This window comes from Phascolarctos cinereus, unplaced genomic scaffold (genome assembly GCF_003287225.1).
Source record: "Phascolarctos cinereus isolate Bilbo 61053 unplaced genomic scaffold, phaCin_HiC Scaffold_4;HRSCAF=312, whole genome shotgun sequence".
In the NCBI taxonomy this organism is placed as follows: Eukaryota; Metazoa; Chordata; class Mammalia; order Diprotodontia; family Phascolarctidae; genus Phascolarctos; species Phascolarctos cinereus.
The window spans coordinates 687,367,967-687,512,145 of record NW_027555847.1 but is presented as its reverse complement, the minus strand read 5'-3'; the positions used below and the strand labels follow the sequence as shown (position 1 = coordinate 687,512,145).

At 39.1% G+C, this 144,179-nt stretch overlaps 1 pseudogene; it reads left to right on the top strand.

The window, feature by feature from the left end:
- Window positions 1-75,669: 75,669 nt before the first annotated feature.
- On the top strand, window positions 75,670-76,070 carry LOC110220366 (large ribosomal subunit protein eL27 pseudogene; annotated as a pseudogene).
- The last annotated feature ends 68,109 nt before the right edge of the window (window positions 76,071-144,179 follow it).

Here is a 144,179-nt window from a genome sequence, read left to right as displayed (position 1 = left end):
CCAGCAGGAAAGTGAAAGTAAAAGTACTAAAAATCTGTTGTAGAAAGTAGCCTGGACTCACAGCCAGGAGAGTCTGACATCGTAAACCATGTGGTTATAAGCGGATATGTGATGTGAATATCAAAGGTCATAGGGATAGGAATTGGTCATTAGAAAAACAGGTGACTTGCCCTGGATCACATAGCCAATTTGTGTCAAAGGAGAAACTTGAGCTCCAGTCACCAAGTTGCACCAAGGCAAACTATCTATGATACCACATTGTTTCTCCATCAAAGATGATACTATTTTTTGGTAGAAAAGTATCAGATCATGTACCTATTTGGGGGGTAAACTTTTGATCAAAAGACAGAGTGACTCACAAAAAAATAGTTTTATCACATCAAAATGAAGAGCTTTTACACAAAGCTAATCAAGAGAAGAAGGCAAGCAATCAAATAGGAAAAATAATTTTTGGTGTCAAATATCTCTAATAAATCTCTGATACTAAAGCCATATAAGGAAATAACAGAGCTAGATAAGGCCAAAACACATTCCCCAGTAGATTAATGGTCAATGTACCTTTGGCATTTGAACAATGTGGCCAGCCCATTGGAGTTGTGCTTTCTGCAGTAGAGTTTGAATGCTTGGTAGTTTAGTTTGAGAAAGGACCTCAGTGTCTGGTACCTTATTTTGCCAGGTGATCTTCAGAATCTTCCCAACACAATGCATATGGAAATGATTCAATTTGCTAGCATGGCACTGGTAGACTGTTCAGGTTTCAATGATGTAAGCACAATGGCTCTGTAAGACCTTCAGTTTGGTAGGTAGTCTAATACCTTTTTTCTCCCACACTTTCCTTTGGAGACTCCAAAACCCTGAGCTAGCTCTGGCAATGCCTATGTCAACCTCATTATCAATGTGTACATCTCTGGAAAGTATACTGCCAAGGTAAGTGAACTTATCCACAGCATTCAATATTTATCTATTTGTTGTAACCAATGGTTCCATGAATAGGTGATGTGGTTCTCTCTAATGCTATTTTATGGAGAACATGCACAAAGCAAGTGCTCACATGGAGGTCAGAAGAAACAGTATAAGGGCACTCTCAGGGTTTCTCTGAAAACTTTAGTATCAATTGTGAGACATGAGAGCTGCTTACACAGGAGCACCCAGCATGGTATGCCTGCATAAAAGAAGGCACTATGAAGATGGTGGAGTAAAAAGGTAGTCCCTCTCACCCTCACCTATCAACCTCTGAAAATCCAGAAAATATCACCCCAGAAAAAAAAAAAAACCTGGAACAGCTGAACTAGAAGAAAGATGGGGGACAGCAGTGCAGTAGCCCAGCAAACGGTCTCCCAGTGCCTCAGGAAAAATAAGGGAAGCAGAACTACCAAGGGCCCCAGGAAGATAAGCACCCTGCAGCATTCATCTGAAAGGAGTTGAAGAAAGCAACCTAAAGTCTTCCTGAAGTCCCAGCCTTGCTTCCAACCCAACACCACATAAGCTGTCAGAATGCTAGAGCCTCCAACTGTCAACCAGGAGGAGATACTGAAGCCCAGGTGGTAGAGCAGGCAAACACCAACACCTGGACCTCTGAGTGCCTCAGTGAGGGCAGGGGAACTGGTGGAAACCAGCTCAGAAAACTACCAGGTTCCTCAGCACTCTACCTCAAAGGGGCCCCAAGCAGATAAATACCCTGCAGCACCCATCTAAAAGGAGCTGAAGAAAGCCAAGGGAAAGGAAAAGCAAGCAACCTAGAATTGCCTGAAAGTTCCAGCCTTGCTGATTCCAGCCCAACACCAGGTAAGCTGACAAAACCCTACAGCCTCCAATTGCCAACATAAGAGGCCCTAGCACACAAAGTCAGTGAGCAAGACCTAGGCTCCCAAAACAAGAAGCTTGGGTCAGCACCCTCTGTTCCCCAGCAGGAGAGCTCAATCTCTTTAAAGGCCAGGGAATAAAGAAACCATGAGTAAAAAGAAATGTGCCATAGATTCATATTATGAGAAGAGTGAAGATCAAGACAGAAATTCTGAAGAGGATAACATTGTCAACAAACTCACATCTGCAACATGAAAAGGCAACATCAACTGTTCTGAAGCCCAGAAAGCCTTCTTAGAAGAGCTCAAGAAAGATTTTAAAATTCTAATGAGAGAGGTAGAAGATTTCTTTAAAAATACAATTGGCTAATTGGAAAAAAAAGTACACTGAAGAAAACAAGTCCCTAAAAAACACAATTGGCAAACTGGAAAAAAAAGTACACTGAAGAAAACAAATCTCTTAAAAATACAATTGGCCAATTGGAGAAGGAAGCACAAAAAGTAACAGAAGAAAACAATCTGTTAAGAACTAGAATTGGACAAATGGAAACAAATGACTCTATGAGAGAGCAAGAATCAGTCAAACAGAAACAAAAAAATGAAAAAATAAATGAAAACGTAAAATACCTCATTGGTAAAATAACTGACCTGGAAAATCAATCCAGGAGAGACAATTTAAAAATCATTGGACTACCTGAAAATCATGATGAAGAAAAGAGCCTGGACAGTATCTTTCAGGAAATCATAAAGGAAAACTGCCCTAAATTCCTAGAAACAGAAGGCAAAATAACCATAGAAAGAATACCAGAAAAATAAAATTAAAAAACAGAACAAAAGGGAAAAACCCACAAAAAAAGTAAAAGTAGTATGCTTTGATCTGCATTCAGACTCAAAAGTTCTTTCTCTGGATGTGGATAGCATTTTTGATCATGATTCTTGTGGAGCTGGCTTGGATCATTGTATTGCTGAGAAGAGCAAACTCAGTCATAACTGGTCATCTCACAATGTTGCTCTTGCTATGTACAATGTTCTTCTGGCTCTGTTCACTTCACTCAGCATCAGTTCATATAAGTCTTTCCAGGTTCTTCTAAAATCTGCCTGCTCATCATTTCTTATGGAACAATAGTATTCCGTTACATTCATATACCACAACTTGTTCAGCCATTCTCCAATTAATAGGCATTCCCTCAATTTCCGGTTCTTTGCCACCACAAAAAAATTGCTATAAATATTTTTGCATATGTGGGTCCTTTTCCCTTTTTATGATTGTTTTGGGATACAGACCTAGAAGTGGTATTGCTGGAATGAATTCTTTTAAAGGCAAAGAGTGGTATGGTGGAAAGAACTTTGCTCTTAGAACTAGTACATGAGTGTAAGTCCTGGTTCTGATTCTTTCTAGCTGTGTGACTGCAGATAAAGCAACCTCCACCTCAGTCTTGGTTTCTTCAGCTGCAAAATGCAGACAATAAGACTTGCATTCATTTTGAGGAAAGAACCTTGTAAATTTTAAAGCACTATAGAAATGGGCACTATTGTTATTCATAATCCTCTGCAGTCTAATAAAATGGAATTCTAATAAAGCTGCCGAGTCCTTGCCGATTAGATTTGATAGGGCAGCAGTCTGGAAAGAGGTCTGGACTCACAATAAGGCAACCAGGATCCTAGCTACAGCTTTGCCACTGATTGATTCACTTTATGACTTAAGAACTGTCACTTCTATTTCAAGAGGTTTCCCCCTTGCTCTAAAATCAGAGAGCTGAATGAAATGAGCTGTAAGGTGCAAATTCTGACATTCTATGTTGTAAAGTGACTTCATACTCTAACATTCATACTCTATGTTCTAAGGTGCCTAGGACCTTGCAGAGTCTGGCACACAGCAGCTGCTTAATACATGCTTGTTGATTAATCCTGGGATTCAGCTGCTTCTAATGTTCTGTGTTTCTTGTTTTAAGGCCCTCCCCAGATCTGTTATTCTATGTTTCCATGTCTCTTATATTCTAAATCTTTACCCAGCTCTGACATTCTATGCTCATATTCTCCCAGCTCATATTCTATCCTCTGAGGTCCCTCCTAAATCTGATATTTCTTGTTCTAAAGGCCCTCCCAGCTCTGACAGTCTGTGTTCTAAGGCAATTAACTGGTATGATAGATAGAGTACTGATCTTGGAAAAAAGAAGACTCTTTCCTCATTTGCTAGCTGTGTGATAGTGGGTGAGTCACTTACATTTTCTCTGTCTCAGTTTCCTCATCTGTAAAATAGCACTTACCTTCAAATCTGGCCTCATACACTTGACACTTACTACCTGTGTGACCCTGGGCAAGTCACTTAACTCCGACTGCCTCACCAAAAAAAAAAGCAAAAAAATAAAATAAAATAACACTTACCTCCCAAGATTGTTCGAAGAATCAAATCAGATAATAAATGTAAACTGCTTTGCAAATTCTAAATGCCATCTAGATGTCACTGATGTTGATGTCCTCTCCCAGAACCAACTTTATATGTTCTATGGCCCCTCCCAACTCTGACATTCTAAGAGTAGTTTTGGCTGTTATTTTGTTTTATTAATGCAAACAGAGCAAGATAATTACAAACAGGTTCTGCTTTAAACATGTGTCTGAGCCCTAACTTCCAAACCTCTAACATTTCAGCTTTTGAGAGATACCATATATTGTTACCCATGTTTTATGTATTTGCATAATGCAATTTATGGGACACATAAAAGCTGTATTTGAAAAATAGATGATTTTCACCATGAGGCAACTTGTCAGAGGGAGAAAGGAGAAGCAACTGCTCTTTCCAAAATCAGCACCATTCTTTGCCCTTCCCAGAGAAAAGTCAGCCTGTAAGTAGTGTGGTAGTTTGATAGTTTCTGGCCTTCTGCACTGGCACTAACTGGTCATCTTCACTGCTAAAGTCATCTTCTCTTCTGCCAGCCAATAATAACTCACATTTCTTTGTCTTTTAAGGTTTAGAGGAGTTGGACAAACATGCTTTTTTGGAGTGGGGGTGGGGATAAGGTTTGGGGGAAGGTGGTCTCTATTTCTGATTTCATTTGTGTAAGAAACTCTTGGTATGGAAAAATCCCTCCAACAATGTAGATCTTGTCTGAGACCAGGGACTGTTTCATTTTTTTATTTTTGTGTTTCCAGGGCCAATAGAGTGTCTGACATGGAGTCAATGCTAAGAAATGGTTATTGACTTACTAATTCATTAGAGAATTGTCTATGGACAGTGGCTTTAAGCAAATTGCCCAGGTACACAGCTAGTATATGTTATAGGAAAGACTCAAACTTCAGTCATACTGATTACAAGGTCAGTTTCTATTCCACTATGGCATGCTGCCTCTCTGGAATGTTATCTCCCCGTTTTACTGATGAGGAATCGGAGGCCCAGGGATAACTTAGTTATTGAACTGAGAGAGTTAGAAGCAGAATTCAAACCCACACCTTCATTCTCCAAATCCAGCACCACCTTCATCAGAACACATTACCTCTCTATAAGAATTTCCTGAACACCCCTCTGATCAAATCCAATCCAATCCAATCCTATGCAGTCCAGTCCAGTCCAATCTAATCCAATTCAGTCCATTTCAATTTATTCTAGTACAACCTACTTCTGTCCAGTCCAATTCAATTCAATCCCCTCTAGTCTAGTCTAATTTAGACCAATTGAATATAGCCCAATCCAATCTATTTGATTCCAATCTAATGTAGGTCAGTACAGTCCATTCTATTCCAGTCTAATCCATTTTGACCTAAGTGTATGTGTATACACATGGACACACCCACATATATATCTTCTAGATATAATGTATATATGCATATACATATACATGTGCATATCATACATACACATACGCAAATGTGCGTACTACATATTGAACAAATAGTGTGCATGTGCATGTACGTATACAAGCAAGGTGCAATACGTGTACATGCACAACATATGCATATAATACACATACACATATGTGTGTACATACATATGCACATACATATTTAGTTCTTAATATGTGCCAGGTGGCCACTTTAATGCTGGCTCTCTTTTGGTCCTTTGCTGGTACTATTAGTGACTCTGTCCCTGAAATAACCGCACTGAGTGCCAGCTGTTTCGTATCTTGTAGTACAATAGGATTCATGTTATGTCTGACAATATGGGCTTGATTCCTTCCTAGGCCACTGTGCATCCTTGAACAAATCATTTTTGTCTTTCCAACACTCGATTTCCTCATCGGTACAATGGCAACAATAACATTCTGGGAACCTGCCTCACAAAGCTATTGTGATAGACATGACTTGTCAGGTGCCTCAGAAGTGAGTGTTGATAACTTCCTATGTTCTGGAATCTCAGTGAAGTGATGATTTCTACCATTGGTGCTACAGAAATGTGGGCAACTATGAGAGGGCTAGAGCTGCAAGGGTCCTTAGCTGCTGTCCAATCCAACATCAAATGGTATAGATGAGGAAACTGAGACCTACTGAGGTTAAGCAACTAATTAGATCAGCTAGGGAAAGCTAGGTGGCTCAGTGAATAGAGTGACAGACCCAAAGTCAGGAAGACTTGAGTTCAAATATGGCTTCAGAAACTTATTAGCTGTGTGACCCTGGGCAAGTCATTTAACCCTGTTTGCCTTAGTTTCCTCATCTATAAAATGAGCTGGAGAAGGAAATCGCAAACCACTCCAGTATCTTTGACAAGAAAACCCCAAATGTGGTCATGAAGAGTCAAACACGACTAAAATGACTGAGCTAAAACAACTTAGATCATAGGACCATACATAGAATTAGACCAACCATTCGTTCTATAGATCAGAAGACTGAGGCAGATTATACAGCCAGTAAGTGTTTGAGGTTGGATTTGAAATCAGGTCTTCCTGACTCTAGGCCTGGTGCTCTGTCCACTGTGCCATTTAGCTGCCCTGGAAGAGAATGAGTAGGGAAATGTTGGATGGATGGATGAATGGATAGATGGATGGATGGGTGGAAGGACAGATGGATGGATGGATACATAGATAGATAGATAGATAGATAGATAGATAGATAGATAGATGATTTATTAATTACTTATTATATGGTAGTACATGCAGGGTATAGAGTGGCCAGAGCAAATTCCAAGGTTCCATGATTAAGACAATGGGACACAAAACTTTTATCCTAATTTTCTATCTCTAGGTCTCATACTCTTTCTATTTCCTTGCACTTCTAGACAGATGAGGTGAGTTTTGGGTTTAAGGGGGGAAAGGGAAAAGCCAAGATTCACAGCAGACATCAAAGGGATTGGTCAACCAGAAAATATGGGCAGCCATCTTAGGATAAGGAGTCAAACACCAAGATATGGATCTGGATTAGAGGTTCCCAAACTTATTTGGCCTACCATCCCCTTTAAAAAAAATAAATTACTCAACATCCTCTTTGGAAATCTACTTTCTTTAACCCTAAAATGCTTTTATAAAAATTTGTGTGATTTCAAAAAATTATATATATATATATATATATATTTTAAAAAATGATGCATCTTAATTTTTTTTGTTTTCTAATTTTTAATTTAATTTTATTTTTATGAGGTGTTACTGTATTTTAATCTCAGTTACATTTTTCATATTCATTCATACATATTCTAATCCATCATTACATGTTAATGTTGGTGCAGATCCACTGAATTACAGAATCAGTATTTCTTTTGTTTTTTTTATTTTTTAAATTAATTTATTTATTTTTAGTTTTCAACATTCACTTCCACAAGATTTTGAGTTCCAAATTTTCTCCCCATCTCATTCCTCCCCTAACCCCAAGACAGTGCACATTCTGAATACCCATTCTAGCAATCTGCTTCCTTTTCTATCTCCCCCTCCCTTCTCTTATCCCCTTCCCCTTCAATTTTGCTGTAGGGCAGGATAGATTTCTATACTCCACTGCTTGTATATCTTATTTCCCAGTTGCATGTGAAAACAACTTTTTAACATGTGTTTTTAAAACTTTGGGTTCCAAATTTTCTCCCTTCCTCCTTCTCCACCCACCTTCATTGAGAAGGCAAGCAATTCGATACAGCTTATTTTTGTGTAGTCATGCAAAACACTTCCATGGTAGTCATGTTGTGAAAAACTGAGTATATTTCCTTTCATCCTATCATGCCCCCCGTTTATTCTATTCTCTCTTTTGACCCTGTCCCTCCTTAGAAGTGTTTGCTGCTGATTACCCCTCCCCAATCTGCCCTTCCCTCTATCATCCCCCTGCTCTCTTGTCCCATTCCCCCACTCCATTTTCCTGTAGGGTAAGATAGATTTCCATACCCAATTGTGTGCCAAATCTGATGAGAATAAAATTCACTCATTCCCTCTCACCTTCCCCCATTTCCCCTCCACTGTAAAAGCCTTTTCTGAACTATTTTATGTGAGATAATTTACTACATTCTACTTCTCCCTTTCTCCTTCTCCAGTACAATCCTCTCTAACACCTTAATTTTATTCTCCAGATATCATCCATTCATCTTCAACTCAACCTGTGCCTTGTACTTATCAATCTATCTGTACATATAATTTTTCCCCGCCAACTACCCTAATACTGACAAAGGTCTCATGAGCTGCAAATATCATCTTTCCATGTAGGAATGTAAATAGTTCAACATTAATAAGCCCCTTATGATTCCTCTTTCCTGTTTACCTCTTCATGCTTCTCTTGAGCCCTGTATTGAAAGTCAAATTTTCTATTCAGCTCTGGTCTCTTCATCAAGAATACTTGAAAGTCCTCTATTTCACTGAATTTCCATTTTTTCCCCTGAATGATTTTACTCAGCTTTGCTGGATAGGGGATTCTTGGCTGTAATCCTATCTCCTTTGCCCTCTGGAATATTTTCCAAGCCTTCCTGTCCATTAATGTAGGAGCTGCTAAATCCTGTGTTATCTTGATTGTGTTTCCACAATACTTGAATTGTTTTTTTTCTGGCTGCTTGCAATATTTTCTTCTTGACCTGGGAACTCTCAAGTTTGGTTACAATATTCCTAGGAGTTTTCCTTTGGGGATTTCTTTCAAGAGGTGATCAGTGAATGCTTTCCATTTCTATTTAACCCTCTGGTTCAAGAATATCTGGGCAGTTTTCCTTGATAACTTCTTGAAAGATGATGTCTGGGCTCTTTTTTTCATCATAGTTTTCAGAGAGTCCAATAGTTTTTAAATTCTCTCTCCTGGATCTGTTTTCCAGGTCAGTTGTTTTCCCAATGAGATATTTCACATTACTTTCTATTTTTTCATTCTTTTGGTTTTGTTTTACAGTGTCTTGATTTCTCATAAAGTCACTAGCTTCCAATTGCTCCATTCTAATTTTTAAGGAAGTATTTTCTTCAGTAAGCTTTTGGACTTCCTTTTCCATTTTTCCAATTCTGATTTTGAGGGCATTCTTCTACTCATTGGCTTTTTTGGACTTCTTTTGTTATTCGAGTTAGGCTATTTTTTAAGGTGTTATTTTCTTCAGTATTTTTTGGGGTCTCTTTTAGCAAGCTGTTGACTTGTTTTTCATGATTTTCTTGCATCACTCTCATTTCTCTTCCCAGTTTTTCCTCTACTTCTCTTACTTGCTTTTCAAAATTCTTTTTGTGCTCTTCCATGGTCTGGGACCAATTTATATTTTTCTTGGAGGCTTTGAATGTAGGAGCGTTGACTTTGTTGTCTTCTTCTGGTTGTACGTTTTGATCTTCTTTGTCACCAAAGAAAGTTTCTGTGGTCTGATTTTTTTTGTGCAGTTTGCTCATGATCCCAGCCAATTACTTGAATTATAAACTCTTTGTTAAAGTAGGGGTCTGTTTCCAGCGTGGAGAATGTACTGTCCCAAGCTTCAGGGTTTTGTGCGGCTGTTTTCAGAGATACTTCTAGGGACTCGTAAATTTTCAGTTCTTCCAAGGTGGTGTGATCAGGGGTGAGGCTTTTACTCCTTTCCTGGCCTGTGCTGTGGTCTATAAGTGATCACAAGCACTCTTTCCTGCCTTGGAACTGTAAGGAGGATTCTCTCTCCACCACCACTACAAGTTCCACTATGCCAATGCTCCTCCTCTCCCCAGGACCACCACACAGAACTGTGACCCAGATCCAAGCACAGGCAAAGAAAAAGAATCCTGCCTCAGCACCATCAAAGTGATCCCTACAATCCCCCTCTGATCAGCCACTCTATTCCCCCTCAGTCTCTGTGCCAGAAGCTCAGGAAGCAGCTGCCACCTTCGGCCATGAAGGGACTGGGGCTGGGACCAAGCATCTCACTCACCAAGGTCACAGACTTTTTCTACTGACCTTCTAAGTTGTCTTTGGCTTTGTGGGTTGAGAAGTCTGGAAACTGTCACAGCTGCCCATGATTCAGTCCTCTGAGGTCTGCTCCAGGTTAGCTGAGGCCTGTTTTGCCTACGCACCCACACCAAACTGCGTTCCTCTCCCTGCTGGGCATAATATACCTTTCCAATCAACCATCCAGGTTGTCTTGGGCTGGAAATTTGTTTCACTTTTTGTGGGTTCCACTGCTTTAGAATTTGTTTAGAGCCATTTTTTTTAAAGGTATTTGGAGGGTTTGGGGAAGACCTCAAGCAAGTCACTGCTTTTACTCTGCCATCTTGGCTCTGCCCCAATGCATCTTAAATTAAATAATTTATTGTAAATTTGTGGGTTTTTTTCCTGCCTTGAAATTTTGATGATGCAATATTGTGTCATGTAACCACACAGTATGATATTGTAAACAAATACTTTCATGCACATATCCCTGCTGATACTTGCTGAACTTCCCACAATGATTACATGCTTACCTGCCAACAGTTCCTTGTTAATACCTGTCAGCAGACTTGATCACTGATTGGCTATAACTTGCATTTTGTGTGTTTGTTTGGAAAGTCACGTAATCACTACGACTTAAACTCTTTTGTACAATAGATGAAGCATGTATGAATGGTTTTTCAAAATTTTCTTCTCTTCTCTTCTTTCTTTATCCTTCTACTGCTCTCCTACTTTTATTCAATGCCCCCCAATTGGACCCAAGCTTACTACTACCCCATTGAATTGTTCCGGTACCCCCTGGGTATCACCCACTTTGGGAATCTATGAATTCTGGGTAGAACAAAAATTGAACTAGAGCCAGTCTTAGTCCATCCTCATTCTTCAAAAGCCATCAACGTTGGGTGTTGAACCAAAGGGGAGAAACAAGATGGTGCAACAGAAGAAGCTCAGAGTTTGGAGTCAGAGGATTTGGGTTTGAATCATGGCTCTGCCATTTAGTACCTGTGTGACTGTGGATGTCACTAAACCTTCACCAGACATAGTTTCCTCATCTGTAAAAAGGAGGCATTGGACACAGGCTATCTGAAGTCTCTTTCAGTTCTAAATCTCTATTTCTGTGATCCTCCCTTGCATGATCATGGGCCAGTTACTTCAGTCTCTGGACTTTAGTCTCCTCATTTATAGGATGGTAGAATTAGGTCAGCTCTGAAGCTGTTAACCTTCATTGTTGCATGGAACTGAATTATGTCATTCGTCTTTGAATTATGTCAGTCATCTATGACATCATTATGTCATAGTTAACTGTTTCTAAGATTAGTTTAGTTGGGTTTGCTGCAGTTCATTAGTGTTCTACAAATTCTCATTGAGGTCTCCTCATTTTTCTGAGCTTTCTCTCCCCTTGTGAGAGTGCAGGGTTCCAAAGCCTCTGGTCTTAGAGGGAGAAATAGCTAAGAAATCAGCTCCAGTTACTAACTGGTTCTCATTCCTGAGGTCACAGAGCTGAGTCTTGACATACTCAGGTCATGGAAGCCTCTGCCTACTCTCCTCAGGGGTGGATTTTGGGGGTTTGATCCCCCCCACTAAGCATTCAACTTGTTAAATAGAGAGGAATGGCCTAGAATGTAAATACCACTGTTGGATAAGTATTGATCCTGCCATCATGGCTAATGAGAGGTCTTTCTAAGTGAATTAGATAAATGTTCCCATGTGGCTATCAATTTAATTTCCCAGGCTAAATAAGCTTCCCTACTAGAGTCAGTTTAAAGAAGATAAATGGGTGGGTGATACTGGTGTCCATTTCAATTACTACTCTATTTCCCTTAGGTTTGTCTGGGTCCCTTGGGGGCTCCAAGAACATGAAGGATTAGCACATCTTGCTTTGTGCTAGAACAGGACATAGCACTTTCTGGATGACTGGGTTTAGAGAAGGCAGTATGATATTCTGCCATACAGCATGGTTCTGGAGAAAGAGGACCTGAGTTCAAATCCCATCTCTACTGACAATTGCCTACATGACTTTGTTCACCCTAGGCTTCAGTTTCCTCATCTGTAAAATGGGTAAGTTGGGCTTCTGATATCCCTTTCAGATCTAAATCTATGATTCTATTGATCTGAGAGGAATTTGAGTGATTATAGTTCAATTCACTCATTATTAAGAGGAAGAAACTGAGGCAAACTGAGGAAAGTGACTTGCCCATGGTCATACTCCCAATTCTAAACTTATATCCAATGGCTCTTGATTATTTTCTCAAAGGAAATAAAAGGAAGGGTAAGGGAAGGGGAAAAAATATCTCATTGTTCCTTTTTTTGGTTAAGATTTGGTGTATGGAACTCCTAACACGGAAAACTCCCTTCACTAATGCAGATCAGCAACTTATCTGACATTTATGTTAAATGGTTGCCCTGGGGAACTGAGAGGTGAAATGTCTTCAAGGAAAGACTGATGGACCATTCATCATTGTTGGACATGACTGAAATGACTGGACAACAATTTGAAGGGCTGTCATATGAGAAGAAATTAGATTCATTCTGTTTGGCCCCAGAGAGAAGAGCAAGGAGTGATGGTTTGGAGCTGCAAAGAATCTCAGATTTAGCCTCTGTATCCCCAGATTTCTTGCCACTCTCCTCAGCTGAATGTGCCTTTAAAATCTTATTTAATTAAAAATATAACAACTACTAAAAATTGTCTTTACACATAATTGGGGGAAAATAAAATATTATTTTTAGAAAAAAGCTTATTTAATATTGTTTGCTTCTCTGTCATTATAGTTTCCATCTCAAGATCCCACCCTGCAGAATCTATACCAGGAGAATGAAGAAAAGTTACTAGATTTGGAGTCAAAGAAAATTGCTCCTAGCCTCCAGTTAGGAAAATTCATATAATTTATTCAGAGGTTGTACTCTTCACCTAGTTTTACATTTATATACACATTTCTAGTTAACTCTCACCCTCTTTGTGGTTGAAGCAAAATTCATTTTACTGGAAACATTTGGGTAATGAAATAATAGAATCTATTACATATGGTGTCTGTAGATAAATAGGCATCAGAGGGGTGGGTTGAATAAAGTTATCCTCACTGAGGACATCTCTTAGCCCAGGATTTCTGCCCTGAGATTCACATAGAGCCAATTACCCTCCTCAATATTTCCCTCCTCTGCCAGAGCTCAGTCTTCCTCTTGTTCCTCAGAGGTGCTGTGGAATGCTTGTTCCAACCTATCAAATGGGTCTAGTTTTCTAGCTTGATAACCTTTAGAAGACCCATGCGGCATGACCAAGTTTCCTTGACCCATGCAAAGATGAATTTTATGTAACATCACACTTATTTCTTAGGTATTTTAACTATTTCTTATTAAGTTTCTATACTTATTCTAAAGCCCATGAGATTGATTTATTGAAAAGCATAACTTACTTTAAGTGGGGCATGGTTGAATAAATTAATCACTCCACTTCTACAGTAATATAACTCTATTCATACTAGTTCTGTTAAAAAAAAAAAACCTTCATATTCCTTATTCTAGCATTTGGGACCCTCCAAGGTTTCACTTCTACCTGACTATCCCCATCTTGCACAATTCCAAGAGAAATAACATGATGCAGAGAAAGAATGCTGATTCTAGAGGCGGAGGTCCTCTGTTAAGTCCCATTTGTCACAATTCTTGGTGACTTTCAATATGTCATTGAACATTTCTGAATGTTTTCTCATCCTTAAAATGAGAATGCTTCTTACAGCTCTAGATTCATGATGATGAGAAAGATGGTGTGCTACTTTGGTGCTGTTCTCATGACACCCCATAGATATATTTGCTTTACTCCTGTCAAACCCCATGCTTAATAAATGTTTATTGACTGGCTGACTAATTGACCCCATGAGTGAGACGGCCTCTCATCCACCCAGCAATTTCTATCTTTGAAAGTTATTCCAATCAATGCTTACTATGTTCTAGGCACTGTGCTTTGGGGATACAAAGAGAAGTCAAAACTATCCTTGTCCCCAAGGAGTTCACATTCTAATGGGAGTGGGAGAGACAATATGCATACAACTGTGTGCATACAAGATATATACAGGATAAATTAGAGATTTTTTTTTTTGGTTTCTAATAATATTTATTAGAAGGAAGCATTACGAGGGGACTAGGAATAGCCTCCCATCTAAGATGGCATCTGAGCTGTCTTCAAGGAAGCCAAGGAACCAGGAGCAGAAAATGATGGGTGAAAATATTCTAAGGTTGGGGGATAGCCAGTGAAAATGCATGGAAACAGGAGATAGCGTGTCTTGTAGGAAGAATGGCAAAAATGCTATTCATTGTTGCTCAGTGGCTTTCAATTGTCTGACTCTTCATGTCCCCATTTGGGAGTTTCTTGGCAAAGATACTAGAGTGGTTTGCCATTTCCTTCTCCAGCTTATTTTACAGATGAGGAAACTGAGGCAAACAGGGTTAAGTGGCTTGCCCAGGGTTACATAGCTAGAAGGTGTCTGAAAACGGATTTGAACTCCTGTCCTCCTACCTCTAAACCCGGCACTCTATGCACTGTGCCACCTAGCTGCCAAATAAGAGGCCAGTGGCAGGTGCCGTCTCTTCTGTGAAGCCTTCCAAGATGCTCCTCCCCCAACACACACAGACACAGACATACCTCGTCCATAGTCCCATTTGAAAATGATTAAGATAAGCAGACAGTATGGATGGTGGAAAAAACATTATATTTGGAGTCCAAGGACCTGTATTCAAATTATGCTTAAGTTACTTCCAATGTACATGACCTTGGACCAATCATCTAATTTCTATGGGCCTCAGTTTCCTCATCTGTAAAGGAAGTGGAGTTGGATGACGTGATACCTAAAGCCTCTTCTAACTCCAGATCCATGATACTAAAAGGTCTCTATGTTTGTTGAATTGAGTGAGATCCTCCTGAAGCCTTCCCTGAATCAAATTCAAGCACCCACCTTCCAGCCCAGTTAGCTCCTTTTTTCATTTTCCTTCTGAACTAAGGCATGGACACTGAACACATTCAGGGAACAGGAAAAACCACCTGTTTGGAAAGAAATGACAATCTGAACGGGACCTAATAGTGAGTGTCTAGTATGGCCAGTTAGGAATCTTAAGAGGTTCTACAGCCTTAGTCAGGGGGTGTGAATGTTGGAGAAGTAATCAACATTCCCTTGTCACACCCCCTAATCATTAGCCAGCCAATAAGTATTTATTAAACACCTACTATGTGCCAGGAACTGTGCTAAGTACTAAGGATTCAAAGAAAGGAGAAACACAGTCTCTATTCTCAGGGAAATAACAGTCTGAGCAAAAGTAATAAAAGGAGAGTAATTAGCCTGCTGTGTTTTCGGCATGAATGACCTTTTCTTCCTCCTGAAAACTTACTTTCTTCCCCAAGGAAGCTTTGTAATAAAGCATAGAAAAGGAGAAATTCAACTGACTGGTTTTTAGAATTCTTACTTTCCCAGAGCTCAGCTATATTAAGCCTTTCCTGATGCCTCTCAGCAGCTAGTGCCTCCCCCAAACTATCTTGTATTAATTTTGTCTATATTATCTATATTCTTACGTATGGATATGCTCTCTCCCCCTCCCCCCCAATAGAATATAAACTCTTTGAGGGCAAGAACTATCTTACTTTTTGTCTTTGTAGTCAATGTGCCTAGCAGAGTGCCCAGCACACAGTAGACATTTAATAAATGCTTGTGGATAGATTAATTGGGGCCATTATCCATGGAGTCCTTGAAGAAATTCTTATACCACCACCCTGTTCACACTTTGCCTCTCTTCCTAGAGCTGCAAAGCTCTCGAGTCCAAAGGGATCTCAGCAGCTCAGATGGTGGAGAATCCTTCACTTTATGTTTGACTTCCTCAAGCTACCTCTTCCACATTCTTATTATTATAATTTTTAACAAGTAGCTTCTTTCCACATTCCATCCATTGGTTTTAGCGCTGCTTATCCTCTGGGGCCAAACAGAACAAGCCTAATACTTCTTTCATGTGGCCATCCTTGAAACATTTGAAGAAAGCTACCATATTTCCTTAGTCTTTTCTAGGCTAAACAACCCCCTCTCCTTCAAGAGATCCTCATATGGCATGGATTCAAGGCCCCCTTACTTGTCCTCATTTGGAAAAGTTACAGCTTATCAATGTCCTTGCAAAATACAACCCTCAGATCTGAACGCAATTTCCAGGTATAATCTGACCAGGGCAGAGTACAGCCTAATTGTCACTTCCTTGCTGATAGCTAACATTATATACTGGTTACTATATAATAATGCTATTATATAACATTGTTGTGTAGTGCTTACTATATAATTGTTATTATAAAACATTGTTATGTAGTGCTTATTATATAATACTATTACAAAACATGCTTACTATATAATACTATCATTATATTACATTGTTACAAAGTGCTTGCTGTATAACACTGCTATTACATTGTCATATAACATTGTTATATTGTGCTTACTACATGCCAGGCACTGTGCTAAATAAACACTTTACAGTTATTGTCTCCTTTGATCCATGGGAGGTATATGTTGTTATTTCCATTTTATAGTCAAAGAAACTGAGGCAGATAGAGGTTAAGTTACTTGCCTAGGGTCACAGAGTTAAGAAATGTCTGAGGCTACATTTGAACTCAGATCTTTCCAACTTCGTGAAAGTTTGCATTTATGGGCAGCTAGGTGGTGCAGTGGATAGAGTGCAGGGCCTGGAGTCAGGAAGACTCATCTTCCTGATTTCAAATCTAGCCTCAGACATTCACTAGCTGTGTGACTCTGGGCAAGTCATTTCACCCTCTTTGCCTCAGTTTCCTCATCTGTAAAATGAGATGAAGGAAATGGCAAGAGATTCCAGTGTCTTTGCCAAGAAAATCCCCAATGGGGTCACAAAGAGTCAGACATGACTGAACAACAACAAAGAGCTTAAAGGTCTCTGAAGTGCTTTATAAATATCATCTTATTTGATTCTCACCACAATCCTTGAGGTAGGTGATGTTATTATTCCCACTTTACAGATGAGGAAACAGAGGTTGAGAGACTGGCCTAAGGTCTCACAGGCAGTAAGCATCTGTGTGGGGGGGTTTAAATTCACATCTTCCCAACTTCATGTCCAATACTATTACCCACTGTACCATAAAATGTTCCCTCATCCTGGAGACTTTCTCTCCCAATCTAGCCTTAGTTTTCACTCTCTTTCTTGGCTACCTCATCACCCTCTTGACACCTATTGAGCTTGAAGTCCACTAAACACCCCAGCTCTTTTCGAAGGAGCTGTCCAGCCTGCCTCGCCCACCATCTTTAGTCCCCTAATATTTAGATTGCACATGAAAGCTGCTCTAACCTCCATTGTCCTCTCTCCGCAGTCTATAGGTTCCAGTTAATATTAGTTCTCAGTTACTAAACATTTGTCTTTTCTCTCCTTTTCATAAGATCTTTCTCTTTTTTTTCTTTTGTTTTTTTCCTCTGGCAGGTCAAGTGCTGGTTGCCAGTCATCCTTAATGAGCCTTTCTCTGGACCAGCAGCATACCCATGTTCTGTGGCAGCCAGAAATTAATTTCTCTATGGTGACTCAGATCTTTTTATTTGCTATTCCTCACTATTAGGAGGCATGTTGATATTTCAGTGCTGCCTTTGTGATTAGGGAGAGAGGACCCATGCTTGGCTGCTTTTCAGATAGCATCCAAGCTCCCCACTGTGTGGTCAGTGGTCTGTCAGTTTCCATTTGTTCCAACACATAACAGAAACTGAGTGGCCCCTTTCAAGGTGATTCTGAATGGTTCTTCTACCCATCTGTAATGTCATCCATACCAATAGACACACATCTGGACTACTGCCATAGCCTTCTGGTGGGTCTCTTTTCCTTAAGTCTCTCCCCACTTCAGTCCATCCTCCACTCTGCTATCAAACCAATCTTACTAAATCACAGGTCTGACTGCATCTCCCTTCCTTCTTCACCCTTCACTTTCCCTTACAAACTCAATAAACTGCAGTGGCTCCCTGTTACCTCCAGTATTAAATATAAAAATCTTTGCTTCTTTTAAAATCCTCCATAAACTAGCCACTTCCCACTTTTCCAATCTCCTTTATCTTATCCTTCCACACACTCAATGATCAACTGACTGACCTTGCCATTCCTCAAATAAGATCTTCCAGACCTTGACTATGCCTTTTCATTGGCTGTCTCCCATGCGTGGAATGTTATTCCTCTTCATATCTACCTCCTGAGGCTTTCTTCAAGATTCAGCTCATATCTCATTTTCATAGGAGAACTTTTCACTGGTCTCTTTCTTTTGAGATTATCTCCCATTGGTTAAATGCAATCCCCGTAAAAGTCAAGATATCGCCCCATGATGTCATTGATCCTCTTGGAAAACAAAGGACAGACAACAACAACCTCCCATTGACTTTGTTTAGATCTTGTATGATGTACATAACTACTTGAATTTTGCTCCTACCTCTTTTAGAATATAAGCCCCTTGAGGCCAAGAACTTCAATTTTGCCTTTCTTCACACCCCCATTTCTTAATACATTGCTTGATATTTATTAAGTGTTTAATAAATGCTTGCTGTCTGACTCTAGGAATAAGAAACTCCCTATTGCCTCTAAGGTAAAATATACATCCCACTGTTTGACATTTAAAGGTTCTCAATTTGTCTTCAGCTTCTCTTTCTAGGCTGATCACATATCATTCCCATTCATGTACTCTGAGTTCTAGCCAAATTGGGCAGGGTATGTGACATTCCATCTTTTCTCTTTTTGCCTTTGCACCCAAAGATGATCTGGCATTCTTGGAATAAATCCTCGGCTCCCTTCAATGTCAAGCTCAACCTCTACTAGACAAAACATACCTAGTCAGATCACCAAAAGTCTCATGATGGAAAATGCTATGCACATCCAGAGAAAGAACTATGGAGTTTGAATGCAGATTGAAGCATACTGTTTGCTATTTTTTTCCTGTTATGTTTTGTTTCCTCTTCCTTGTGGTTCCTCCTATTGGTTCTAATTCTTCCTTATAACATCACTAATGTGAAAATATGTTTAATAGGAATGTATATGTAGAGCCTATATCAGATTTTGCTCTGTCTTGGAGAGGAGTGGGGGAGAAAAATTTAAAACTCAAAAGCTTATGGAAGTGATTGTTGAAAACTAAAAATAAATTAATAAAAAATTTAAAAAAAACATGCCTAGTAAGCTAGGTGGTAGAGTGGGAAGAAGGTTGGTCTAGAGTCAAGAAGACCTGAGTTCAGACACTTAATAGCTGTGTGATCCTGGGCAAGTCACTTCCCCTCTGTTTGCCATAGTTTTCTCATCTATAAAATAACAATAATAATAATAATGGCACCTTCCTCCCAGAGTTGTTATAAGGATCAAATGAGATATTTGTAGGACGCTTGGCAAAGTGCCTGGCAGTGTTAATAAATGCTTGTTTTTTTCCCTGATTCCCTTACATTTTAGTTTTCTACTCCCCAATAATAATTTGTTTATAATTTACATTTATTTTTTCTATGTATGTGTTAGCCCCCTCCTCCCCAAACTCTCATATAAACTCCCTAATTTTTGAAATTTTTTGAATTTTCAAGATCTGATACAGTGCTTGGAACACAGTAAGTACTTAATTAATGCTGTTGAACTGAATTTCCTCAGAATGGGCATTCTTCCTGGAGAAAACTGTATAGCCACTACGAAGAATAGGGCCTGGTGTGTGGCTAGAAAGTATCATAATGTTTACAGGCTGAAAGGACCTTCCAGGGGCCAAAGTCCAACCCCATCCCATCCGTCAATGGGGAAACCGAGGCCCAGGGAGGTTAAGGTACTTGCTCAAGGTCATGCAGTGGATAGATGATAGACTGAGGACTAGAGCTCAGGTCTTCTGACTTCTGATGCAGTGTTCTTTCCTCTATACCATTCTATCTCAATGGAGTTCAGGAGTATTAGGTTCAACCCCCTCTCCCCCCTTATAGTTCTTTGGCCTGGCTCCTACCAAACCTTGGGACACACACAAAGAGCTGTTATTCATGGCCCTATGAGCTCCCAGACTCTGACGTGAGTGGTGGAAAACATTAAGGGCTCAATGGAGCGAACATAGGCAATTAAGATAATAATTGGAGAAAGAAATCACACAGCATCCCCACATTTATTAGTGCAGCAGGGAGCTCTGGGCTATGTGTTACTTATCTCATTCCTCCTGTTCTATCTTGCCCAGTGATTCCAGAGAAGTCTCCTTTTACATATTGCTTTCATCTTGTTACTCTCCTACTCAATGATTATCATTTGCTCCCTTCATCCTATCAAAAATCTAAACTCCTCTCCCCGGCTTCCAAGTCCCTGTATAATCATCACTCCATCTCTCCAAGTGTATTTTCCACACTGACAGGATTATCCTTATAATTTTAAGTCATATATATATATATATATATATATATACATACACACACACACATATATATATACACACACACACACACACATTATATATATAAATATATATAAAATACCTTCTGGATTAAGAATATGGTGTAATGACATGCTGATCTTTGAGTTTGGGGAGAACCAGAGAGTTGGAAGCTAGATAGTGCAGTGGTTAAAGTGCCAGGCCTGAAGTTAGGAAGACTCATCTTTGTGAGTTCAACTCTGGCCTCAGACACTAGTTGTATGACCCTGGGCAAGTCATTTAACCTGTTTGCCTGTGTTTCCCCATTTTTCAAATGATTTGGAGAAGGAAATGGCAAACCACTCCAGTATATTTGTCAAGAAAACCCCTAATGAGGTCATGAAGTATCAGACATGACCAAAAGGACTGAACAACAACAGAAGGTTGGCATAATATTGGATAAAAGCAAATGTCAACATCATTCCTTCCCCCACGCCTTTTTAAAAAGGATGACAATGAGAGCTAAAGACTATAAGCCAGTTTGACTTTGATTCCTGGGAAAATTCTAGAAAGTATTGTCACAAAGACAGCTAGTGAACATCGAGAAATGGAAGTGGCAATTACAAAGAGCCAATATGACTTAATCAAGAGCATTTAGGCCAGACTAACCTTATTTATTAAGTAGGATTTCTACACTGTAGATGAGAGGAATGCTTGTGGATTTGGCTTGCCTAGATTTTAACAAAGACTTTCATAAAGTATCTCATGTTATTATTATGTAATAGACTGAGAGATTTAGGCCAGATTACAGTGGCAGAGGGATCTAGAACTAGTTGTGTGGCTGAACTCAAAGAATAGTCCTCAATGGTTCAAAGTGAACTTGGAAGATGATCTCTAGTGGAGTACCCCAGGGATATATACTGGGGCCCAGTTCTGTGGAACATTTTTTTCCCAATGGTTTCAATGTGATGCTTAACAAACTTCCAGCTGACACGAAGCTGGGAGAGTTAGATGACACACTGGACTATATAATCATAATCCAAAGAAAGACATTGACAAGCTAGGACATTGGGACAAAAGCTGAGATTTCATTGGTATAAAAGCAAAGTTACACACCTTACATTAAAAAAAAAATCAACTCACAAGTACAAGATGGCAGAGCCATGGTTAGATAGCAGTTTGTCTGAAAATGATCTGTTGATCATGGTATTTTCAAGTTCAGTAGGACTCAACAGTGTGACATAGCAGCCAAACAAACAGAGAAACAAAACTAAGACAAAGCTGGTCTCTGTTAAAGGAAGCATGGTTTTCCAATTTGGGCAAGTGATAGTACCACTGTCCTTTGCCCATTCAGACCATATCTGATTTTGGTGCTCAGTTCAGGGAACCGCAGAGCAGGGAAGGTATTGATAAGCTAGACAGCATACATAGTGGGGCAACCAGGATGGTGAAGAACCTCTAGTTAATGCTAAATGAGTATTGATTAAGGAAAATGACTCTCCTACCGGAGAAGAATCAGAGGGAATAGTGAGAGTTGTAAGTATTTCAAAAATTGCCATCTGGAAGATAAATTAGGCTTCTTTTCTTTGGCCCCAGAGGACAAAATTGGTAGCAGAGAGATAAATTTAGGCTTGATGATAGGAAAAAAATTAACTATGAAAGCTATTAGAAATGGAATGGGTCATTCTCTTTAGGTGGGGGAATTTGCTTCATTAGATACATTCAAGCAAAGTCTGGCTGACTTGTTGAGTACATTTTTTGATAAAATTCTCTTCAGCATGGATTACACAAAATAGTCCTTGGAGGCTCTTCTAATTCTAAAAGTCCACGATTTTACGAGTCAGAAGAGTTCTGGAATTAAATCCTGCCTCTGACACTTTGTAGCTGTGTGACTGCAGTCAAGTTGCTCAATTACTCTGTGCTTCAATTTTATCATTTGTAAAACAAGCAAAAGAATATATGTCATCTTTATAATTCCATGGAATTGGAAAGAACTTTGAAAAACATCTAATGCAACTCTTATAGAAAACATACATTCTCTCTGTAGCATCCTGTCTGGAAATACTTCCTTGTCCCATTCATGCTGGTGGACTGTGTCTCCAGAGGGTGGCTAACTTTTAGTACTCAAGATTTTATCAAATAATCTAGATGGGCTGGGTGTTTAGCATTGTCACTCATGAGCCCCCACTGGCATGCTTTCCATGAACAATCAGTTATCCAGACTTAATTAGCCTTAAAGAAAGATTTTTTATTAAGATATAAGTAAAAATAGCTATTACAAACATTCCCATACAAAAGCCTGGTGGCACACTCTCCCTAAATACCATTAGGTCCATAGGAAGTGTGGTCTTATACTTGGAGAACAGTAATATTGAGGCTGATAATGGTATGTCAAAAGTAAGGTATAGTGGAAATGTCACAACCTCCATTCCAGATATTATATTTTCATTAACATTACCTTAGAAAACATTAGCTTTCCTGACTACCACACTGATCTGTCATGGAGGAAACATGGTTCAGTAGATAGAGTTGGGTTTATAGTTAGGAAAGTATGGATTTGACTCACCTCAGAGACTTACTAATTGTGTGTCCTTGAACAAGTGACTTAATCTCTCTCCCTTATTTCTTACATGGGAAGATTATGCCACAGAGAGACTTGTCCAAGGCCACAAAGCTAAGAAATGTCAAAACCAGGAATAGAGCCCAGGTCTTTTAATGCCAACCCCATAGTAAGTATCCAACTGATGTTGGATTGTAACATCTATTTAACGACCACTCTGAAGCTTTGAAGCTGTGGAGGAAAGGTGTGTATATGTGCACAGGGTTAATGGTGAGTGACAGGAGAAGGGAAGAGGAGATGATGGGAATAGAAATCTTCATGAAGCCAAAACATGAGGACTTCCTGGCCAATACAACCCACATCTGGGACATTGGGAACCAGAGGCCTCACACCTCCAAGTATGTCCTCTTACAGGGTGGTTTTTCAAATAACCTCAGTATTTAGTGTCCCCATTCCTCACAGAATTAAGTATATCTTCTGTTGTCTCAGCTTCCCTGCCCCCCTACAGTAGAATATAAGCTTCTTGAGAAACTGTTTTATTCTCTCCTTTGCCTCTCTAGCACCTAGCTCAGCACCTGACACATTTGTTGTTCTTTAGTCATTTCAGTGGCCCTATTTGGGGTTTTCTTGGCAAAGATACTGGAAGGATTTGCCATGGCCTACTACATAAGAGACCCTTAAATATATATTGAATTGCTGAACTGAACTGCCAATCAAGGGAGAAAGCTTGATAAACCATAAAGCTTTCTATAAATGTCAGCTCTTATGCGTTAAAGAATTCATTTCTTGTGTTTCCTTTGTGAGCTCAATTATTTATTCAAACATACAGAACAGTGTGAATTAATTTGGGATAAGTAAAAAAAAAAAAGAAAGGAAGTCAGTTTGAATCCTCTAAGGCCATTGAGTGGGAACTGAAGAGCCAGATTTGTTCATGCACCTCTGTTCTCCAAAGCATTTGCTTCCACTGACCCTCAGCACCGGACCTGGAGCTCCCACCTGCCTTTCTGCAAAATCACAGGAAATTGGACTCCTCCCTCAGGCACCAAGGCACCAGGCAATGGGCTAGTTCCATCCTGTAATTAATTCGTGTTGAGCGTGTCAAGTGTATCACAACATATGTCTAAGATCCATAAGGGGAGTTGATAAAAATCAAAACAATTTTAGTTACAATTCCCCTGTTGTAGGGAGTCTTCTGCTGAGAGGCTCATTTCAGCTTTTGCTTTATATATTAGCCACAGAAATATGGCATTGGAATGGAAGTGACATAATTTCTTACATTTCTGAACAGGACTAGACATCCTTTCACCATAGATCCCAAACATATCCCCATCACATCACTTTCACGAAAGGACATTTTTGGGGGAATGTCAAAATATATCCCACCTTCAATTTATCTTCTTTATTATTCTTCGTATACCTTTGAAAAAATTATTACAGATTTCAAGTTTCAATGGAATTCAATACTAATAATTTTTCCACATTTTTAAATAGCAGAAGGCTCACTCCTATCATAATTAAAGACTTTAATCTCCCATTGTCAAAACCAGAGAGTATTTTTAGCTTCCAACCCTAATTCTCTCCTCCTGGAGTTCTTTGTGTTCTTGTAATAGGCTCTGGAAATCTCAGTCCTACTATGGGTCTCTTGGCACAGCCTAATTCTGCCTTTCAGGAGAAAGTCACAGAATCACAAAATCATAGAATCTGAAATTGGAAGGGACTGCAGTGGCCATCTATTCCAACCCATAGACAAAGGTAATCTTTTTTTTTATATATAACACTTCCAAAGAATGGACTTTAAGACTGTACTTGAAAACCTCCAAGAAGGCAGTACACTCTTTTTAAAAACATGTTATTTTGTCTTTTTAAAATACCTTTTATTAATATTTTTTGTTTTTATGCCACTTACATTTCTTCCTGTAAAACCAGCCATTTTAAACAAAACTTCTTCACTTTGTCCATTTTATTTTTCTCCCAAGCTAAGGATAATTGCAGCTGGGTTACAAACTCGGACTGAAAAATATGAGCTCTGAAAATCACAGACATAAAGAATCACAGGATTTGGGAGTTCGGGGGACCTCAGCAGCCACATAGTCTAACTTGTATATTAGTAAAAATCCCCTTTCTGTGACACCAGCAAATGTTAATCCCCCCTCTGCTTCGGGCCCCCCAAAGAGTGGGAAAATATTATCTTTCATGGAAGCTCATTACACTTTTGGATATTTCTCAGTGTTAAAAAGTTGTTTTCTTTTTTTTTTCTCTTAACATTAAGAAGATTGATATAAAGGTGTAAATAGTCCTAGGTTTATTCAGAGGAAGCTAACGAAGCTGATCATGTATAAGAAAGGGAGAGGATTATGTAAGATATTGTTTCTGATTGTTTCCCCTGCACCACACCTACCTCATTTCCTTTCTTCTGAAAAACGTGTTTCACGATTGAGACATGAGAGAGGCCAATGCCTTTTATATTACATAGGAGCTTCATGACTAATTACCTGAATACTTCCTTTGAGAATTAAGAGTTGTGGGAAATGATGATATAAATATTGTTACGAAAATGAAATTCACATGTCGTAACTGGCAAGGAACAGTTCATTAATGATATGATACTATCACAACACTGGTGCCATGGGAAAATGAGGGGACTAACACCTTAAGTCTAGTATAAGGACTGTATTAAGAATTTGGAACAGAACTCACAGATTATTATTGAATGAATGAACGAAAAAGATTTATATACTAATAAGAGCTAGAATTTATATAGCACCTGCCATATGCCAGGCACTGTAAGTGTTTTACAAGTGTTATCTCATTTGATGCTCACAACAACTCTAGGAAGGAGATACTATTATTAGCCTCATTTTGCAGATGAGGAAACTGAGGCAGAAAGTAAGTGACTTGCCCAAGATCACACAGGTAGTGTTTGAGGCCAAAATTTGAACTCAGTTCTTCTGGAGTCCAGGTGGGAAGGTAAAGAATAGGTTGGGGAAGGGAGGAAACATGCACATGATGGCATGACATGGGGATGGTTGGGAAATAGTATTGCTTGCCCCAGCCAGGCCAAGATAGAACGAACACTCACCAATTAGAGTCCCTAGATGGAAATTAGAGAGGTTGGTCTGAGTAGAGGTGGTGCCTGTAGCACAGATGGAACGGCATGGAGATGGTTAGGCCTCCTGTTAAGTCTCCTCTAAGCTAAATAGTTCCCTTCCCTCAAATTTGCCAAAACACAATGGATTCTTTTATATCCTTCAATCCAGTCCCATTTTGTGTCTCTTATTACTTTCTCCTTTCTCCCCCTGCCTTCAAGTTCCCCATTAAACCTTTTAGATTTCAATGATATCACAGATTTAGTGCTAGAAGGAACCTTGGAGACTATTGAACAAACTCCCTCATTTTATAGATAAGGTAACTGAGACACAGAAAACTTAAGTGACTAGTCCATGACCACACAGCTAGTAAGCGATTGAAATAAAATTTGAATCTAGGTCTTCTGGACTCCAAGAATACTGCTATCTTCATTGCACGAGAGTTGATAGTTGCCTTTCACCTCATTTTCATTTCCAGTACTAAAGAGTCTGGCTTAAATATAAGCTGTGAATTAGAATGCTACTGTGAAGAAGATAATGCTAAAATAGTAAGGGTCTTCATAGTTATGATCTAGTAAATATGTAATCTCTATAGAGAAACAGAAGCACATAGAAATTGTGACATCTTGTTTCCTCTATAACTACCCTATATTTGTTTTTTTTTACTTGTTCTGCATATAGAGAGCAGGATTTTTTTTATTGTACCCTGAGAATCTAGCAGAATATTTGACCTGTAGTACTTGCTTAATAAATGTTTGTTGATTAATTGATTGATAAGAGATTTCCAGATCTTTCTCTCTCTCTCTCTCTCTCTCCCTCTCTCTGTCTCTCTCTCTCTCTTCATCTCTTTGCATAATCATTCCATTGGTTGTTGTCCATTGTGCTCAAAGAAGACCAAAAGCATCACTATATTGGGGTCAATGTACAGTGTGTCTGACTGTGGCTGATCAGACCAATGCAAGCTTGGAAGCCTCTACTACAGGTTGGGCACAAATAGTCTGTATGAAATAATCACTCCAACCAATTTGTTAAAGCAAGATAACAATGAATACAAAACCAAAGAAAAGAATATTTAAAAAGAAAACAGTTATGGCATGTAATTAAAACAATTCTAACCTGACCTGTTTCAATGAGTTGTTGATGTCAAAAAAAGGGAAATGGATAGAATAGTACACCAACACAGAATAACACCATTTTAAAAAGGAGGGTTGGGCATCATCTGGAGATCTTCTTTAGAAAAAAATGGATTCCTTTTGTTCTGCATGTTACCAAGATCAGAGGTAAATATCAGTGTCAAGGTGGACGGAGACAACCATAGGCAATAAGAACAAAGCCACAGTCAATCAGATAAGCTGTTTGAGTTCTCTAGTAAGAAAGGAGAAACTCTAGAGATGGGCTGGGAATTCAGCAAAGATTGGGTAAGAATATAGCTGGTGATGGCAATGGGGAGAGAAAGAGGAGGCATAGGGAAGGTGTTATTGAGGGAAATAAAAACACCCTGTGTGGGGAAAAGCAGTCCCACATTCAAAGTTCTGTCAGTGGAATTTAAGGAGAGGAAACTTCTGGATCATCAAAAAAGGAAATTAGAGCAGGTCATGAATAGAAGTATGATTATATTATATTTTGCTTTGTTTGAGCCCAGTTTCTTTCTTTAAAATAAATGTGAACTCAATAAATGAGAAATAAGACAACCATTTTCACATACAAAAGAGAACATGAGTAGTTTCCATCCATTATCTTCTGACAACTCCCAAGAAGCGACATATATATGGAAAGAATGATGGTCATTGACGTTTATTCTTCTGACATTTATTAACTACATGACCATGAGGCAGACACCAGTTCTATGACCTCTCTGAGCCTAAGCTTCCTCATCTGTAAAATGGGGGTAATAACATCTATTTCACAGAGTTGTGTGAGATTCAAATTCAGTAATGTACATGAAATGCTTGGCAAATGTTGAAGTGCTATATAAATGTGTGCTACTGTCATCTTATTCCTCACTGTCCTGAGACAAGTCTTTACCCAGCTATTTTTGTTCTTTCCTATACATTAGTAAGTAATGGGAGTAAAATGCTATTTTTTAAATAATTGAATAAAAGTGTAAGGATGTGAGCTCATCTTTTGTAGGGTCCCTGAAAGCATTCTCAGCAAAACTCTAGTAATAGACAAGTCATGAGGGGTGATATTTGCTTCACTCTATTTCTTCAGGCTTTTACAAATTTTTCCTTAGTCAGTGCTCTATATTTTACAAGCCTTTCATTATATATAGCTTGGAGATCATGAATATTTGGGAAGGTGATATCTATTCAAAATTTTGGTCTTAGGTCATCATGGATCAGTGTACTTGCTGGTGGCAATTACTAGGTCCTGAATTGTCATCACAAACCTTTCTGTTTCCACAAATGAATCTTCATGATGTCTTCATCATCATCATCATCATCATTTCTCCTTCTAAAATATGTATTTTATTCATTTCATTAAATGTTTCCCAATTACATGTAAAAATTTAACATTCATTTTTTTTAAATTTTGAGTTCTAAATTCTCTTCTTGTTGATATCAATTATACATGTGAAGTCGTGCAAAACATATTTCCATATTAGCTAAAGAAAACACAGACAAAAAAAACCCAAGAGAAATAAAGAAATTTTTAAAAATATGCTTTGATCTGCACTCTCAACCCACCAGTTCTCTCTCTGGAGGCAGATAGCATTTTTCATCAGGGGTCTTTTGGAATTGTCTTGAATCATTGTCTTGAGCATTCTTATAATATTGCTGTTCATATTGTTTTCCTGATTCTTCCCATTCCATTGTACATGAGTTCATACAAATCTTCCCAGGTTTTTCTGAAACCATACTGCTCACCATTTCTTATAGTGCAATAATATTCTACCACAATCATATACTACAACCTGTTCAGCCATTCTCCAGTTAATGGCCTCCCATTGATTTCCTATTCTTTGCTACCACAAAAAAGAGCTGATATAAATATTTCTGTACAAATAGGTTTTTTCCCCTTTGCTTGAATAACTTTGGAATACGTAACTCCTAGTGATATTTCTGGGTCAAAGGGTATATGCAATTTTATAGCCCTTTTATAACCCCTTGGGCTATACATATAGTACATATAGTTCCAAATTGCTCTTTATAATTGTTGGGATAGTTCACAACTCCACCAACAGTGTTTTGACATTCCTGCTAGCATTTGTCATTTTCCTTTTCTATTATGTTAGCCAATCTCATAGACATGAGATGGCACCTCAGAGTTGCTTTAATTTTTGTTTCTCTAATCAGTAGTGATTTACAGCATTTTTATGTGACTAGTAGATGCCTTTAATTTCTTCTTCTGAACATTGTTCAGAATGATCGCTCGTATCCTTTGATCACTTATCAACTTGAAAATAGCATTTTTTAAAAATAATTTCAGCTCACTTCCCAATATATTTGAGAAATGAGGCTTTTATCAGAAAAAATTGCTGTAAAATTTGTTTCCAGTTTCCTGTTTTCCTTCTAATTTTGGCTGCATTAGTTTTATTTGTGCAAAATATTTGTAATTTCACATGATCAAAATTATCCACTTTATTTCCCATGATCCTCTCTATCTCTTGTTACATCATAAACTCTTCCTTTTTCCATGCTCCCCTAATTTACTTGTGATATCACCCTTTATATCTAAATAGTTTATCCATTTTGACCTCATCTTGGCATACTTTTCTAAAATTCTACTCATCTTCTTGACTTTTTTTTTAAATGTTCTTTTCAGATTTATCCAGCTCATAGAGGAGAAACTTGGGATCTCCCACTAATGTAGTGTATGTAGTCTGTTTCCTTCTGTAATTCATTTAACTTTTCATTTAAGAATTGTGATGCTATGCCATTCGATGCATATATGTTTAGTATTGATATTACTTCATTGTCTGCAGTGCCTTTTAGCAAAATGTAGTTTCCCTGCTTATCCCTTTTAATTAGATCTATTTTTTTTTTACTTTTGCTTTGTTGGAGATCATGATTGCTACCCCTCCTTTTTTTTTTTTAAACATCAACTGAAGCTTAATAGATTCTGTTCCAGCCGCTTAATTTTAACTCCGTATTTGTCTCTCTGTTTCAAGGGTGTTTCTTGTAAACAACCTATTGTTAGATTTTGGTTTCTAATCTATTTTCTATCCACTTCTGCTCCTTCTTCTGTAAAAAACGAACCGTAGTACCAACAGTATTGATTTTTGCGCAGCTGAAAAGGCATCAAAATATATACAATATTTACAATCCTTAAAGTAACTTAAAAATCAATCTCACAATTAACAAACTTTTATTAAGCACTTACTTGGTTCTATCTATTGCTGGAGAAAACATGCACATATGTAAATATATACAAAACAGGTACAAACTAAGCCCTAAGCAATTATATCTGCTATTACTGTTATCTGGAGGAGGGGGCAAAGGTGATAGGTACCCAGCAGATCTTAATGGAATCCAGACTTCCTTGAAGCAACTGACTGGCACATTGGACAGAGTGTTAAGGCTGGAATCAAGAAGACCTGCTTTAAATTCTAGCCTCTGATACTTACTAGCTGTGTGATCCTGGGTAATTCATTTAATATCAGTTTCTTCAGCTGACAATGGAGATAACAGTAGCACTTACCTCCCTAAGTTTTTGTGAAGATCAAATGAAATATTTTTAAAGCACTTAGCCCAGATACCTCCCACCTACATAGCAGGCGGTTAATGAATATTTATTCCCTTCCCTCCCACTGTTTCTTTCTCTCTTTCTACCATTCCTGACCTCATCCCCAAACTTAAATGGGACAGGAAGCATAAGAAGATACTACGAGGTTTAGAAAATAGACCAGGGTTAAGGAGAGATATCTAGCTTTCTGCCACACTATTTGTTCAAGCAACTGGTTTGGGGGTGGAGCCAAGATAGCAGAGTAAAAGCAGTGACTTGCTTGAGCTCTTCCCCAAATCCCTCCAAATACCTGTAAAAAATGGATCTAAAAAAATTCTAGTGCTGCAGAACCCACAAAAAGACAGGGTGAAACAAATTTCCAGCCCAAGACAACCTGGATGGTTGATGGGAAAGCTCTTTTGCACCAGGCTGGGAGAGGAGTACAGGTCAGTGTGGGCCACTGAGGCAAAGACCAGACCTCAGCAAACCTGGAGCAGGCCTCAGTGGACAGAAACACTAACAGCTGTAGTGGTTTCCAGACTTCTCAACCCACAAATGCCAAAAACAGCTTAGAAGGTCAGTAGGAAAAGTCTGTTGGACCTGGGTGAGAGAGGAGCAAGCTCCAGCCCTAGCCCTAATGCAGCCCCAGGGAAGTGGCCACAGAGTCAGCTGCTGCTTCCAGAGCTCTCAGCCCACAGATGGTGGAGCAATCAAGCCACTGATCAGAGTGGGATTGCAGGGATCTCTTTGCTGGTGCTGAGGCAGGATTCTCTTGCTTTGCCCATGCTTGGATTTGGGTTGCAGTCCTAGGTGGTGGTCCTGAGGCAAGAAGGAGTGTTGGCATGGTGGAGCTTGTAGTGGTGGTGGAGAGTGAATCCTCCTCGCAGTCCCAAGGCAGAAAAGAGTGCTTTTGGTCTACTTATAGACAAGAGCACAGGCCAGGAAAGGAGTAAATACCTCGCCTTTCATCATATCACCTTGGAAGAACTGAAAATTTACATATCCCTAGAAGTATCTCTGAAAACAGTTGCACAAAACCCCTGAAGCTTGGACAGTACATTCACCACAATGGAAGCAGACCCCTATCTTAACAAAGAGTTTAAAATTCAAGTAATTGACTATGATCATGAGCAAACAGCAACATAACCTCAGACCATAGAATCTTACTTTGGTGACAAAGAAGATCAACACATACAACCAGAAGAAGACAACAAAGTAAAGCAACTGGTTCAATATTATAATCTCTGCTCTATCCTCCAAGGGTTTCTTCCTTCTTGTCTTTGCTGCTTTTGGTCCCTCAGCTAAGGCTCTAGTCACAAAATGGTGACTAATGATATAGCCCTCTCCTTTTAACTAGGTAAACCCTTCCAGATTTTTTCTGTACTAAACTGAGAAAGAAAGTATTATTATTATTAATAATATTAAAGGCATAAAATCAGACCCTTAAGGCTGGAAGCAACCTCAGAGAGCATCTAGTCCAACCTGTATCTAAATAGAAATCTTCTCTCTATATAGCATTCCAACAATGAGATCATCCAGCCTCCAGTTGAAGGATTTCCCACAGATTTGGAGACCATTGCCCCTTCAAGTAGGGCATTGTACTTTGGGCCAGTTCTAATTGTTAGCAAAACTGTCCTTACATTAAGCCAAAATATATCTTATAACTTTTACCTGGTGTTCCTAATTCTGCCCTCTGGGGCTAATTTTGATTTCACTTCAAAACCCTGCAAATACTTTGACAGGTATTATATACTCTATAAGTCTTCCCCCAGCTAAACAACCCCATTTCCTTCAACTGATTCTTAAATGCCATGTTCTCTAGGCCCTGCTGACTAATCCTGGTCATTTCTAGTAAAATATGGTATCCAGAAGAGAACACAATGATCTAAATGGAATCTGAAAGTGTAACTATCATTTCCCCCCTTGTTATAGACAATATGCTTCATTTTTTCAGATCTTATTTTTTTTACTGGCATCTTCTTTTCAATCATCATCATTTCCCAAAACACTCCAGTCCCTTCTCTTCTCAGTGAACCACCCTTTGTTGTAAAGGTTTTCTTTTTTTTTTAAAAGAAAAAAACTAATTCAGGAAAACTAACCTACTTAACAGCCATGTCTGTGTATTGAATATTCCACTCCCACAGTATCCCACATCTGCAAAGAAGGGTAAGTGAATATAATTCCATTAATGGAAATCTAATTTGTCTAGTGGTGTTATTTATTTTTTTTCTAAAATACCTTCCTAGCTGTCAGCCCATTTTGTCCCAAAACAACCCAATAAGCATCTATCCTCTCCAATGACTTTCCCAAGTTAACACAGTAAGCTCTGAGGAGAGAACCTAGGTCTCTGAGCTCCTAGGTCAGGACTGAGTATTCCACAGTCTTATCTAGATGTATCTGGAAGCATCATGAACATCCCTTTTAAAGCTGATCACCTTTGCTTTGGTCACCTGACCACAGACATTAAAGCATCCACAATCACAATCCAAGATGACGTCCATTCTATCTTAGGTTTCTCTGGAATATAAGAAACAACCCTAGACTTTTCATCTGAAGACCTGAATTCACATCTGAGGATTACACTTCCTAGCTGGGTAGGTTTGAAAATATCATCTCACTGTTCTAAAATCTCATCTGCTAAACAAGGAAAATAACTTTACTGTCACCTTATTCAAAGAATACAGCACCTAACAAATTAGTGTGAGGAAAGTACATTGCAAATCCTTCCAGAATTGTGAGTCACATAATGATTTTCTTCCCTATCCAAAGATATTTTATAGGCTAATGTTCCAACGCCATACAAGGCCAGACTCTGCACCCCTGAAATCTCTGGAACAATGACAAGCTCATTATCCCCTGAGACAGCTTTAATTGGTGGTATTATCTCCATGAACCCAAGATAGTAGTCAAATGATGATGGTTCACTTTTATTCTAGACTTTAAATGCATCAATGGGTTGGCTTATTTCTCTGGGGGAAACAATGATGTGTGGTGTGGTCACAGCATCAATAACAACAAAGACACAAATGAGACAGATGAAGTGTGTTGCAACCAAAGCTAAGAATGGCTATTGGAAGAGAACACTCTGGAGAAGGAAATGATCCTAGAGTGGGGTTCAGATGATCTGGGTTCAAATTGCATACTACTTGTATGACATTGGGAAAATAATTTTGCTTCTCTGGGCCTCCACCCCTCTTCTGAAAAATAAGATTGTTGGACTAGATAATTATTATACATCTTTGTGATATAGGGAAAAATAATGGATGGTTTAACAGTCTTATAGATGATATAATAATTAAATGTGGCATCATGGAAAGAGGTCTGCTGGCTTTGGAGTCAGATAACCAGGGTTTGGACTCCACACTAACTTGCTCCCTGAGTGGCCTTAAACAAGTCATCTAAACTTCCTGGTCCTCAGTTTCCTCACCTGTAAAAGGAGAGGGTTAGAAGTATCTCTGACAAAGGCCTTATTCTCAAACATACAGGGAACTGAGTCAACTTTATAAAAATACAAGGCGTTTCCCAATTGATAAATGGTCAAAGGATATGAACAGGCAGTTTTCAGACAAAGAAATCAAAAGCTATCTATAGTCATATAAAAATGCTCAAAATGACTGTTGATTAGAGAAATGCAAATTGAAACAACCCTGAGGTACCACCTCATACCTATCAGATTGGCTAATATGATAAAAAAAAAAAAGGAAAATGATAAATATCGGAAAAAATATGGGAAAACTGGCACACTAATGCACTGTTGGTAGAGTTGTGAACTGATCCAACCATTCTGGAAAGCAATTTGGGGCTATGCCCAAAGGGCTATAAAACTGTACATACCCTTTGATCTAGCAATACCACTGCTAAGTCTATATCCCAAAGACATTAAGAAAAGGGAAAGTGACCTATTTGTACAAAAATATTTACAGTAACTCTTTTTAAGAATTGGAAATTTAGAGAATGCCCATTAGTTGGGGAATAGCTAAACAAGCTGTGGTATATGATTGTGTTAGAATATTATTGTGTTATAAGAAATGACAAGCAGGATGGTTTCAGAAAAACCTGGAGAGACTTACATGAGCTGATGCAAAGTGAGGTGAGCAGAACCAGGAGAACAGTGTACACAGTAACAGCAACATTGTAAGATGAAGAACTATGAGTGACTTGGCTATTCTCAGCAATGCAATGATCCATGACAATCCCAAAGAACACATGATGAAGCATACTCCTTGTCCTCAGAGAAAGAATTGATATTGTCTGAATACAGACTGAAGCATACTATTTTTCACTTTCTTTTTCTTCAAGTCTTCTCGTACACAATGACTGATATGGAAATGTTTTACATAATTGCACATTTATAAACTACATTGGATTGCTTACTATCTTAGGGAGGGGAAAGGGGAGGGAAGGATCGAATTTGGAACTCAAAACATTAAAAATATTTTCAAATGTTTTAACATATAATTGGGGAACTCCTGAACCTCTAAACCACATAATTTTGGGGAAACTGCCTAACCCTAAGTTCCTCTCCAGCCAAGACTGGAAGGTATGTAAGCCTCCCCCCACCCCTTCTTGCTCTGCAGTTGGGGTTGCTCTCCAAGCACCAAGGCTTGGAAGTCCTTTTCGGGAAGACAGTTATGAGGCTGTCTCTCACTCAGCCTGACACTCTCAGGCTCTCGGTCCACTGGGTCAGTTAAAGGTCATGGACCTGGGCACAACTTCCACAACATAGAGAACAGGACAAACGCCCTACCTGGAAGTGTATGCTCAATTCTGTAAATTCCCTCAGCACTAGGGAATTAGGGAAAACTGCAGTTGCTTTTGGTTCACTGAGGCTTACTTACTCCCTTCCCTCTGCACCTCTGAACCCTCCTTCATGGAGGTTACAGGGAAAGTTAGAAAAGCTAAAAATATCTTGGCATATTCTGGAGGTTTTGTGATGTTCATTAAGGAGTTTTGAAACACCTGTACAACCTGGTCACTCCCTTCCCTTGAGTCAAGAGGGTATCTGTTAACCCCTGTCATAGGAGAAGAGAGTTTCACTCTTTACCCCTCACCTTTGATGTTGATTAAAGTAAGGAGGTGGGAGGAGTGAGACCCCTGGCAATGGCCTTGGGCTCTATGGCAACCTTTGCCTGGAAGCATAACCCGGTTCAGCATATCCTGCTCAAGATAAAGAAGCTGGCCTCTGAACTTGGGTAAGCATGCTCTTCTTAAAGTTTTAGTTTTAACTGTTAATGATGAGGTGTTGATTGTCTGTGTAAAGGTAACTTGGAAATTCATTTAACAAAACTGAAGTCACCTGATTAGTAATGGGTTTGTTTCAAATTGGTGAACTTTTTGTATCAGTTATGTCAAACAACTTTTTATAATTTGGTTACCATGAAAATAGTTTGTTTTGTTGGTTATTGTTTTAATGTGTAAACTAGCTGAAAAGCTTGTTTGGGTTAGAATTTGCAAGTGTATAGAAATCTCTAATGATAGGCTTTTTACACCAGGACAAATTTAAGTTTGAGATGTAAATCCTGGAAAAGATTTTCCTAAACTGTGCTTAGTGAAACTTGCTGTTTGAGGTAAAAGATCATAGGATTTTATTTTGAGTTGTCTGATGGGTCATAATCCATCAATAATCAATAATCCACCTGAGAGAAATGCCACAAGCTACTCAGAGAATGTGATACTGGTGGGAAGTCAGCATTGGGAAAAGCTGAGAAGACAATTTTAGCCTCAGCCTAAGATGGGATCTTCCTGACTCAGTTTCTCCATTATGTTCCTTTGAAAGGGAATGTTACCCACCTGGCTATTACTGAGTCTGGCTATGAGCTGGATTTGATACTGCATAGTTGGAAAACTGAATTATCTGAATGAAAACAGAGCTAAGGATTGTTTATCCTCTCAAAGTTGGGCCTGGAATCTAGGCCCTTCTTTATATCTGGGCCCTGCAGTTTTTTTCTGTCAGATTTATGTCTTCCACACTATGGGCCATTCACCTACAGTTGGTAGCAAACGGCAAGTACCAGCCAATGTTCCCACATTGTTCCCTGGATGCAGCCTGTGCTTGGTTCCAGTCAACCTCCTCTTTGGGACCCCTTCGAGGCAGGGACAGCTCTATGCCCCTTGCCAGCAGGAAGCAGTTTCAGAAACCTTCACACCTTACACCAAAAGAATTTGGGTCCCATTTGTTGGAGGCAGAATGATGAGGATGGGATCTAAACCCCAAAAAGGAAAAACCCTGGACTTTCCCACATGGCCAAATCTCTGGCATTCTCCTGAGGCCATAATTTCATACCTCCCTATGGCCCCAGGCCACTTCCCACCCTTAATCCTAGTTCTATTACTTCATAAACTACTTGCCACTCCTAGATCCCTCCCCTAGTCTTTCTGTATGTAAGATCAATCTTGTCTCCATTAAGATGCTTAGATTCTTATAATCTAGCCACTGCTCACTCATGTTCAGACTCCTTAAGAGTCTCCCCAATATGATGGATGGTCTAATAAACCTTGTCTTTGGCTGAAAAAAACCCCATATAATTGGGGAAAAATAGAATATTATATAAAAATTTTTCAAAAATCAAAGGGTTGGACCAGATGACCACAGAGAGGTCCTCTGACTCAAAATTTATCATCTTATATAGGGTTTAAATGTTTGTCTTCGCCTACATTGTCTCATATCATCATTTCAAGAACCCCATTAGAAAGGTACTATTATTTCCCCTAATTTTGTTGTTCAGTCATTTCAGTCATATCTGCCTCTTCATTTCCATTCACCTCATCCACATATCTAATCGGGAGCCAAATTTTGTCAATTTTTACTCTACAACATCTCTGACATGATATCACACTCCCCAGCTGGATAAGTTTGAGAATGTTATTTCACTGTTCTAAAATCTTGTCTCCCTCATCTGCTAAATGAGAATGACAACTTCACTATTACCTTATTCATCCATTCCCTTCTCTCTACTCGTAAGACCTCCAACCTGGTGCAATCCCTCATCATCTCTCCCCTGGGCTATTGTAATAGCCACTTAATTAATCTGCCCATCTCAAGTCTCTCCCTTCTATCCTCCACAGTTACCAAAGTGATTGTCCTACAACATAGGCCCGATAATCTCACTTCTCTGCTCAAGAGGCTGCAGTGATTCATTATTACATCTATGGTCAAATACAAACTCTTATGTTTGGCATTTAATACTCTTCACAAAGTGGCTCCAACTTAACTGTCTAGTCTCTCTCTCTCTCTCTCTCTCTCTTTCTCTCTTTATATATATATATATATACATATATATACATATATATACATATATATATATACATATATATGTGTGTGTGTGTGTGTGTGTGTGTGCGTGTGTGTGTTTATGTATGCATACACACATATGTATATATGCATGCATGTATCTATGTGTATGTCTTCTTCACACATTTTATGCTTCAGCCCCTCTGGTCTTCTCAATATTCCTTATATAAAATGCTTCATCTCCCATCCCTATCCCTTTGCACAAGCTTTCTCCAATGCTTAGACTGCCCTTCCACTCCAACACAGCTTTGATAAGGCCTAGCTTCCTTCGAAATTTGGTTTAAGCACTACCTTCTATGTGAAACCTACTAAGAAACACATGAAAACTTTACAAGCATAATTATAGGGTTTTATTTGAAGTAATAGAGGACACTTGAAACATATTCCATGTTACTAGTTAGAAAAAGTTAACATTTGAATAATTCCAAAGTTAACATTGAAGTCAATAGGAGATAAGACAAGATAAGAGAATAGGTGGAAAAGTACAGCCAAGTTCTTCCCAGCAACTCCTCCACAAAGATCTGGAAAATGTACCATATTTAGTCCTGACTGAGAAATTTTTAAAAAATCACAGCAACAAATTTTTCTAGCACAGATCTGATTTTGTTTTGGTTTTTAGTTAGTTAGTTTGTTTGTTTGTTTGTTTTTATCTAGGCAATGAGATTAAGTGACTGGCCCAGAGTCACACAGCTGGTAAGTGTTATGTGTCTGAGGCCAGATTTGAACTCAGGTCCTCCTGAACCCAGGGCCAGTACCCTATCCACGGTGCCACCTACTCGATCTTCAGATCTGCATAGAGAAACAGACAGAGTGGTCTACAGACACTAGAGATGGTGTATAGCCAGAAACAGTGACTTAGCATCTTCCTAGGTAGGGGCTGATCAAGGACTAAGGACATCAGGGCAAGAAAAGGTCTTGGACCAACAAAGAAAGGTAATTGTGCAAGGAGCAGGAACAAAAGTCAATTGACAACTCTATCACTCACTATTTGGTTCTTGGTAACAGATCCAGGAGGGACTGCTGAGGGAGCCTGCATCTAGGAGTGGTGGTTTAGGGAAAGGAACAGTCAATTTACTCTAGGTTGTATAATGAGTGAAGAAGTACTGAAGCAAGAAGGAACCGGGTGTGTCTCAGAACACAGGAGCTGAGCAAGGTCTCAGTCCCAAGTTCTAGCCCAGTTGGAAGTCTGTGGTGGAATAACCAGAGCAGGAATCTCAGACCAAAGGGAAGACTGAAGTTCTGTCACATAGAATCAGAAGAGCTTTCCAGATGGCTAATAGTGACTGAGTCCAGCAGTTGTCTACTCCAACTTCATCTAGGGCAAGCCAGGTGTATTGCTTAGACACAAATACATGTCAGGAACATCTAGTGCTCAGACCAAGAATCAGAGCAAACTTCATCCTTCATCAGAATGTTCTGGGAGCACTGAAGCCTTACAGTTTGAGCTGTGCCTGAGATCCTGGAATACTATAATACTTAATACCCCCAAGAAATCAGCAATGGGACTTAAGAGGATACAAGCAAAACTTGGATACTGTCTGTAGAACTAGGCAGAACTCAATTTTGACGTGAATTCAGAACTCAGGGAATAGGCTGGAAAAATGAGCAAATAGACAAATGAATAAAAGAATCTAACCATAAAGAACTATTATGGTGACAGGGAACTCAACACACTGACCCAGAGTTCAAAACATCTAGAAGCAAAGCCTCAAATAAAAATACATACTGAGCACAAGATCAATAGATTTCCTGGAAGAGATGAAGCAAGAAGCTTTTTTCTTTGAAAATTATTTTCTAACTGAAATCAGAGTGTTAGAGGAAAAATTGGAAAAGACGTGAGAGCTCTGATGAAATAATTAGAAAGAGAATTAACATCTTTTATCACAAAGAATAGACCTTGCCCAAACAACAGACTTCTCAAAAATTAGAATAGACCAAACAAAAGTTAATAACTTTTCCATAAGAAAATAAGAAATATTAAAAGAAAATCAAAGGACTGAAAAAATAGAAGGAAATGTAAGTTATCTCATGGCAAAAGCAACTGACCTGGAAAATAGATTTTTAAAAAAGCCAGAAAGCTATGAATGAAAAAGAAAAGTTAGAGATACTAGATATAGTTCAAGAAATCATAAAAGAAAACTGCTTAGATATCTTCAAACCAGAGGTCAAAGCATAAATAGAAATAATCTACCAATCACCTTCTAAAACAAATTTCTCAAATTAAAAAAGAAATCTCAAGAATATTATAGCCCAAACCCAGAACTTCCAGTTCAAAGAAAATATATTGCAAGCAGTCAGAAAGAGAGAGTTGAATTACTGAGGAGCCAGTTAGTATTACACAAGATTTAGCACTCATCTAGTTCTGAGAGAGGTAAATTCTATAGTTGGAAAAATGTATCCTTAATGAAATAGAGGACTTCTAAGCATTCCTAATGTTAAGACCAAAAGAATATAGAAACTTTGAAATACAAATATAAGAATCAAAAGATATAAAAAAGTATATTAAAAAATAGCTTTCTTTGTTTCAACTCTCCCTAGCTTAGGTTTCAAAGACATTTAGATCATACAAGGAATTTGTTTGGTTACCTTCTTAGACATTAAATAAATGAGGATAAACTATTTACATTCTAATGATAAAATATAATATATATGTCCCGTTGGAATCCTTGTATCCTCAGGTGGTAATAGAGGGAATCTAATAAGACACAGGGCTTGGGACTGGTTTTATATTCTGATTATCTTAAAAGAAGTATAGAAAGGAATAAACAAAAGTTTAAAAAGAAAGAATGGACAAGAACCTGTGACTGAGCTCTGAGTAAGGGAAAGAGAAGAAGGGAAAGGGAGTAGAAACATATTGCATCATACCTAGAGTACTGGTGCTGAGCTCATTTTGTCCCTTACCATGTTCTTATTCTTAATAAGGAGGGAGTAGGAAACAAAGAGAAGGAAATGTATAAGTAAATAGAATGGATGAAAATACAGTTAAAGATTCTAACTCTAACTGTGAATGAAATGAACTTACCCAAAAATGGAGAAGAGCAGAATGAATTGGAAAACAGAATCCAATAATATGTAGTTTATAAGAAGTATGCTTGAAAGATAAAGATTCACACAAAGTTAAAATTAGAATTTGGAGCAAAATGTATTATACTTTAGCTGAAGTTTTAAAACATCACAGAAAGCAATAATGATCTCAGACAAGACAACAGGAAAAATGAAACAAAAATGAAAAGAAGATTTAATTAAAAGCTATAAACAGGGAAACTACATATTGCTGAAAAGTTACCAAAGACAATGGAATAACATCAGTACTAAACAGAAATATACCAAATGTCAAAACTTCTAAATGCTTAAAAAGAGTTAAATAAATAATAGGGAGAATTATACAGAAAAAAACTATAATAGTGAGGGATCTCAATTTACCTCTCTCAGAACTAGATGACTCTAATAAGAAAAAATAAGAAAGAAGTTAAGGACCCAAAGACAACTGCAAAAAAAAAGTTAGATAAGTAGAAAAAGTATAAATATAGCTTAACTGTGCATAGTATCTTTATAAAACTTGATCACACATTGCACATTAAAAAAAAAACCTCACAAAATTTCAGAAAAGCAGAAATAATAAATGTATCTTTTACATACTATAATGCAATGAGAAATGTTCTCTAAAGGGTCGTTGAAGAAATGATTATAAATTAACTAGAGATTAAACAAAAAATGGGTGGATCAATGAAAAAATAACAGACTCATTTAATTATTTCATTAAAGATAATAACAATAATTAGACAATATACCAAAATTTTGGGGATGCAGCCAAAGCAGTTCTCAGCAGAAAATATATGCCTTTAATGCTATCATCAATAAAAGGGAGAAAAATCAATGAATTTGGAATGCAACTGGAAAATCTAGTTTTAAATCCACAATTAAAGAACAAAATAGATATGCTCAAAATTAAAGAGATTAACAAAATTAAAAGCAAGAACAAAACAAAGCAAAACTCAAATCCACACACTGAATTAATAAATGCAACTGGGAGGTTTTTTTTTAATGGAATAAATAAAACATTAGCTAATTTGAATTTTAAAAAGAAAGAAGAAAACCAAATTTTGAGCATCAAAAATTAAAAAAAAAATGAATTCCCAACCAATTAAGAAAGTCAATTAAAACATATTTTGCCCAAAAATATACAAATAAAATTGAAAATCTAAATTAAGAGGATGTTTTGTTGTTGTTCAATTGTTTTAGCTGTGGGGCAGGTAGGTGGCACAGTGGATAGAGCACTGGCCCTGGAGTCAGGAGTACCTGAGTTCAAATCTGGCCTCAGACCAAACACTTGACACTTACTAGCTGTGTGACCCTGGGCAAGTCACTTAACCCCAATTGCCAAAAACAAAAACAAAAAAACCCAAAACAATTGTTTTAGTTGTGTCCAACTTTTCATGACCCTTTAAGGGTTTTCTCAGCAGAGATACTAGAATAGTTTGTCATTTCCTTCTCTAGCTGATTTCATAGATGAGAAAACTGAGGCAAACACGGTTAAGTGACTTGTCCAGGGTCACACAGCTAGTGTGTATCTGAGGCCAGATTTGAACTCACAAAGATGATTCTTCCTGACTCCAGATCTGGCACTCTAACCACTGTGCCACCTAGCTGCCCTAAGAGGATGAATATTTAAAAAAAAATATAAAATGTTCAGTCAAGTTTAACAGAAAATGAAACAGAGAACTTAACTCAATTTCACAGAAAGAAATTGAATACATCAAAAATTAACACCCAAAGGGGAGGAAAAACAACAACAATAAAACCCTGGTACCAGATAGATTTAGAAATAGATTCTATTAAACTTTTAAAGAGCAATTGATTCTAGTACTACAAAAGTTATTTGAAAACACAAGAAAAGAAAGTAACAAATTCTTTGTATGATCCAAATGGCCTTGCAACCTAATCTAGGGAGAGTTGAAACAAAGAAAGAAAACTATAGACTAATATCTCTAATGAATATTGATGCAAACTTTTTAGTTTTTCACTTTTAATTTTTGTTGTATTTTTCTTAATTTCATGTAAACAAAATTTTTAACAGTTTTTTTTTAAATTTTGAGTACCAAATTCTCTCCCTCCATTCTTCCCCTTCCCTCCAAATAATCTGATACAGATTATATATGTGCAAATATGTAAAACATTTCCATAATACCCATTTTACAAAAAAGAAAGATATCCCCCAAGAATACTAAAGTTTAAAAGAGGTATTTTTCAGTCTGTATTTAGATGCCATCAGTTCTTTCACTGGAGGAGGATAGCATTTTTCATCATAAGGCTTTCAGAGCTGTTTTGGATTTTTGTATTGTTGAGAATAGCAAAGTCATTCACAGTTGATTATTGTACAATATGATACAAAACTTTAAAAAGAAAATATTAGTGACAATAGCAATATATCATGAATATTATATTATGGTCTACAATGAATTTAAAATTGTATCAGGAATGCAGAGTTTAATCGACATTTGGAAAACCATAAGCATAATTAGTCATATTAAAAACAAGAACAAAAATCATACAGTTATAGCAAGAGATGCAAAAAAGTTTTTGACAAAATACAAATCACAATTCTGTTTTTGAAAAATACTAGATATCACAGGAATAACTGAAATAGTTGGTAAGCATTTTAAAACCAAAAGTCAGTGTTATTTACAATGGAGATATAAACTAGAGGCCTTTCCAATAAAATCAGAGATAAAGCAAGGTTGTCCATTATCACTGTTACTCTTCAATACAGTAATAGGAATGCCAGCTGTAGTGATAAGACGAGAAATAGAGTTTGAGAGAATAAGCAGATGCAAAAAGGAAACAAAATGATCACTTTTTTTTTCAGCCAAAGACAAGGTTTATTAGAACATCCGTCATATTGGGCAGATTCTTAAGGAGTCTGAACATTAGTAAGCTGTTGGATAGATTCTAAGAATCTGACCAGTGACTAGATTCTAAGAATCTGAGCAGTGGCTAGATTTTAAGAATCTAAGCATCTTAGTGGAGACAAGATGGAGTTTATATACAGAAAGACTGTGGGAGGGATCTAGGAGTGGCCAAGTAGTTTGGGGTGACTGGAGGAAGGGTCTAAGGAGATCTGGATGGAAGTGTCCAGCAAGCTGGGGTGAACAGAACTCCTGGGACCTGGACCACGTGGCCAAGGGAGAATGGAGCCTAGCTAGGATTAAGGGTGGGAAATGGCCAGGGGCCATAGGGAGGGCTAGGCTAGGTTAAGGGTAACAGAATTGGGATATTGGGCATAGCCACAATGAAAGGCTGGTTGATGGGATTATAGCCTCCTGCGAATGCCAGAGATTTGGCCATGTGGGAAAGTCCAGAGTTTTTCCTTCCTTGGGTCCAGATCCCATCCTCATCATTTCCCCTTCAAACAAATGGGACCAAAATTCTTTTGGGGTAAGGGTCAAAGGTCTTGGCTTCTGAAACTGCTTCCTACTGGCAACGGGTGTAGAGCTGTCCCTGCCTTGAGGGGGTCACAAAGAAGAGGTTGACTAGAACTGACCACAGGCTTCATCCAGGGAATAATGAGGGGGATATTTGGCTGGTACTCGCTGTTTGCTACCAACTGTACGTGAATGGCCTATAGTCTAGAAGACACAAATCTGACAGAAAAGACTGCAGGGTCCAGATATAAAGCAGGGCTTAGATTTAGGGCCCAAATATGAGAGGATAAAACATCTTTAGCTCTGTTTGGATTCAGATAATTCAGTTTTCCAACCATGTATCAAATCCACTTCATAGCCAGACTCAGTAATAGCCAGGTGGGTAACATTCCCTTTCAAAGGAACATAATGGAGAAACTGAGTCAGGAAGATCCCATCTTAGGCTGAGGCTAAAATTGTCTTCTCAGCTTTTCCCAATGCTGACTTCCCACCAGTATCACATTCCCTGAGTAGCTTGTGGCATTTCTCTCAGATGGTGGATTATTGATTATTGATGGATTATGATCCATCAGACAGCTCAAAATAAAATCCTGTGAGCTTTTACCTCAAACAGCAAGTTTCACTAATCACAGTTTAGGAAAATCTTTTCCAGGATTTACATCTCAAACTTAAATTTGTTCTGATGTAAAAAGCCAATCATTAGAGATTTCTATACACTTGCAAATTCTCAGCAAGCCCTACATAACCCAAGCAAGTTTACACATTAAAACAGTAACCACCAATAGCCAAATTATTTTAGCGGTAACCGGTCACCAAATTGTGAAAAGTTGCTTGACATAACTGATACAAAAAGTTCACCAATTAGAAACAAACCCATTACTAATCAGGTGGCTTCAGTTTTGTTAAATGCATTTCCAAGTTACTTTACACAAAGAATCAATATCTCATCATTAACAGTTAAAACTACAACTTTAAAAGAGCATGCTTACCCAAGTTCAGAGGCTAGCTTCTTTACCTTGAGCAGGATGTGCTGAACCTGGGTGATGCCTCCAGGCAAAGGTTGCCCTAAGGCCCAAAGCCATTGCCAGGGGGACCCATGCTGTAGCTGCTGCCCCTTCCCCCTCCTTCCTTTCCCAGATGGGGGAGGGGGAAATCAAAGGTGAGGGGTAAAGGGTGAAACTATCTCCTCCTATGAGAGGGCTTAACAGATACTCTCTTATTCTCATTTCAGAAATATTACTCTTTAGAATGTATCAGTGGTATTCCTCAGTAACTGCATTTGTTATTCCAATGGACAAAATGATAATGAACTTACTTTGTTATTTCCTCCCCCCTCCAAGGGGAAAAACTAGCTTGCACAAATACCAAAAAATATATTGAAAGGGAAAAATGAGAAAGGCTTCTGCTATTTCTTGCATATGTCCTTCATACCCAGAATGTTTTCCTTCCTCACTTCTACCTCTCAATATGAGTGAGGATTCAATCAAATCAATCAATCTATCCCACATTACTTATATCAACTACCTTAGAACCAGGTGAGAATCACTCTATTTGAATCAATCAACCTGAGGTATAAAATCAGGTGTGAAATGTCTTTAATCAGGTGGAAGTAATAAAGCCACTGGATGAAGTTAAGTGATGCTTCCCAGGAAGGGTATTGGGATTGGCTGAAGAAATTCAGCTATAACCTATGAATTATACATAAAATAGCAAGCAAGTTCAAACCATGGGCATCAGGTGTCTGGCCAGCTCAGTAGTATAATTGATTCCCTGATTGGGAGAAGCAAAAGATCACCCTGTGTATTTTCAAGGGTCAGAGGATTTGGACTTCTCATCAGTTTCCTATCAGTGTCCCTAGGACATCTTAAGGCAGTGTCTGCATTGGAAGCTGAAGGACAAACTAGATGTCCTCAGGAAAGACAGCTTTAGGACTCTACCAGCAGCCCAGCAGAAAGCAGCTTCCTACCTAAGGGGAAATTGTGAAAACTCTACAAAGGGGTAAAAAAAGGATTCCTAGCAACCAGGAACTTTTCCACAAGAGCTCTTTGAGCTACAGTTGTTTCTCCCCTGGATTATGTATGTACTTGAGGATGAATGTCTCAGACTTTGGAGGAATATTTTTCATACCAACTATAGAAATGACCTGTTCTTAAAAGCTAATTAAATCTGTTTACTAAGAGATATCAACTCATAGTAAAGTAAAATGGTAGAGGTTCATGAGCTTGGTATTAGAGAAACAACCTTTCAAGCTGTCAGTGTCACTCCTAAAATCTTGAGGCGAGAAGTAGTAGTCACCTGCTAGGGAGCCAGTGTGAGTGAGAGCTGGAAAATAACTGCAGAGCCTGTATTCCATGAATCCTTGGCTTCCTTGAGAAACTCAGCTTAAATGTCAGCTTCTGCTAGAGACTTTCCTGATCCCTCCAGCTGTTAAATGCTTTTCCCTCCACAGTTAGATTCCATCTACTCTATACATATCTCATATGTGACTAATTCTGCACTTGTTGTCTCCCCTATTAAAATGTGCACTCACTGAAGGTAGAAACTCTCTCTATATATATGTACTATTCATATATGTGTGTGTGTGTGTGTGTGTGTGTGTGTGTATACAAACACATATGTATCCCTTATACAGTCACTGGCACATAGTAGGAACTTTATAAATACTTGCTGATTGATTGATTAGTTCTCAAACTGTAGGGATAACCCATAGCAAATGTAAAAGGTGCATGAATCCTGAAACCCACCAAGCATGACATTTTATTTTATTTTTGTCAGATAAAACAGGGAATTTTTATGTCACTGGTTATATTTTGCTGATGTATCACTGCAACACAGCTAGATAGTGTAGTGGATAGAGTGCTGAGGCTGAAATTAGAAATGTCTGAATTCAAATTGATCCTCAGACACTTGCTAACTGTGTGACCCTGGGTAAGTCATTTCACCTCTGTCTGCCTCAGTTTCCTCATCTGTAAAATAAGAATAATAATAGCACCAATGGTTGTTGTGAGGATCAGATATGATAATAATTGTAAAGAGCTTAGAACAGAACCTGGCACATGTTTGTTCATGTTACTTATTCATTCTGTCATGTCCATCTCTTTGTGACTCTATGGATCACAGTACGCCAGGTCCTTCTATCCTCCACTATCTCCCAAAGTCTGTTAGAGCTAATGTTTGTTGCTTTCATGACACTATCCATTTCATGCTCTGTCACCCCCTTCTCCTTTTGCCTTCAATCTTTCCCAACATTAAGGTCTTTTCCAAAGAGTCCCATCTTCTCATTTTGTGGCCTAGATGTTTAAGCTTCATCTTCAGTATTTGACCTTCCAATGAATAGCCTGAACTAATTTCTTTAAGTAATGAGTGATTTGATCTCCTTGCTGTCCAAGGGACTCTCAAAAGTCTTCTCTAGCACCACAATTTGAAAGTGTCCATTCTGCAGTGCTCAGCTTTCCTTATAGTCCAACTGTCACAGCCGTATATTACTAATGGAAAAAACATAGTGTTGATTATATGGACCTTTGTCAGCAAGGTGATGTCTCTGCTTTTTAGTATGCTTTTCATATTTGCCATAGCTTTCCTTCCAAGGAGCAGACATCTTTTAATTTCATGGCTGCAGTCGCATCTGCAGTGATCTTTTGAGTCTGAGAATATAAAATCTGACACTGCTTCCATTTCTTCTCCCTCTGTTTTCCAGGAAGTGAGGAGACCGGTTGCCTTAATCTTTCTTTCTTTCTTTCTTTCTTTCTTTTTTTTAAGCTGGCACATCATAAGCACTATATAAATGTTAGCTATTATCACTGGGATTAAAAAGGAAAAAAAACATATAGAAACACACATACATTGTCTATCTATCTATGTATCTATCTATGTATCTATCTATCTTAGATATAGATATGTACAGAGATAGATGTTAGAATAGATAACCACTAAAATCTATTCTGCTTCTAAATTTATGCTGTATCATGAGGAAAGGTACTTTCTGGGCATTCCAAAAGAAACACATCACTAGAAGTCAAGCAAATGCTTTTGTACAAAGATATATATATTTATATATATATATACTCATTTATATACGAAAATAATCTTCACATGAAATAATCTTCCTGATTTCTGGTGATGTTTCTTTCAGAGCACTTGGGATTGTCTGATAAAGTTTTGAATACTTTCCTCCTTCACAATATCATAGATTTAGAGGCATAAGGGATTTTAGAGGTCATCTATTCCAAACCATTCAACTTTTTAGAGGAGGAAATTGAGGTCCATTGAGGATAAATAATTCATCCAAATTTGCCCAGCTACTGAGCGGGTTAACCAGGAAATCTGAGCCACCTTCTCTGATTCCAAATCCAACCCTTTTTCCAGTGCACCTTGTCTTTTGAGAAAGTGGGGCTTTTTTTGCATTTATTGCATTGAAAACTTACTATTGAAATAACCTTGACATGGAATCTGATCTAAGATTAAAATTTGCATTGCTTAACCAGCTGTCTGATCTCTGAAGCCTGAGAAATGGCACCAATCACCTCATTCCATCACTGTTTCATAAATGAGTTCCAAATCCATCTAGCTGCATTATCATGTTGTCTACATCTTTCCATCTTGTCCACAAGGACTGAATGAGAGACTTTGCCTAATGTAATATACTAAACTTCAGGTATTTTATGTCTATAGAATACTTTAATATATCAGTCCAGTCAACCTGTCAAAAAAGGAAATGAGCTTAGACCTACCTGGCATGTATTGATAATCTCATGCTGGTTCTTTGTGATGACTACTTCCCTTTCTAAATGCTCAAAAATAATTCTTTTAATAATGCAATCTAGAGTTTTCCTGGGGGGAAAAGTCAAATTCATTAGACTATCATTTGCATATTGCAATTTCTTCCATTTAAAAATAACATTTTGGGTATTGAATTTTATCAAATGATTCTTTTCTGTATTTATTGCTATGAGCATAACAGGAGAGCCCTGAGTTCCAATCCCACCTCCAATAAGCTGTATGACAATAGAGAGGATTCACTTAACTCCTCTGACCCTCAGTTTACTCTTCTGTAAAATCAAGATGATTAGTAGAAGCTACTGATCACAAGATTGTGAGGCTTAAGGGAGATAATGCATGTTAAGTGCTTTGGAAACCTTTGGAGTTGAATAGACAAACCTTTGATTTCATCTGAAAAGTAAAATGCCAATGTAGACACTCTTGCCAATGCAAATCAGCCACTTGTCTTAATCTCATCATCTTAGAGGGACTTTGGGAGGGGGCATTGAGGTTAAATGACTTACGAGAGACAAGACTTAACCCTATACCTTTCTGATGTCAATACCAGTTGTCAGTTCACTGTTCAATGCTTCTCATTTAAATAATAGAATTCTATGTGATAATTAAGTATTATTATTTTTTGTAATCACTCTTCTTGTGGCTATTGGTAAATTATACTGGTTTCTTTATATTTAACAGTGCCTGCATTCCTGGGATAAATCCTACTTAGTAACAGTAGATAATCCCTTTGATTTATTGCTATTACAAATCCATGTTATCCAATTTCAACCAGTCCCTCACTATAACAAGGCAATCCTTTCATTCTTCCCTAAGTGATTCCCTAGCTCACTCCCCACAATAGTTTTTCTAACCTTTTCTCTCTTTAAGCTTCTAATATCTTCCCCTACTTCCTCTCTCTCAGCTGAGGACCTCACCTGTTACCTTACTGGGGAAATTGAGATCCTTCCACACAAGCTCTGTCTTCTCCCCTTTCCTTCATTTCAAAACCTCTTGACATCATTCCCTACTGTTTTCTTCCTTTTCCTCCAGTCTTTGACAATAAGGTGGCTTTTTTCCTTGTCAAGGCCAACCCTTCTACCAGTATCCTGTATCATATTCTCTCCTGTCTTCTGCACTAGATTCAAACTTCAACCATCCTCCATTCTAATCTTGAACTTCCTCCTATCTGCTCATTTCTTCCCTGCAGCTTTCAAACATGCCAAGTATCCTCCATCCTTAAAAATGAAAAACTCTCCAGTAGACTCTATCCTTCTCGCAAACTACCATCCTATATCTCTTTTCTTTTTCTTAGTCAAACTCAGCCCTGTACACTCACTGGCTCCACAGCCTCTCTTCTGACACAGTGCTCAAGCAACTAATATTTTCTTCATTGATAAATCCGATGGTTATTTCATAATACTCATCCTTCTTGACATATCTGCTGCATTTGACACTGTTGATTACCTTCTCTTCTTGGAAACTCCTCTCTGGGTTTTCTTGCAGCTACTCTCTCCTATTTTACCTTCTACCTGTCCAAACTCTCCTCAGTTTTCTTTGCTGTTTCATTACAGCTCAGACTTCAAAAGTGTTAGTGTTACCTAGAACTTATTTCTAAGCCCTGTAGTCTTTCCCCTCTAAATTATCTCTCAATGACCTCATCTGTTCCTATGAGTTTAACTATCATCTTCTCATAGACGATTCACAGATCTATATATCTGGTCCCACTCCCTCCCCTGAGCTTAAATTCCACATCACCAATTTGTGATGTGTACAACATCGAATATTTCAAGTTGAATGTTATGAGACATCTCCAACTTAAGATGTCCAAAATACAACTGGTTAACTTTACCCCCCCAGACTCACTCCTTTACTATACTTCCAGTTTCTATAGTTCTACTAGTTCTGCTCACTTCACCCCTGATTAGGTCATATCAGTCTTCCCAGGTTTATCAGTCTCTTTGATTATTTCTTACAATACAATAGCATTTCATTACCTGTATATACCATATATTCTTCAGTCATTCCCTAATCAATGGATACTCCCTTAGTTTCCAGTTCTTTTCCTTTTTTAGTCATCACTGCCAGTCTGATACGTGTGAGGTAGAAACTCAGAGTTGCTTTAATTTACATTTCTTTAATTAGTGATTTGGACTATTTTTTATACAGTTGTTAATGGCTTAGTTTCCTTTCTTAGGAAACTACCCTTTCATATCTTTTGACCATTTATCAATTGCAGAATAACTCTTATTCCCATAAATTTGAATCAGTTCCTTATCGATCTTGAAAATTAGACTTTTCTCTGAGAAATTTGCAGTCAAGATTCCCCTGCCCCAGTTACATGCTTCTCTTATAATTTTAGCTTCATTGTTTTTGTTCTAAATCTAATTTCTATCAAAGTGCTTTCCAGCTTTCCCAAAAGTTTCTGTCAAATACTGAGTGTGTTGCATACCTGTTCCACTGATCTCTTTTTTAACCAGTATGATTAATGATTACTGCTTTGTAGTATAGTATGAATCAGGACCTGCTAGGCCCTCTTCCTTCCCACTTGTTTTCATTCTTTCCTTTGAGATTCTTGACCTTTTGTTCTTCCAGATGAATTTTGTGATTTTTCTGCCTCTATAAAATAATCTTTTGATAGTTTCATAGGTATAGCATTGAATAAGTACACTGATAAGTGCAGCTACCACTTGAGTTCAGGCAGTCATCACACCTCACCTACATTGTTGCAACAGCCTTCTAATTGAGCTCCCCTCCTCAACTCTCTCACCACTCTTGTCCAACCTACACACTGTTTTCCAGGTGATTTTCCTTAAACACATACATGACCATGCCACTCCCTCCAGTACATTCTTCTTTCTGCTAAGGTAAAATATAAACTCCTTTGTTGCTTTTAAAGCCTTTCACAAACTGGCCTCAACATATCTCCCTAGATTCACTGGGAAGATTCACACATGCACACACACAGACACACACACACACACAGACACACACACACACACACATCCTTTTTTTTCACATTGCTATCCCACTAAACTAGCCATCTTCTCACTCATGACATTCTCACCTCATTGCACTGGAACCATCTCTCTCTCATACCTGCAATGCTCTCCCTCCCTGCTGCTGCCTAATAAAAGCCCTTTCTTCAAGACACAGCTCAAGCACTTCCTTCTGTACATAGACTTTTCTTGATCTCTACCCCCAAATGCTAGTACCTTCCTACTTGAACTATGTTGGAGAGTATATAACTGCTTTATATTTATTCTCCCCTGTTGCCTTGGTTGTAGGAAGTGTTTTATTTGCTGTCTTTCTATCCCCTTCACTTAGTACAGTAGCTAGCTCATGGATACTTAATAAATATTTATTGATTATTGATTGATTCTTTTGGCAAAAATATGATTTAAGATATTCATATTCATTTTTGAAAGTAGAGTGTGGAAGAAAGAGCCCTGGTGCTAGAATTAGAAAAGCGGCATGTAAGCCTCATCTCTGCACTACACCAAATATATGGTTTTAGATCATAGATCTAAAGAAGGAAAAAATCATAAGATCATAGTTGCAGCTGGAAGGGCCCTCAGAAGTCAACCTCTTCAGTTTTATAGATTAGGAAACAAAGACCAAGGTAAATTAAATGATTTGCTCAAAATTACAAAGTGGTGAGTATCACAGATAGGATTTGAACTCAGGTCTCTGACCTCAGAGTCAATGTTCTTTCATCCTACAAATGAGAATCTTGATGCTCTGGAAAGTAGTAAAAGATCCTGTGACCCTAGAGACATTTAACTCTTATACCATTGAACCCCACTGCCTGACATTTAATTGTTTGAGTTTCATTTTCCTCATCTTTTAAAATGTGAAGGAAAAATACATTACCTACCTTACAGGATTGGTGTAAAGATCAAATGACATAATGTGTTTATAAGTACTTCATAAATCATAACAGTATTTGTAATCATTATAATTAATTATTTCAGTGAGATTAACCTATAATTAATTTTCTTTTTCATTGTTGTCTTTGTTAGGTTTAGCAGTTAGGGTCATATTTGCCTCAAAATAAATTGGGAAGCATGTCATTTTTCTGTGTTTAGAAATTTTTGAATTGGTATTGTTTGTTATGTGAAGGTTTAAAAAAATTCCCTTGAACATATCCAGTTCAGGTGTTTTTTCAGGGGAGAGATCCATAAAAGTCATTCCTCATTTGTTCCAGAGAAATTGATTTATTCTAATTGTCTTTTTCCTATTCCACCAGTTTTGGTGTCATATTTTAATATTATGAATAGGTATCTATTTCAATTGGTTTCTTCAGTTTATTAGTACACAGTTGTATAAAATATTATAGGTAATTGTTTTCTTAATCTTAGCTGTCAAAGATCCTTTCTCACTTTCATGTAGATAATGTGTATTTTTTCTCGATTTTTCTCCCCTATCTGTTTCCCATCTACCATTCTAGCCATGATTGTGTCTCCCTCTTGGAAGAAACAGGTTCAGTCACTCCTTGGTGGGTTTAGGGTTTAGCCCAAGCATGTAGCCACAACTCACTGCTCCCTTAGAAACATCCATGCAGAGTTCTGTCCTTCTTTCAAAAATAAAACTTAAGCTGAAGGGAGCAAAGTGACATTTATTTAATTACAATTCTTGCAAGAAGCAGGTGTGTGATACCCGCCTCCCCCCCAAAAAAGGGACACACACACCAACAGATGCCAGAGCAAGCCTTTTATGAAGTTAGTTTCTTCTTCTCCCTCCCTTCAGAGCCAGGATTGGTCCCTCCTCTTCTGGATTATGATCTTCCTGATACTACCACTTCATAACATGTCCCTCCTCTAGTTAACATATGAAATGTGCCTAGTTCTGTGCTACTGCTCCCCTCTGGGTGGAGAAGTTAGCATTAATGAGCCCATTATGCATGCATACTCTAAGTAAAGCTTAACTTTTGTCCTACTTCCAGCCTCTTTAACCAAACAACCAATGTCATCCCCTTTTAGCTGGTTCTAGAATCTTTGACCTAGAGCTACTGTTTCTCTCAATTTCATTTTATGGAAGTATGATCATTTCTTACCTCTCACACTCCCAACACACAGTCCCTCCACTTCTATTTGAAGTCAGAGGACCTAGGTTCAAAACCAGCCTCTGATGTTTACCACCTATGTGAACCTGGACAAATTATTTTACCTCCCTTGGCTAATGCTTCCTCATCTGTAAAATGAGGAGGTCTAGATCCCCTCCAAGGTCTAAGAAACTGAAGACCAGAGAAATAAAGCAATTTGTCCCAAGAAATGGAGTCAGGATTTGAACCCGGGTCCTCTGACTCAAAAATCCAGTACTCCTCTCCTTGTGTTATCCTCTATGGCTATGTAGAACACACAGTTGCTAAATGCTTTTGTTGTTCTTCCTAGCATAGTAGAAAGTGAACTTATCTTGGATCAGATGACCAGGATTGTGGTCTTGGCTCTGCCATTCACTAGGGCACGAGTTTGGGCAAGTCAACTTGCCCTCTCTGGCTTCATTTTCCTATTACTGGCACTACCTACTCCATTGAGCTGTTGTGAAAAGAACATTTTGTAAACCTTAAATTGCTATGCAAATGTAGTATTATCATGTTAAATACTCAGTTGTGCTTTTTGTGGTACATTTCTTCCTTGACCCATCTGTTTAGAGATTGCTTTTTTCTGTTCACATTTTTCATTTTCTTTCAAAATATTTTTTTATTTCTGATTTTATTAAATTGTAGTGATAAAATGGGAAATAAAAACATCCATCTTCTTGAATTTATTGAGGTGTCTTGGCTTTCTGGCTAAGCATATGATTAGTTTGTGTGTGTGTGTGTGTGTGTGTGTGTGTGTGTGTGTATGACAGATTTTTTTAAAAATATGCACAGGATCATGGGATCATAGATTCTGAGCTAGAAGGGACTGTAGGGGTTCTCTAGACATGGAACTAGAGCTTGGAATAACCATCAAGTTCCACCCTGTCATTTTAAGTATGAAGCAACTGAGGCCAGAAAGGGGAAATGACTTATACCAGGTGACAAAACCTGTGAGTAACAGAGCTCCAATTTGAACTGAGGTCCTCTCATTCCAGATCTATTTCCCTGCTTTTAATTAAATTAATTCTATTTTCCCCAGTCAGTTCCCTTATCATAAAGCCCACCACAATTTGGATCCTGTCTACTTTTCTAGGTTCATTACACTTGACTCCCTTCCAGCCAAGCTGTCTTACTTCTTGTTGTTCACTTGCAATACTCAGTCCCTCATCTCCATGACTTTGCTTGGGCACCTACAGGGTCATTGTGATGATCAAGTGAGTTAACTTATGTGAAGCACTTTGCTAATCTTAAAGCCTATATAAATTCTAAAAATCACCACCAGCGTCATCATCATCATCATCATCATCATCATCATCATCATCATCATCATCATCGTGCCTAGAATGCTCTCCCTCCTAATGTCAACCTCTTAAAATCTTTAGCTTCTTTCAAAGCTCAGTTCAGATGTAACTCCTACACAAGGCCTTTCCTCATCCTTCCAGGTACTAGTGCCTCTGCTCCCCTCACCCCAATACTTTGTATTTTCTTATATATGGACATATTTCCCCAGATACAATGTAATGTTTTTTTTATTTATGCCTTAGTATTCACAGGATTCAGCACAATACCTAGTATCATAGTAGGTGTTTACTGAATGCCTGTTGACTGGTTGCTAGATGGCTATGACTCTTCCTTCTTATTAATTAAATTGTTTCTGGGATTTGATTTGTTTTGTTTTGTTTTGTTGTCCTGTTTGTTTTCCTCATCATTTTATGATAATGGGGGTAAAATCATTTTATCAAATGAAATAATGTATTCAAGATGGTACTCTTTAAACCTTCAAGTAGCTATATAAATGTCAGCAGTTTATGTTACTGCTGTTATTACTGCTGCTGTTACGGTGTTTTAGGACCTCCTACAATTCAACAAACATTAAATAAAGGCTGATTGTATACAGTAAACACTACAAAGATTTTTTTTTTTTGCAAGATATAGACCCTGCATTCAAGGAGCTTAAAGTCTGATGAGGGGAGGGGAATAAGGGAGAACATTAAAACATGTACTCATATTAGCATAATGCAGAATAGAATGTTGTTCAATCTTTCAGTCATGTCTGACTCTTTATGACCCCATGAACCATAACATGCTAGGCCCTTGTATCCTCCATTATCTCCTAAAATCTGTTCAAGTTTATGTTCATTGCCTCCATGACACTATCCATCTTATCCTCTGTCATACCCTTTTCCTTTTGCCTTCAATCTTTCCTAGCATCTGAGTTTTTTTCAAAGAGTCCCACTTTCTTATTATATGGCCAAAGTATTTGAGCTTCAGCTTTAATGTTTCTCCTTCCAATGAATAGTCTGAATTTACTTCTTTAAGTATTGACTGAGATTTGATCTCCTTGCTCTCTTAAGGACTCTCAAAAGTCTTCTCCACCACAGTTTAAAATTGTCAGTTCAGCAGTACTTGGCTTTCCTTATAGTCCAACTCTCACAGCCATACATTGCTACTAGAAAAATCATAGCTTTAACTATATGGACCTTTGTCAGCAAGGTGACATCTCTGCTTTTTAGTATGCTGTCCAGATTTATTGCAGCTTTCTTTCCAAGAATCAAGTATCTTTTAATTTCACTACTGCAGCAGCACCTGCAGAGATCTTTGTGTCCAAAAATATAAAAATCTGATAGTGCTTCCATTGCTTTTCCCTCTATTTGCAAGGAAGTGATGGGACCATTTGCCTTTATCTTAGTTTTTTTGAAATGTTGAAGTTCAAGTCAGCTTTTACACTCTCCTTTTTCACCCTCATCAACAGGCTTCTTAATTCTCCTTTACTTTCTACCATCAGAGTGGTGTTGTTTGCATATCTGACATTGCAGATATTTCTTCCAGCAACTTTAATTACAATTTTTGATTCATCCAGCCTGGCATTTTGTATCATGTACTCTGTATGTAAGTTAAATAAATAAGGTGACAGTATACAGCCTTGTCATACTCCTTTTCCAATCTTAAACTAATCACTTGCTCCATGTTTGATTCTAACTGCTGCTTCTTGACTCACATGCAAGTTCCCCAGGAGACAAGTAGGATGATCTGATATTCACACCTCTTTAAGGACTTACCACATTTTGGGGAAGAGATCCACACAGTCAAAGGCTTTAGTGGAGTCAATGAAGCAGAAGTAGGTTTTTTTTTTTTAACTCCTTTGCTTTCTCCATAATCCACCAAATGTTGGCAATTTGGTCTCTAGTTCCTCTGCCTCTTTGAAAACTAGACTGCTCTTCTAGTAATTCTTGTTTCACATATTGCTGAGGTCTGGTTTGAAAAATCTTAAGCATAACTTTACTGCATGTGAAATTAGTCTAATTGTTTGATAATTTGAACATTGTTTGGCAGTGCCATTCTTTTTATTTCTTTTTTAATTTTGTTTTTGTTTTTGGCTAGGCAATGGGGTTAAGTGACTTGCCCAGGGTCACACAGCTAATAAGTGTCAAGCGTCTGAGGTCAGATTTGAACTCAGGTTCTCCTGACTCCAAGGCTGGAACTCTATCCACTGTGCCACCTAGCTGCCCCAATTCTTTTTATTTTTAATAGAAAATGTTTTATGTGTTTTTTTATTTTTAAAATTTATTTAGTATTTTATTTCCCCCAATTACATGTAAAAACAATTTAAACATCTTTTTAAAACTTTGAGTTCCAAATTCTCTCTCTTCCTCCCTCCCCACTCTCCTTCTTTGAGAAGGCAAGCAAATAAATATAGGTTATATGTAGGAAGTCATGCAAAACATTTCCATATTAGTCATATTGTAAGAGAAAATGTAGACCAAAAATAAAAAAAAAAATTTAAAACCTCAAGAAAAATAAAGTTAAAAAAAAAGTATGCTTCAGTCTGTATTCAGACACTGTCAGTTCTTTCTCTGGGGTTGGCTAGCATTTTTCATCTAAGTCCTTCAGTGTTGTCTTGAGTCATTGTTTTGCTGAGAATACCTAAGTCATTCACAGCTGATCATTTACAATATTGCTGTTATCTTGTACATAGTGCATTTCACTTTACATCAGCTCATTTAAGTTTTTCTAGGTTTTTCTGAGAACACCCTGCTCATCAGTCTTATAGCACAATAGTATTCCATCATAAGCACATACCACAATTTGTTCAGACATTCCCCAATTGATGGCATCCCTTCAATTTGCAATTCTTTGCCTCCAGAAAAAAAGCTGCTATAAATATTTTTGTACATACAGGTCCTTTTTTTTAAAAAAAAATCACTTTTTGGATATAAAACTAGTAGTGTTAGGTCAAAAGGTATGCACGCTTTTACAGCCCTTTGGGATATAGTTCCAAATTGTTTTACAGAATAGTTGAATCAGTTCACAACTACACCAACAGTGTGTTAATGTCTCATTTTCCCATATCCCCTCCAATATTTGTCATTTTCCTTTTGTCTTATTAGCCAATCTAATATGTATAGTGTAGTACCTTAGAATTATTTTAATTTGCATTTCTCCAATCAATAGTGAATTAGAGCATTTTATAAATATGGCTATAGATAGCTTTTATTTCTTCATCTGAAAATTGTTCATCTTTTTTAATCATGTATCACTTGGGGAATGGCTCTTATTTTTATAAATTTGACTCAGTTCTCTGTATGTTTGAGAAATGAGGCCTTTATTAGAGAAACTTGCTTTAAAATTGTTTTCATATTTACCATTGCTAACTGTATTTCTCTCCATCCTATTCCCCCCACCCCTGTTTATTCTATTTACTCTCTGCTTTCATTTTGTCCCTCCTCAAAAGTGTTTTGCCTCTGACTACCCCCTCCTCCAATCTGCCCTCTTTTCTATCACCCCTCCCATTCTCTTATCCCCTTCTCCTCCTACTTTCCTTTAGGGTAAGATAGATTTCTATACCCAAGTGAGTGTGTATTTTATTCCCTCTTTGAGCCATTTCTGATGAGAATAAGATTCACTCACTCCCCCTTACCTCCCTCATCTTCCTCTCCACTGTAAAAGCTTTTCCTGCATCTTTTATGTGAGATAATTTAGCTCATTCTACCTCTCTTTTTCCCTTTCTCCCAGTATATTCCTCTTTCACACCTTAATTTTTTTTTTTAAGGTACCATCTCTTTATATTCATCTCATACTTGTGCCCTTTATATATACTTCTAACTGCCCTAATAATGAGAAAGTTCTTATGAGCTGTCTGCTTTGGAACTGTGAGGAGGGTCTATGTTGCACTGTGGCCATAAGCTCTGGTGTGCTAGTGATCCTCCTCAACCAGGGACTGCCACCTACAACCGTGACCCAGATCCAAATATGAGCAAAGCAACAGAGTCCTGCCTCAGTGCTAGCAAAGAGACCCTTGTAATCTTGTAATCTTCTTTTGACTAGTTATTTGATCTCCTTATGGTCTGTGAGGTGAAAGCTTTGGAAACTACTGCTGCCATCACTGATTCAATGATTCTCAAGGCCTGCTCCTGGTTTTGGGGGGACTGGTCTTCACTGGCACAGCCTGCTCTGGACTGTGAACTACTCTCACACAGGTGTAACAGACCTTTCCTGCTGACCTTCTAAGTTGTATTTGGCTGGAAAATTATTTCACCCCCTCCTTTTGTGGGTTCTGCTGCTCCAGCCTATCGACGTTCCAGGTCCCTGTGGGGCATTGGTATTTACAGCATCAGACTTTACTTTCGTGACCAGACACATCTGCAGCTGATCTTCCTTTCTGCTTTGGTCCAGCTGCTTCATTCTTTCTGGAGCTACTTGTAGTCATCCTCTACTCTTCCCCAGGAATATGTTGGATACCTTACAACTTGGGGGCTTATCTTCTATTGTCATATCTTTTATCATTTTTTACTGTCCAAGGGTTTTCTTGGCAAAGAAATTGGATTGGTTTGCCATTCCCTTCTCCAGTGGATTACCTTTTGTCTGAATTCTCTACTATGACTTGTCCATCTGGATAACCATGCAAGGCACAGCTCATAGTGTCACTGAACCGTGCAAGCCCCCCACAAAAATGCAGTGATCCAAGATGAAGGAACAAAATAAGATAAGATAGAGACAAAGGAGATCAGATGATGCTAGGTGGCTCAATAGGTAAGAGTGTTGGACTTGGAGACAGAGAGCTCTCAGTTCAAATCCAGTTCTCAGACACTTACTAGCTATGTCACCCTGAGCAAGTCATTTGATCTCTGCTTCAGTTTCTTCATCTCTAAAATGGGAGTAATAATAGCACCTACCTACCAGTGTTGTCACAATGATCAAATGAGATGAGATGTAAATGTTTAAATGCTATCAGTTTGATTCATATATCCTTTTACATGGCTGTTAGCTTTTCTTTTATGAAATGAATGGATATATTATTTGGAGCTGTGCATAAACATGTGTAAAATTCAATATTGTTACATTTTCATTTTTATTATCTCTTTTTAAATGAATCTGAGATTTCATTATTCTAGGGACCTCTTGGTGAGGAAAATTTCCTTTACCACAGCAAATAAGAATCTCCTTTTCAATTTATAGCCTTCAAGACTTGGTTAGTTCACAAGAGGGACAGGATCACAGAGCAGAAGGGCTTGAACTCATTTTTCTCGGTTCTAGGCACAGTGAATAGAGTATTGGGCTTGAAGTCAGGAGCACCCAAGCTCAAAACCTGCCTCAGACACTTAGCTGTGTTACCTCAGGCAAGTCACTTAACCTCTCTTGCTCTCAGTTTCCTTATCTGTAAAAATGGAGCCTTATTAATAGTACCTATAGGATCATTGTGATGATCAAATGAGTTAACTTGTGTAAAGCACTTTGCTCACCTTGAAGCCTATATAAATTCTAGATACCATAATTATCATCATCATTATTCCTGGCAGAGAGATGGACATCATGTAGGTTTCCTTTAATTATATATTTTAGAACCATATAATAATTTAGTGTAGTCTGGTATTACGTGACATTTAAGTTTTGATTTAAATTTTATCTATTGTCACAATTTAAATTCTTGCCTGGCTTAGTTTTAGCGTTAAATATGATATTATTGCTATACTCATGTCTCATCATTGTGCGGAATTGCCCTAGATCTACAAAGTCTTTTCCAACACAGGGTAAATTTTGGCAAGTTCTCCCAGGCTGGGAACACTTTGCATACATTCCCAGCAATACACTGAGTGGGCTTTCCAAGGACCAGGCTAACCTTTAGTAATTGGAGGCTTATCAGCAGGAGAGGGCTCATTTAGGGATTGTTTTTGTCATTCTTTATATTGCTAGCACTAGCTCAGGGCCTGATACACATTAAGCATCCAGTAGATTGGCAGCTAGGTGGCACCATAGTAAATAGACTACCAGGCCTGGAATCAGGAGGACTCATTTTTCTAACTTCAAATCTGGCCTCACATGATTACTAGCTTTAAGACCCTGGACAAGTCACTTAACCCTCTTTGCCTCAGTTTCCTCATCTGTAAAGTGACCTGAAGAAGGAAATGGCAAACCACTCCAGTATCTCTGCCAAGAAAACTCCAAATGGGGTAACAAAGTGCCAGACATGATTGAGAAATGACTGAAAATTCAATAGATGCCTGCAGTTATTGATTGATGAAATCTCTGGCCTTGGCAACCTATGAATCAAAGATAACAGTTCCAAACTCTAGCTTGAATTTGCTACTGTCTTTTCCCTGGATGAGTTCCCTCCTCATGTCTGCCTCCTGGCTTCCCTGGCTTCTTTCAAGCCCCAGCTACAATCCCACCTTTTGCTCATTAGTTTGCTGGCTTGGTAGCTGGTAGCTATTCTTTTCTTTTAAATGGATTTTCAGCAGGAAATGTGGCTGGTTGTTTGAGTGTTTGCTTTAAGAATGTATGCTCCCTGTGAATAATAGTTGCTGGTTTTTTATTTTTTCACTTTCTATGATCAGCACTTAGCAGGGTACCTTCATGCAGTTGAGGGAGGGCTGAATTTCGACATTGGATTTAAATTCTACCTCTCCCTACCAGTGATGAGTGGTGCGACCATAGCAAGTCACATCCTGTCTGGAGACATCAGGCTTCTCATCTCAGAAGAGGAATCACAATATGTCTTATATCTACCTCATTCAATTGTTGAGAGGTACCAGTGAAACACTATAACAACTGGCTTAGTAAGCCTTAAAGTGCTTTGTCAGTGCCATTTTATTATTATTCTATTTTTTCAGCATATAGTCAGTCAACAAGCATTTATTAAGTGCCTACTATGTGCCAAGCACTTTGCTAAGCACTGGGAATATAAAGTAAGGCAAAAGATAGTCTCTTCCCTAGAAGACCTCATACTCTAATGTAGGAAACAGTATGCAGACAATGAGGTACAAATGAGCTACAGACCGGATAAATAGGAAACAATCAACAGAGGAAAGGCACTAGAATTAAGAGGGATCTGGAAAGAGCTCTGGTAGAAGGTAGGATTATAGCTGGGGCTTGAAAGGAGCCAGGGAAGCCAATGGGAAGAGAGGAGAAGGTAAAGTGTTCCAAGTATGGGAGACAGCCAGAGAAAATGCCTAGAGCCAGTAGGTGGAGTGACTTGTTCCCGAAACAGCCAGAAGGCACTGGCCTTCACAGAATTGAAGAGCCTGTATCAGGATGTAAGAAGACTGGAAATGTAGGAGGGGGTCAAATTATGAAGGGCTATGAACTACAAACAGATCATTTTGTATTTGCACATGTGACATTTAAAAAGTTTAAGAAACATAGTTTCTGGGAAATTTAATAATTTTATTAAAAAGGTAACATATTTATTAACAAAAAGAGGTCAATGGCACTCTCAAATGCAAAAGGCCCCTCATGGCAGTGAGCTCACAGTTTACATGCCCTTAAAAGAGTAGGTGTTCCTGAGGGCAGCAATCACCTCTTATTGATTAACAATTAATGAGAGAATAAACAATATTACAGAGATGGCTCATATTCCATTGAGGGTCTTGAGGTACTTAGTGACTTGGATCACATCAAAGAGACTTACCAATTTCCATATCAAGTCTGACAATAAAGAGAATCAACATTTTCCTCGACCTGTCTGAGTAAACACAATGAGCAAGAATCCACCCATTAGCCTGAACTTATTATTTGTTTTATTGTCTGAATAGATCTTAGCCTGGCTAAGTCTTTGCCCAAGATTTCCCACACTGATTTCTGGGTGAGGAAGTAGAAAAGGGGAAAGACTTTGGGCCTAATTCAGTAATTAGTTATTAATACAAGAGAGGAAATAATCATTTCTCTTCTACCTGAAGGCAGTAAGGCGCTACTGGAGTTTATTGAGTGAGGGAGGTTCCATATTACCTGTCTGACAGCAGGGAGGACCCACATTCTCTCAGATCTGTCTGAGTAAACACAATGAGCAGGAATCCATCCACTAACCTAAACTTAGAATTACTTTTAGATCTTAGCCTGGGTGAGTCTTTGCCTAAGATTTCCAACACTGGTTGACCTCTGGATGAGGAAGGAGAAAGGGGAAAATCTGGGTCTTTATTTAATAATTAGTTACTGATACAAGACAAAAAATAATCATTTCTCTTACACTTGAAGCCAATAGGGCTTCTGGAGTTTGGTGAGTGAGGGGGGTGGGGGAGTTGGGGGAGAAGGACTTGATCAGATCTGTTTTAGGAAAACCAATTTAGTGGCTAAATGGAGAATGGATAGGAGTGGAGAGACACTTGAAGCCAACAAAACCATCAATAGGATGTCTTACACAAGGAGCATTAAGAAAACATAATAGATGCTTAATGAGTATTTATTGAGCTGAATTAAATTTGGTTCCTAATTTTCCTTTTTCCTTATTTTTAAGAGGATTTTGTCTCATTCACTTTAAGTATCATAATGTTTTACTTTTACTTCTTTTGTGTCATTGTTTTGTTATTTCTAATCTCTATCGGAGAGAAGTTGTTTACCTCAAGAGCTGGCAGAGGGAAGGAAGGTGGAGCAGCTCTTACTGTGGAAACATATTTGATTTTTAACATTCTTAACCTTATTATTCGGTGATATTTTCTAAAGCTATCTTTTCCAAACTACACAAGGACCCCTTATTGACTTCTAATGACCATGCAGTTTTATCTCAATTTTGGCCCAGTGGCCCCTCTAGTGAAGTTATGCTTTGAGGGCCTCCCCTCCCTGCCCCATCCCTACCCTCCTGTATTATGTCTTAGTGCCTTAAACTCCATTAAAAAGTATGCCATCCTCCTTTATTGTGTCTTAGAGTCTTGTACTTTTTAAAAAATAATTTATTTATCATTAGTTTTCAACAATCACTTCCAAAAGCTTTTGAGTTTTAAATTTTCTCCCCCTCCCTCCCCACATCCCTCCCAAGACTGTGTGAAATCTGGTATAAGCTCTATATGCACATTCCTATTAAACAGATTTTCATATTAGTCATGTTGTAAAGAAGAATTAGAATGGATAAGAACTACAAGAAAGAAGAGACAAAACATAACAGAAGAAAAGAAGAGCAAATAGTGTGCTTCGATCTGCATTCAAATTCCATAGTTCTTTCTCTGGATGTGGATAGAATTTTCCATCATGAGACTTTTGGAGATGTCTTAGATTCTTGCATTGCTGAGAAGAGCTGTCTATCAAAGTTAGTCATCGCACAATGTGACTGTTACTGTATACAATATTCTCCTGGTTCTGCTCACTTCACTCAGCATCAGTCCATATAAGTCCTTCCAGATTTTTCTGAAGTCAGCCTGTTCATCATTTCTTATAGCACAATAGTATTCCACTATATTCATATACCACAACTTGTTCAGCCATTCCCCAAGTGATGGGCATCCCCTCAATTTCCAATTATTTGCCACCACAGAAAGAGCTGCTATAAATATTTTTGTGCATGTGGATCCTTTACCCATTTTTATGATCTCTTTGGGATATAGCCCTAGGAGTGCGATTGCTGAGTCAAAGGGTATGCACATTTTTGTAGCCCTTTAGACATAGTTCTAAACTGCTCTCCAAAATAGTTGGATCAGTTCACAGCTCCACCACCAACAGTATATTAGTGTTCCAATTTTCCCACATCTTCTCCAACATTAATCATTTTCCTGTTTTGTCATGTTAGCCAATCTGATAGGTGTGATGTGGCACCTCAGAGTTGTTTTTATTTGTGTTTCTCTAATCAGTAATGATTTAGAGCATTTTTTCATATGACTACAGTTTTAATTTCTTCATTTGAAAACTGCCTGTTTATATCCTTTGACCATTTATTGATTGGGGAATGACTTGCATTATACATTTGACTTAGTTCTCTATATATTTTAGAAATTGAGGCTCTTATCAGAGACACTGGCTGTAAAAAAAAAATCTTTTTAAATTTTTTTTTATATTTTTAGGCAATTGGGGTTAAGTGACTTGCCCAGGGTCATACAGCTAATAAGTGTCAAGTGCTTGGCCTGAGGCAAGATTTGAACTCAGGTCCTCCTGACTTCAGGGCCAGTGCTCTATCCACTGCGCCACCTAGCTGCCCCTGTAAAAAAATCTTTCCAAGTTTTCTGCTTTCTTCCTAATCTTGGTTGCATTGGCTTTGTTTGTGCAAAAACTTTTCAGTTTAATGTAATCAAGATTATCCATTTTGCATTTCACAATGTTTTCTAACTCTTGTTTGGTCATAAATTCTTTTGTTATCCATAAATCTGACAGGTAAACTATTTCTTAGTCTCCCAGTTTACTTATAGTATCAGCCTTTATATCTAAATTGTGTACCCATTTTGACTTTATTTTGGTATGTGGTATAAGATTTTGGTCTATGCCTAGTTTCTGCCATACTCTTTTCCAGTTTTCCCAGCAGTTTTTGTCAAATAGTGATTTCTTGTCCCAGAAGCAGAGGTCTTTGGGTTAGTCTTGTACTTTTTTAATGGAGTTCGTTAATTATAATTTTATTGCATCACAGTCTAAGCATACCATGTACAATATTAACTTCTTTTTTGTATATAGTAGATAATATTTTATATAGCACTTACAATGTGCCAGGCACTGTGCTTTACAATTATTATCTCATTTGATCTTCCTAACAACCCTGGGAGGTAGGTGTTAATATTATTCTCATTTTACACATGAAGAAACTGAGGTAAACAGAGGTTAAGTGACTTGCAAAGAGTCACACAAGTTGTAAGCATCTGAGGCTAGATTTGAACTCAGTTTTTGCTGACTCCAGGGCCAAAGCTCTATCCACTGTGCCACCTAGCTCTCTTCTTTATATGCCAACCTATGACTTATCCATTAGACCTTGAGTTCCTTGAAAATCAGATAAATTTTTTTTATATCCCTACACTTAGCACAGTACCTGCATTAAATAGATACTTAATAAATGCTTGTTGAACATTTATGGTCAACTTGTATTTTCACTCCTTTCTTCTTTCTCATTTCTTTTTAAACCCTCAATAACTTACATTATGTGATTAATGCAACTCACTTTACCTCTCTTTTAGTAACTTTGGAATAGTTACTTGTGATATGCTGGAAAGATCATAAATTAAGAGCTAGCAGGGACTTGAGACATTATCCAATCCAGCAGTCCTTTCATTGGTAAATGACAGGGCCTGAATTTTAATCCAGCTGCCATTATGTTGGACTCAGAATCAATGGAACTTGAGTTCAAGTTCTCTCCAGAGGATTAATGGTTGTATGACTTTGAGGAAGTCCTTTCTCTGCCTGCACCTCAATTTCTTCATCTAAAATGAGGATAATAATACCCACACTGCTCATTTCAAATTGATGTTGAGAGGAGACTGTTTTGTCACTCTAAAAGTCTTTTAGAAATGTGAATCATTGTTCATTTGGAATTTTCCCCTTGACCCATCTACCATGAGAGTTCTATTTAACTATTTAGAGGCAGCATAGTGTAGTGGGGAAGAGGGGCAGCTAGGTGGCACCACAGTGCACAAAACATCTGCCCTAGAGTTAGGAGACTGCTCTTTCAGAGTTCAAATTCAGCCTCGGACACTTCCTAGCTGTGTGATCCTGGTTTAGTCATTTTCTTCATCTGTAAAATGAGCCAGAGAAGGAAATGGCAGACTCCAATATCTTTGCCAAGAAAACCCCACAAGGAGTCACAAAGAATAAGACAACCAGAAAATGACCCAACAACAACATGGTGTAGTGGATAAAGACCTGTAGTTGGAGCCCAGAATTCAAGTCCTGGATTCAAGTCTTACCCGTGATACATCCTAGCTATGTGAACTGGAGCAAATACCTTAAGCCCTTTGGGTTTCAGCTTCTTCATAGAGATGATGACACATACAGACAAAGGCAGCTTTATTATGATGAACAGAAAGTGGGCACTGCTTCTCAGTGAGGCAGATGAACATCTCATGATAGAAGAGTCAGAGAGACAGTCCCTTGCATATTTAGACAACTCTAATGGGTGTGAAGTGTTGTTGTGGCTTCACATGATTTTGCACCTATATTTGCCTCTCTGGACTTTACTGATCCTGGTTTTGCCCTTGGAGGCCATGAATCTCTCCTCCATATGACAATCTTTCAAATACTTGAAGATTGCTCTCCTGTTCCCTCCGAGTCTTCTCTTCACCAGGCTAAACATTCTGAGCTCTTTCAATTGATCTTGATGTGACATAAACTCAAGGTCCTTCACCATCCTAACTGCCCTTGTCAGGACATTCTCTTCTAACCAACATCCTTCTTAAGCCATGGTAACCAAAATGAACCCCAGTGCTCCAGAGTTGTTGCTATTCTTCAGTCATGGCCTACTCTTTGTGACCCCATTTGGGGTTTTCTTGGCAGAGGTACTAGAGTGATTTGACATTTCCTTCTCCAGCTTATTTTACAGATGAGGAAACTGAGGCCAGAAGGGTTAAGTGACTTGCCCAAGGTCACATAGCTAGCAAGTGTCCAAGGCCAGATTTGAACTCACAAAGATGAATATTCCTGACTCCAGGGCATGCACTCTATTCACTGTATCACCTAGCTGCTCTGACAGAATACAAGAGGATTATTATCTTCTTATTCCTGAAAGTTATGTTTCTTTTAATGAAGCCCAAGATTGCAATAACTTTTTGGACTATGACACTTCAAACTCATTGAACTTGCATTGCCCTCTGCCTTCCAGATAATTTTCAAGCAAACTGTTGTCTGAATATCAGCAGCTGATTTTTGTGAATGCAAGTGTAAGACTTTACATTCATCTCTATTGAATTTTCTACCTGACTCAATTCCTCTGGACTTTTCCACCATGTTCTAGGAATCTTTTCATCCTACAAGATAGCTTCAACCCTGAAACTCACTCCTTGGAAGTATCTTCTACCCTGGAGCCCCTTCCTCTGATGAGAGGATGGAGAGCTCTGCCCAGAACCTACATTTAAGGAGACCCAGATCAAATATCTCTTCATGTTCCACCTGGCTGTACTCCTCTTAACTTCTCCATCATTCCCTCTCTCCAGACAATTGCCCTTCTCCCTCTTTTAGCTTGCCCCATTAAACTGTAAACTTCTAAAAGACAGCTAGGTGATGCAGTGGATAGACCACCAGCCCTAGAGTCAGGAGGACCTGAGCTCAAATCCAGCCTCAGACACTTGACACTTACTAGCTGTGTGATCCTGGGCAAGTCACTTAACCTTATTGCCTAGCCAAAAAAAAAACAAAAAACAAAAAACAAAAACACACACACACACACACACACACACACACACACAGAACTGTAAGCTTCTTGAAGACAAGTATTGTCATCCTTTTTCATATTTGTATTTCCAGTGCTTAGCACAGTGCCTAGCACATAGTACACATTTAATAAATGTTTATTGACTGACTGATTGAATTTCAACTTAGTAGATTCAGTCCTAGCCTGTCAGGATCTCTTTAAATCCAGACTCTGCCATCCAGTAAGTTATCTATCACTCCAACATTTGTGTCATTTGTGAATCTAATGAGAATGCCATCTATACTTCTACCTAAATTATTGATAAAAATGTTAAACAGTATGGGACCAAGCACAGATCCCTATGGACTCCACTGGAGATTTTTTTCCCTGTTGAATCATATCAGTTGCTTTTTGAATCCAGCTAGCTAGCCGTTCTGATCTGGAATGAAGACTTCTCTTTCCCTTAGGATCTTAAAACAAGCAAACAAAAAGATAAGAAAAAGATAAAAGTACACATGCATAGTCATCGATTTAAATGCCATAGAGAGTGGCTACAATGAAGAAACAGCAAGTGAAAAACCCAGAAATTCACAGGAAATTAAATCTAGGACAAGAGCCAGTAGTAAAATGTATTGCCACAAAAATCAATGCACAATTGCATCCAACTTGGACAGCAACCTAGGAGTCCTAACACAAAGCTACAAATTTCCTAATGTAGATTTCATTAAAATTTGATGGAAAGAAACCCATAAATCTGAATGGGTTTATCTTATTCAAAAGAAACTAGATAGGTAAATGGGGGTTGGGTTGGAGCAATGTTATATTAAAAAGATATTCTTAAGGAAAGAAATAAAGGAACCACAGAGGGAAGCCCAGTGGGGATCATTTCTGTGAAGATCAATGGAGGGAAGAATAGAAGGGACTTTGTCATCAAAGGATACTAGAGAATACCAGGATAGAAGGAAGGAGTAAATGCAACAGAGTTCAGGAAATTAACCACAGAGGTATGATTGAGAAGTGATGATAGGAGATTTCCATTACCTAAACATCTGTTGGAGTTTGCTCTCTTTCTTTCTCCCCCCTCTCCCCTGTCTCTCCCTCTCCTCTCTCTGTCTCTCTGTCTCTGCCTCTGTCTCTCTCTTCTTACCTCTCCCCTCTCTGTTTCTCTGTCTTTGTCTCTATATGTGTCTCTCTCTTTGCTTCCCTCCACCTGTCTCTCTGTCTCTTTCTGTCTCTCTGTTTCTCTGTGTGTGTCTCTGTCTTTTTTTTCTCCCTCTCCTTTCCTTACCTTCTGTATTCTCTGTCTCTGTCTCTCCCTCTTCCCTCAGTCCCTGCTCTCTGTCTTTCTCTCTATCTATCTCTGTCTTTCTCTTTGTGTGTGTGTGTGTCTCTCTCTCTCTGCCAAATAAGAGAAGTTAACCATTCTTTTGCTCCCCTTAATGGCAATTGTTAATCCTTCACAAGTCAAAGGACCTAAAAAGGAGGAAATTCTATACTAGATTTGATTCTTACTAAAAGGATGGTTTCTGGGGTGGAAAAACAGGAAACTTGTAGAGGAGATGGGATACTGACTGTTCTATCCAAGAGTTCATGAAAGGGAAGGATAGGAAAGACAAGCATAGTCTGACATGCATCCTAGATTTGGGGAAAGCAGATTTCAAGTGGTCTAGAGGAAGAATAGGTAGGCACTCAACGACCAAAATTCTACCAGGGAAATCAGCTGAACAGGAATGCAAAGTCCTCAAAAATGAAATTCTGAAGACACAATAGAAAACAATCCAATGGTGAGGGAAGAAAGAATTGACTAAAAAAAAATTATGTGAGTGAACAAGAACAGCATCTACCCACTTAGATTTAAAAGTAAAATGATTGATACTTTGTGTATTTCCATCACCTACATCTTCCTGTATATTCCTTTACCTTCCCCTCTCCCTCCCCCTCTTATAACAAAGAATAAAAGAAGGAGCTGAGGGACCAGTTTGGCAAAACTAGTCAAAACCTGGATAAAGTCTGATGTTCTTTGCAGCATTCCACACCCATCATCTTCCCTCTCTGCCAGAAGGGGAAGGGGGTGTCCACTCAGATCTCTTCTTCTTTGGGGCCAATACTGGTCACTGTAATTTCACAGCATCAGTTTCCACTGTTTCGTTATTATTATTTTCATTTACATTTTGTAGTGTACATGTTTTCCCCATTTTGCTGACTTCACTTTGCACCATTTCTTCTGTTTTCCCCTGCTTCTCTCTATCCGTCATATTTGTCATTGCTTACAGCACCATAACCACCTTAGAGTTTTAGAATTTCTATGCAGATGATGAAAGCAAGGAGAGATAAAAGAGAATGGAAAAAAAGAACATGAGATGGTGATATCAAAGATAGTATCAAGAATGTCCAAGCTCAGAAGGATCTAAGACTAGCAAGAGAAGCTATGATCAATCAATCAGTTAATAAATATTTATTACCTGTTATCTATTATGTTCCAGGCATTGTGCTAAGCACTGGGAATACAAAAGAGTGGAAGGATAATCCCTGTTCTTAAGGAGCTCACCATCTAATGGAGGAGACAACATGCAAACAAATGTGTTCAAATGAACTATATGCAGGTTAAATAAATATGAAATGACTAACGGAGAGAGGGCACTAGAATTAAGAAGAGCTGGGAGCAGCTTCCTGTAGAAGATGGGATTTTAGCTGGAGCATAAAGGAAGCCAGGGAAGTCAATAACCAGAGATGGGGAGTGAGCATTCCAGGCAAGGGACACAACCAGTGAAAATGACCAGAGTCAAGTAACAGCGTGTCCTGTTTATGGAGTAGTGTGGAGACCAGAGTTTTGTGAGTTTAATGTGTATGTGTGTGTGTGTCTATGTGTCTATGTATGTGATGTGGAAGTGGTATTAGATTTGTGTTTTTCCTTGGGGTTAAGGAAAAGTCAAGAACAAGAGAGAAATGATAAAGTTTAGTCTTGATGTCAGGAAAAATTTCCTAACAATTGGAGCTACTCCAGCATAAAAGAGGTTGCTTCAAGAGGTTGTGGGTTCCCCTTCACTTGTCAGGTGTGTTGCAGTCAGGTTATTTTTTTTCCAGGTATGGGTTGGATTGGAGGTCCCTTCCAGAGGTCCCTTCCAACTCCGATGTGATTCTTGGCCCAGTTCATCAGTGGGGGAAACGTACACACAAAACAAATCTCTTAAGTTTAATGTGCATCGTTCCCATTTTCTCCATCACTTTCTTAAATCTAGACAATGAACAGAATAAAACAAGTCCTGATTTGTAGCATTTGACAATTTCAAAAGCATAAATTCTCCACATTGACAATTTAACAGTCAGCTCTAAAGCCAATTCATGGTGGCTTCAACACGTTCCTGATTAGGTTAATCCTTTTTGATATTTGTACAAGAATCATACAGGATGAGAGACCATGGGTGGATTATGAACTTCATTAAGGGCTGCTTCATTCAGAGGCTCCTACTTTTGCAGTGGATAGAGCATTGGTGCTGGAGTCAGAAAGATCTGAGCTCAAACTGGACCTTGGACTTTTACTAGCTATGTGACTTTAGGCAAGTCACTTAACCCCTGTTTGTCTCAGTTTCCTCAACTGTAAAATAGACATAATAACAACACCTATCAAATGGGCTACTTATAAAATCACTTAGCATGGTTCCTGGCACACAGTAGGTGCTATATAAATGCTTAATCCCTCCCTTATTAAAGGAGAAAACACTTCTCAGGGTCCATTACTGGGATTAAAAAGGCTTCACAGAGAAATCAGATGAACCAATCAATAAAAGTCCAAAAGGGAAAGCACTATGGCTTACTCAGAGACACCTGACAGAATGAAGAGTTTGATGAGGAGGGAGAGGGAAGTAGAGAAAACAACGGAAAAGAACTACAACAGCTCAGTGAACCCCCGACTTGGACATCATGAACTGGACTTCCTGTAGGCATTTCAAAATCAACATGTACAAAAAAAATCATTATCTTTCCACAAAAAGCCCACCCCTCTTATAACAAAAACAATGGCTAGCATTTATTAGCACTTCAAGGTTTGCAAAATACTCTGCATATGTTAATTCATTTGATCCTCCCAACAACCCTGTGAGATAGTGCTGTTACTATCCCCACTTCATAACTGAAGAAACTGAGGCACAGAGTTCAAACTACTCTATATCCGTCAAAAGTATCACTATCTTTCCAGTCATCCAGGTTGGTACCATTCTTGACTCCTAATTGTTACTTACTACATACATCCAATCTCTCACCAAGTCTACTTTCTAGAGCATTTCTTGCACACATCCCCTTTTCTCCACTAATTAGGGATTCTGAGAGATAGAGATGAAACAGGAATGCGTTGTAAGCAGTGGGGATAGCCAGTGCAAAGACACCAGGATAGGAGATAGAGTGTGTCCCATATGAGTACTAGAAAGAAGGTCAGTTTGAATGAACCAAAGAGCATATGAAGAGAGTCATGCACAACTAGGTTGGTGAGGTGTTCCATCATGTTGGCTGTCTCATCCAGCTTTGTTTCATCAGATCTGATGAGGATGTCATGCATGCTTTTATTCAAATAATTAATTAAAAAATAAGAAAAAAAAAACTGAGTTAAACAACACAGGGCCATGCCCTGATTTCTTGAGCTCTGGAGGAGATCTGCTAAGCTAACCTTGAACCATTACTGATTACTGCATGAGGCTGGCTACTCAACTAGTTCTGAATCCATCTAATGGAACTAATTGGCTAGTCTCTATCTCTTCATCTTTTCCACCACAATAACGTGAGATACTTTATTAAGTGAATTATTACAATCTATGTAAATGATATCTGTGGCACTGATAATCTTATTTGGAAGCTGTGTCTAAAAAAAGGCAAGTATCTACCCCTCCCATGGATGAACAAGACTGTATGTGCATGATTGTCCAATGCACATACAGACTCAGGTGTGCCTTTACATTTGGAAAGTACTGTGTAGTGAATCCAACCACATCCACATGTGGCTGTGCCCACTCCTTTACTCTTTACATGTGAGACCATCCAGTTCACAGGGACATGCACATATGTGCACGTGCGTGTGCGCGCGCACACACACACACACACACACACATTCACACCTTAGGGGAGGGAGAAAATCAAAGACAACATTGCTCTCAGCCAGCACCTCATAAATAGTACAAAGCAGTGGCTGTCTTTGATTGTGAAATACACCTAGCTATTTATTGCCCAGGAGAGGATAATTACATCTAGTCAGAAAGACACAGGGACCACAAAGGTGACTCTAATTATGGAGAGGAAAGCAGGATTTATTGGTGAAGCTCAGGGCACACAATATTTTGCCTCCCCATCCTTGTTATGGCAGGAGCAGGTCCCAACTCAGGGAGGCTATGAGAGCTGAGATCTTACAGAGATTGTCCCCATGGACACCCAGAATCAAATGGTCAATCAATCAGTCAGTCAACAAGCACATATTAAGTATCTACTATGTGCCAAGTAGGGAGAATACCAAAGTCTTTAAGGTTCCCACTGCCTATAGTTCTTATCTTAAGATGTATAAGTTTTCTTCTTTGTCCCTGTCCTGCATCCTTCTTCTCCCTCTAGAATAGAGATTCTCAAGCTTTTTTTGTGCCATGGACCCCTTTGGAAGCCTGGGGAAGCCTATTGACCCTTTCGCAGAATCATATTTTTAAATGCACAAAAAAACCCATAGTATTATGAAGAAGACCAATACTAGTAAAAGTTATCAAAATATAGAAAATATTAATGAACTGGTCCATATTAAGAACCCCTGTACCCCAAAACCTACTACCAAGGCCATGCAGGTCTATCACTGGGAATTTAGATATGTTTTGGTCCATAATATAATTTTGCTTAGGACACATGGGTTGATCCAACCCCTTCCTAGAATGAACAAAGAGAGATAGAGTGTCTAGAAAAAAGGGAATGGTAGTCCTATAGTGTTCTGCCCTGATCAAGACATAACTGGAATCTTGGGCAAGAGGCAGTATGGTCTGGTATTGTTTCTATTCTTCCTAGAGCACTGGCTCTGGAATCTGGGGACTCCCTTCTCAGGCCCCAACTACCTGCATGACCTTGGACAAATCACTTTACCCTGGGCCTCATTTATAGAGTGAAGGGTTGGACTAGATGACCTCTGAGGTGTCTTCCAGCTCTGGACCTTATGATCCTGCTCTTGAGATGGGTTCTGAGTACTGCATTTTAGGAAGAACATTGCGAAGTTAGACAGCATCCAGTGATGTGCAGCCAAGGATGGTGAGGAATCTTGAGGATAAGTTACAAGAACGGGAGACATTTGACCATTGGATGAGAAGAGTTAGCCAGGATATCATGGCTGCCCTGTTGTATCAGAAGGTCTGTCTCTCAGAAAAAGGCTTAAATTTGATCCCAGAGGGAAGGAGAATTAATAGGAGGAAACTTCAGAGAGGCACATTTTGCCTTTGATCTAAAGGAAAACTTCTTAAGCTACACTGTACTGTGGCCCAATAAAACAGGCTTCTCAAAACAGACAGATGAGAATATAAAGCTGCCCTACTGCCCCAAATTATTAAATAAGAAATGTGAACTCAGAGTGGCAGGAACAGTGGACATGACAGGTGATTAGCTAAGGGAGTGTGATGATGAGCCCACTACTAGACTACCTAGACCTGAGCTGGGGTGCCATCTCCTGTTATCCTGATCTATATCTGGCCGCTGGACCCAAATGGCTCCAGAAGAGAAAGTGAAGCTGGTGACTTTGCACAGCGCTTTCTCACTTAAATCTAATTCACTTGAAAGTCATGGCACAATCTCCCTGATGTCATGGTCCTCTACAAGAAAGAATGACAACCCTTTTGGCTCTAAGAGTGACCTGCTTCATGTCAAAATGGGCAAGTTCATGAAACCCAGGAAGGTGGTGCTGGTCCTGGCTGGGCGGTACTCTGGGCGCAAAGCCATCATCATCAATAACATTGATGGTGGGACTTCCGACAGCCGTGCCTTGGTGGCAGGTATTAACCATTACCCTCGCAAAGTGACTGCAACAATGGGCAAAAAGAAGATTGCCAAGAGATCAAAACTCAAGTGCTTCATGAAAGTTTATAACTACAACCACCTCATGCCCACCAGATACTCTGTGGATATCCCATTGGACAAAACAGTTGTCAACAAAGATATGTCCATGACCCTGAACTAAAACTTAAGGCGAGGAGGGAGGCTAAGGTCAAATTTGAGGAAAGGTACAAGACAGGCAAACACAAGTGGTTCTTCCAGAAGCTACAGTTTTAGAACTACTTTGTTGGTCAGTAAATAAAATGTTTATTACAAGTGAAAAAAAAAAGAGGACAAACAACAACAACAGATCTTAACTGGCAGAAGGGACTCCATTTTTGACCACTAATTGATCTGTCTATGTACCTGATACTGGTTGAGTTAATTCAAGGAAAGCAAGTTGTTGTTGTTGACTCGTTTCAGTCATGTCTGACTCTTTGTGACCCTATTTGGTGTTTTCCTGGCAAAGACACAAGAATGATTTGTCATTTCCTTCTCCAGCTCATTTTATAGATGAAGAAACTGAGACAAATAGGGTTAAGTGACTTTCCCAATGTCACATAGCTAGTAGGGGTCTCAGGCCAGATTTGATGTTTTCTTGGCAAAGATACTGGAGTAGCTTGCCACGTCCTTCTCCAGCTCATTTTACAGATGAGGAACTGAGGCAAAGAGGGTTAAATGACTTGCCTAGGGTCACACAGCTAGTAGATGTCTGAGGCTAGATTTGAACTAATGAAGATGAGTCTTCCTGATTCCAAGTCCAGTGCTCTATCCAGTGAGCCACCTAGCTGCAAGAAAATCAAGACCCTACTGGTTAGCAAACTTCATTAATTTAGGTACGCAAAGTTGGCAAACTTTCCTAATCACAGTGTCCTTGTGGTTGATAGAAGGGCAGGGTGGCAGTCTAGACTGTTGTCGCTTGTCTTTCATTTTTGAAGAGGACAGTCACATAGAGATGTCTTGACTTGTGCATGAATTGGATTTAAGGGAGCCAAACTTGCACAAATTCATCTCCCAGCTGATTAATTGCCCCTAAAGTTTCCCACTCACTCAATCCCTGTGAATCTGCCCAGCAATAACAATTAGATACAAGGGCAGAGACTTGGAGATCTGGACTCTGATTGAGGGATGTGGCCGTGCCACCTTTTCTTTCTGTGCTCTTGAGATGTAGGGCTGGGCCACTACTTACTTTCATGCCTGTGCAATGAACAGCCTGGTTCATGATCCTCTGAGTGTTTGTATTCCTTCTTGGTACCTCACCTATGATTCCCTCACAGGTAGAAATAACTAGGAGATGGAGGAACATTGAAAAGAGGCTTCATGGAGAAGACAAGGTTTATACTGGGCTTTAAAGGGGGGTAGGATTTAGGCGAGGAGAGGAAAGAAAGTATTCCAGATAAACCAGGGTAAGCAAGGGGGATGTAAAGTGAAAGGAATAATTCAAAACAAAGAGAACATACCTCCTTCCATTCTTTCCCAAGGAAATTAAGAGAGGAGGGAGAGCGATGAACATTAAAGATAATTGATTGAAAATGTAAACAAACTTCTAAACTGAAGCCCTAATCCTCCTGAGAGGAAGAAAGAACCACAGCCCCTGCCATAGGCTCATAATCTCTGTTAATACTGGATCTATATCAGCCTAAAAAGCTGTTGCCCACTTCTCAAACCTCTCAGGCTACAAGTGGGCAGAAAATCTGAGATCTAAGAGATGGAAACAAGACCTGCATCCAAAGAGAAGCTATGTGATCAAGAAGAAAAATAATACAAACTTTCCCTTCCCATCATTCCTGTGATAATACTTCATAAGATTGAGAAGTACAAGGGGCCAAAATTAGAGGTAGCTTATGACTCTAGAACTATCTGAGACAAATGAAAAGTCTGAGGGACAATTTCTGAGTAATTAATAATCAATTTATTAATTATACCTAGCAAATAATCAATAAATTGAGATCAGTGGTTCTCTCAGAAACCAGAGACCCCACCTCACCCCCAGAACATTGAATGCTTAAAAGTCTTTAGAAAAGGGGTGTCCCTAAGGGTGGAAATCAATTCTGATTGGTTAACAATCAACAAAGGGGGTGGACATATTAATGAGAAAAGTCTTCACCTCCTTCTGCTGAGAATGTGACCTGATCATCAGATTCAGTTGCCTCTAGCAATCTGGACAAAAGAATCCATCTCTACTCAAACCACTGTGGTTGGTTTTCCCCTTCATGAGCTGGGTCACCCTAAATTCTAATGGAAGGTTCTAAGGACAGGGGCTTATTTCCTAAGGGCAAGAAGTCACTTAAACTGGATTCTATTTGTAAGGGCTTCTAATTGGGTGGGGTTCCACCCAAGAAAGAGAAGCATATGCCCAGAAGATTTGGGTGATCTAATTTGTCAGCAATGTCCTTAAGTGACTGGCTGAATAATCTACAGTGTCTGGTTTCTGAATGAAGAAATAAGAAGGGAAAACCTTACTCCTAATTTAACAATTGGTTATTAATATGAGAAAAAGAATAATTTCTCTCATACTAGTGACCACTGAGCCTAACTTGGATGTTGACAAGGAGCCCTTGTACAACATAACAGGTGCTTGAGGACTTCCAGGAAAGGGGATCTCACCTTCTCCCAAAGCAATTCGTTTCACTTTGTGACAGCACCAACCATTAGGTAGATTTTTTTTTCTTTATATGTGCCCTGAATCTGCATCTCTACAACTTTCACTCTTTGCTCCCAGTTCTGCCCCTAAGGCCAAACAGATGAATTCAAATCTCTCTTCTTTATGACAGGTTTTCAAATACTTGAAGACTCTCTCTGCCCAAGTTTCTTCTCCAGAACAAAAATTCACATTTTCTTCAACTATTCTCAAATGTCATAAACTCAAGACCCTTTATCATTCTGGTTACTTTCCTCTGAACACTATAAAGCTTACAAGCATTCTTCAAAAAATACGGTGGCCAGAACCTGTACTGGTTAAATAATGAACTTTGTGGTCTTTGGGGTCAACTGGGAATATTGAAGGCAAATCCCACTGGTCAAATCTTGGATTGGGATAGTGGAAAAAAGGGAAGGGGAGCAAAAAAAATGTCACAAAAGGTGGATGTTGTTAGGTTGAAATGTATTCTTTAAAAACGAATCAATTTGGGTAGAGCCAAGAGGGCAGAGTAAAAGCAGTGACTTGATTGAGCTGTCCCCCAAAAATGGCTTTAAACAAATTATAGAGTAGCAAAACCCACAGAAAGACAGAGTGAAACAAATTTCCAGGCCATGAAAACCTGGATGGTTGATTAGAAAGGTCTATCATGCTGGATGGGGAGTGGAACACAGTTTGGTTCAGGCATACGGGGAAAACAGGACTCAATGAACCTGGAGCAGCCTTCAGAGGACTGAATCACAGGCAGCTATGGCAGTTTCCAGACTTCTCAACCCACTAATGCCAAAGACAACTCAGAAGATCAGTAGGAAAAGTCTGTGACTGTGGTGAGAGAGAAGCTTGGTCCTAGCCCCATTCCCCCCATGCAGCCCAAGGTGGCAGCTGCTTATGGAGCTTCCAGCCCACAGGCTGAGGGAGAATAGAGTGGCTGATCAGAGGGGGATTGCATGGATCTCTTTGCTGGTGCAGGATTCTCTTGCTTTGCCCATGCTTAGATTTGAGTCACAGTTCTGGGTGGCAATCCTGGGGCAAGGAGAAGTGCTGGTGTGGTGGAGCTTATAGTGGTGGTGAAGAGAAAATCCTCCTTATAGTTCCAAGGCAGAAAAGAAGTAAATGCCTCACCCTTGATCATACTACCTTGGAAGAACTGAAAATTTACAGGTCCCTGGAAGTATCTCTGAAAACAGCTGCACAAAACCCCTGAAGCTTGGAACAGTACATTCTCCACGCTGGAAATAGACTCCTACCCTAACAAAGAGTTTATAACTCAAGTAATTGACTAAGATCATGAGCAAACTGCACAAAAAAGTCAGACCGTAGAATCTTTTTTTGGTGACAAAGAAGATCAAAACATACAACCAGAAGAAGACAACAAAGTCAAAGCTTCTACACCCAAAACCTCCAAGAAAAATATGAATTGGTCCCAGGCCACAGAAGAACTCAAAAAGAATTTTGAGAAGCAAGTAAGAGAAGTAGAGGAAAAACTAGGAAGAGAAATGAGAGAGATGCAAGAAAATCATGAAAAATGGGTCAACAGCTTACTAAAGGAGACCCAAAAAATACTGAAGAAAATAACACCTTAAAAAAACCTAACCCAAATGGCAAAAGAGGTCCAAAAATCCAATGAGGAGAGTGCCTTAAAAAGCAAAATTGGCCAAATGGAAAAGGAAGTCCAAAAGCCTCCTGAAGAAAATACTTCCTTAAAAATTAGAATAGAACAATTGGAAGCTAGTGACTTTATGAGAAATCAAGACACCATAAAACAAAACCAAAAGAATGAAAAAACAGAAAACAATGTGAAATACCTCACTGGAAAAACAACTGACCTGGAAAATAGATCCAGGAGAGATAATTTAAAATTATTGAACTATCTGTGAGCCATGATCAAGACATCATCTTTCAAGAAATTATCAAGGAAAACTGCCCTGATATTTTAGAACCAGAGGGCAAAATAGAAATTTAAAGAATCCACTAATCACCTCCTGAAAGAGATCCCTAAAGGAAAACTCCTAGGAATTTCAGAGTTCCCAGCTTAAGAAGAAAATATTGCAAGCAGCCAGAAAGAACTAATTCAAGTATTGTGAAAACACAATTAGGATAACACAAGATTTAGCAGCTTCTACATTAAGGGACCACAGGGCTTGAAATATAGTATTTTGGAGGGCAAAGGAGATAGGATTATAACCAACAATCACCTACCCAGCAAAACTGAGTACAATGTTTCAGGGGAAAAATTGGACATTCAGTGAAATAGAGGACTTTCAAGCATTCTTATGAAGAGACCAGAACTGAATAGAAAATTTGACTTTCAGATACAAGACTCAAGAGAAACATGAAGAGATAAACAGGGAAGAGGAACCATAAGGGACTTATTAAGGTTGAGCTGTTTACATTCTTACATGGAAAGATGATATCTATAACTCATAAGACCTTTGTCACTATCAGGGTAGTTGGAGGGGAAAATTATATGTATGTATGTATGTATGTATGTATGTATGTATGTATGTAGATAGATAGATAGATAGATAGATAGATAGATAGATAGATAGATAGATAAATAAATGCAGGACACAAGGTGAGTTGAAGATGAAGGTGTGATATCTGGAGAATAAAATTATGGGATGAGAGGGGATTATACTGGGAGAAGGAGAAAAAGAGAGGTAGAATGGGGTAAAATATCTCACATAAAACAAACAAGAAAAGGCTTTTACAGTTGAGGGGAAATGGGGGAAGGTGAGAGGGAATGAGTGAATCTTATTCTCATTGGATTTGGCTTAAGGGGGAAATAACGTGCATACTCAATTGGGTATGGAAATCTATCTTACCCCACAAGAAAATAGGGGGAGAGGGAACAAGAGAGCAGGGGGATGATAGAAGGGAGGGCAGATGGGGGAGCGGGTAATCAGAAGCAAACTCTTCTGACAGGGTCAAAAGAGAGAATAGAATAAATGGGGGGTGTGATAGGATGAAGAGAAATATAGTTAGTTTTTTACAAGTCTACTATGGAAGTGTTTTGCATGACTACACATGTATAACCTGTATGGAGTTGCTTGCCTTCTCAACAAGGGTGGGTAGGGAGGGAGGAAGGGAGAAAATTTGGAGCCAAAAGTTTTAAAAACACATGTTTAAAAAAATGTTGAGTGGAAAACAGAATTTAGACAGATGAAATTACAGTGGGAACTGAAAGGTAATGACCCCACCACCTGGACCCTGAGAGATGGTTAGGAAATAGGTAGAAATGAGAGAGCATTGGGGATGGCAGGGATCATTTTCAGTTGCTGAAAGCAGAGTTGTAAATTGGAACACCATTTTTGCCCTGGACAAGCAGAACAAACTATGCTAGCAGTGAGTCATTTGAAAAGGGATAGCCATTCAGAAAGGTGGAGGCAGAAATGATCCCATGGAAGTAGGGTGCTGGGAAGAGATTCTAGTGGACAGCTTGAATCCTAGCTTTCCTTACAAGCAATAGGACAGTCCAGAAGTACAGATGATAAAATACTGGGTTTAGAGTCAGGAAGATCTAAATTCATATCCGGATTCAGACATTTAATAATAATAGTTAACATTTATATGGTATATTAAGGTATACAAAGTGATACACACACACACATAATCTCCCTTAATCCTTACAACAACCCCGTGAGATGAGTGCTATTGTTATTATTATCCTCATTTTACAGATGAAGCAACTGAGGTTAAGTGACTTTCCCAAGGTCACCTGCAACCCCATTCTCTGATTCCAGAGGTAGCCAGATCAGAGCATTAAACATCTAGTAAGTGACCATGATATGATTTGAGTTTAGGTCTTCCTGATTTCAAGTCCAATACTTTCTCCAATGCATCTCCTAGATGCATTGCTTCCTAGTAGTTTGATTTAAAAGCCCTGGGCTTCAGTCTTTTCATCTGTAAAGTGAGAATGTTGGACTTGATTGCCGTTAAAGTCCTTCCCAGCTCTAATTCTAATTTAGAGTGTCCTCCAAAGTAGATATCTTCTAAATTTAGCACCCTGGAGCAAAGGCCTGGGTCTCCTAAGTTCTTACGTCTCTGCCTAAAAGCAGAGGACAGGTACATTTGCATTATTTTCTGCAAAGCTCTGTTAAAACACTGGCCTCTATATGCCTCGTAGCTACGATTTACTTCCAAAAAATCCATGGGGAAATAGCCCCTGTTTCATATGTCTCAACATCTGGCATCAACAATTATACATTTCCCCAAAATGAGTCCATTTTATGGAAGCTCTCCACAGTGTTTTCATTGTCAATGCATTCCCCACTTTGCAAAATAGTCAACTATTTATTAATTTGTTATTAGGAGTGGAGATCAAGACTCACAGAGCAGGGTAGAGTGTGCCCTGTTTTTATTTCACACATTTCAAATATTAGCTCCAACTTGCTGTTATGAAGCAAATAAATGAGCATGGTCTTTGCCCCAAGGCCATCTTTTCCAGTAGAGCTCTGTGATAGGTAAGGTTAACAAGAGAAATTTCAAAATATCTCCTCAAAGAACATTTCCAAGCCTAATGGGTCATGGACTGACTTTGATCAATTAGTATTCCATCCCCTCTTGTGCTACATAGTAGACATAAGTGTGACATGGGCACCTTTATAACCCTTAGCCAGGAGGAGAAAGAAATATCAGAAATCAGACATTCCTATTTTTTCCCTAAGAGAAGCCCAGCAGGGATGCACTAGAGCCAGCTGTTAGTTGCTTGTGAGAGCTGGTTGTTAATTTGCACTTCAGAAATTGTTACAAATCAGACCTGGATTCATTGTTTGGTTGGCTATCTAGGCTTAAGAAAGAGACAATGAAAATGGAAATAGTGCAGATTAAACTTAAAAGGTTGTTGCCTGTGTACACTTTTTTTTTCCTGGAGAGCTAGTTCTTAAACATTTGCCAGCACACTGGATTCACAAATGGAAAAGAAAGTAGAGGGAATAATTAGAGCTCTGTATTTCACAAGAAAGTTTCTCAGATCTCAGCCAAGACCAAAAGAAGAGGTCCAAAAAATTTTCAAGGTCAACCCTGGGATAAGCCTGACTCACTACTACCCTCTCAAATAATTATAATGCTCCAATTTCCCAAAACCTAGACCTAGTGGTTGAAGCAAATAATAACACCTTGTCTGCTTAACAACCATTGCCTTAGAATCTCTTATAGGTAAAGAAAATGAGGGAAGCTTCACCAAAATACATGCATTAGAAATGCAATATATTTCAAATAGAGGGAGGGAGACCATTTTGTGTGTATGTGTGTGTGTACATATGTGCTGTTTCATTGTATGAACATCCCTGAGGTTATCAGACATCTAGCCTAGAATGGTACTATGAGACTCAAACTGCAGAGTTGGAAATTCAGTAGAAGAACAATACCCGGTGTCTACCAGTCCTTAGAGCCTCAACTGGGTTTAAAGAGTATATTTCAATAAATCCCCCTAATATATGTAAATTTTATGTATGAGCTGTCTTTCATTCTTCTGCTGTGGTTGACTACTGGTGTACCAGAAAATCATCTGTTTAAAGAACATTTGCTGCTAAGTGTTAGGCAAAGTAATTGGAAGACCCAGATCACCTCTCCTGCTTCAGATAATCTCTATGAACTTCCAGATCAAATCAAAGGCATAGTGTCCAGAATACTGAATAGGTGGGTCCCTTTGGACTTTGTCTTGGACAGATGACATCTAGTCGGCATCACAGATAGAAAACTTCGAAATTACTGAAGAGACCATCTAAGCCAACCCCCTTATCATGCAGATGAGAAAATTAGGGATTAGGGAAGTTCTGACTGGCACAAGGCCACATGGGTAGGAAACATCAGGAGTAGAATTTGCAAATAGGTCCTCTGATTCTAAAGGCAGCCAAATGAGAACATTAAAAACATTCCTGTCTTCAAGAAGCTTATATTATAATGAGTATGATATTCAATTTTGGGTGACATGTTTTAGGAAGGGTTTGGACAAGCTGGAGAGCATCCAGAGGAGAGAAACCAGAATAGTAAAGACCAAGGAAAGCAGGGCTTGATGGTATGCCATGTGACATTCAGGTGAATACCCCAGAAATTAGAGATACTAAGCCTGGAGAGGAGACACTTCAGTGGAGACACAATAGCAGTCCTCATATATTTAAAAGTCTGGTTCATAAAATAATAATTAGTTTTGTTCTTCTTGGGTCTCAGAATGCAGAACCAAGAGCAAGGGAATGGGTTGGGGTGAGGTGGGGAGGAATTGCAAAGAGACCGATTTAGGCTTGATGCAGGAAGTAGGATGGACTGGGCAATGAGGAGTGGGTAGTGGGCTTCTTGCTCAGTGGAGGTCTTCAAGCAGAGACCCTCTTGTCAGGATGTTGGAGAGGGGCATCCTCACGGCCATGGATTAATCTAGTTCAGTGGTTCTTAATTCCAGTGCTTTCCCTCTTTTAATTATTTCCTGTTTATCCTGTATGTAGTCTGTTTTGTATATAACCCTCCCATTCGATTGTAAGCTCCTTGAGGGCAGCAGCTGTTTTTTTTTAACTCTTTGTAACCCCAGTGCTTAGCACAGTGCCTGATACATAATAGGCACTTAATAAATGTTTAATGCACTTGATGAATTCATCTTTTGGACTTTGACAGACTGGTGAAATCTATGGACTCTTCAGAATGATGTTTTTAAATAGTTGAGGGAAATGCTAAATTTCACTTAGAAACTAGTTTTTCCTATCTAAATTCACAGTCACCTGGTTAAGAATCTCTGGTGTAATTGACCACAGTGTTTCTTTTTAGATGGGAGGCTGTGGGGTTTTGTGCAGCCGGTGTTGGGAACCATAGGGAGAGGTTGGGATTTTAAGGGCTTTATCATTTTGCCTCTCTGATCATTTACTGATTGCGTTCAATCCATTGTCTTCCATCATTCCTTTGCTGAAAAAAAAACCAACCAAACAGAATGCTTTGTCTCGCCTGAAGGCCTGGAAAGAGAAAGGAAAAGAAGGGCCTCACCCCACTTTAGCTTGCCAACAGATGTGATTGATCTGGCTGAGTCTTTTCTGCATGCATGATTGGTTGATGGGTGACCTAGCAATTGGTTAGTTAAGCTCTATACCCCAAACAACTGTCTGATAGCAAAAAGATGAAGAGAGTTGAAGAGTAGGAAGGGATTTCTAAAACTCAGTGACATTACAGATCAGATTAAAAACCCTGGCATTGTTCTTAATGATGTTAAAGCTATTGACTATATTTCAATTGGCTCCTTTGCATCTCCCTACATCCAGGGTATACTCTGGATGTGATCCCAATGATACAAATAAGAGATTCAGAAATTAAGTGAGTCTTTTTTCATGTTTTTTTTTCTTTTGGCCTGTTTCTTCTTTCACAGCATGATTAATGTAAAAATGTGTTTTACATGATTGCATATTCCTATATCTAATTATTTACCATCCTAGAGAGGGGGTAGATGAAGGAGGGAGGGAGAAAATTTGAAAATAATTTTTTAAATGTTAAAAATTGTCTTTACATGTAATTGGGAAAAATAAAATATTATCTTTAAAAAAAAAAAGAAGTTAAATCCAGGAACACTCAGAAAATAACAAACCAGATCTGAATTCTAGTCTCTCCTGATTTAAGCATCAACACTCACTCCTGCTGCTTCCCTAGTGGTCACATCACCTGCACATAGGAATACCTTGATCTTCTTGCAACATTTATTTTCCTAGCCAGCCTTGTTTCAATGCTGCTTGCAATCATTAGCATTTCTCTGTTAAATGAACATGGGGAAAGTCAACAACCTTACTTTGATCTGGAATGTTTTTTATAGAAATATTTCTGAGATTTCACTGTTAACTTCTAATTAACATGAAATCTTTGGCTTCAAATGCACACTTTTTTGTCTTAAAAATCCTTCTCTGTCTTTTTCATAAATAGGTGCTAGATGATCTCAAAGACCTTTCCTCTTTTAATTAACCAGAAAAATCCTTAAAGTTCAATCGCTTATTGAGGCATTTGTTAAATAGTAGGTCACTGCATATGGAAGGAAGCCTGGCCCCTGAATTCTGATAGTTTCATTACCTAGATGACCTTAGACAAGATCCTCTTTCTGTGATTTCATTTCAGCAAAATGGGAAGAATGATTGTTTGAACTGTGATCCCAGAGGCTTGTCAGAAGATTCAAATCCTGGCTGTGATACTTAGGCCCTCTATTACTTCAGGCAAATCACTTAGACTCTTGGCTTTGGTTTCCTCTCTTGCAAAATGAGGAATTTGGACTAGATGGCCAGAAATTTATTCTAGCTCTCCATCTTATGAATCTCAATAAAATAATGGATGGGAAACTGCTGGTAAACCATGAAAGGCTGTGAAGGATTACACACTCTTCTTTCTATAATATAGAGCTAACTCATTCCTGGGATACAGCTTACTAGATACACTGTATAACTTGGAAAGGTTTAGCTAGACCCTATTTGCATGGTATTGCTATATAAACAAGCTTACAATTTCACAGATATGCCAGACTAATTCTTAGAGCTTACTGGAGTGATAAAAAGTTAAGTGACTTGCCTAGGGTGCCATAGGCACCAGGTGTCAGAGTTAGGATTTGAACCCAGTTCTTCTTCACTATGAGGCCAGTTCTCTGATTCATAGTGGTCTGATTTTATGCTATTTGCTAATTATTTCATATACCTAAATTCATTAATGTGATCAGACAATTTTCTTTGGCAGGGTTGTCTCTTTCCAGTTTGGAAATTAAAATGGCCTTGATCTCAAGAATTAGGCAAGACATCGTCTCTTTTCCCCCATAGTTAATGGCAGGAATCATTTACTCATTGAAGTTTTAGAAAAATTCATCAAGTATTCTACTTAATCTATATTGCCCTTAAATCTGGCAGCTCCTTCTCTCCTTTCCATCCATCTCACCCAACCCCTTCTCTTAGTACAGCTGAAAGCACAGGAATGTCATTATTGTCCTATCCTTTGACAATTCACCAAGCTTCTACATTGTTGAATGGGAAAATGCTCTGAGATTTCTTGCCTGCTAGACAACTGCAGCAAACCAGTCCATCTTGTGAATCCAGGATTTTCCTCATCTAATGCCTTTAGATGGTCATATCAAGGAAACAGGCATTCCTTAGCAAATTGTTTCTCACTTGGTTATTGACTGTCTTTCTGTCATTTTGGACCTGTTTCCAACCAGTGTGTCCATTAACCCAGTTGGAAATGTCATTGCCAGAGGAAGGAAACATCCTTTAGACTGGATGGTCCATTCGGAATCCTTTATCCCTAATTTATTCCCTTCCTGAAGAAGAACCCCACGATCTTTGCTAATAACATCCACTGATCTGCAGTCAGCCTTGGTATTTCAAACGGGAACACCAGAAACCATTCCTGGAAAGAGCTAAGTCATTCAGCAACTTATTCCCAAGACTTCCATAGTCATCATGGCCATTCTCTACCCTTCTGTTACTACAATACCCTCCCCACTCACTTTTTTCAGCTTTTGCTCTGAGAGCTATGACCAAATCAACACTACCATTACCTTGGCAAAGGGCATGTCAGTGCTATATTGGACTACTATGTTGTTCTCTATCTAGGTAGCTAGATAAGGCAAGTACATACAGAATTGGGCCTGGAGTCAAGGAGACTTGAGTTCAAATCTACCCTCGGACACTTACTAGCTATGTAACTAATCCAATAAATATGAATCAAATCCCTCTTATGTGCCAGGCACTGTGGTAAATGCTGGGGGTATAATTAATAAAAAGAAACAGTCCCTGTTCTCAAGCAGCTTACAATCTAAAGCAACTTTATTTTTAACCCTGGCTAAATCATTTAACCTCTTTCTGTCTCAGATCTGTAAAATGGGAATAATAATAATGATAACAACTACCTCTCAGAGTTGTGAGGATACAATGAAATAATATTTGGGAAGTGTTCTGTGAACCTTAAAGCAGTATAGAATTGCCAGTTATTATCATTATTATTGTTCATGCTGTCGTTCAGTCATTTCAGTTGTGTATGACTCTTCCTGGCCCCATTTGGGGTTTTCTTGGCAAAGATACTGGAGTGATTTGCCATTTCCTTCTCCGGCTCATTTTACATATGAGGAAACTGAGGCAAATAGGGTTAAGTGACTTGCCAAGGGTCTCGTAGCTAGTGAGTGTCTGAGGCCAGATTTCAATTCTTGAAGATGAATCTTCCTGACTCCCGGCCCAGTACACTCTCCACTGTGCCACCTAGCTGCCCAACAGGATATATGTGGGTATGTCTGCATATATACATACTATATACTAATGATATATACATACATACATACATATATATATGTGTGTGTGTGTGTGCATACACATACACACATACACTATGTACAAATGATATATACATATATACTGTGTAAAAACAAGATACGTATGCATGCATATATATGTACACACACATATAGGATAGCCAACAGGGGGACGACATCAGGAGAGGAAGGGGAATTTTACCTGGGACTGAAAGAAGCCAGGGAATCTAGGAGGTGCAGATGAAGAATAGCAATGTCAGGCAGTGAAAGTAAATGGAGTTGTGGAAGGCACATCAAGAAGGCCGATGCCACTGTTTGTGGAGTAGGTAGAGGTGAGTTAGGTGTAAGGAGCCTGGAAAGGTAGGAGGGGGCCAGGTTATGAAGGTCTTTGAATTCCAAGCAGAGGATTTCTTACATCCTGGGGACTATGCTGGCCCCCAGGGACTGAAGGCCAGACACATTACATCTCTCCCCTCCCCAAGGGTTCTCTAGTCCCTTTAGAGGGTTAGGGAGTGGCTAGCTTCTGTCATTGGCTCAAGCTCTTGCTGAAAGTGTTCCTCCAATTTTGGGAGTCCCCAGTATTCCACTTCCATTTATCCACTTAACAGTTAAATTAGCTCTTACATGAACATGAGCATTAACTTCAAATGTAGAGCAAGAACAAACATAAATATACATCCATCCCCAACACCCGGGAGCATAATCCCTCCTACACCACTTGGTCTCTGAAGAGGGGAAGGGGATCAAGCTAACCCTTAGCTCAGTTCCTATAGAGCTTCAGACCCACGAAGTTCAAACTCCAAGTACCCTGGCTTCTCAGGGCTTCACTGCTGGGTTGGCAGCAACTTCTGGTCTGGAATCCTGGGCTCCAAAGCCCTCAGGGCTTAGGTTCCTGGATCGACAGACTATACACTCAGCACTTAGAACTGAAAAAAACCAAATGAAACAAGACCGAAACCCCAAGCTTGCTTCTCAGGTTCACAGAGCCTAAAGCAGAAGGGAAATTGGCCCTTCCCTCTCCCCAGCTTAGGCATGGTGTCCACACTGCGGGTGACTCTGGGACTGGACACTGAGAGAGAGAGACAGAGAGACAGAGAGACAGAGAAAGAGAGAGACACAGGGAGAGAGAGGCAAGGATGGATGGATAGATAGATAGATCTGTATAGACAGAGGTATCTATATCTCTCTCTCTCTCTCTCTCCATATATACATATACATATACATATACATATACATATACATATACATACATATACATACATGCACACATATTATACATATATAACATACATACATATATATACATATATATACATATATATGTATATATGTTCATACACATAGAGACAGAGACAGAAAGACAGGTATATATCCTTGTATATCCCTGTATATATGTGTGTGTGTGTGTGTGTGTGTGTGTGTGTGTGCGCGTGTGCATACATGTGTGCATGTTTATGTGTATGCATGTATACTTGTGTGCATGTATGGGAGAGAGAGAGAGAGAGAGAGAGGGAGAGAGAGAGAGAGAGGGAGAGAGAGAGAGAGAGAGAGAGAGAGAGGAGACAGAGGGGAGGGAGAGAGAGGGAAAGGAGGGAGAGAGAAAGAAGAGAGAGAGAGAGAGAAACTGTTTCACTGTCTCAGTCTGGTGGTTTAACAGTATAGGTAGTTCCTGTTATGTAGCCAATGGGAAAAGACTGCTCCCTTGCTCCCTGCCATATCATAGGAGAGTGCAGAATGTCTTCTCTGACATCTTCATGGGTACCTCCATCTTAAGTGATCTGGGTATAGCACCAAAGCTTGGTTACATATATTTGATCCTGGAGGTAATAAGAAGACACTGGAGTGTCCCTTCTCCAAACCTGAGGCCCCACAGGAAATCATGGATGGTGACCTCTAAATGGACAAATGGGGAAGCATAATATGTATGGATGTATGTTTTATAAACATATATGTCTGTATACATGCAAATATATAAATATATAGAGATCCACATATGCATGTATACAGAGATGTGTGTATATAAATAGATATACACACAAGTATGCATTTTGTTTATTTTTAATTACAGGAATGCATTCAAGTTACTGTTAGATGGAAAGGAAAATAGACACCCTTACCCTTCCCCACCTTACTTGAGCTGGGTTCACCTGGCACCCATTTCTAATTGTCCTTTTATTTTTATTCTGTTAAAGATTGCATTTGATAGCTCTAACCCTATTTCTCATAAACATCTGTGGCTGATGCTGTCCTTGCATTTCCTGGCATCCTTGTGTTCCAGGACTGAGGTCTGGGGCAGTTCCAAGAGTCTCATGGGGGACCATGGCCTTTCCCAGCACAAGGCTGGAGCTCACTGCTGGAGGAGACTTCTTGCACTTTAACTAGGGGCATCATTGTGAGCCATTTCATCCCTACACTTCCAAGGTCAGAATTCCTAAGAATGAAGGTTACATTTTTATAAATCTCCCCCATAGGCAGACATAGGAGGCTAAGAGTAAACAGCTGTCATGTATGTAAAATGATCTGTAAACCTTAGGTACTCTATACATGTTAGCTATTACGTTATTGTTATAATGCTAAATTATAACTGCATCAGAATCAGCATCATTGGACCAGATATCTCGCGAAAGCCTTTTTTTGACTCAAAATCTGTGACTCTGATTCTTCCAGCCACCTAAGGTCAGTGAACCCATCAAAACTAAGAGAGCAGCACACCCCCTTCCATGAAGTCCTATTAACAGCCCACTGGGCTGTATTGAAATGACTAAATGCTGGCTTTATGAATATACTGTCTTGTTGCTACATGTACACATTCTCCAATTGCATTGATGCCTACCCCACTACTCAGGCTGATAAAAAGAAAGTTAAAGTGAATCTGCTAAAAGAATTTTAAACCACTGTTTGGAAAGCTATTATCCATCAGTAGCAAATGAGAGATTCATTCAGGGACCAGATAAAGAAGGCTGTTTGTAAAACTCTACATATTCAACAGTCCTTCTATTGTCCTTAGCACTCTTCAGCCATAGAAGCGATGGAGAGACACAATGGCATTCTGAAAAAGCAGTAGTGGTCTAAGATGTGTGCCAAAACCCAGCTGAAAGGGCCAGATGCATTCACCTTCATTCAGTGGAGCATAAAATGCACCCCTAAGAAAAAAATGTGCTTTAGCAAACGTGAAATACTCCAAGGAAGACACAGGCAAACTCCCCCAAGCCCACTGTTCAGCTCTAGGTATTCAAATCTTGATGCTTTTACGTTGAATTATTGCCAGATGTGAAGTATGTTAAGGCCTTCCTTCCATTGCTTTATGGAGCCAGACTGAGCATTTTACAAAAGGATATTGAGAAATTTCTCTTAAAAAAAAAAGCAACTTACTTGTTTCAACCTTTCTAAACGGAAAATAGGTAGACAGACAGACAAACAGATGGACAGACAGACAGATAGTAGGTAGATACATAAGTAGATAGACAGATAGATAGATAGATAGATAGATAGATAGATAGATAGATAGATATGAGGAGGGTATATTTTCTGTATAGATAGATATTTATAGATATAGCTATATATTTATCTGTCCATCTGTCTTTCTGTCTGTCCATCTTTTAATCTATCTGTTTTTCTATCTTTATGTCTATTTATCTATGTCTATCCTTTCATCTATCTATCCATCTATCTGTCTGTCTTTCTGTCTATGCCTGTCTTTTTTATCTGTCTGTGTTTCTATATTTTTGTCTATCCATCCATCCATCCATCTATCCATCTATCTACCTATCTCTATCCTTTCATCCATCCGTCTATCTCTCTATCTATCCATCCATCCATCCATCTATGCATCTGTATGTCTATGTTTTTATCTGTTTGTTTTTCTACATTTTTGTCTATCCATCTATTTTTATCCATTTAACTATCTATATGTCTGTCTGTCTATCATACCATCTCCATACATCTTCCCCTCCTCCATTAGAACGTAAGCTCTTTGTGGGCAGGATTTTTTTTTTTTTTGCTTTTGGCGTCTAAAATTTTTGGTATAGGATCCTACGAGTTGGTGACAAGTAGAAGCTTGTTGGAGCATATGATGGGGCAGCCTCTGTCTCCTGAGCCTGTTCATTCCACTTTTGATAAGTCTCAGGATTCTAATGTTTTTCCTCTAAACATTCTCCACTTTTTCAACGTTCTTTCTGTCCCTGTTGTTACTTAGTCATTTTTTCAGCCATGTCTGACTCTCTGTGACCCCATTTAGGATTTTCTTGGCAGAGATACTGGATAGGCTTTCCATTTCCTTCTCCAGCTCGTTTTACAGATGAGGAAACTGAGGCAAACAGGGTTAAGTGACTTGCCTAGGGTCACACAGTTTTCTTGGCAGAGATACTGGAGTGGTTTGCCATTTCCTTCTCCAGCTCATTTTACAGATGAGGAAACTGAGGCAAACAAGGTGAAGTGACTTGCCCAGGGTCACACTGTTAATGAGTGTCTGAGGGTGTATTTGAACTCAGGCCTTCCTGACTACAGGCCCTGCATTCTATCCATTCATAAAGAATGATAAGTGGGAGATTCTTCCCCTAAGACATTCCTTTTCCCTATTCTCTCCACAGTGTGGGAAAGATAAGGCCCAGCTCACTACTCAAAGAGCTAACCTTTTACATCTTGAACATACACCACATACGAGTTTCTGAGACATTCTTCCGAACTCCCTCCTGCTTCCCCTCCCCTTAAAGAAGTTCCCATCTAAATCTGAGAGGAGGGTTAACATGATGTAATGGAAAGAATGTTGGATTTCTTTCACTAGATACAGAAAAAGTAATTGCCAAAATGCTACGCTCATTTATATTAAAAAATACTGAAATACGTGTGGATTTCAAAAGGGCCTTTCTTTACTGGGATCAAAAGCATGTATCCAAAATTGCAACTGTCAGTGTAAGTGTGTGGGAGGATACAGTGAGAGAGGAAGGAGGAGACACCCTCATTGGAGACATTTTAATGGTGTTCCTGGTTCTCATAAAAAGCAAAATAGATGATTTCAACCAAATAACATAAAATAAAAGATAGTAGAAGAAGAGAAATTGCGGTGTGCGTGTGTGTGTGTGTGTGTGTGTGTGCATGTAAAGATTTATATCACATATTACTAATAAAAGTCTGGCATTTAAGATATATAGGTTACTGATACAAATATCTCCCAGTCTATCCTCAATAGATGAGTGGTCAAAGGACATGAACAGTTTTCAAAAGAATTGCCAATTATAAATGACCACATAAAATGTTCTCCAGGTCACTAATAGGAAGAGAAATGCAGTTTAAAACAATTCTGAAATTTCATCTCACTTCCTCAAATTGACAAAGATAACAAAAACCAGAAATCATCAATGTTGGAGGGACTGTGGGAAAGCAGACACACCAAGGATCTGTGGCAAAACTGTGACTCAATCGACCATTTGGCATATCAGATTTGAATTATGCAAGAAAAGTGACTAACCCCTCTGTGCGCTATAGCAATCCCACTACTGGACATAGGGTCAAAGAGAGACACAACATTCCAATGCATACCAAAAATATTCAGAACAACTTATTTGAGGTGGTAAAGAACCAAGTGTCCACCACAGAAAGTAGCTGAGAAAAAAAAAAACAACACCACCACTATGATACATGAATGTGGAAGAATTATATTATACAGTGAAATTTGCAAATACGACAAAGTCAGAGAAACATGGTAAGATTTGTATGAACTGGCTTCAAGTGGAATGAGCTAAACCAAAACCTATTAAGCAATGTTTATGAAGCGCCTACTGTGTTGTGGGTTCTGTGTTAGGCATTGCAAAGACAAAGACGAAAGTGAAACATTTCCTGGCCTTGAGGAACTTGAAATGGGTGTGTGAGTGCGTGTGTGTTTGTTAGAAACAATGTGTGTATGTGTGTGTGTGTGTGTGTATACACATTATATGTGTGTACATAATTCATTGAACTAGAATTTAATTGCTATTATTAATAGCTATAATATATAGCTATATATAAAAACACACACATGTATAAACAAACACATACATGCATACTTGTGTATAAAGAGAGAATAGAATGTGTGTATATGTATGTATGTATATATACATACACATACATATATATGTGTGTGTGTGTATATATGTATAATTATAAAACACACAAATATATTTTAAGTGCCTGAAGAACAGGAACTGTTTCACTTTTATTTTTGTCTTTCGTATATGTAAATATGTGTATATATAATATATTTTCATTATATATAATAATATATAATATAATAATATATAATATAATTTTGTATACAATAATTATATAATATAAATGTATATATGTATGTTTTATATATATATATATATATGTATATACACGTGCACACACACACAATATGCTGGACACTATGCTAAGCATTTAACAGTTTTTATCTCATTTGAGCCTTACAAGAAACCCTGGGAGGTAAGTGCTATTATTATCCCCCTTTTATAAGTGAGGAAACAGAGGTTAAATGAGTAGCCCAGGATTACACAATTAGTAAGTGTCTAAGGTCAGATTTGAACTCATGTCTTCCTGGCTGCAAGCCCAGTGCTATATCAACAGCGCCCCCTAGCTGACAATGATAATCTAGGAGAATATATTATGAAACCTTCCACTCTCTTCATGGCATAGAGGGTAATCGCCATCTTTGCCACAAGGGAAGATTGAATCTGAAATGGAGTGCAGGAGGAGAGACTTTTTTCCCCCTAGAAATAACTGTGAGGTGAATATAATTGGATTTTGCAATGGACCACATTGACAGGAAGAAATAGAGCCTGGTTGTGTAGCTTTCTGAGAGGCAGAGTTTCCAAGTAGACAGTATTGCCTTCTTCCCATACAAAAAGAAACCAGGAACATCTTGTAGAAGTATTGTTATTCATTTCTTTTCAATCATGCCCAACTCTCCATGGCTTCATTTGAAGTTTTCTTGGCAAAGATACTAGAGTGGTTTGCTATTTCTTTCTCCAGCTCATTTTACAGACAAGGAAATTGAGGCAAACAGGGTGAAGTGACTTGCCCATGGTCACACAGATCTACTGTACCACCAAGGTGCCCATCTTTCAGGAGCAGCAAGAAAAAAAGCAATGAGGGATATGATGGATATTTGAACAAAAGAAGATTGCAACAGCAGTTGGAGTGGGAGACTGGAGACTTTGGAAGCTGTATTTTCAATCAAAAGACCTGGGTTCAAATCTTAGCTCTGCCACTTTGTGTATGTGTGGCTTTAAGTGAGTCACATAGCCACTCTAGATTTCATTTCTTCTCCTTCTCCTCCTTCTCCTCCTCCTCCTCCTCTTCCTCCCTCTCCTCTTCTTTCCAAATGAGGGAACTGGACTACCAGCTCTAAATCCTCTGTAGCTATGAAAGAGCAAATGAGATTCACTGGAACTTTAATTTTCAACAGTCTTTTATTGATATCTTTTATTTAAATGTCATTGAGATTTCCTGCTATATTTGTCTCTCTTCCATTCCCAGAAGGCCATCCCTTACAACAAAGTTTATTCAAAAAAGAAAGAAAAAAAGGAAAAAGAGAAAAATTATTAAACTGACCAACACATCCAAAAATAAAAATATACACTATATGCAATGTTCTACACCTGTCACCACTGACCTCCATCCCCCACCTCTGCCAAGAAGTAGGAAAGAGTTATCATCTCCTATCTTCTTCAGGGCCAAGCTTGTTTATAATAATTGTTTAACATTCATTTTCAACATGTTTGTGATCATTATTCTTTCCATTTGTGGGGTTGTAGTCAATTGTATATTATTTATCTGGCTTTTATTACTTTACTTTGCATCAGTTCGTGTAGTTCTTTTCAAGCTTCTCCACATTCATGTTTATGTTTTCTTATAACATGGTAAAATGTCATTGTGTTTGGTTTATTTAGCTACACTCCAATCAATGGTCACCTACTTTGTTTCCAATTCTTTGCCAGAAAAAAAAGTGAGGCTACAAATATTTTAATGTGTACAGGTGTAGACTTCTCTTTGTCAGTGACCTCCTTCTCATTGGAACTTGGGAGTGCTTCCAATACCCTGGACTTTCCCATTTAATTAAAGCCTGTTGTTGGAGATAGCCTGAGCTCCTCCTTACACTCAGACTTTTACTTGTGTTTGAAGTGGGTACCAATTTGTGTAGATGTGTCTTCGGCTTGCACATCACAGACTGACCCCTACACAGTCTAATGAAGTGAGAGAATCTGGGAAAGAAAGCCTTAGGGAACCTGGCTGTGGTCTTCCCTAGAAGCAGCCACGAACCCAAAGTCAGTGGGGAAAAGTTGGCTCTAGAGAAGGAGTGGATGGAAATTAATTCCTAAAATATCCATGCTCTAGCTAGAAAAGCAAATTACTACAAATGGGAGGAGAGAGAGAGAGAGAGAGAGAGAGAGAGAGAGAGAGAGAGAGAGAGAGGAGAGAGAGGAGAGAGAGAGAGAGAGAGAGAGAGAGAGAGAGAGAGAGAGACAGAGAGAGAGAGCCATTGCCTCTGAGTTATTGTATTATCTCTCAATTTTATTGTTTTTATTATCTGTCACTGTGACAAACCATTTAATGCACCTTTCAAGAACAATTTCTCTGCTGTCCTCTCTTTGAAAACATAAATTGTCACCCTCTGTGTCCCCAAGGGTTCCTCTCATGGCCCACTGGTATTCAAATGTGTGCAAAATGTTCTTCTCAGACTACTCAGCAAAGTGCACTTTTGGGTAGAGGCTCACGCCTGGGCTCAGGAGCCCAATCTTTATTTGTTTGTTTGCTTATGCTGATCACAGGTGCTGGATCACTGCCAAACCTTCACTCCCATCTCAGCAGGGAGTTGTCAGCTTTAACTGCAGATGCAGACACAGGTTTAACTCAAAAGGAGAACAGGAATTTGAGTAGATATTTAGATATGTTAGTGCTGGACTGCAATCTCAGTATGAGCCAAGATTGTAACATGGCAGCCAAAAAATTCCCCATGACAGGGATTTTGCAAATTGTAAAGCAAAGCATCCCCTTAATAAAAGAATTCCCCAAGCAGGTTCCCCTCCCCTGGAGGCCATGTACTAGTTTTAGATAGATAGATAGATAGATAGATAGATAGATAGATAGATAGATAGATAGATAGATAGATGGATGGATGGATGGATGGATAGATGGATGGATGGATGGATGGATGGATGGATGGATGGATGGATGGATGGATGGATGGATGGACGGACGGACGGACGGACGGACAGACAGACAGACAGACAGACAGACAGACAGACAGATAGATAGATAGATAGATAGATAGATAGATAGATAGATAGATGAATGGATGGATGGATGGATGGATAGATAGATAGGATAGCTAGATAGACAAACAGACATAGACAGACAGACAGATAGATGCATAGACAGAAATGTAGAGATGATAAGGGATATGTGTATATATATATGTGTGTGTGTGTGTGTGTGTGTGTGTGTGTGTGTACCTATATATACAGAGAGAGAGAGAGAGAGAGAGAGAGAGAGAGAGAGAGAGAGAGAGAGAGATAAGTTAGGAGATTTCTCTATGCCATATTGCATAGAGGACAGAAAATTGGCCTCAAAGCTAGGAAGACCTAGGTTCAAATCCTACTTCTTACCTATAGTATCTGTGTGACTCTCAGCAAATAGTGCAAGCACAAATGTATGACATATTATGAATATATGTATATATATATATATATATATATATACATGTGTATATACATATACATCCCTGTGTATATTCGTAGATATAGCTAGATCTATATCTAACAACAAAGAGATAGATAGATAGATAGATAGATAGATAGATAGATAGATAGACAGATATCCTCCTTCCCCCACTGTGTGCAAGTTTTTTATTTAATTTGGCTACATCTGGGGCAGAATTGGGACTTGAATGCAGTTCCTCTACACATTATGACTCCATGTCCAGAGGATTTTGAGGTATATCATTCTTCCCTTCTTTCTGTCATGCAGTCTGGGCCAGTCCACTGAACTGCTTGGGAGAATTCAAAGTTTTTGCTAGAAATCACAAACAGTAACACTAAAAAATATGGACCTTTATTTGGCATATTTGGCATATTTTAAGTAATAATAAAAATAGCATCATTTATATAGCATTCTAAAGTTTGCAAAGTGCTTATACATATGTTATTTCATTTTATTCTGTTTGTTTGTTTTGTTTTTAGGCAACTGGGGTTAAGTGACTTGCCCAGGTTCACACAGCTAGTAAGTCAAGTGTTTGGTCTGAGGCCGGATTTGAACTTAGGTACTCCTGATTTCAGGGCTGGTGCTGTATCCACTGCGCCACCTAGAGGCTCCTGAAATAAGCCTTCCATTTTTTTTTTAGGCAATTGGGGTTGAGTGACTTGCCCAGGGTCACACAGCTAGTGTCAAGTGTCTGGTCAGAGGCTGGATTTGAACTCAGGTCCTCCTGACTTCAGGCTATTTCATTTTATTCTGACAACAACTTGTGAAGTAGGTACCCATTTTACATGTGAAGAAACTGAGGCTGCAAGAGGTTAAGAGACTTGCCCAGGGTCACATAAAGCTAAGTATCTGAGGCAAAATTTGAACTGAGGTCTTCCTGCCTCCAAGTCCAGCACTCTACCCATTATATCACCCAGCTGTCTATCTCCTTAATATAGAGGAAGGTGTTGAGACATGTTGGGTTGGGGGTAGGATGATGGGGGTGGAAGTTAAGGATATATTAGATCATGGTAAATGGAGAGAAAAGGATATGATTGGATCCCCAGAGGGGTAGGAAACATCTGTGACTTACCTTGGGTGAAATGATCTTTAAAGGTTGGTTAAGAGGAAGAAGGCCATTGATGATCAAGGTCTTGTCAAACTCTCATCATTCATCCTAGTTCCCCTAGAGGCAAACCTGGATTGCCCCCAAACAATAGGTCTGCTCTCCATCACAGAAGAGGGACAAGTGTTTCTTTGGGCACAATGAGTTCTCATTCAAGCCTGTCTGATTGGTTTCTCACCTCTGATCTCACAGGTAGGTAGGTGCCAATTATCTAACCAGCTGGAAGTTTCCAGCAAAGAAGAATCCCAGATAGGGGGCATGGAGTCTAGAGAACGAACGGTACCAGGCAGCTGGAAGGGCCACCAAAAGTCAAACCTCCCCAACATTACAAATCTAAAGGGTTTTCAGTGTTAATAAGTCAGTGTTAATAAATTGCTCCAAGTTTGTACATCCCACTTAGTTTGAACAAAATCAGACAAGGAGGCACACCTGGGGAGTTGGCATCATTCATGATTTTCTGCAGAAAATGTCAAAGATTATCGATGGTATCATGCCCTGAAAGGAGCAGATTCTGTAACTGATGTGCTCCCTAAGTACTCCAGGGATGGTTTCAGCTTGCTGAGAACTGGGTTCAATACAAATTCTACATAGTGTAATCATTACAGACTCTTAACCCCTCAAATCAATTTAACAAGCCTCGCTGGATAGACATAACATTTATGTCCAGCTTGCTTACTTTCAGCTCTTATTGTCTTTATTGTTTTGTTTGTTTTTTAAACAAAATTGAGTCATAGTATTTTAAAAATGGCAAAGACCTCTCCTGAGTTACAGTCTCCCATCTCTGTTTTAAATTAGAAAGAACATTGGACCTCAATCCAGTTGATCTGATCCTGAATCTGAGATTTCTCCCCTTGAGTCACAGAATCTCAGAGTTGTAAGAACATCATACAGGCCATCTAGATTAACCCATCACTGAATCCCATAAGCCTATAACTGAACCCATAATCCTACTCCAAAACACCCAACTAGTGGTGATCCAAACTTTTCTTGAATATTTGTAGTGCCTGGGAGCTTACCATCTCCCAATGAAGCCCATTCCTTTTCTTTTCTTTTCTTTTCTTTTCTTTTCTTTTCTTTTCTTTTCTTTTCTTTTCTTTTCTTTTCTTTTCTTTTCTTTCTTTTCTTTTCTTTTCTTTTCTTTTTTCTTTTCTTTTCTTTCCTTTTCTTTTCTTTCTTTTTTTTTTTTGGACAGCTCTAGTGATTAAACAGATTTACCTGATGTGAAAATTAAAGGTACCATTCTGTAACATCCACATAGTCTTTTTTGCGTGTGTTTGGCACATATCTTGTCTCTATGTGTGTACATGTTGTCTCTCTTGATAGAACATAAGCTACCTGAGGGCATCCTTTTTTGTTTTTTTCTTTGTAACCCCAGCACTGGGCACAGTGTCTGATTTGTTGTGAGGATCAAATGAGATAATATTTGTAGGGTGCTTAACATAGTGTCTGGCATGTAGTAGATATTATATAAATGTTAACTGATATTACTGTCATAATTGCTTATTTATTCCCATTTTAGCTCTCTGGAGCCTGTCAGAACTGGTCACATTTCAACCCACTTGAAGATAACTAACATCCCATCTAAGCCTTTATTTCTCTGGGCTAATGATTCTCATATCCTTCAGATGGTCCTCATAAGAAATTCTGCAATCCCTTCATCATCTTGGCTGCCCTTACTTCTATGGATTTTCATTTATCAATATCTTTCCTAAACCATGATGCCCCAAATTGAACACCCAATACTCAGATGCAAGACATGGTCATGTCACTCTCCCGTCTCAAAAACCTTCCATGATTCCTTAGAACAAAGATGGAACAAGGTCAGTTGATGACTGGGATGGAAGGAAATATTAAAATTGTCAGATTCTCAGGTGATTTTTTCCAGATTCTGCCTCATTTCAGTCAGAACTTGGTCCTATGGGCTTCAGTGTGTTATAGTGAAAAGGCTACTGGACTGGATGTCAGAAGACTTGGGTGCATTTCATCTGAGCAAACATTCATTAAGTGGCTACCAAATGCAAAGCATTGTTAGGAGCTGGTTAAGATCTTAGCAACTGGTCCCATCTCTTCCTGACAAATAGAGGGAAAAATGGTCAGATTTTATATTCTTGGGCTCACTCAAGATTACTGCAGATGGCAACTGTAGTCATGAAATTAAAATTTGCTTGCTCCTTAGAAACTATGGCAAATCTGGGCAGCATAATAGAAAGCAGAAATATAGCCTTGCCAACAAAGGTCCATATACTCAAAGCTATGGTTTTTCCAGTAGCAATGCGTGGCTGTGAGAATTGTACCATATGGAAAGCTGAGCAGTGTGGTTGCTTTCCAATTGTGTTACTGAAGAAGAACTTTTGGATAGCAAAGAGATCAAATCAGCCAATACTTAAAGACATTAATTCACTCTATTCACTGGAAGGTCAAATGCTAAATCTTAAATACTTTAACAGCATAATGCAAAGACAGGACTCACCGGGAAACACCCAGATGTTAGGAAAGATTGAAGGCAAAAGGAAAAGGGGGTGGCAGAGGATAAGATGGATAAATAATATCATGGAAACAACAAACATGAGCTTGGACATTCTTCAAGAGATAGTAGAAGACAGAGGGGCCTGGTGTGCTATGGTCCATAGGGTAACAAAGAGTCAGATATGACTGAACAACTGAACAACAAAATCCTTGTTGAGTTAACTATCTAGTCTAGTCTAGGAGGGGTTAGGAGCCAATGTGTCAAAGAAAGATGTAAGAACTCCCATCATAAAGGCAAACTGAAACCCATCTACCCCTAAATTAATATTTGTCTTGGAGTTCCCTGCTTTTAGAAAAGTTAAGGAACTTTCTCTTCACCACACAGCTGGTGTTAGTTTAATCTCCTTTCATCCAGGCATCAAATTAAGTCTAGAACTTTATTACACCACACTGCCTTGGAGAAGGGAATATCACACATGCACATACACACACACAGGATGAGCCACCTTTACAGTTGTGAACTTGCACAGACTTTGCTTGATTCCTTTTCTGTCTGTAACCCATGTGTGAGGGAAAGGGTGACAAAAGAAAAGAAAGAGGCATTAAAGCATTTTTTTTTAATACACAAAAGAGAAGAGAAAGAAGGCCAGAAAGAATCATGCAGATAGCTCTGAAAGTTACAGGTTGAGATAAAGATAGGTAGATAGATATGTAGGTAGGTAGACAATATACATAGAGACATATATGTATAAGAACTGTGTATACATAATGTATGTGTATATATATATATATATATACATATACATATATGTGTGTGTGTGTTCAAAAGCAAGCTGTACATAATAGTAATCTACTTTCATGCTCTTTTTCCATTCTAATATATGCATATATGTGTATGTATATATATGTATATATACACATACATACATATATGTAGTATGCAGTGCATGTATGCATATGTATATAGTATATATGTATGCACATAGAGATAAGAGATATAATGTAAATATATATTGTAAGTATATGCATACTGTTTATAATTACATATGCATATAATCTCACAAGTTATCTTGGGATTTATGGGCTAGATTCCTTTCTTAAGGACCATGCTTTAAATCCAGTTCACTCTGGCTTTCACTGATTGGCCAATAATAAGTCCCAGTCCAAGCCCCACTTGGTCATCATTTGGGCCCTGATGGCTTAGAGTAAATGTAAATAACAGTTGTTTCTGCTTTAGCCAGACATCCTGCATGTCTTCCCTTCCCTGATTGAATTTTTTTTTATTAAGTAAAAGAATCCATTCTTTGTCTTATTTATTTTTTTGTTTTTATTTTTTTTTTAGATTTTATTAATTTTTATTTTTAGGTTTCAACATTCACTTCCACAAGATTTTAAGTTCCAAATTTTCTCCCCATCTTGTCCCTCCCCCCACCCAAAGATGGCATGCATTCTGAATACCCCTTTCCCTAATCTGCCCTCCCTTCTATCTCCCCCTCTTCTTGTACCCCTTTCCCTTACTATTTTCCTTTAGGGCAGGATAGATTTCTATACCCCATTGCCTGTATATCTTATTTCCCAGTTGCATGTGAAAACAATTTTTAACATTTGTTTTTAAAATTTTGGGTTCCAAATTTTCTCCCTTCCTCCTTCCCAACCAACCCTCATTGAGAAGGCAAGCAACTTGATACAGGTTATAGATGCAAAACACTTCCATAGTAGTCATGTTGTAAAAAATTAATTATATTTCCATTCATCCTCCCCGCATTTATTTTAGTCTCTCTTTTGACACTATCCCTCCTTAGAAGTGTTTACTTCTGATTACCCCTCCCCAATATGCCCTCCCCTCTATCATCCCCCTACTCTCTTATCCCCTCCCCCCATTTTCCTGTAGAATAAGACAGATTTCCATACCCAATTGAGTATATATATTATTCCCTCTTTAAGCCAAATGTGATGAGAATAAGATTCACTCATTCTCTCTCACCTTTCCCCACTTCCCCTCGACTGTATAAGCCTTTTCATATCTGTTTTATGTGAGATAGTTTACCCCATTCTACCTCTCCCTTTCTCTTTCTCTCAGTATAATCCTCTCTCAACACTTAATTTCATTCTTCAGATATCACCTATTCATCTACAACTCACTCTGTGCCCTCTATCTATCTATCTATCTATCTATCTATCTATCTATCTATCTATCTATCTATCTATCTATCTATCCATCTATCTATCTGTCTATCTATCCACATAATTTTTTCCCTCCAACTACCCTAATGCTGACAAAGGTCTCAGGAATTACAAATATCATCTTTCCATGCAGGGATGTAAACAGTTCAACCTTAATAAGTCCCTTATTATTTCTATTTCCTGTTTACCTTTTCATGCTTCTCTTGAGTATTGTATTTGAAAGTCAAATTTTCTATTCAGCTCTGGTCCAGTCTTTTCATCAAGAATGCTTGAAAGTCCTCTATTTCACTGAATATCTATTTTTCTCCCTGAAAGATTATACTCAGTTTTGATGAGTAGGTGATTCTTGGTTGCAATCCTATCTCCTTTGCTCTTCAAAATATTATATCCCGTGCCCTGTGGTCCCTTAATGCAGAAGCTGCTAAATCTTGTGTTATCCTGATTGCATTTCCACAGTACTTGAACTGTTTCTTTCTGGCTGTTTGCAATATTTTCTCCTTCACCTGAGAACTCTGGAATTTGGCTACAATATTCCTAGGAGTTTTCTTTTGGGGAGCTCTTTCATGGGGTGATTGGTAGATTCTTTCCATTTCTATTTTACCCTCTGGTTCCAGAATAGCAGGGCAGTTTTCCTTGGTAATTTTTTTTGATGAGTCAGTTGGGGTTAAGTGACTTGCCCAGGGTCACACAGCTAGTAACTGTTAAGTGTCTGAGGCCAGATTTGAACTCAGGTACTCCTGATTCCAGGGCCAGTGCCCTATCTACTGCACCACCTAGCTGCCCCTGACAATTTCTTGAAAGATGATGTCTAGGTTCTTTTTTTTTTTTGATCATGGCTTTCATATAGTCCAATGATTTTTAAATTCTCTCTCCTGGATCTATTTTCGAGGTCAGTTGTTTTTCCAATGAGATATTTCACATTGTTTTCCATTTTTTCATTCTTTTGGTTTTGTTTTACAGTGTCTTGATTTCTCATAAAGTCACTAGCTCCCATTTGCTCAATTCTAATGTTTAAGGAAGTACTTTCTTCAGTAATCTTTTGGACTTCCTTTTCCATTTGGCCAATTTTGCTTTTTAAGGCATTCTTCTCCTCATTGGCTTCTTGGACCTCTTTTGCCATTTGATTTAGGCTATTTTTTAAGGTGTTATTTTCTTCAGTGTTTTTTGGGTCTCCTTCAGCAAGCTGCTGACTTGTTTTTCATGATTTTCTTGCATCACTCTCATTTCTCTTCCCAGTTTTTCCTCTACTTCTCTTACTTACATCTCAAAATCCCTTTTGAGCTCTTCCATGACCTCAGACTGATTCATATTTTTCTTAGAGGCTTTGGATTTAGGAAGTTTGACTTTGTTGTCTTCTGGTTGTATGTTTTGGTCTTCTTTCTATGGTCTGACACTTCTTTCGAGGTTTGCTCATGATCCTAGCCAATTACTTGAGTTATAAACTTTTTGTTAAGGTAGGAGTCTGCTTCCAGTGTGGAGAATGTACTGTCCCAAGCTTCAGGGGTTTTGTGAGGTGTTTTCAGAGATACTTCTAGGGACCTGCAAATTTTCAGCTCTTCCAAGGTGGTACGATCAGGGGCGAGGTACTTACTCCTTTCCTGACCTGGTATCTGGTCTGTGAGTGACCACAAGCACTCTTTTCTCCCTTGGAACTGTGAGGAGGATTTCCTCTATACCACCACTACAAGCTCCACCATGCCAGCACTCCTCCTTGCCCCAGGACAACCACCCAGAATTGTGACCCAGATCCAAGCACATGCAAAGCAAGAGAACCCTGTCTCAGCACTGGCAAAAAGATACCTGCAATCCCCCTCTGTCTAGCCTTGGATTTGACCTCAGCTGGGTCACCTTGGGCAAGTGATTTAATCACCCTTGCCTCAGTTTCCTCATCTTTAAAATAGTCTGGAAAAGGAAATGGCAAACCACATTTTTGACAAGAAATCCCCAAATGGGGTGATGACGAACTGAAAAATGACTCAATAATCACAATAAATTGGTTGTACATTATGTTGCGCATGATATATATTATATTCCTTATGGGGCTTATGTCACTTTTCACTGGTTTTCTAACACCTTCCCAAGCTTCCCATCATATTCATTGTTCTTTATGATGCAGTAACATTGCATACTCATGGTCTACAACTTATTTAGCCCCTTCCCAATCCATAGGCACCCATTTTGTTTTGAGTTCTCTTCTACTACAAAAATGTTATAAATATTTGCACGCACACAGAGCCTTCCTGCTATTATTGACCTCCTTGGGTTATCTACCAAGCAGTGGAGTCTTTGGATCAAAGGATCTGGCCATCTTGTCCCCCTTTGGCATGATTCTCAACTGCTTTCCAGAACAGCCAGACCAATTCACAGCTCAGCCATCTTGGCGTTAATGTACCATTTCCTCCACAGTTCTTCTAACATTGATTATTCTCATTTTTTTAATCTTTTCCAATTGACTGGGTGTGAGATGAAATGTCAGAATCATTTTATTTGCTTTTCTCCTATAATTAGTGACTTGGAGCTTCATATAGCTGTTAATAGTTTGCAATTCTTCCCTCTAAGATTTTTTTTTTATTTTTATTTATTTATTTTTTTGTGGCAGCTAAGTGGCACAGTGGATAGAAAGCCAGGTGTGGAGTTAGGAAACCTTGAGTTCAAATTCAGTCTCAGCCACTTACTAGCTGTATGACTTTGGGCAAGTCACTTAACTGCCATCTGCCTCAATTTCCTAAGCTATAAACTGGGTATAATTATATCACCTACCACAAAAGGTTATTGTCAGAATCAAATGAAATAACATTTGTAAAGCATCTGGCATATAGCAGATTCTATATAAATGCTAATTTTTATGATTATGATTATATCCTTTGACCACTTACCAGAGAATTGCTTTTGGTATTACACATACACATATACACAGATATATATACACACATATACACATGCATGAATACATATATGTCATGTGTATATATATATGCATATATATGTATATGTGTGTATATGTATGTATAGCCAAAAGTTTAGTTTTGAAATATTATAGCCATTAAAACTTAAAACTGCACAAAGGCTTTTGAGATATTATATATAGCCACATATGTATATTAATTATATATTCTATTCATTTTTCCATATTTCTTAGATATGTTATCTTGGACTTTATCAGAGATATTGAATATAAGATTTATTTGTTTTTTTCCCAACTCTCCTCTTCTCTCGTCTTAGTTGTATTAATTTTACTTGTTCAAGAGCTTTTCAATTTCAAGTAATTAAAATAAGCTATTTTATCTTTTGCAGTCAATTCTACCCCTTGTTTGGTTAAGCATTGACTGTATAGTGATAGTTAAAAAAAACAGTAGACCATTTGCTTACCTTTTAATTTTATTAACTGCATAACCTTTAATGCTAAGGTCATGTATTCATTTTGAATTGACTGTGGCTAACAATCTCTTAAGTGCTAAATCTTAGTCTTTTCTCAATCCTCATCCTTCAACATCTTTCTTGACCTCGATGCTGCTCTAGACACTGATGATGACACTGTCCCCTTGACACATCTCTCTGGGTTTTTATAATACTGTTCTCCTAATTCTGCTTCTTTCAGTCCAGGTGTTCTTCAGTTTCCTTGACTGGATCACGATCCATGTCACATGCCCTAGCTGTGAGTGTCCCCTAAAGTTCTGTCCTGGACCCACTTCCCTTTTTTCTCTATCCTTTCTTACTTGGAGACTTAATCAGGTACCATGGATTCAATTATCATGTCTGTTCTTGTAACTCTCACATATGGTATCCAGGCATATCCTGTGTATGCTTCCTTCTCTTTATTTCCACTATCCCATGTTGTAAAAACAGCCAGCCACATCTCCATTCAGAGTAGTTTTGGAATTGAAGATATTGCTCCATGACTCTCTAGGGAGATCATTCCCTTAGAGGGGAGAAGAGTTCTAGATGTGAAGTGACAAGATTTGGGTTCAAATCTTGCCTTTATTAATCATCACTTTGGTGACATTCAGAAATCATTGAACCTCATTGTGACTCAGTTTCTTTCTGTGTAAAATGAGAGGGTTGAACTACATGTCCCTAAAGTCCTTTCAAGCTGTGAATCTATAATTCTCTGATGCAATGATCCACATATAGGGAGGGGTCCATATATAAAATATGAGAAGACAAATAAGAAGACAAAATGAGAAGACAAATAGGAAATGAGAAGAGAAAAATGGAGTTCAATGAGGCGCAAAGAAAGGGACTGATCATGTAGTCATAGAAAGCAAGCCACCCAACCCACTGCAGGAATAGGCATTCCTGCCGTCTCTCCTCCCACTTTGCAGAGGATGAGTTTTCCTTACTGAGAATTTTCCACCATCTCTCATTGCTTCCCACTCTTAACTTTACGAGCCATCTGAAGCTCCCATTTTCAAAAAAAGAAATTCTAAACCCCAGAGGACCTAGAATCCAGTCTCAGTCAGAAAACCGACAAGCTCAAACAAGACAGGTGTTCTGAGAAGAAGCAGCAGGGTTATATTAGATTTACTATGGCTGCCTTGTGGTGGGGCATCTGTGATGCAGACAGTCTTATCACCCTGGTGAGTTTAGGGAAGGAGGGCTAAGTCTGGGCCACCTGAAATCACTGGCCTCCCACTCTAATCTTCATGACGAAAAAGGATTTAATTGGAAGCAATGGAGGGAAGCATCTCCACCCCAACTCAAGCCCCTATAAAATTGGCTAGATTGTGTCCATAAAAGAAAATTCTTGCCCACTCCATGTGTCTATCAGCAAGGGGAGGGAAGGAAGTGCTATTTTCTCTGGTACAAGAGAAGAACTTGGAGAAAGGGATGGAAGTATGGAGAACCAGGTTTGAGGTTGCTATAAAACTTCCTGACAGCGTTATGCAAAAGGAAAATGTGCTGTCTCCAGATGTAGGGGTCGCCTCTCACAGAAGGGTTTGAAGTGAGGTGGATAGCTACTCATCAGGTATGGTATAAAGGGGATGCTTGTGTAGGTATGGGTTAGCCTAGATAAGTCAATGAATTAGCAAGCTCTTACTAAAGCAGCTATAGGGTACCAGTAGGGCAGCTAGAGTGGAGAGAGCTCCAGACCTTGATCAGGAAGGCCTGAGTTCAAATGTGGCCTCAGACACTTAATATCTGTGACCCTGGGCAAGTCACTTAATCTCTGTCTCCCTCAGTGTCCTCTTCACTAGAAAGGGAATAATAATATCCCCTACTGTGTAGGGTTGTGGTAAGCATCAAATGAGATAATATTTGTAAAGTGCTTTGCAAAATTTAAAGTGCTACATAAATTCTCGTTCTGATGGTAATAATAAGTATGATTGTGATGATGATGATGAAGATAAAGATGATGATGGTGGTGGTGGTGATGATCATGATGATGCTCCTTCTCCAGACATAGGGGTTACCCCTCTGAGAAGGTACTGAAGTGAGCTAGATGTCAATTAACAAGTCAACAAGCAGAGCATGCATTAGACACTGTGCTAATCTGTGATAATACAAATAAAGACCCAAAAAATCCCTTCCCTCAAGCTGCTCAGAGTGTAATGGGGGAGACAGCATGCATATGACCATGAACAAGCAAGCTCTGGAGAGGATAAATTGGAAATAATCAACAAAGATAAGGTACTAGACTTAAGAGAGTTTGGGAAAAGCTTCTTTTAGAAGATAGGATTGTAGCTGAGACTAGAAGGGAGCCAAGGATCCCAGGAGGCAGAGATAAGGAGGGAGAAAAATCCAGGCATGGGGGCCTGCAAGGGGAAATGTCCAGAGTCAGGAGATGAAGCTTAAGGAACAGTAAAAGGCCAGAGTCGAGGCATTAACAGCTGAGGGGATCAGTACCTGACTCTTGTAGGAGGTGCTATCTATGATGATGCCGTAGCACCTCCCCCAGACACTGAGCAGGAAATTAATTAGTTGCTGTTGATTGATTGATTGATTGATCAATGGATGCTTCATAGAGAATCCTCCCGATAATATACAAACAAATTCTCCGAAGTGATGTTAAACCCAAGGTCCCTTCAGTCAGCAGGTATGCCAAACGTTATCATGAATGAGATGGCCTAGCCAGCGAGCTGATGCTACGAGGACCTGACCTTTCTTTATTGAAAAAGTTTCTCAAACTGGACTTCTTCGGACTGTTTTACTATTGGAGAATCTATCTCTCCTTTTTTGTTGTTGTTATTAAAGTCACTGGTCTCACCTTTGACTACTAGGATTCTCTCTAATCCCAATGCAACTCTTAGAATCCATTAGAATTAGAAATTGAGTTAGGAGGATCCTCCATGGTCTGGGAGGAGAAGATAACTTTCAGAATTCAAAAAATTCTGTACAAATCCAGACCCAATGAGGATGGGCAAGACAATCAGAGCAAAATCAGAGACAGAGTTAGAAGGATGTCTGGACAATGGGAGGAGAAGATGGCCTTCAAAATTCAGAGATATGACTATGGTGTCTGTTCAAAGTTGGCCCTGATGAGAACAAGGTAAGGCAACTGAATAAGGTCTTGAGCAGCAAAGGGACTACAGCTCACCGCAGAACTTTCCTCTCCTCCCTCTTTTTATTACCTATCCTGGACCAAGGCTCGGATATTAAACAAGACACAAGAGGGAAGCTAACAAGGAAATGTCTGGTAGAATGGAAGGAACTTCTTAAATCTTGGGAATCAGTGTCCGAGCCATGATAAAGGACTAAGATGAGCCCTTCCATAAAAGAGTGCTGTCTCACGTAAAGATTTTGTATGCCACAATCATACCAAGCATAATTAAATGCTTTACGCTACTTGCTCTTCAAAACTCAGCTCAGCATCACCCGGTCTGCCCTGATTCCTCCTCAGTTTCTTTCACAAAGCTATCATATAGGTACATGTCATCTCTCTTGTTAAAATGTAAGCGCCTTGAGGGCAGATTTCTATGCCTAGCACTTAGCACAGTGCCTAAGCATATAGTAGGTGCTCAATAAATGCTTGTTGCTTAATTGATTGATTCCTCAGTAGTATTTTCTTGACCTATTCCTTACTGACCTTTACTTAACTTTGGACCACAGTTGCATACATGACCACACACACACACACACACACAGACACACACACACACACACACACACACACACACACACACACCCCATTTCTAACTATACCTTTTAGTCTGTTGAACTTGTTCATCCTGGCAAACTCCTACTTAACCCTAGCATAAATGTTTCCTTATTTGATCATGACTCAGTAGACCAAGGACATATTTTCCCAATGAGATTCTCACCCTATGGGTCTATTAATTGTCCTGGATCAATTTCTTCCTCAAAGGATCGGGACTTGACAGTTAGGATATCTGAGTGTTAGCCTGAACCCTAACATTATCTATCTATCTATCTATCTATCTATCTATCTATCTATCTATCTATCTATCTATCATCTATCTTTCTATCTACATATATGTGTATATACACATATCTATATCTATATGTGGATATACATATATTTAAACACATTATATGGGGGAAGGGAAGGGAATAATCTTTTATATAGGGCCTATTACGTGCCAGGCATTAGGCTAAGCGCTTTACAAATATTATCTCATTTGATCCTCACAACAGCCTTGTGGGAGGAGGTACTGCTGTTATCCTCATTTTAAAGCTGAGGAAACTGAGGCAAACAGAGGCAAAGTGATTTGCCCAGGGTCACATAGCTAGTAAATGTTTAAGATCAGATTTGAACTCAGGTCTTCCTGACTCTAGGCTTAGTGCTTTATCCACTATACCACCTAGCTGGTCCGGTAGACATGTGTATGTATGTACATTCATACACACATACATATACATGCATATTCATGATGTATATATATGCACATATATTTATGTATACGCATATATGTGGGTATTTATATGTACATATGTATAAATATCTGCATCAGTTATGCTACTGTAATTTGTTGTCTGCTATAATCATCTGTATTGATTTCTCTCTATTGTTTTTATCAAGTAAACCCACCATTCATGTTTATAAAGATTTTTATAGAGATGAGGAATCAGGCATGTCGGATGACAGTTGCCAATGTTGTCTTAGCTACCTTCTAATAAAACCGCCCTCTTCAATCTTTTTCTTTCTTTTCAAGTCTTACTTTGTCCATCCATATTCACAAATGATTTCTTAACACGTTGAACATTTTGCTGTCAATAGCACAGAATTTTGGGGGCGTATAGTTGATCAGGTCTAACTGGTTTTTTTTTTGCTTTAAGCAATCATCAAGCATTTATTGAGCGCCCTAAGGATACACAAGGGTAGCTAGGTGATGCAGTGGATAGAGCGATCATCCTGGAGTCAGGAAGACTCCTCTTCCTGAGTTCAAATCCAACCTCATACACTTACTAGTTGTGTGACCCTGGACAAGTCACTTCAGCCTATTTGCCTCAGTTTGTTCATTTGTAAAATGAACTGGAGAAGGAAATAGCAAACCACCCCAGTATTTTTGCCAAGAAAATCCCAAATGGGTTCATGAAGAGTCGGATATGACTGAAAAACAACTGAAGCAAAAATCTATGATTTCCAGGCATAAGGCTTCTTTAATTTGTTGTTCTTCCATATAAGATCATTGATTCAGAGTGAGAAGGGATTGAAGAGGTCATCTATTTCCACACCCCATTTTAGAGATGAGGAATAAGAAACCCACAAAGAGCAGGTGCCTTGCTCAGAATCACTGAGGTATTAAATGGCAGAAACATGATTTGAACCCAGGTCCTTTGATTCCAAATCCAGCTTACTTTGCCATTTATTGCCCTCCTCCATGCCCATCCTTATGTTGAAATCATTGTGTCAGTGTATATGCTGACTTGATTTGGAGGATCTTGTCAAATTCTTCATAGAATTTCTGCTCTTAATCGTTCATAAAAGATCTTTGAAATTCAAAGTTGGAGGTCCATTGATTAATTAGTCCAAACCAGCCAGGGAAAAGAATATTCTCTACCACAGTCAATCAGCCAACAAGCATTTATTAAGCACTTACTATATGCCAGGCACTCTGCTACATGCTGGGGATATGAAGAAAGGCAAAACCATTCCCTGCCCTCTAGGAGCTTACATTCAAATGGGAGAGACAACATGCAAACAATTATGTATAAACAAGATGTATCTAGTGTGAATGTGGAGTAATCTCAAAGAGAAGAGACTGGGAATGGTGGTGGTGGAGGAGAGAAAGAAATCTTGCAGAAGGTGGGATTTTAGTAGAGATGCTGAGAAAGCCAGGGAAGTCAGGAGGCAAAGAAGAGAAGGGAAAATGCTCCAGAAATGTCAGGGGACAGCTAACACAAAAGCAGAGAAAGGGGGTTTGTGTGTTAAGTAACAGCAAGGAGATCATATAGCTGCACCTACTGAAGTATTTGGAGGTGGGTCAAGTGGAAAGGTAGGAAGGACATTACGTACCAAACAGGCACCCTTGGACAGTGTCTGTCCAGCTTTTCTTGAAGACCTCCAGTAGGGGAGGACGCTATTCCACTAGAGGATAGCCACAAGCCTAAACCTGCCTCTTTGCAGCTCCCATTCATTAGCTTTCGTTCTACCCTCTGAGGTCAAATAGAAGACTAACCCCTGTTTTATATGACTACCTCCCATAGACTTTGAGAAAACTATCCTGATGTCCTCCCCTCCCACTCCCCCCAGAATTCTCTTTTCCAGACTAAACTTCCTTAGTTCCTTCAAATGAGCTTATGTGGCTTGAAATTAAGACTCTTCATCCTTCTAGTTACCTTTCTCTGAATGGTCTTCAGTTTCACGGTATTTTTACTAAACAGTGATGCCCAGAACTGAATCCACTTCTCCCAATATGGTCTGAACAAGACAGAGTACAGAAAAACTTCTTTATTCTTAGAAGCTATGTCTCGAAACGCAGCCCAAGAATATATTAACTTTTGTAAATTGCCACTGTTGACTAAGATTGAAAGTGCAGTCTATTAAGACCCCCAGATCTTTTCCTGACAATATGCGTTCTGACTATACCTCCTGGCTTTATAATTATGAGATCAACTTTTTGAGCCCAAGTGTAATAATACTTCAATTCATCTCTATCCAATTTCATCTCATTAGAGCAGAGACCCTTAACTTTTTGTTTATGTGTTATAGACCCCATTGGCCCTATCTCATGGAGCCTATGAACCCCTTCCCAGAATAATGCTTTTAAATAAATGATGCAAATGCTAAATTTTGGTTAAAAGCTAGTGAAAATAAAATGTAATTTTTTTCCTGTGTAAGTTCACAGAATCCCTGAAATATATTAGGAACTAATGCATTAGTGCTAGGAGTGGTGGTGTAATTCCTGCTACTGGGGAAGCTGAGGCTGGTGGATTCCTTGAATTCAAGGATTCTAGACTGAAGTAGGCTTAGTCAATTGGGTGTCTGCACTAAATCCAGCACCATTATGGGGGGCCCTTGCAAGCAAGCAACTACCAGTCTGCCTAAGGAAGGGCAAACGAGCCCAGGTCACCAATGGAGCAGACCAAAGATCATGGGATAGGCTAATAAGTGTCCACTGATCTTCCATCCTGGAAGAGATAGAGTAATCCACTCTCAAAAAATTTCGTGCATTAGATTCAATTCAATATTAAAATGTCCATCTCTTTTTTATCCTGATTCATTCATCCAGAGTGCTAGCTTTACCATCTTTAACTTTATCTAAGTCATTAATAAAGATATTAAGGATAGAATGTAAGTTTCTTGAGGGGAGGAACTGTTTCAATTTTATTTTTGCAGAGTGCTTAGAACCTGGCAAGCACTTAAAAATGCTAATTTCCTTTTTTCCCTTCTCTACTCAGAGAGCCACTATTCTAGAATAGGCAGTCATCACTTCATACTTTGCAGGTGATGGGTCTCCCTGCCTCTTCCCACTCTTATTCCTCCTCACTCCAATCCATCTTTCACCCAACTTCCAAAGTGATTTTCCAAAAGGCTAAGTCTGATTATGCCTCTTCCCCTACTGCCATTTCCCCATCACTACCATCACATACACATTCAATTCCAGTGGCTCCCTATTACCTCCAGTATTAGATAAAAAAGGGGGAAAAATGCTCTTTCATAGTCAAAGCCTTCACAACCTGGCCCCTTCCTATCTTTCTAGTCTTACACTTTAGTGCCCTTTATGACTCAGCAACACCAACCTTTTTGCTGTTCTTCATACACAATGCCTGAAATGCTGTATTCTTGGCTTTCCTGGTTTCATTCAAGTCTCTGCTAAAATCTCACCTTATGTAGGAGCCTTTTCCCATCTCCATCCATCCCTGCCCCCACCAAGATATACTCTGCTAGTCCCTTTCCTCTGAGACAACTGCCAATTTGGTGTATCCTGGGCTATCTCCAGTCGTCCTGATCCTTATCTGGCCATTGGACCTAGATGGCTCCAGAGGAGAAAGTGAGTCTGGTGACTGTGCACAGCCCTGCCTCGCTTAAATCTGATTCACTTGGAAGTCCTGGCATCACCTCCCCGATGTCATGGTCCTCTTTGAGAATGATGGACAAACACCAACAACCTCCAATTTACACTACATATATCTGGTATGTGTCTAGTTATTTCCTTGTTGTTTTCCCTATTAGAATGTGGTCTCCTTGAAGTCAGGGATCCTGTTTTTGCTTTTCTTTGTATGCCCAGCCCTTTGTGCAAGGCCTGGAACATAGTAAATGCTTAATAAATACTTGTTGACTGGCTGACTGAATACCTGATTCTGATTTTGTATAGTCTGTTCCCCTTATTCTCCTCACCCCCACCTCTTAAAATTCCTACTATCCTTCAAGGACCATCTCAGCTGTCACTTTTATAGATATAGAAGTAAGTTTTAGACTCACAGGTTATGTGACCAAAAAGTTGGAGAAGTAGAACCTTTCTTTGATCCTCATGACTTTTCAAGCCTCTCTAAAATACGATTTATGCACAAGAGATAAAATAATTTTAGCTGCCTTGATGGTCTAAGACACTAAGAACCCTCACAAGGCAACAAGCCAATGAACTGAAAGCAGAGAAGGATAACCTATAACCCTAATGGGGCTCTCACTCAATAACCCATCACCCAACACTCACCATGCTTTGGCAGGGCTGCACAAGCCAACCCATAGGCTTGAAACAGCACCCACTGTTGCTTCAACCCCTCCTCCCTGTGCTTTGGAAAACCAAAAAGGAGTAATTTGCTTTATGTAGAACTATAGCAAGTCAGTGCTTGGTGCTGTAACAGAGATCAGCTACAGCAGAGGGGTCAATCTATAGGTAATTGAAGCCCACAATACCCTCAGCAAGGCTCAAAGCAGATTAACATGTAATTGGAAAATATTTAGCAAAATAAACAAAAGTACAATAGAGAACAAATAATGCTGAGGTGTTTTTCTAAGTCAATATGTAGCCCTGCAGGGATCCTTAAATACAGTTTCATATTTCTATTTGAGTTAGACTCTGCTGAGCCAGAGAGCTGAGGAACAGAGGGAACTGTGGCAAGGTATGTGCATGTATGTGTGAACCTCCACTAAATCTGAGGAAAAGGGGACTGCCATCCAGCTGATGTCAATGCTTTCCTCCCAGAAGTCACTTGGGGCAGAGACCTAGGGAAACTTGAATTGGTCAGAATGGTAAGGGATGAGACATCTTTGAGAACTAGCCTCCAGTGAAAATTAAATCAAAGGGGAAAGAATCAGAAGGTGATTGATGGGGGGAATATGGAGGGAAAAGAATGATTAACAGAGACGTAAGGAACAAATAACTCAATTAAAGATCTTCAGTACAAGTGGATAAAGCAACAGGGAAGATATTAATAGCGAATGGGAATATGACCTCCAGATCAGCTAAATGAGTCCAGACATTTATGAATAAATATTGTAAAACAAAGGAAAAGAAATTAACACTTGATGAGGCAAAGGACCCTGTGGATCCCAAAAGGAAGCATGGAACCACATAACAGAATGCTCTCAAATTGTTAAAAAAAAAGAAAAGAAAAGAAAAGAAAAGAAAAGAAAGAAAGAAAAGAAAAGAAATTATGAAAGCAGAATTTATGGCCTGAACAGCAGAAATAATCAGTAAAATTAAAAGAAAAAAACCTTCAATTTACAATGGCAAACCTCACCAAAAAACCAAAAAAGACAACAACTGATTGCAAAATCAATACACAGCAGTAAAAGACAATCTGAAAGAAAGAAACAAAAATAATAAAATTAAAAGAAAATATGATCTTCTTGCAAGAAAAATACATTTATCATAAAGACAGGATGCTTAGAGATAACTTGAGGATTACACTTCTACCAGAAGAACATAATAAGTAGAAACTAAGGTTCAGAAAGTATATAGGGAAGTAAAAGCCTTTCTTGATGCTACCATAATTGTTAATTCTCTTTATATTGTTATTCTTCTTCTTCTGTAATATAATAATTATTATAATTATTATTTGTTTTCACTTAATATGTATTTTGTATTTTATTAAAGGTGTATGTGTTGTAAACTCCCACCCCATTAGAACGTAAGCTTCTTGAGGGCAGCAACTGTTTTTCATTTATATTTTTATATCTCCAATATCTAGTATAGATCTCTGACACATAGTAGGTCATTATAGTGGGCTAATAAATGCTTCTTAAATTGAATTAAATTGAGTAGAAATAGAAGATGACTCACAACACTATTTCCACAAAGGAAATATATATGTGTGTGTGTGTGTATGTATAGATGTATGTGTGTGTGTGTGTGTGTGTGTGTGTGTGTGTGTGTGTGTGTGTGTGTAGTATCAGCTTCAGGAGCTTCCATGGCTGAAATGTTAATTAGCTAAAGGTCAACTTCATTTGAAAATGATGTGGCTTCCAGGGTCTGTCACTTCATTGACCATTGGGCTATAGATTTAAATCCGAAGGAACCTTAGAGATGATCAAATCTCATTACATTATTTTTACAGGTGTGGAGCTTGAGGTGCAGATGGGTCAAAATGATTTGCCTATTGTCACATAGATAGTAGCAAAGATAGGGTTTGAGCCCATGTCTTCAGTTTCAGCTATAGTGGTTTTTTCCATTTTACCATGTTCCTATATTGTCTTCATACCCTGTATATCCAGCCAAACTGACATCCTTTCAGTCAACACTCCTCCCACCTCCATGCCTTTTCACAGGCTGTCCGCCATGCCTGAAATACGCTTCCTCAAGTCTGCCTCTTATAATCCTTTGCTAAATGTTACCTTCCATGTGAAGCTTTTCCTGATCTCTCTGTTAATGCCCCCTCCTCTTAAAATGATGTCATATTCACTCAGAATATTTTGCACATTTGCTTATATGTTTATGTATTATTTATTATCACATAATGTAAGATCACTGAGGGCATGGTCTATTTCATTGTTATCATTGTATTCCAAGTGCTTAGCACAGTGTCTGGCTCATATTAGGTGCTTAATCAGAATTTACTGATTGATTGTCTTGGATTTACTTATAGGAAAGCATGTTGTAGATGGCACAGTGGATAGAATCCTGAGCCTGAAGTCAGGAAGGGTCATCTTTCTGAGTTCAAATCTGGCCTCAGATACTCACTAGCTCTGTGACCCTGGGCAAGTCACTTAACCCTGTTTGCCTTAGTTTCCTCATCTATAAAGTAAGCTGGAGAAGAAAATGCCAAACCACTTTAGTCCTTCACCAAGAAAACCCCAGATGGGGTCACAAAGAGTAGGACATGACTGAAACAATTCAACAACAAAGCATGTTGTTTTCCCAATAGAATGTAAGCTCCCTGACATCAGGGACTGTTTCTCATTTTGTCTTTTTATCCAGAACACCTAGTATAGTACTTTGCAAATAGTGGGTGCCTCATAATTGCTGGTACATTGAATGGAATTCAATTGGAGCTAGATTGAGTTGAGCTGAATTGTTGCCTGCTGTTTTAGTTTTCCTACAATCCTGGAATCTTCAGCTTCTGGGGAATGGGTTAAGCCCATGAGAACTCAAGAGGAAATTCCAGTGTTTGGTCTCTTGTTTCTCCTTAGAATTCATGTCACTGATAAGGTGAGGGTAAGGAAAGAAAATCAATACAAGGTACAGGACAAGAGCTGGGAAGAATTTCCAGAGAATAAGCAGACAGGTAGCTCCAAAGGGCAGACAAGTTTACAACTCTGTCAAGGAGTGAGTATTGATCATATTCAAACTGTGTTTCCATCCATTGCCCACATTTGAGACCTCAATTCTCTGGCTCCCTGTGGGCAGTCAGGCTAACAGAGATGTTTCTCTTTCTCAGCAAACCATCAACTCCCCATGCCCTGGAAAACAGAACTCATTTTAAGGTCCCTTCCAGCTCCAAATCCTGTGATCTTGTTAAGGGGTTTAAAACATGAATGCTTCTACAATCCCTACTAATTACTGGAGTTGGTACTAGAAAGGGCACTCTTCTTGCAAGGGAATAAAATACATTTAAGTCCCCTATTACAGGGGGACCTTTAATAGCTTAAAACCACAATTAGACTTTTGGGGCACTGTATATTACTGGTAGTTGCTGGCTGCATGAATTGTCTAGTCCTAGGTGCATTCCTGTGTACTTCTTACAGAAGAAGAAAAATTGAGACTCAGAATGGATGCTGCTAAATATGGAAGAAAGAAAGGAGAATGAAGAAGAGGAGAGCACAGAGGAGAAGAAAGAGGGGAAGAAGAAAAATGACAGTTGTCTTGCCAGCTATTGGAGTTTTGTCTCTAGACTGTTTCCAGTGAGTCTGTAGAAGATGAGCATGCATCCCAATATTTTTATTAAATTGCCAAAAGAAGCCATTTTATCTACCTGCTCAGTTGTCCACAGAACATTAAATATGAGAATAATAACAGGTTAGCGATTTGTCCCAGAACTGTTTCTATCTGAATTCCATTGAAAAAGATCAGAAGAAACAGTGACAATAATAACTCCCATTGCAATGATGACTCAAGGTTTACAAAGCATTTCTTTATATAGGCAATAAAAAATTAAGCATTTAGACAATTATTTGGCAATGGACCTTAGAGGATAAACACTTGACTTGGAGCTAGGGAAAAATGGGTTAAAATCCTGTTTTGGACATTTAGTAGCTATGTGACTCTGGGAAAGGCATTTAATATCTATCAGTTTCAGCTACACACACACACACACACACACACACATGCACACGCACCCAACACCTCAGCTGCTAAAGCCTTTTCTTCTAAAATTATCTTCCATCAACTCTGTACGTAGCTTGAATATACCTAGTTATGTCTACATTAGCTCTCCTGTTAGAAAGTAACTTGAGGGCAAGAGCTATTTTTGCCTTTCTTTGTATCCTGAGTGCTTAACATAGCACTTGAGTGGGCACAAAGCAAGGACTTAATAAATGTTCATTGACTTACTTATTCATCTCTAAAATGGGGATAATAGTAGCAACTCCTTCACAGGGGTGTTGTGAGAATCAAATAATGGTGTTTCTACCAAAGAGACAAAGTGCCTAGTAAACATTAAAGTGGGATGTCCCTGTATTGGATAATTCAGGTTCATCCTCTTCTTTGCCTATGTTATTTGGAGGTCCTGGGTTAATGAGGTGATGTATGTATGGACAACTGACCAGACTCACCAGGAAACTGCTCAATGCTATCATTCCATCAATTAAACAGTTGATTTCAACATTTATCACAGTGTAGACCAGTGTGCTTAGTGTTGGTAGACAGTCAGGAATTCAGTAAGACAAAATAATTTCTCTCATGGAGCTTATATTCAAATACAAGTCCCACAATCCCTGCTAGCTATTGTTTTATATCTTTCCTTTCTCAACCTATATCTCTTATCTATATCTCATATCTCTTTCTCAACTAAACTCCTGTGATCTGGCTTTTGACACCATCACTCAACTGGAACTGCTTGTTCCACATTTTCCAATTGTCAAATCCAATGGCCTCTTCCCTCTCCTCATTTTCTGTACCACTCTGTAGCATGGCTCATTCTTGACTATCTCCTCCTCCTAGGTACTTTTCTCTATATATAATTTCATGGCATGATCTCAATGGATTCTTTTCTTACATACCTAACAATTATTCCTGAATCTCCTTCACTTTATTATTCATACCACAACCATTAATTTTGAGTGTCTTCCAAAGTCCTGTCATCGACACTTCTTTGATTTTCTCTCTACACTCTCTCATTTGGTGACCTCTTTGGCTTCCATGAGCTCAGTTATCATCTCTATGTATATGATACCCAGATTTATATGTCTAACCCTAATCTTTCTCCCGTTTCACATCATGAAGTTAGTGTTTGAGGCCACATTTGAACTCAAGTCTTCCTGAACAGCAGACCTAGTTATGAACTTCAGGTTTTTTTTCACTTGTACAACTGAATTTATTAATATTTATTAACCACTCCCTATGGGTTGGGGCTTTGGTGTTCAATACAGGGGATGCAAAATTTTAAAAATAATACATTTCCTTTCTTCAATGAACTTTCTGTATCCTTGGTGGGGAGAATGGAATGTGACGTTGACATATACCGTTGGATTATAAATTAGAGTGGGATAGGTCACACAATAATAGATGGTCTCTAAGGTCCCTTCTAGCTGTGACATTCTATGATTCTCATATTATTTGAACACCACATGTGTTTCACTTAACTTACACTGGACTCTCTTCCATACTCTGCCACTGTCGTCCTGGGTGACCTTGGACAAGTGACTTCAAATCATAGGACCAAGGATTTACATTTGCAAATTCTATCTAGTCCAAACCCTTAATTTTACAAAGGAAGAAACTGAGAGAAGTTAAGTCATTTGTCCAGAGTCACACTGGGAGTCAATGTCAGGATTTGAATTCAGGTCCTCTCTAGATTTCATCTATAAAATTCATTTTCTCATCTACAAAATGAGATAGTTGGACTAGGTGATCTATAAGAGCTCTTCAAACTATGAAATTATGGGGGCCACAAGGGAAGAGCACTGGTCTTGGACTTGGAGGACCTGTATTAAAAACTGTAGTTCTGCTGCTCAATACCTGGCTGACCTTGAACAAACTATTTTACTTCTTCACCTGTAAAATGAAGAAATCAGACTAGATGACCTCTAAAATCTAGGATAGTCCAATAGAAAGAATACTAACCCTGGAGTCATAGGAGCAAGATTCAAATGATGCCTTACTCATTGTATTTGCTGTGTGGATGGACTAGAGCAAGCTCTCTGGCTCTGTTTTCTCATCTGTAAAATGAGTGCATTGGGCTAAATGGTCTCTATGGCCCCTTTTAGGTCTAACTCTAGGATCTTGTGATTTAATACATTTTAGTTACTTTTTTTTAAAATCAGGCTTTTTTTTTCTCCTTGGTACCATTGAGAAGGAAAAACAAGATCAGAAAAAAGTCCTTGTAACAAATATGCGTAATCAAGCAAAATGAATTCCTACATTGTTCATGTCTAAAAGGTATAGTTCATTCTGAACCTTGGTTCCATCACCTTTCCATTAAAAGGTGAGCAGCAAACTTCATCAGCAGTCCTCTGGGATCATGGTTGGTCATTGCATTGATTAGAGTTCTTAGATCTTTCAAAGTAGGTGTCATTTCATAATGAATGGATGGGAGAAGGAGGCTGGCAAGCCATGGGGTTTCATGATGATGTCACTGAATATTTATTTATGCACCTGCCCTTCTCTTAGAGATCCTCATCTCAGTTAGATGACAAGGAAGAGAGGCATTCTCATTCTGGGAATACATCCTTATTACTGTCAGAGAATTAGAATCACCTGTGTTGTGTGAATGTCTTTTCTACTCAGGAAATAAATTTCTAGCTTGTAGGCCAGATGGGCTAATGTTGCCACCCTTGAAGTCTTGTGGGATCTATAAAACTCCCCCAAAATACAAAGGTTCCATAAACCACAGGATTCTTGACAGCAGTCTCCTCATTGTGCACGCTTGTGCGCATGCACACACACACGCACACCTTTGTTTGCAGTGAAGTTAGAGGGGAGGCAAATAAAAGTGTCCATTGCCCTAAGTGATAAGCTATGATTCATTCTCCCAAAGCTATAGAATGTCCAAGAAAAATATATATATTCCACATAAAAAGCTAGGTTATTTCAGCTACCACATCAGAATTTCAGACAACCATGTTCTAAGCAATCCTTATTCCCAGTCCATTCACATATGGCAGAGATCCCATGATGAGATTGGAGGCAAGAGGTAGATGGAGATATGGTAGAGAGATACAGCAGGCTAGCTTCAGCCAATCAGTCAATAAACATGTATTAGGTGCCTGCTACATGCCAAGCATGAAATAAACAAAGGGCAATATTCATCCCTGTTCTCAAGGAGGGAGACAATATGTAAACAATTATATAAACACAAGCTATATAAAAAGGATAAATGGAAGATAATTAACAGGGAGAATGTACTAAGATTAAGGAGGATCAGGATAGGCTTCCTGTAGATGGTGAGATTTTATCTTGGACTTGAAGGAGTTAAGGAAGCCAAAAGTTAGAGATGAAGAGGGAGAGCATTCTAGACATGGGGGACATCCAGTGAAAATGTCTGGAGCTCAAGATGGAGCATCTTGTTTATGAAACAGCAAAGAGGCCAGGGTCACTGGATCACAGAGGTGTAAGAAGATTGTAAAAGGGAGGGGAGACAGGTTATCAAGGACTTTGAAGACCCACAGAACTTCCAGTGGTTCTGCTTAGCATGATATGATGCTGGCCAAAAACAGAGCAGCCACTTTGAGTCTGGGGGTGTGCACAAAATTTATATAAGGCATGGCTCCTTGCCCTCATGTAGGTTATAGTATAGAATAGGTGTTCTTCACCTTCTTCTGTGGCATCAGTTCCTTTGGCAGTCTGGTGAAGAGTATGGATTTGTTTTTAGAATAATTTGTGTGTGTGTGTGTGTTTGTTTTTGACAAGGCAATTGGGGTTAAGTGACTTGCCCAGGGTCACACAGCTAGTAAGTATAAAGTATTTGAGGCCATATTTGAACTCAGATCCTCTTGACTCCAGGGCCAGTATTCTATCCACTGAGCCACCTAGCTGCCCCTAGAATAGTTTTTAAATGCATAAAATAAAATTCACATGATTTCAAAGAAAATCAATTATATTAAAATTCAGTTATCAAAATATCAAAAGCTCCACATTCATGGATCCACTAAAATGACCTGTGGATCATTGGTGGCTAGGTGGTGTAGTGAATAGAGTGCAGAATTTGGAATCAGGAAGACCTGAATTCAAATCCTGTCTCAGATACTTACTAGGTAAATCACTTAATTTGTTAGCCTCAGTTTCTTCAACTGTAAAATGAGGATAATAATAGCACGTGAGTCAAAAGATCATTGTGAGGATCAAATATGATAATATTTGTTGTTCAGTCATTTTTCAGTCTTGTCTGACTCTTCATGATTCCATTGGGTTTTCTTGGAAAAGAGATTAGAGTGATTTGCCATTTCCTTCTCCAGTTCATTTTACAGTTTAGGAAACTGAGACAAACAGGGTTAAGTGACTTACCTAGGATCATACATCTAGCAGATGTCTGAGGCCAGATTTGAACTCATGAAGATGAATCTTCCTGATTCCAGGTCTAGTGCTCTATCCACTTAGCCACCAAGCTGCTCTTCATAACATTTGTTAAGGACTTAAAAACCCTGAGGTGATATACAAATGATGGTGATGATGATTATGCTGAATCCCTGGTCTAGTAGACAGATAGGACACATAGCTATGATATGCAACATCACAAGATAAGGATAATATACAGGTGCAGAGCGAAGTCCAAGGGCCAGAAGTCCATCACCAACATGGAGAATGTAGGAAGGCTTCCTAGAAGAGGTAACATTTGAGTCTCAAAACAAACAAAACTCACATTTAGAGGTTCAAGGGAAATTAGAACTCATCCACTCCCACCCTGCCATTTTTACATACAAAGAAACTAGGCTCAGAAAAGAGAAGGGTGGTAGATAGTTTACTAGACTTAGAGTAAAAAAAGACCTGATATAAATCCTTCTTTTGCCACCTCTTAGCCCTGAGACCAGGCAGCCAACAATCTTAGAGTGTCACATCTCCAGTGTCATAGTTCTAGAGTGGCATTCCCAACATCACACAGGCAATAAGGGGCAGGGATAATGTTCAAACTCAGGTCACATAAACTCTCCCAGCTGCCACCTCTTCATCTGTAAATTAGGAATAATGGTATCACACATAGAATTATGTCACAGGTTTGATGCTCAGTTCAAATGAAATCATGTAAATTAAGTGCTACAGAAATGTTGACCCTCATTCTGGTCCCAGGTCAAGTGGCCAGAAAGCAGTAGAGACGAGATAAATGTCGTTGATAGACGGAGCCCATCTGACTCAAAACCCAGCGCACAGCAACAGTTGGAATCTTCATTTGGGCCTTAGTTTCTTCACTTGTAAAATGAGGATTTGGACTGACCTTTGAATGCCTGAATGAAGAAATGAAAAGAGAAGCAACTGTGTCTTTCTTATTATCTCTGTTGGTGTATTATCTCTCTACTAGATAACAAGTTCCAGGAGGTCAGGCACCATGTCTTATCTAAAATGTATGTCTGCCCCAGCTTTAATTTCAACCAGTCTGTCTCTTGAGATGAAAAAATCTACGTGATGCCTGGTCTATATAGGCAGGTAGGCACCTGCTTCCAACGTTGGATGAGTTCCGGAATGTTGTCCTCATACTGAAATAACTTTGGGTTTAAAAGGAATCAGACTGACAAGCAATGAAGCCAAGCGCCTTCTAGGCCATGAGTGATAAGCTTTTGTCCTGGGATCCTCACTAGATGGCACCTAAAGCAATGACCTCATGTTCTCCATCTCTGAAAGGCAGATAACAATACAGTGTGACATATCTAATATCATCATTCTAGAGTAGCATTCCTCATATCTCATAGGTAATAGGGTCAGAACTAGTGTGCAAACACAGGTCACAAATTCAACACTCTTTCCATTACACCACAACAAATAGGCCTGCTATGAGGAGCAAAATATTTAACAGCAATCATTACTGCCCTGTTTAAATACACCCTCCTCTTTTTTTTTTTTGCCACTATTCTTCCTCTTCCCCCATTTCTTCTCCCAATTGCTCTCTGCTTTCTCTCTTTCAATGCCATAAATCAAAATGCCTCTTCAGCTTTGGGATTTGCTAAATCACTCTTTGGAGAATGTTCTGTATTGTTGATTCTTATCCAGAGGTCCCTGCTGTCCCCTGACATCAGCTGCGCTATTCTAAGAAAAGGATAGAGAAGATGAGAGATGTTTCAGAGACTTTTCCAAAGTCACTAATCCTCTCTTACCCCTTGTTTCCTAATTTGTAAAATGGGGATAATAATAACATCCACCCATAGGATTGTTATGAGGGCCAAATGAGATAATAGCTAGAGTAAGTTATAGGGTTTTTTTATGAGTATTGGGGAAAGTGGTATACCAGAGTACTGAAAGAACGTTCCCCAGACCTTCTTTATTAGGTAATGGTTTTATCTTTCTCCTCCTGGCTTTGAAGGACTCTCTTCCTCCATTAATCTAAATGCGAAGTACCACAGCAGGGCTGAAATACTTATCTATAATACACAGCTACCTCAGAGATTACATGAGAAATAATTGTGTGTTTGCATGACAATAAACTGCAAAGAAAAACGATCTATAAGTACAATCATAATTATAGCAGCTTTTTGTGGTGGTAAAGAATTGGACATTGAGGGGATGCCCATCAATTGGGGAATGACTGGATGACTTGTTGTATATGATTATGATGGAATTCTATTGTGCTATAAGAAAGGATGAGGGGGATGATTGCAGTAAACCTGGGAAGACTCATATAAACTGATACAAAGTAAAGTGAACAGAACCAGGAGAATATTATACGTACTAACAGCAATATTGTATGATGATTAACTGTGAATGAGTTAGCTACTCTGATCAATGCAATAATCCAAGACAAGCCCAAAGGACCCATGATAAAAAATTCTATCCACCTCCAGAGAAAGAGCTGATGAATCCTGAGTACAGATTGAAGTGTATTTTTTCACTTCATTTTTCTTTGGGGGGAGGAGGGGTCATGGCTAATATAGAACTATGTTTTGCATGATTTCACATATATAATTGATATATTCTTTGCCTTCTTAGCCAGTAGGGATGAGACTGAAGACAGAGAATTTGGAACTAAAAAAAAAAATTAAATTAATGTTTAAAATAAATAAATAATTTGTTTTTAAATTTTAAAAAAAAGATTAATAATAATAATAAATAAAAAAGAAAAAAAGAGACAGTGGGCTATATCAGCCCAAAAAAGGTCATGAAAATTTAAGATAAAACCAGAAAAATTTTGTTTTTTGTATCTCTGTATCCCCAGTGCTTGGTGCAGTTCATGGTGCACAGTAGGCCAATAAATGCCAGTTGATTGACTAATGTTTTTTTAGAAAACAGGAGGTGATAGTCACACTCTGCTCTGCCTTAGTCAGGCTACATGTTGAACACCGTGTTCAGTCCTCAGTGGCATAATCCATAATTATAGCCGACATATTACCCTTTTAGGCTCCTGGAGGACCCTGGACACTTTTAATATATTTATGGTTGTTCAGTCATTTTTCAGGCATGTCTGAATCTTCCTGAACCTATTTGGGGTTTTCTTGGCAAAGATACTGGAGTTGTTTGCCATTTCCTTCTTCAGCTCATTTTACAGATGAGGAATTGAGGCAAACAGGGTTAAGGGACTTGCCCAGGGTCACACAACTAGTAAGTGTCAGAGGCCAGATTTGAACTCAGGAAGATGAGTCTTCCCGACACTAGGCACTGTACCCTATCCACTGTGCCACCTTGCTGCCCCATTTAAGATATTATTACAAGTGATATAGTAATCTCTATGATTTTAAATACTACCAGATATTATTATCCCCTAAAATGGGGATGGGGAATGTGACTGCTATCTTCAAGTTTTTGAAGAATTATTAAGTGGAAAGTTTGCCTTGGAAGGAAACAGGGGTCTCACCCACCAGAGGTCTCCAAGGAGAGCTTGGATGACCATTACTGGAACCCCAGGGGAAGGCTCTGGTTTCCTATGCTGCCCTCAGTGAGGAAAAGGAGACTTGGAGTAGTTAACTACCCATGGCTGTACACCTAGTGAGTCTCAGAAGTAGGAATAGAATGGAGAAATGGGGCAATGGATTGAGCATTAGCCCTGGAGTCAGGAAGATCTGAGTTCAAATCCAGAATCAGACATTTACTACTTGTGTGATCCTGGGTAAGTCACTTAACCCCTGTTTGCCTCAGTTTCTTCATCTGTAAAATAAAAATAAGTACCAACCTCCTGGGGTCATTGGGAGGATCAAATGAGATAATAATCATGAAGAGGCTGGCACACAACTGATGCTCTATAAGTCTTAGCTATCATCATTTTTATTATTTCTTATTCCAAGTCCAGCAGGCTATCCAATTACACCTCTCTAAAAATGTGCTGATTAGACCCAGAAATCTCGTGGGAATGAAAGTAGTAAATTAACCACACTTTTTGGTAAAATATAATCAGCACACACTTATGTGACCCTAGGGCACCTTGCTCTCTTAGATGAGGAGGAAGAACCCCCAGATATGGAGGAACAATTGATGAAAAGACTCAGAGTGGGAGATGACTGGCTGAGTTCAAAGAAAAGCAAACAGTCCAGTTTGACCAGAGTACAGGGCTTATTAAATAAATCTAGAAAAGTCAGCTGGAGTCACACTGTGAAGGGCTGAGCTAAGGAAATTTTATTTTACCCTAAGAATGATAAGGAGCCAGTGAATATGCCTGGATAAAGGTAATTAGACGTTATCTAATCTGTAATTTTGGCAACAGAGGGGAAGATGGGGTGGGGAGACTGAAAAATTACTTGTTAGGGTGGGGTAGGACTGGATGAAGATGTTAGGTAGTAGATGGTAGGACTTAGGACAGCTAGGTGGCACAGTGGATAGGTGCCAGGCTTGGAGTCAGGAAGCCCTGAGTTCAAATCTGGCCTCAGATACTTACTAGCTGTGTGACCCTGCGTAAATCACTTAACTGTGTTTGACTTAGTCCCCTCATCTATAAAAGAAGCTGCAGAAGGAAATGGCAAACCGCTCCAGTATCTTTGCCAGGAAAACCCCAGATGGGGCCACAAAGAGTCAGACATGAATGAAATGACTGAAGAAGAAGACCTGAATGACCTCTGAGGTCCCTGTAACTCAATGATTCTGTGATTTATGTGATTCTATAGTGGCTTCAATAAACTGCCAAAGTTGGGGCATTGCAGACCTACCCTGAGAGCTCTGACTACCTTTATGAGATAGAAAGGAGGAATTGTTCCTGCCATCTCACGCCTCGAGAGATTGTGGACGTGTTTCAATGTCAGGCAGAAAATGTCTGTGCTAATTGGAGGGAGCTTGCATCATGCTGGGATTTTTATATCCCTCCATTAGCTGACTACATGCAAACATTCCAGAATAAACACAGAGCCTTCCCCAAAGCTGTCAAACATCTGCTGCATCTGTCTAGGAGTAGCGATAGGGAGAAATGTGGGGATGAAACAGCTCTAGGTTAGTTTCCTGGGGTCCATATGGGGCAGAGGGTTTCTTTGGAGTAGTCTTTGGAAACAGAGCTGACAATCTGCATGGTGAAAGGGTCTTAAATCCATACCATACAAGAATCAGTTGAAGGAACCTGGCATATGGCCTGTCTTACTCAGACCCCATCTGTAGTACTGTGCTCTGTTCACATCTCATTTTAGGAAAGATGCGGATTAACTAGAGAGACTATACATGAAGGCAATCAGGACGGAGAAGGAACTCAAGTTTGTGTTATGTCAATCAACCAATCAATGATCATTTATGTCATTTAATTCCCAGACACTGTGCTAGGCACCGTGGATGCGGAAGTGATCAATGACACAGTGACTGCTCTTAAGGAGCTTTGTTATTGTTCAGTCATGTCTGACTCTTTGTGACCCCATGGACCATCACACACCAGGCCCTTCTGTCCTCCACTGTCTCTCAAAGACTGTCCAAACTCATGTAACGTTGCCTCCATGACACTACCCATCTTATCCTCAGCAGTCCCCTTTTCCTTCTGCCTTCACTTTTTCCCACCATCAGAGCCTTTTCCAATAAGTCCACTCTTCTCATTATGAGGATGGATGAGGATTGCTGCTCTAATTGAGAAAGAAGATAAAAATCTGGAGTCCTCTCCCAGGAGGATAGAGCCTCTCCCCTTTATGAAGAGCTTCCTAACTACATTTCTGCTTATCAGATTGGAACTCAAGGGGTGTCTGCCCTGCCAGACAGAGAAATCACCTATGGGGAAAAAGCCAATTTTCTCTCTTCACAGGAGGAGATCAAAGATTATCTATTTGGGGAATGTGAAGGGCCTATGTTGTTTCACCAAATTATTAGCAGGTGATTCCTGGGCCTCCATCCATTTGTGAGTGACAAAAGCTTTTTGGTTTGAGATTTGGTTGGTTTTTTTTTTCTTTTTAAGAAAAGGGGGTTTGAAAAGAAGACAGTCAGAAATCTAAGAAACCATTTACATGTGTCCTCTGAGAGGGGAAAACTGTTCTGGAGGAAACAGTCTCAGGATCCCTTATTATTAGGTATTGGTTATGATTACTTATTAGTACTAAGGGAATAGGAATTTTATAGTATCTACTATGTGCTAGGTACAATGTGCTGTTTTTTTACACATATTATCTCATTTTATCTTCACAATAACCCTGGGAGGTAAATGCCATTATTATCCTCATTTTACAGATTGAGAAACTGAGGCAAACAGAAATTAAGTGACTTGCCCAGGATACACAGCTAGTAAGTATCTGAGGCTGGATTTCAACTGAGGTCTTCCTGGGTCCAGGACCAGCCCCCTATTCATTGTGCTTTTTAGAAATGCCAAGGGCTAATTGATTAAAGGGTAATAGGAGTTAAGAAGAGGTTGTCTGTCCCAGAAATCTTAGGGAAGGAACTGTCCCCTTCCTGTAACTGTTAGGAAAGGATATGGTCTATTTTGTACCAGAGATGGAGGGAAGACAGAATAACCATGCACCCTGCTGCAAGCAAAGCCCTCACCATACCAATACCCCAGGGTCTATGGGAGAGCTCCTAGTAAAGTTAATTTGGTAAAAAGAACAGAATGCCTGGGTCAGGAGACCTGTATCAGTGAGAGTGGTTGTATGCCTTTAGCCAAGTCACTCCCTTCTCTGGATGTGAGTTTCCCCCATTGGCCAAATGAAATCAGACTGGTTAAGGTTACTTTCGGTTCTAGCACTGAGTCTACACAGGAAAGGATGCATTCTGTGAAATAATAAAGTAGAAATACTGGAGGTAGAGATTCTCAAGGGCTTCTGGGTGGTCTCAAGGTATCCAGGAACACATGGCCTCCAAATCAGCCATCTACCTCCCCCCCCAACCTCACTCACTTAAAGGAGTCCATTCAGCTTTGAAACTACTGTAGGTCTCAGTTCCCTTGATTAGTGAATGAGTGAGGGAAAACTTATCTAACTTACTATATTTTGTCAGGCCCAGACCATGCTTCACATACCTTGCACAATTATCCACCCTGGACAACTTGACACCTACCATACAATCATGTAGGTATCTCTCTTCCTTCCCCAACCTTGCTTCTACCTTTCTCCCTACTTTTCCCCCTCCCCAACATTTACATCCCACTTCTGCTCTTGGAACAGTAATCAAATCAATATTAGCATTGCTTCTAGAAAAAGCATGCATATTAACTTCCCTATAGTTCCACTCACCATCCCTGTGACTCTAGACTAAAACTCCCTTCTTTGATTATTACTTTACTAGTAGAATGTAAGCTTCTGGAGGGCAGAACCTGAGTCACTTTTGTATTTGTGTCCCCAAGGTCTAGTACTGTGCTTGGCACACAGAAATCACTTCTAAATGTATTTCCATCCATCCATTCCATCAATAAATGCATACTCTCCAAAAACATTCCATTTTCATCCCCTGTCTTCTTGCTACCACCTAGACATTGATTCCTTCCACTCTCAGCTATCTTTTCATTCTAGGACTACTCAATAAAAACAAGTATTCCTAATGGGTAGTTAATGTTCTTACTTCATTAGGCATTGCTTTGGAAACTCAGAGAAATGACTCTCAGATTTTTTTTTTTACCCTGACCATAAAGTCTGCCCATTGGATTTTAGAGCTATATATTGTAGAAGAATCTCCTATAACATATTCACAAATTGATGGAATTTCAATGATAGAGGGACCTCAGTGGATGTGTTATTCAAATGATACCTAAAAAAGAAACCCCTCTATCACACATCTGGCATGTGGCTAACCATTCATTGCTTGAGTATCTCCAGTGAGGAGGAATGCACCCTGTCCAGAAGCAGCCTATTCCACTCTGGGGCAGCTCTAAAAGTTAGGAAAGCTTCTCCTGATATCAGGCCAAGATTTACCTCCTTACAGCATCTACCTATTGCTCCTACTTCTATTCTTTGGTGTTAAGAACAAATCAAATTCTTCTTCCATGCACGAACCCTTTGAATCTGGTGGATTCTTTTCTTCTTCAGGCTAAACATGCCTATTTCCTTCAACTATTTCCATCCCTATTTTCTTCCATATTCCCATATGGCATGACCTCAAATCCCTTCACCATTCCCTCTGGTCAATGCCCTTTTTAAAATGTGGTACCCAACACCAAACCCAATATTGAAGATGTAGTCTCGCCAGGGCCGAGGACAGTGAGATCATCATTTCCTTATTCCTGAAATCTGTGATTCTCAATGCAGAAAAAGATCGTGTAAGCTTTCTTTTTGTCTCTTTTGAAACAATACAAGACTTGTCTAGGTTCTTTACTAACATAACTTTGGTTCCATTTGCAATGTAAAAAGGAGAGAGAAGTCCTTGTCAATGAGGGGAAGAGGGTGGGAGAGGAGTCTTGTATCTTGTCTCCCAATATTCACTTCCAAGAGGCAAAGAATCTTTGACTTGCTGCCCTTCTGACAAACTTCACCCAGTTGATTTGGATTCTCAGAACGACGATCTTTCTTTTGTGAGTATCAGTTAAGAACAGCAGAGAACTGAAATAAGGGCCTCCTCTGTTTGTGCCAAACGCTATGCCAAAGACAAGAGATTCCAAGATGGAAATGACACTTGCCCTTAGAGAGCTTTCATTCTGATGTGAAGATCCATCTTATGCGCTAATACAAAGTATTCTGAAGAGGGAGGGACCATTCATAATCAAGAGCAAGAAGACCAGAAAAATCTTCATGGAGAAGATAATACTTTGAGTTGTGCTTTGAAGGAAATTAAGGAGTCTACCAAACTGGGGTAAAAATTGGGGAAAGAAGAAGTTCCCTAAAAAAGAATCCTTCTGAGAGATTAAAGAGGCAGCTAGGTGGTACAGTGAATAGAGTTCAGGACTTGAAATCAGGAAAACCTGAGTTCAAATCCTATCTCACACACCAACTTAACCTCTCTCAGCCTCCATTTCTTCATCTGTGAAATGGGGGTAAGAACAGCCTCTATCTTCCAGGGTTGTGAAGATCAAATGAGATAACATAGTTAAAGAGAATGGCAAACCTTACAATGTTATACAAATGCTAGCTATTATTACTTATTAAGTTTAAATCCCCCAGCACCTTGGGTAGATCACAATTTGAATTTTTTTTCTTACTACGAGTTTATACCCATTAACTTATTTAAGCCTCACACAATGAGCCAAATAGTCTTCTTTTTAGATATAAGGAAAATAAAACTCAGAGAGGCAGTGAGGATAAGGGACTTGGCTATGGCCACACAGATCTTCTGACTCCTGTTCTATTGTTCTTAGCAGGTAAAAAAAATAATTCATTTTTGCCTTTTTTGTCCCACACTGTTTGGCACATAGTAGGTGGGGTTGAACTGAATTCTTTCCACTACATCACAAGATACTTTAGAAGAAAAACAGGGATCCAAGGGTTGAAGCAGAGGCCAGAGAAGGCAATATCTGAAGCTCTAGGAGACTTTGGGAGCTAAATTTACAAAAATGATTGTTTCAGTTCACCCTGTTCCCTTATGTGTCCAGAGCTGTGATAGACACAGAGAATACAAAGAAAGAAGTGAAACTCTTTCCCACAAAGAGCTTACATTCTGTTGGGAGAAAATAGCACCTTCCCAGCTGAAAAAATACACATACACAAAGCAAACAAAATAGTTTTTCTGGGGGAAGGTATTAACAATTTAGGGGAATCAGGTAAACATCTTATTGGAGGTGGTACCTAAGCTCACCCTTGAACAGAGCTAGAAAGAGAGCTAGGATTTAAGCTCATTGAGGTCAGAGGGCATAGGTCATTGTTTTATATCCCTAGCACATAGCCCAGTGTCTTGGATGGAAGTGAATGTGAGAAGGCTCTGTGATTTCTTCAGCATAGACTCATTTCATGTATTTATGCTTTTAGTAAATTTATCCTTCATTACTTCCTGAAACACATTGATTAAATGACTTGCCCAGGATCACCAGCTAGTAGATGTCATAGGAGAGATTTCAGCCTAGGTCTTCCTGACTCCCAACTTAAAATGCTATCCAATGTTTCCATTCTACCTTGCACGAGGTAGACACTTGTAAATGTCTGAATTGAACTGAGGAGATAACTTGTTGCAGCAACCCATTCAACCCAGCAGAGCCTGGGGAAGAGAATGCTTCAGGTTAGATTCATGTACTTGTCTACTTCTCTCCAAGCTCTTAAAGCTCTCCTGAGCTTTGCTTTAATATGTCTTGATTGAGTTGATCATTTGAGTGAGATTTGCTTCAGAATTATTTTCCTTAGAATATTTCAAGAAAGGTTCTAAATTAAGACAGTGAAAATTTAACTGGACTATAAGCACCCTCAATTTTAAAGAGAAGAAGAAGAAGAAGAAGAAGAAGAAGAAGAAGAAGAAGAAGAAGAAGAAGAAGAAGAAGAAGAAGAAGAAGAAAGAGAGAGAGAGAGAGAGGAGAGAGAGAGAGAGAGAGAGAGAGAGAGAAGAGAGAGAGAGAGAGAGAGAAGGAAGGAAAGAAGGGAGGGAGGGAGGGAGGGAGGGAGGAAAGTAATGTATAGATAATCCATGGTGCCTGTGTTAACAGCCTTGTTAAAGAAGTAGCTCCTCTGGTGAGTCCTGTGGCTGGAAGAAAACAAGGATGGAGATGTTGCAAGGTTTTGTTGTTGTTTGTCCTTTTCTCTTGAAGAGTACCAGGACATCAGGGAGGTGATGCCATGACATGCAAGTGAATTGGATTTAAGTGAGAGAGGGCTGTGCAAAGTCACCAGCCTCACTCTCTCCTCCAGAGTCATCTGGGTCCAGTGGCAAGATATAGATCAGGATGACTAAAGATGGCCCTACATACAGTAGGACATCTTGGCCCTTTCAAGGTAAGGTCTTTAACAGGTCTTAGTTTGACCGAGGCAATGTCCATTCAGTGATCAAGGCTAGATAATAGCATATGCTAGCATTGCAGTGATGTGAAAGCATTTCTGGGAGGCTTAAAAATAAGGAAGGATTGTTGGGGTCCCAGTACTTTAGATTAGACTGGCTTCTTATGCATTGCGAATCTGCAAGAGTAAGGTCCTACTGCATTATTATTTTTCCCAAAGAGAAGCTTTCCAGAAGTAAGATGTGATGAGAGATGAGGGAGACAGAGCATTCCAGGAACTGATAACCACCTTTGCAAAGGTATGAAGCTAGGAAATGGGATGTCAAGTGTAACAAACATAGAGTAAATCAGTTTGTCTGGATCCATGACAAGAAGAGTAATATGAAATAAGACCAAAAAGATGGGTAGGAACCAGATTGTGGAAAGCTTTAAATGCCAGATTTATCTGCTAAGGGTATTTTTGAATACCCAGGTATCATAGAATCATAAATTTAGAAAAAGAACCTTAGAAGCCATCAAATCCAACCATCTCATTTTACAAATGAGGAAACTGAGGCACAGAGAGGTTAAGTGACTTTCCCAGGGTCACACAACTTATACCGTAGGCAGGATTTGAACTCAGATCTTGCTGTCTCCAAGTCTAATGTCCTATCTAGATATAAGAAAACAAAAAGATTCAATTGTAGAACCCCTAATGTAGAGGGACATGTGCACTGATGAAGGGAGCATCTAGACTGATGAAAACAAAGGTTCTCAAAGTATCACTAGGATTGTAGCAGCTGAGGGGCTCTATCTTTTTTAAAATCCCCACATATATATATATATGTGGGGATTCAATATATATATATATATTGAAGTGGGTATTCCAGGCATTCCAGCTGCTGAAGAAGATGGGTCTGTAGGGAAGCCTGGATAGAACATTAGAGGATACTAGAGGGGACTGGCATTTCATAATTGCCAGTGAATTTACTTGATGAAATCTGCTGACTCCTCACTCCTTAATTGGGCAAAAAATGTGTTTTGACAAGAAATGTGATGCTTCGAGGAGGATTTGGGGGCTTTATGAACATTGTGTCAGTGGAAAATGCTCATCATTTTGGGGCAAGGTTGTTGAGTTCCAATGGCTCAACAGGGAATAACCTTTCCTGAAGATGAGCAAATACATTTTTTTTTTTGCATATGGTAAAGCTGGTAAATTTCACCTCCCCATGAGGTGACCCTCACCAAATCAACTTTAAAATAGAAGTAGGAGAAAAATTTATAGGAGCACTATCCACTAGGTGAAGGGAAGTAGGAGTGGCAAGGGGTTCATAAGCCAATGTCTTGAAAAATCAGTTCCAGTAAATACTTTTTAGTGAATAGAATTCTGCTGCCTCTGGAGCCTGTGATGGAGATGATGTTGAAGATTCCAGGCCTGTTGGAGAAAGGCCAGGACTATTACCAAATAATAAACTATCCATTGAAAACCACTGCTTTATAGAGCCCATTATGAGAACATCTTCTCCTGTAATCTTTTAACAAGCAGAAGAGAATTCAAATTCTATTCTAAGGTTTCAAACCCAGGTCATCCTTATATTTCAGACAATTGACAAATATTTAATAAGGGTTTGCTATAAGGCTAGATAGAGTACTAACCCCTCATTGATTGGAATTTGAACCCAAGTCTTCTCATTCCAAGCCCAGGGCTGTTTTACCTCAACTGTCCAACAATTCCTTCCAGTGAATATATATAATCTCTTTTTAAACTAAAATCTTGGCTATTTCCTGCTACATTTCTTCCCCCTCTTAGTATCACTTTTGTTCAGAAACATCAAATTCTGTTGATCCTGTACCTGAAATTAAGCAGCCCAGGAAAGCTAACCTCTCGAGCTCCCTTTATTCCAGTATGAATTGCAACTTTCTCAACAGCAAGTTTGCTGATGGAAGAGCGAAAGTTAATTTCTCTTCTCCAGCTGCACAGGCAGCCTAAAAGTGAAATTTACCAGCTTTACCATATGCAAAAAAAAAAAATGTATTTGCTCATCTTCAGGAAAGGTTATTCCCTGCTGAGTCATTGGAACTTAACAACCTTGCCCCAAAATGATGATCATTTTCCACTGACACAATGTTCATAAAGCCCCCAAATCCTCCTCGAAGCATCACATTTCTTGTCAAAACACATTTTTTGCCCAATTAAGGAGTGAGGAGTCAGCAGATTTCATCAAGTAAATTCACTGGCAACTATGAAATGCCAGTCCCCTCTAGTATCCTCTAGTGTTCTAGCCAGGCTTCCCTACAGACCCATCTTCTTCAGCAGCTGGAATGACTGGAATACCCACTTCTATCTATCTATCTATCTATCTATCTATCTATCTATCTATCTATCTATCTATATATATATATATGTATATATATATAAGGATTTTGAAAAAGATAGAGCCCCTCAGCTGCTACAATCCTAGTGATACTTTGAGAACCTTTGTTTTCATCAGTCTAGATGCTCCCTTCATCAGTACACATGTCCTTCTACATTAGGGGTTCTTGACCTGGGGTCCAGAAACCTCCAAGTGATCCATGGATAGGTTTCAGGGTAAACTAAGATGGGGTAAAATTACATCTTAATTTTCACTAACCTCTAATAAAAATTCAGCATTTCCTTCAATTCTGAACTTAGGCAACAATCCCGAGGAGGCAGCTAGGTGGCTTAGTGGATAGGGCACTGGATCTAGACTCAGGAAGACCTGAGTTCAAATCCAGCCTCAAACACTTACTAGCTGCTCGACCATGGGCAAGTCATTCAACCTCTGTTTACCTTAATCTACTAGAGAAGGAAATGGCAAACCACTTTAGTATCTTTGCCAAGAAAACCCATGGAAAATAAGGCCCACAGGGTCACGAAGAGGAAGACACAACTGAATGACAACAATAAATAATTCCTACTAGGATTAGCAGTATCTGTGACTTTGTCACCAATGGAAATTGCTGGTCTGCTAACATATCATATGTGTGTATACATATATATACACACATGTGATACATATACCCACATACGATGTGTATATGTGTATATATACATATATATGCACGTATAAACACATATATCTATATATAATTTTGAGATATAGCTAGTTTACCATAATCTATACTTTGAAATTATTGTAGTTATTATATATGCCACTAACTTGCATTTGGTTTCAATCTTCCTGTCTCTGGACTATATTTCAATATAATTGATTTCCCTCTTTTACGCATTTAAAAACATGATTCTGAGAAAGGGTCTGTGGGCTTCACCAGACTGCCAAAGGGGTCCAGAGCACACACAAAAAGGTTAATAATCCATGCTCTACTATATAATATAGGCTGTCTAAGCTGACAATTGAGCGGTACATGTTTCCAAAGTCAGCCAGGTCAGCCATCAGAAAATAGAGAAACAGGCCATTACCATAACTATTAGAGTTGGAAGTGAAAAAGACTTTAGAGGTCTTTGAATCCAATCCCTTCATTTTATAGATGACAAAATTGAGGCCCAAGGAGATTGTCATCAGCCCAAGAGCACACAGCCAGTAAGTGTCTGAGATGGGATTGGATCCAGGCTTTTTCTGATTTTGAGCCTACTTCTCAATCAGTCAATCTACAAGCATTTGTTAAGTTCCTACTATAAATGCTGGGAAATAATCTCAACTAGCAAGAAGTTTAGGTTATTTTATCCTTTATATAAAGAGAAATACTGTGTGGTACAAATATGGAAGGCATGCATTCAAGACAAGGGAGGCAGGCGGTGCAAAAATACAGAGATGGGAGCTGATATTTGAGAAACATAAAGAAAGGCAGTGTGACTGGACTGAAGGTTAAGGGATTTGGGGTAGTACCCAGTGGGGTTGGAAAGACAGATTTAGGTCAGAATGTGAAGGACTTTAAAATTAAACAGAGAAATTTGTGTTTCATTCTAGAGACAATAGGGAGCCACTGGAAGGACCCTTAGAACGTAGACTATCAGAGCAGGCAGAAATATTAGAACATGGAACGTCAGAGCTGAGAGTCCCTTTAGAAGATGAGATGCCCGAGTTGGAAGGACCCTAAGAAAATAGCATGTCAGAACTGGAACAGGGCTTAGAAAATGGAATGTCAGATCTGGGAGCAGCTTTAGAACATAGAAAGTTAGAGCTGGGAGGGAACTTAGAACTGAGAATGTGAGAATTGGGAAGAATCATAAAGCTTACAATGTTATGTGAGAAGATGGGATTTCAGGAGTGGAAGAACCCTTACATTTTGAATATCAGAGTTGGAATACACATTAAAGTGCAGAAGGTCAAAGCTAGAAGAAATCTGATAGGAGAAAAACTCAACCCTGGGAGGAACTTTAGAAGATTGAATGTCAGCACTGTGAGAGCACTTAGAAGTTGGGATGTGAGAGCTGGAAGGATCCTTAAAAGTCAGAAGTCAGAGCCAGGAGAATACTTAGTATGTGCTTCATACCTTGTGCAAATCCTTCATTTAAAAATGGAGATAGTGTCACCTGGAAAAACAAAGTAAATGATGTGAATTACTGTTGGACCTGGGACCCAAACTTATTTTCTGCTCCCTGGTCCTGGTCTTGGCCCAGAGTCTTTCCCTTGTTTCATGAATTGGAGGAAATAATTCTCTTGCTTTTTGCCAGAGCAGAAAGTTCTTCCCCCTTCAAACTCCCCACCACTCCAGGGGTCATGATATCAAACAATATCTGAACCCCTCCAAACAATGTTCCATCATCCAAGGGCCCTTCTATAAGGATGAGAATGCCACAGGCAGAGCTCATGAAATGTTGCAAGACTTTCTAAGAGTGGAAAACAAAGGGCAACTTTGCCGAGAGAGATGTCTTTAAATCGGTACCCATTTGAAGCAACTAAGACCGCAGGTGGCTCTAGCCAATTACACTTAGGTGCTGGTGGGAAGTCAGGAGGATAGAGAGTGAATTATTTCAGAGAGCCTTCCTAGTTTGCTGACCTGCTTTCTGAGGACTCCTGGAGGGCTGTGTTAGTGGGGGGTTAGAGGGGGGAGCTAATACCTTTGTCTTTTCCAGCAGCTATGCATTTTTGTCCACAGGGGACTGGGTTTATCTGACTGGCACACATGTTTATTTAATGTTATTTTATTTTTAGTTTTAAGAAAAGCCACAGAAGCAAACCTTGAACCTTCTGGAAATTGGCAATGTTGAAGCCCCAGGGCTGGAATTCTAGTTTTTAAGTCATTTGATCATTTCTGGACCTGGCTTCCCATCTCTTTTACAAGACATGGAGGTAAGTACCTATCCTATGGGGTTGGGGGGAAGAGGAAGGGATAGCTTCTACTAGACTTCATGGTCCATGTCTCATCTAAACTTTCAGTCTCATTTAGTGCCTAGCAAAAAGCTTTCTCTGCACACAGTAGGGACTTAATAAGTGTTGGATGAGTCATTTTCTCTGGGAATCAAAGCCCTTCCCACAATGTGTGGTCTACCCAAACTGGCCCTCGTGCCATTTCTTACCCATGATATTCTATACCCTGTCCTGATAACAGGTTGGGCCTCATGTCTGAAAGATCCTCACCCTTTACTTCCATGCGATAGAATCGCTATTTTCCATCAAAGTTCAGTTTAAACTCAGTCTCCTAGATGAAACATTTCCTGAATACAAGCTTCTCCTTGCATTTATTTGCTTGTTTATGATATCTGCCAGTAAGTTCCTTAAGGATAGACACTTTTGTTTTTGCATTTGTAGCCCCAGTGCCTGGCATCTAATAGGTGATTAATAAATGCTTGTGGATTGATTGATTATTTAATCTAACTTGGATCTTCTCAGATCCTGGCTCTGTCATCAACCCAACTGGGGCTGGAACTCAGGACTCCTGGTTCCCAGACTGGAGTTTTATTAAAAATATTATCAAATGAGATGATATTTGTAAAGTACTTACAGTGCCAGACACACAATAGGTACTTAATAAATGCTTGTTTCTTTTCTCCTTCCTTCCCAGACCAATGTACCAGGAATATATCACAAATCCTAGTTAGTGCCTCTAATAACCTTCCTGACAAATGGAGCGATCCCCTCTCCCGTCAGTCTGTTGCATGTAAATAATCCCCTCTGCCTTTCTTTGGGAATTCATGTCATCGTTTTATCTTATTAGTCTTGACATTTCTAACATTGTATTACAAGCACAAGCTTTGGATGGGATAAATAGCTTGCCCTTCCTCCTTGACAAGAAGAGCTCTAGTGAGTGGTTAAAACATGGGCAGGGCTACTAGGGCTTAACCAGGGAGAAAGCAACAGGAAGGCAGAAGGAACTAGAGATTTGTGTTACTCAGGTATTGGGGCATTATGGATTCCAGGTCCCAGCTAAATAGTGCTTGCATTAAGGCAGCAGGTTGCCTGGCCCAAGGCCAGGAATATGTTCCGGATAAGCTCAATCAAAGACTCTGTCAATAAGCATCTATTAAGCTCTTACTATGTGCCAGGCACTGTGCTAAGTGATGAAGAAAAATTTAAAAAAACCCTCTGCCTCTAAGAGCTTATATTCTGTTAGGAGAGACAGTGGTTGGCTCGTCATTTTCCATTTCATGTCTGACTATTCATGACCCCTTTTGGGGGTTTTCTTGGGAAAGATACTGGAGTGATTTGCCATTTCCTTCTTCAGATCATTTTACAGCTGAAGAAACTGAGGCAAATAGTAACTTGCCCAGGATCACACAGCTAGTAAGGGACTGAGGCCAGAGGAGGCTTCCTGACTGCCTGGCACTCTACCCACTGCATACCCTAGCATGTGTGCATATATCCACATGTACATACATCCATATATTATATATATATACACATATATATATATATATATATATATATACACACACACACACACACAAACACACACATATATGTTTATGTATGTGTGTGTGTGTGTATAACATTAATTAAGCACCAACTATGTGCTAGGCACTGTATTAAGTGCTAGGGATACATTATACAAAGAAAAATTTAAAAAAGTTCCTGCCCATATCAGAGGAGAAAATATGTACATATGTTTATCAATCAACAAGCATTAATTAAGTGCCAATTATGTGCCAGGCACTGCACTAGGTGGTGGAAATCTGAAGAAAAATTTAAAAATGGTCCTTGCCTTCAGAGAGCTTCCATTCTATCAGGGGAGACGACATGTGCATAGACAGGTTATATAAAACAACACAAAGCAAATACCAAGTCACCTTGTGGGGAAAGACATGAGGAGATGGGGGAGGGGAGGGGAGCAGGAAAGGTCTCCTGTGGAAGATGATGCTTGACCTCAGTCTTGAAGTTAATTGGCAATTCCAAACCCAGGTCTCTGGAAACCTTTCTTCCTCCTTCTGTCCTTCTCCTTTCAGACTCCCAGGCTAAAATTCTCTGTCTACAGTGACAATGGGGCCCATCTCCAAACCCCCTTCCCTGCCCACACAAAAATGAAGAGCCCATATGGCATTTCCTCTGAGCTTAATGAGGGAGGCAGACATTGCTGCACACTTGGGTGACAGGTGTCTCAACCCCTAACATCTATATCCTATTAATTCCCTACTTGAGCTCTCACCCTTTCCTTGCTAATCAGGGACCATTGTGTTCAGAAAGGTCTATTGTACTTTGATGAAGAGCCATTCCCTAGTGCAGAGGCTGTTCTCATCAGCAAGTGTCGCCTCCCTTGGCCCTCAATTCTCATCAGTTTACAGGATGAGAAGTGTAATTCTATCACTGAGGGATGAAGGCTCTCAAACTGATGGAGTGGGAGGATTTACAAAGCACATGCAATTGAACTCTTCTACTTTCTGAAACCAAGGGAAAAGAGCTCTAGGCTGGGACTAAGGAAACCCAAGTCTGGACCTAGGTAAAGCTGAAATGCCAAGTGATCAAGGAGAATTTACTCCCAAGGATACAACCATTGGATCTTCTTCTGATTGATCCCTGAGCCTTTATTTTCTCATATAAAATGTAAATAATACTATATGTGCTGGACATCTCACAGAAGCGTTACAAACATTAAATGATGTTATGTATATAAACTGCAAATAACAGCTATCAGCTATGGGCAGAGTTGTAACTAGGCTAGGGCTCTGTTGCTCACTCCCTGTGGGACCTGGACCCAGTCTCTTCCCCAGTTTGGGCCCAAGTTTTCTCATCTGTAAAATAAGGGGCTTGAATGATTCTCTCCCACAGCTCCAAAATCCTGAATCTGTACATTTATAGGTGCACATGGTGTCTCCTCAGAATAAAAGCTTCATTGAAAGCAGGAAGTTTTGTTTGGAAAGAGGAAAGGAAGGAAGAAGGAAAGGAAGGAAAGAAGGAATGTGACCATGAGTCCCACAGGGAATGTAAACCACCTTGAATAAATGTAAACAGCAAAAGAAGCTCCAACTGTCCCATGGAAACATCTGCACATGACCCTGGGCCATCCCTGGCACTATGCCTTCTTTGTTGTGTTTCTATAGAATACTGACCTGGCCTGGGCTTGGTACAGTGATCCATCACACCATTCTGTCCTTCTGCAGCAACCCAATAAACCTATTATACTTCCAAGCTGGCACGGACCCCTTTTTCTTCAGTATCTCAGTATTCTCTCTGCATCCTTACAATTAGCATAGCAGGGCAGAACATGTCAGCCCCCTTACATTTGGCCTTACAATTGGCATAGCTAGCAGGGTAGTCTGCCCCCATACAAATCTTGTGTCTTTGT